At 45.6% G+C, this 144,179-nt stretch overlaps 2 protein-coding genes and 1 long non-coding RNA gene across 5 annotated transcripts in view; 1 reads left to right on the top strand and 2 right to left on the bottom strand.

Annotated features, from left to right (window-relative positions):
• Window positions 1-10,066: 10,066 nt before the first annotated feature.
• Window positions 10,067-38,641, bottom strand: LOC122472467. 3 transcript variants are annotated; one of them, XR_006294446.1, is made up of 5 exons: window positions 38,279-38,641; window positions 23,031-23,200; window positions 22,744-22,844; window positions 19,756-19,846; window positions 10,067-10,485 (listed from the first exon to the last, which is right to left on the bottom strand). It is a non-coding gene; the product is annotated as an uncharacterized LOC122472467 (long non-coding RNA). The 3 variants fall into 3 exon arrangements; XR_006294445.1 differs by lacking the exon at window positions 22,744-22,844; XR_006294447.1 differs by lacking the exon at window positions 22,744-22,844 and having other exon boundaries at window positions 38,177-38,289.
• A 1,778-nt stretch (window positions 38,642-40,419) lies between these two features.
• PROSER2 (proline and serine rich 2) lies at window positions 40,420-85,879 on the top strand. Its single transcript, XM_043564980.1, has 4 exons — window positions 40,420-40,543; window positions 61,519-61,735; window positions 80,560-80,812; window positions 82,860-85,879. The coding sequence occupies exons 2-4, from the start codon at window positions 61,598-61,600 to the stop codon at window positions 83,891-83,893; spliced, it is 1,425 nt and encodes a 474-aa protein (XP_043420915.1). The 5' UTR covers window positions 40,420-40,543; window positions 61,519-61,597; the 3' UTR covers window positions 83,894-85,879.
• A 36,694-nt stretch (window positions 85,880-122,573) lies between these two features.
• UPF2 (UPF2 regulator of nonsense mediated mRNA decay) overlaps window positions 122,574-144,179 on the bottom strand; it is a 110,991-nt gene continuing 89,385 nt past the window's right edge. Inside the window, exons 19-22 of the mRNA XM_043563779.1 lie at window positions 141,293-141,460; window positions 132,268-132,409; window positions 130,753-130,873; window positions 122,574-123,877 (exon numbers count right to left, since the gene is read on the bottom strand). Of these exons, the coding sequence (XP_043419714.1) occupies window positions 123,868-123,877; window positions 130,753-130,873; window positions 132,268-132,409; window positions 141,293-141,460 (441 nt within the window). The 3' untranslated portion in view covers window positions 122,574-123,867. The remainder of the gene's footprint in view (window positions 123,878-130,752; window positions 130,874-132,267; window positions 132,410-141,292; window positions 141,461-144,179) is intronic.

Genomic DNA, 144,179 nt, shown 5'->3' on the forward strand with positions numbered 1-144,179 from the left:
CAACGTGGGGCTCAAACTCACGAACCAAGAGATCATGACCTGAGCCAAAGCGGACGTTCAACCAGCTAAGTCACCCAGGTGCCCTGAGAATTTTTGTTTTTATTCTACCCTAAATCCTTGAGTTACCACAATCTTATTAGCTACTTTTCCACCACTGGGTCCAGGGTGGGGAAGTGGGGGTGGTGAGGTCATGTTCCACTCATTTTACTGCACCCTCTCTGTGCCAGCTAGAGGTAAGGTGATATCTTAGTCTGTTTGGGCTTCCAGAACACAGCGTCACGGGTAGCTTAAACAACAGAAATTTAGTTTCTCACCGTTCTGGAGGCTGGAAGTCCAATTTCAAGGTGCCAGCATGATCAGATTCTAGTGACAGCGTTCTTCCTGACTTACAGGCAGCTGCCTTCTCAGGCTGTCCTCAGAAGACAGACAGAGAGAGAGAGAGAGAGAGATCTCGGCCTCTTCCTCTTCCTGTAAGGAAACCAGTTGTAACAGATCAGGGCTTCACCCTTATGAATTCATTTACTCTCAATCACCTCTTGCAAGTCCCTTAAACCTCCAATATAGTCACACGAGGGGGCTGAGGATTCAACATTTACATTTGGGAGCGAGTTTAGTCCATAGCAGGTGGGTTAGTCAAACAATTTAGAGCTGGTGGATTTTTAGTATTTTAATTGCAAGGCTGTTCTCAACAATCAAGGAGGAAATGTGTCGTTCTTTGAGCCTACTTTTTATTAATTTTGGGGGTGGGGGAGAGAGTTTGAGCAGGGGAGGGGCAGAGAAAGAGGGAGAGAGAATCCTAAGCAGGCTCCGCAGTCTCAGCACAGAGCCCAACTCAGGGCTCGATCCCATGAACCGTGAGATCATGACCAGAGTCAAAAATCAAGAGTCAGACACCAAACCAACTGAGCCACCCAGGTGCCCCATCTTTTTAAAACCTCTCCTCTGCCCCTTTTGCTCCAAATGGCGCAGAATATCAGGACGGCGTATCTGATGGCCATCCCTTCTCTCATTGCTAGAGTTGTGAGAAACGGGAGTTACTTCTGTTTAGGGGGAAGTGAGATGTTGGGTTTGGGTTTGGCTTCTCGGCTTGGGTCTGATTGGTTTGGCTTGCCTTCTTCTTCTTCTCTCCTACTCGGAGAGCAAGAAGAGGGTGGTAGGATTCCCGCCCAGGAAAGGTGGCCCATTTCTTGCCTTGGAAAGAAATTCTATCAGAACTGACGAGGCCACCTGGCAGTTAACATTTGTCAGTGTCTGGGTGTTTGCTGCAAAGCTGTTTTGCTCCACAGGTGACTAGAATTCTGAATAGTCCATTCCAATGGAGCTAAGAATAAGGGAATTAAGGTGTTCCTTTTTTAATAGTGGGGTGCATGCAACTGCACTGCTAATTAGGTTTTGTTTGGTCTGATCTTAAGTTTACACTCTCTGAGCACATAGCCCCTCTTGCCTACGTGCCCCTCCTCCTACAATTAGCATTTGTGGTTTCTCGACTGGTTCCATGTTTAACCTGAGACCCGTAACCACCCCCCGTCCTCCAGCCACCAATCTAGAGCCACTGGGTCATGCCATCTACCATATTATTCTTAGCGCCTACAACTCTGATTCTTTTTCTTTTTCTTTCCTTCCTCCTCCCTCTCTTTCTTGTCTATTTTCTCACACTACCACATAAGCTGCATGAGGGCAGGGACCTTGTCCGTCTTGTTCATCCCTGTATCCCTCATCACAAGGACACGCCTGGCACAAAGGAGGTGCCCAACAATTATTTGGGGAGCGAACAAATGAATGAGTGAAAAAATGAATGAATGAATGAGCTCTCTCTGAGGAGGAGAAGGCTTTTTATCAGCGGCTTCTGTCTTTGCATGGAGAGCTCTTCAAGGTCAATAAGAGGACTGCAAAAGGAATCAAGTCCAAGGAGAAAGAATTTTTTTTTTAGTTTATTTGAGAGAGAGAGAGAATGCCCACCCACACGCAAGCGGGGAAGAGGCAGAGAGAGGTAGAGAGAAAGAGTTCCACGCTAATGGCTCAGAGGCTCGAACCCATGAACCCCCATTAACCATGAGATCATGACCTGAGCTGAACTCAAGAGTTGGACGCTTAACCGACTGAGCCACCCAGGTGCCCTAAGAATTCTTAACACAAGAAAGAGAATAAAGAAACAGAGAAACAAGGATTCCCTTTGACAAAAATCCAGAGATTTTCTCCAGTAATAGTTTCATCTGTTTGTGGCAAGGACTTTTATCATATTTGTACATTCACATACCTTGCACAACTGGGTGTGTAATTAAGTGTTGGAGCATACAGGCAGAATTTACAAATCCAGTAAGAGTGAAAGCAGGCTGCCGCGGAGTCCAGGGCTGGGGTGTGAGTGGGCGGGGGCTCCCCAGGACAGGTGCAAGGCATGTGTCTGGTAAGAGTCATTGCAATGATCCATCAGGGGTTCGGGCTGAGCACGAAAGGCAGAAAGTCCAGACTGCAAGCTAATGTGTCACAAGAAATCGGAACAACCTGGGCCCCGGCATTTTCTGTGAGGTCAAAGACCAAATGCATTAAGCCTGAGAGCCAGACTGATAAAACCGCAGGGTGTGGTTGAAGGTCTCAAAGGTGGAGAAGGGTAGGAGATCACCGGACCCCGCAGGTGGGGCAGATGTGAAGGAGGCAAGGAGGTCGGGATCATGGGGACAGTGTACTGCCAGGCTGTCTCTACAGACACTGCAGGACCTCGGGAGTAGATGTGGACCTGGACTGCAAAGCAGGTCCCAAGGGAGAGGACAGCTGGGCAGGAGGAGGAGGACAGTGTGACAGGACCAGGAAGCAGCAGCCTCAGGGGAGCACGAGCACACACACATGGGAGGAGAGTCAGTCTGGCAGGGCCGCAAAGCGTATTTATTGAATTGAGGTCTTTGCAAAAGATAGCAATGAAGAGGAGAGTTCTAATTCTTGAATGAGCCACTCCGTATCTCGAAACCTCCTTATCACATACCAAAACTAGAGGTTACAGAGAAAAGGGTTTTGCTTTTTCTTTAAAAAAGGACTAGGTAGGGGCGCCTGGGTGGCTCAGTCGGTTAAGTGTCCGACTTGGACTCATGATCTCGCAGTTCAGGAGTTCAAGCCCCATATCGGGCTCTGGGCTGACAGCTCGGAGCCCGGAGCCTGCTTCAGATTCTGTGTCTCCCTCTCTCTCTTCCCCTCCCCCACTCACATTCTGTCTCTCTCAAAAATGAATAAACTTAAAAAAAAAAAAAAGGACTAGGAATGCTCTAGAAGCAGCAATGAAGAAGATGGGGAAGCCCAGTTCCCATCCCCAGACCCCAGGTGGGGAACAGAAGGCCCCCTCTTCTGAGAGGACTGCCCAGGAAGCACCATCCTTGGGAAAGAATGGAATTTCCTTCCCACCAGGAAGGTGCTGAGAGGCCAAAACCAGAGTGGACATGTAGGGAGGGCTGCAGAGGGAGGTACAGAGCAGGCTGGAGGGGCGCCCGGTGGGGCTCAGCTGGTTAAGCCTCTGACTCCTGATTTTGGCTCAGGTCGTGATCTCACGGTTTGTGAGATGGATCCCCACGTCAGGTTCTGTGCAGACAGCACGGAACCTGCTTGGGTCTTTCTCCCTCTCTCTCTCCACATCCCCCCCCCCCCCAGCACTCTCTCTCTCAAAATAAATAAACATGAAAAAAAATAATAAAAACAGGCTGGAAAGTAGGGGCTATGCAGTGTGTGTGTGTGTGTGTGAGAGAGAGAGACACAGAGACACAGAGACACAGACCCAGCCTGTGCCCCACACAGAGCTGCATCTGCTCAGATGAAGGAGTGGCAAGTGCCAGGACCCTGCCCACAAGCAGTCCCACCTGTAACACCCAAATGCCCCCAATAAACAAACATGAAAAAAAATAATAAAAACAGGCTGGAAAGTAGGGGCTATGCAGTGTGTGTGTGTGTGAGAGAGAGAGAGAGAGACACACACACACACAGAGACAGAGAGACACAGACCCAGCCTGTGCCCCGCACAGAGCTGCATCTGCTCAGATGAAGGAGTGGCAAGTGCCAGGACCCTGCCCACAAGCAGTCCCACCTGTAACACCCAAATGCCCCCACCCGCACGGGCCAGCACGCATCTTAGAGACGAAGACTGAAGGGTAGCAGAAATACGCTGCCCAAAATAGGAACAGAAGTTCAGGACGTGGCACCTCAAAACCTGCCGCCTCGGTATATTGATTATTTTAAGCCCTAGACACTTGAAAAACAGCATATGTAGGGAGAGGCTTTCTCTCAGCTCCTCTTATCTGCCTACGAACAGATTCTCCAAAAGGAACTCAGGGTCCTAGACCCCTTCCCTAGAAACTCCCTAGAAACTTCCCCGGGAGTTTCATCAACCGGGAAGAGTGGCTCTCATCACAGCAGGGGACACACCCAGACTTTGTCACAAACTGTCACACTCCCATCTGTTCTTCTAAAACCCCTCATCCTTTCTGATAATCACTTCCTCTCCCCTAAGGGGCCTACCTCCTCCCCAATTTCCCTATTAGGATGGTATCTGGAGAGATACCCCAGGGTGTGTCCCACGTATACATGAGGTCTACATGTTAATAAACCTGTTTTTCTCTCGTTAACCTTTATTATAGGGGTCTCAGCCACAAACACAGGGACAATTATTTTTTCCTCCCCTAGAAGGCCAATTATGCAGGAAACCAGAAAGAGGAGGTGCAGAGGGAAAAAAGCCGCAAGACAGGCGAGCACAGAGGACGCAGGCGGAGGGGTGGGCTGGTCTGCTCTCCTTGCAGTGACGAGGTTTATTTCCAGGATGCGAGAGGCCGGAGTCCTGCTGATGTCCAGAGTGACTGAGAAGAGCCCAGACCTGGAAAGGTAGGCTCGCCCCAGTACCCTGAGGTCTGAATAAGGCAAAGGGCTGAGGCAGGGAGCCTGACCTATGAACTATGACCTAAGAAAGGAAGTCCCCTAGAATACTCAAAAGAGTTGTGAACGAATTCAGTGGTTCTCCTGGCCTTCCCAAACCTCACATCTTCTCATGTGTAAACCTTTGACTCTTCAAGTGATTTTAAATGAGCAGAGAGAACAGAAAGCTTATTAATTTCAGAAAGAATAATCTAATGGTTGATTGGACTGCAATGTGTTTCGAGTTACCATTACCCAGCATGATATTGTACAACACTAACAACAGATACTTTTGCTTTTACTAGACGGACTACTTAGTCACCTGATAAAATATTTTAGAAGGAACGCAGCGTGGGAAACAAAAAGAAGTATGCGTGAGGGTCCTTGCTAACGAATTTCCACGAGTGGACTTTAATCTCTGGACTGAGCACTTTGGTGGCTCAGATACAGTCGCTGGGGATTGTCAAAATCTCCGCCTGGGACGGTCCATTTAGAATCACCAGGAGTGTTTCACTCCAGTCCTGCTGAAGCAGAATCGTTGCGTCTGGAGGAACGCAGGAGTTCCCGATTTTAACAAGGCCCTCCACCGATTAATAGGCATTATGTCAACACTAAGAAAATACATATTCTATGTAACATATTCTCCTTTTATCTCACTCTGTGTATTTCTTCATGAAGCGACCAAGTAGAACATTTTCCCGTACAGCACAGTCAAGTTCACATTCAAGAACCCTCCTCCAATTTAGTGTTTGTTTTTTTGAGTCCTAAAGTTGCTTTTCATAAGGGAGTAGTAATCCTAGCCTATTGAGCTTGTTTATTTTTTAAATGATGCTTTGATTTCACAGGCTGTGTTTATATTGCCCTTGGTGTCCTCCCAGAGCATGTTAGTGCCAATAAGAAAACGTCTCTGCTTCTCTCCTTACTTACCCTTTCCATTTTTAAATTTTTATTTTTATTAATTTTTATTTTATTCAGAGAGAGGAGGAGAGGGGAAGAGGGGGAGAGAGTCTTAAGCAGACTCCATACTCAGCATGGAGCTGGATCCCATGACCCTGGGATCATGACCTAAGCTGAAATCAAGAGTCAGATGTTCAACCAACTGAGCCACCCAAACGCCTACCCATTCCATTTTCTGAGCACAATGTCCTAGGATGTCCCCAACATTAAGCATCTGAAACCAAGAGCCACAGAGAGGTGCACGAGATCCTGGCTAGCCTCCAAGAGCAACAGAAGAAAGTCAAAAGGAAACATCCAGGGAAAAAGGATCTTCCCCAAGAACACTTTGAGGATGCTGGCAGGCTACAGAAGTCCATTTCGGTAACAATGAAAAACTAGTGTGATTCTTTCTAGATGTGTTGCATTAATGGCTATTCATAGGAGAGGGATGGGCACGATCTCCCTGCTTAAGTTCCTGGAGGGGTAGGGATTTAAAATGAGCACCTTTGAAGAATTGGAAATGCCTTGAACAAGAGCTCTATTCTTATGAGTTGTATATAACACCCAAGATAAAATACAGGTGTAAGCCTTACTAATATCAACAGTAAGTTTAAATTCTACTTAATTCCACTAAGTTTGTTTTTAATGTTTATTTATTTTGAGAAAGACAGAGAATCTCAAGCAGGCTCTGTGCTCTCAGAGCAGAGCCTAGCACGGGACTCGGACCCATGAACAAGGAGATCATGACCTAAGCCAAAATCAAGAGTCAGATGCTTAAGCAACTGAGCCACCCAGGCGCCCCTCCAATGTTTTTGTTTTTGTTTTTGTTTTTTGATGTGTGTGTGTCAAAGGTTGTCAACCAATTGAGTCCACAGAGTGCCCAGGCTCCCCACCAGAGAAAGTCAATAGCACTAGATAGCCTGAGACCCAACGCCCTTCTGTCTGCACTACCCAGTGGGTCTGTAACTTTGCCAAGAAGCTACACCCATCTGATTCACACTGACCTTCCACATATGATTTCAATCAATAAGAGCATCCCGCTCCTTTAAATTTTCTATTAAATGTTTGTGCCTAAAATACAGTATCTGGGACCGAGGAAAAGGAATTACCTTCCCAAGAATCAAATAGCTCACTAATGGCAAATGTAGGGTATAGTCCCTTCCTGTTCTGCTGTAACAAGTTACAGCTACCCTAGTGATTAAAAAAACCTCAAACGCATTACCTCACAATTCTAGAGGTCAGGAGTCCAAATGGGTTCCACTGCAGTAAAATCAAGGTGTCGGCAAACTGCATTTCTTCTGGAAGCTCTAGGGGAGAACCTGTTTCCTTGCCTTTTCCCATTTGTAGGGGCCACCCATGTTTTGTGGCTTGTGACTCCAGGCAGCAGCCACAACCCTGCTTCAACTTCTTCCTTCTTCATATCTCCTTCCCTGGCTCTGAACCTCCTACCTCCCCGCCCCTTATAAAGACAGTTGTGATTATACTGGGCCCACCTGGGTAACCCAGGCGTCTCTTCCCATCTCACAACCCTTTATCACCTATGCAAAGACGCTTTTGCCACATGAGGTAACATTCACAGGTTTGGGGAATTGAACATCTTCGGGCGACTATTATTCTGCCTACCTCACGGGACCAGAACTCAGGTGTGTTGACTTCTGGCCCAGGGACCCCCTACAGATCTCGGGTCCTCACTGCCCCAACCATCTGCTTGGGCCCCGCAGAGTCCACGTCGTCTCTGAGACAGCAGAGACAGCAGCTGGGTTACACAGAGCAGAGGATTTCCTCCTGAAGCGGTGGTTTACCATTGTGCACACGCCATATATCCCTGGTACCACATACCCCCCCACCATATTCCCTAACTCCGCAGAAAGAAGGGGGGTGCCCCTTGGATCAAGATGTATCTTGGTGGTTCACTGAAAAGGGTTGGGGGGTACACTCCTCCTCCAGGACTGAAGATAGTTCTGCTTCGCTTCTGGTGTAGCTCGTGGGAGCCTGAGTACGATGGAATGAAACCCCTCGGTGTCTACAAGGCCCCGGGAGCAACCCCGGGACTAATGCAACTGTGTACTGCCCATATTGATCAGAAACCAACAGACAAGGGAATCAGGAGGAGAAGCAGGCTGAACTGACAACATGGGGAGGTCCATGTGAGGCCAGGACAAGAGAGGCAGTGTCCACAGGGACGGGGGAGGGCTGGCACCTGTCTCGCTCAGAACCCCTTAGCCAAGAAGTCTTGACTAGAGAAGAAACAGAAGGGCACTATGACCAGAAAACACACACGAGGCATCCTGCGAGCCTCAGGGGTCTTGTCTGGGGCTCCTCCCCCTTCTTCTGCAGGAGTGACAGAATCCCAGTGGTGTTACAACTTTGCTCCTAGACAAGCTGCGGACCTCTGAGAGGAGGAGCCAGGCAGCAGAAGGAGACAGACGGGCGTTAGCTATGATCAGGAATCCAAACCTCACCCCCAGCGCCCCAGCATCAAGCAAACTAAGAGTAGTAACCATGGAGCCAAAGGCCAGATTTTCCTGATAGTGTGGCGTCTTCTGAGAAATCCAGCTGAGAAAGGTTTAATGGCAACCTGAAGTGAATGATGCAGATTCTCCAAATGAAGATAGATGATCTTCTAATCTAGGAGGGGGATAATAATCAACTGAAAGGCCCTCCTCGATAATAGTCAAGATCAAAAAGAATGAAATCTTGCCCTTTGCAACAGCGTGGATGGAACTAGGGGGTATTATGCTGAGTGAAATAAGTCAGTCAGAGAAAGATAAATATTATATGTTTTCACTCATATGTGGAATTTAAGAAACAAAACAGATGAACACAGGGGAAGGGAAAGAAAAATAAGATACAATCAGAGGGAGGCAAAGCATGAGAGACTCTTAAATACAGAGAATAAACTGAAGGTTGCTGAAGGGGTTTGGGGCTAAATGGACGATGGGCATTAAGGAGGGCACTTGTTGGGATGAGCACCGGGTTATATGTAAGTGACGAATCACTAAATTCTACTCCCGAGATCATTATTACACTCTATGTTAACTAACTTGGATTTAAATAAAATTTAAAAATTAAAACAACAAAAAAAAGAAAAGTCCTTCTCCTTACACGGGCTGGCTTCACAGGCGTGTAATGGGGGCAGTCCCCCAGGGCCCACGCTCAGAAGGACCTCACGTTTGCTGTAACACTCTGCTGCCCCTTATCTCCCATCGGGCCCTGCAAATCAGGTAGCTGGGCCCACGGGCAAGTCACACTTGTGTCTGTGTAGGACTAAGGGTTAAGGCAGCAACTAAATGCTCGGGGTCTCAACTTACGAGGCAGATGCCTGATCTGTTCACTACATCAGACAAAACTCGGCAGAGAATTCTCCCCCCTCCCTCCCAGCCCCCCAGCATACGCACAAGCACAACCCCGGGCTTCCCCCTCGCACAACTGCCAGTCCCAAACTGTAGCTCCATCACATCCGGGCGGGACCACGCCATCACTTGGAGAAGCTAAAGAGTATCCCATTGCATTTCAGGGAAATAAATTAGGACTCAGCAGACAGGCTTACATGCATTTTTACCACGGTTCAGTGAATGCAAGAGAAAACTTCAAAATGAGAGTGAACAAGTGTAAGTTATGTTCTTTAGCAGACTTAACAACCACCATCAGAATAAGACAGAAAAGTCAAAAAGGAAAGGAAAACGACACTACACAAGAAGATGAAAAACTGCCTTGTAAGGTGGCTGTTTAAGTGAGGGTTAAGGAGGTTTCAGTGAGGTCTCATTAAGCAGAGCCTCTAGGACATTTCCTGCACATAATCCTCCTTTTCTCCTCAAAAACCCTCTTTTGTACACTCTTCTAGTCTTGCCCAGTAAGTTACAACCTTAAGTGGCATCGACCCCTCTGTTTACTTCAATGTCCCAAATCCATATGTTGGAGTCCTAACTCCCAGTGCCTCACAATGTGACTGTATTTGGAGACAGAGCTTTAATGAGGTGATTATGATAAAATGAGGCCATATGGTGGCCCCTACTCCAACATGACTGGTGTCCTTACAAGAACAGGAGATTCGGACATAGACGGGTACAGAGGGAAGGCCATGTGAGGATACAGGGAGAAGCTGTCTAAAGCCAAGGAGAAAAAGAGTCCTGAGGTTGATTGATTGATTGATTGATTGATTGATTTTGAGAGAGAGGCAGAGAGAGAGGGAGAGAGAGAATCCCAAGCAGGCTCCACACTGTCAGCACGGAGCCTGATGTGGGGCTCTAACTCACAAACTGCGAGATCATGACCTGAGCCAAAACCAAGAGTTGGATGCATAACTGACGGAGCCACCCAGGTGCCCCCCAAAAAGAGTCCTCAGAAGACACAAAACCTGCCAACACTTTGACCTTGGACTTCCAGCCTTCGGAATTGTGGGAAAATAAACTTCTGTTGGTTAAGACACCCAGTGTGAGGTACTTTGTTATGGCAGCCGGAGTGGAATAATACAGCTAACATCCTCAGAATTCTGGTTCTTGCACAGAGGCAAGCCTGGGCCTCCCACTGAAAAGTCTTTTATCAGAAGACACCTGAAAGAGGCATCTCTTCAGGAATCTGGTGCTTAGAAGCTTTCCACAGGCATTCAGCCAGGTGTCTCTTCTGGGGATTCGCTGCCTGTGTGTAGACAGAAGCCACTGTACTCTGTGGAAAGAAGGAGGGTATATATTTGGGTGTCATCAGTCACTCAGGCCAGCCCAACGTACCGAACTGCTCACATACTTCTGGGCCCTGTTCCAACCTCAAGAAAAGGCTTTTCTTAGTTGTTTTCTTAGTCCTTGCCCTGAGCAGCAAAGCCCACGCAAAGTCGGTCTTCTGCCCAATGTCCAGGCTGAATTAGCACCCCAAGTTCGCATAAACTGCTGGTCTACTTGTATTCCCTAAGGAAGTTCCAAGCCAAGAGTTGGAGATAGAGGATGTGTCTTACCATCTGGGTATTTCTAATTCCTGGAAGAATTATGTGGTGTCATGCAATTGGGCTCAAGGTAGGACTGACCAGAAGACCTTATTAGATCATTCCTAATAACATTTCCACAGAGTTCTCGCATTGCCAACACTGTGTTAAGCACATCACATACATTTTTTTTTCTCCCAAGAAAGATTTCTGTAACACAGAGGACCCAGACTACATTGAGAAAAGCAGCAAGAATCAGGTCCATGTCAGGGAAAGAGCTTTGCCAGGTGATCAAATGTTTTTTTCCATCACATATCAACTGCTTTTCACTGGATATGCACCTGTGTACCTGGACCATCAGGTACATAGTAATTCCTATCTCCTGAACCCACCCTCTCTAACATGTATTATTCAAGAGTAGTAGTTTTTAATGAATTTAATTACTTATACCCTGTCTTGTGAAAAGTATTTAAGACAACTCCTAGATGGATATATTGCATATGGCAGGATAGCATTCACTGATTCAGTATGCACTGAGTACGTCCTATGTCCCAGGCACTGTGCCAGGTCTGGAGAAACAGCAAGAAACAAAGACATGAAGACTTTATATCTACACACCTACACAATTTCTGGAGCTCCTCATGTCTTCGTGTGGATTCAAGTTACCACCTGGTGTAATTTAATTCTAGCCTAAAAAACATCATTTACTTACTCATACAGGGAATATCTGTTAGCAACACATTCCATCAGGGTCTTTGGGTAATATCCAGGGATATGTTTATTTCACCTTCATTTTCATTAATAGTTTTGCCAGATAAAGAGATCTTGGCTTACATCTGTTTTCTGTTTGAGTATTCTGAAGCTTTCCCTCCAGGGCCTCCAGTCTCCTTTGAATGAGAAGTCAGCCATTCATAGTTTTGTACTGTATTTGATGAGTTGTTTTCCTCTTGCTGTCTTCAGGATTACTTCGTTTTTGTCTTTTTTTACAAGTTTATTTATTTTGACAGAGAGAGAGAGAGAGAGAGAGAGAGAGAGAGAGAGAGAGAGAACCAGCTGGGGAGGGGCAGAGAGAGAGAGGGACAGAGGATCTGAAGCAGGCTCTGTGCTGACAGCAGTGAGCCCGATGTGGGGCTTGAACTTATGAACTGTGAGATCATGACCTGAGCCAAAGTCAGACATTTAACCAACTGAGCCACCCAGGCACCCCTCTGTCTTTGCCTTTAAGCGGTTTTTTTTATAATGTGTCTAGGCGTAGTTCTTTTTGTATTTATGATATGGGAATTCATTGAGCTTTTGGGCCTGTGGGTTAATGCTATTCATCAGATTTGGGAATCTTCAGTCATTATTTATTCAGATATTTTCCACTCTTTTCTCATCTCTTTCTGAGACTCCCATTACGTGTATTTTGGTGTGCTTAATATTGTCCCATGTCTCTAAAGCTCTGTTTTTCTTCTATCTTTTTTCTCTGTTTTGCAGATTATATCCTTTCTACTGCTTTATCTTCAGGTTCACTGATTCTATCTCCTGCCATCCCACATCTGTTCCTGGGCCCACTAGTGAATTTTTCGTTTTGATTATTGGTACTTTTCAGTAATCCAGTATTTCTGTGTGGTTCCCTTTTATAGTTTTTATTTCCCTGTTGAGATTCCATATTTGTTTAGTATCAGATTTTCCTTTAATTTTTAAAATATGGCTTCCTTTAGTTTCTCGAACCTATTTTAAACAGCTGTTTTGAAGTCTTCATCTGCTAAATTCAACATCTGGTCCCACTCAGAGTCAATTTCTATTCACTGCTTTTTTTTTTTCTGAGTATGAGTCACACTTTGCTATGTGTTTGCATGTCTTATAATTTTCTTTCTTTCTTTTTTTTTTTGGTGAAAACTGAAAGTTTCAGGTAATATTTGTTTTAGGTAGTATTTTAGTAACTCTGGGTTCTGATTTCTTTTCCTGAGGGTTTCATTTTATCATTTGACACTAATCTGCACTTGAATGGCAGAACCTCTCTTCCCCACATTTGTGTAGCTACTGATATGTGTGTGTGTGTGTGTGTGTGTGTGTGTATGTGTAGGTTTATTCTTATCATTTTTATTTCTTAGCCTTATTTCCTAGGGGTTGCCCTGTTTCTGTGTGGCCCAATGGTCAGCCAGTGAATTTGGGCAGAGGTTTTTCTCCAACACCACAGGCCTGTGAAGCTTCCATCCCGCACATAGATGCGTGTGAGGGTTGGGGATGGCGTCTGATGTTTAGCCAGTGCTAAATTGCTTTGGTTTTCACTTTCTGCTGGGCTGTCTAGGATCTCTCATGCACATGCACGTAGGTTCCCAGGAAGTCGGGGATGTGTGAGAGCCCATCTCAGTCTTTCTACGGCTCTCCCATTCCAAGATTTCCTCTTAAATTTATGGCTGGTCTGTTGCTTACCCCAACCAGGAGCACATTCTCACACCTGCAGTGCAGTGAAGTTTCCCCATTAGTTTCCTGCCAAGTCCTCTGTTACTGTCCACACTGCAGCCTTTCGCCCTCTGCCCAAAATTGATTTGCTCCCTTTGGCAGCAAACTTGTTTTTTTGTTTTATTTTTTCTGGTCACCCCTTGCTGATAAAGCTGGGGACAAAATTAGGGAGGAGGGCAGGGATAGTAGCAGAACAGACAAAAAGGCTACAGGCCCCGCCATTCCTTCCTGAAGCTCTAGCTATTTTTCACGAGTAAATGCTTCTCAATTTGTTATCTGCCTTTGGCCAATTTCCAGGGCCCAAAAATGACTGGGTTTTTGTTTGGTTTGGTTTGTTTTTTCCAGTTTTCAACTTGTTCTGTGGGGAGTGGGTCCTCTGGACCTTTTTATGCTGCCATAGCTGGAAGGTTGGCCTCCAAAGTGCTTTTTCTTAAACAGTAAATGGGATGGAGCATAAATTTCCCAGTTGTCCACTTTCTCCACTGCCCCTATAGCCCTACACTTGTTTTGCTTCATTAATTTAAATTACCTGCCTGACCCTCGAAGGCATTTGAGCTTATGAATTATGGTGCACAAGGGTGACAGCTAGATAATGTCCTAAAAGTGTAATGGAATGTGCAAATAGTGCTAATCCTTCCACAAACATCTGCCTTACTAAAAGGCCTGTGTGCCAAATTCTCTGAGATAGAAACCCATTCAATAGGAAGTCCTCATCTTCAAAGGCCCTAAAAGCCTGGGAGAAATGAGGAGCATGGATACAAAGAGGTAGCTCACAATGTAATGCCTGCAGTACACGATACACACGGGAATGTTCTCTGTAGGCTGGGAAAGACAAGAAATGATTTCCTGAGTTTATGACATACAGACCCTTTACATGGCTCAGAAGGTTTCTTTTCAATTACTAAATATTACCTAGGTATTTTTTTTTAATTATTGTTTTTAATGTTTTTATTTTTGAGAGAGAGAGAGAGAGAGAATGCAAGCAGGGGAGAGGCAGAGATAGGGGGTCAGAGGATCTGAAGCAGGTTTAGTGCTTAGAACAGAGAGCCCGATGTAGGACTCAAACTCCCAAACTATGAGATCATGACCTGAGCCGAAGTTGGATGCTTAACCAACTGACTGAGCCCACCCAGCCTCCCCACTTAGGTTACTTTTACTTAGGTACTTGGAATTAACTTGCTTCAGCGTGGAATATTATGGAATGTTAGCGGCCACCTTGCTGTTGGTGATGGAAAGTGGAGGGTGAACAGAATCAAGAACCAGACGTAGACTCTAGTCCTACCTCTACAACTGCTTAGCTCCGAGACTCTGGGCGCATCATCTACCATTTTAAGAAAGCAGCTCCTGCCTCTGTAGAAGGAGGAAGAGTTGGGGAAAAGGAAATTTGCAGTTCTAGTGTTGTGTGGAAGGTAGCCTTTTTCCTACAGTCTTGAGATGATCTTCTCTTTGTTCTCAGGTAGGTAAGGATTGGTCACCAGATTTGCCCAAAGCAATAATCCCCAGAATGATTAAGTAGGGCCCCTCAAGGTTTCTGAGTTTATTTTAGTAACACGTATTGAAAACCTGATGACAATTATGACATCTTTACTGGGCTTGGGGGGAATGTTACTCATAAAAGCACAAAAGGTTGCACATAATGTCAGGGGACTGACACACCCCTAGAAACCCAAGTTAAAGACTCTTGAGAGAAAATGATGGAAAAGAGATCACAAAGAGCCTCAAATTCTTGGATTCAACTCTGGCTATTGTAAGCTTCTCGTTCGTTTTGGAACAAAGTAAAACAAAAGTGAAGGTTCGAATTAAAAAGTAACCTAGAAAAGTCTGTTCTAGAAAAACGAAACTTGTTTATGGCTGAGAAAGGCAGACTAGAGAATAAGAAATCCTCTCTTAACAGACTCCCCAGGCCAAAGGAGGAATGGAAAATTAAAGACATTAATACTTCCCATAGCAAAAGAAGGAAAAACTGCAGGAAATGATTAGTAAGACTGCAACAGCAATTATAACCAAAGACAGGAAACTGAACCAGGGGGGCTTAGCTCATTAGTTAATTTGAATGCAAAACTACAGGGGAGTGTTTGGGCTTGGATGCCTCAAGAAGGCTTTCATCCTTCCATAGCAAGAGTACTCTGAGATCATTTGAAGAGTCACAAGGCTCCATCATGCCTCTTCTTTTTGCCCTCCTCCTTTGGGAAAATGGACAAAAGATTCTGCCAGGTTAAGCGAGCGTTTTGGTTTTTTTTTTTAAGTATCTTCCACTGTTTTCTTCTTCTTCTTCTTCTTCTCCTTTTTTTTACTATTTATCTTTGAGAGAGAGAGGGAGAGAGAGAGAGAGAGAGAGAGAGAGAGAGAGAGAGAGATGGAGTGCAAGCGGGGGAGGGGCAGAGAGAGAGGAAGACACACAGAATCCGAAGCAGGCTCCAGGCTCCGAGCTGCCAGCACAGAGCCTGACGCGGGGCTTGAACTCACGAACCCTGAGATCATGACCTGAGCCGAAGTCGGAGGTTTAATCAACTGAGCCACCCAGGTGCCCTAGGTGAGGATTTGTTGTTTGAACTTCTAGAACATTTATGTTTGATGTTCATTTTGAAATCTAGACTAGATACTTTTATAGAGAACCTGCCCAAGACCTAGGGTAAAAACGTGTCTGATAGAGACCCACACTGAGGATAAAAGAGCCTGAGCCCAAGGGCCAGCAGGTTCCATGTTTGCTTTCACATTTAATGATGTGTGTTGCCCAGAGCTGGTGTGTCAAAGGTCAGAGGTAGCCAAGTACCCAGGGCAGGGGCTGTCACAGTCACAGGCAATACTGTCATAATCTGCGTGCAGTACTACAGCTGCATTTGGGGGCTCCCTTGGTCACTTGGCAAGGGGTATGGCATCAGATGCAGAAGGAAAGAACCCACAGCGCTTAAGGACTTTGGGAGCAAAAACTAAAATACAACAGCCTGCATGTTGGCACCCAGAGCTGTGCTTTTGCTATCTAGAAGGTCGTCGAAGCAAGCAGCATCTGAGCACGGTCTGAATCGTCTGGTAGTGGTGGATAGTGCCACGCAGGAATGCTTCCAGAGAGTTCCCGTGTCATCTCTGTTCCGTCCCCCAGTAACACCATTTCTGGATCAGATACAGCGGATCGGTCCATTTTAGGCAGCTCACTTGGAAGTTTTAGCACCTCTACATGGATATTGTAGTTAAGACCACCAGTGTTCATAAAGTTTCCATCCATTTCATTTGTTTTGAGTTTTCCACCAGTCACTGACAGGAGAAGCAATGGTGAGGCTGAGCAAAGTCTACCTAAACACGGCCCTATCTTCTCTCGAATTCCACATTTGCACATCCATCTGCCCACCTGAGCTCCACTTGAGTGTCTAATCAGGCATCACAAATTTAACAAATCTAAAACAGAACTATTTTTTTCATGTTTGCCTATTTATTTTTAAAGTGGGGCGAAGGGCAGAGAGAGAGGGAGAGAGTGAATGTCAAGCAGGCTCCACGCTGTCAGTGCAGAGCCTGATGCTGGGCTTGATCCCACCCACCATGAGATCACGACCTGAGCTGAAATCAAGACCCTCAACCGACTGAGCCACCCAGGTGCCCCCAAACAGAACTCTTGATTCTCTCCCCAAACCTGCTCCTTCTCCAAGTGTTCCTAAGGGAAAAACTTGGAAGTGCCCTTGATTCCTCTTACTGCCTCCCATGCCACATCCTATCCATGTCCCCTGACAAATTCTAGGCTCTACTCTACTTTTGGGGTCTGACCATCTCTCACGACCCCTTCTGCTACAGCAAAGTCCAGGCCACTGCTTCTCTCACCTGGAATAATGCAAGACCTCCCCTGGTCTACCTTGACTCTCTACACACTATTCTCCACATAGCAACAGTGATCCTTTGAATGCTAAGTTAGATCTTAACACCTCCTATTCAAAATCCTCCAAACATCCCATCTCTCTCTGAACTTAGTTGGTCCTTGCCATAGCCTGTGAGGCGGTGTTCCTAGCCGCCGTCCTGCCACCCTCTCCCTCAGCCCTTGCCCAACAGGCTGCCAGCCTCCATGCTGTTTCCAGAGCACTCCAAGCTCACTCCTACCTCGGGACTTTTGCACATACTGTTTCCCCTGCCTGGAGAGCTCTTCCCAAATCCCTCAATACCTGCGAGGCTCACCTCCTCACCTTCCTTCGGGTCTCTGCTCAAACATCATCTCATCAGAGATGCCTTCCCTACCACGCTGCCTAAAATAATAACACATTTTTGTCTCTCCCTTAACCTTCTTTGTTTTTTTTTCATGGCAATATCATTACCTAACATTACTATATATCCTATGTTTTTAAAATTATTTATTTGAGTGAGAATTTTTGTCTTGTTTCCCCGCCATGTCCTAGGACCAAGAATGTGTCTGGCATAGAATAGACATTCAATAAATATTTTTTGAATTAATGTTACTGGGTATTCTGCCTAAGTGGCTGTATACTGGTAATACTTATTTTCTTTTATATAGTGAAATATCATACATACAAAAGTACATACAATGCATATGTATGATTTAAAAAATCCCAAATACCCATGTATTACCAGGAAGTATATCAACAGTATCTTCTGAAGTACCAAAATAGATTTCAGACCAAGACAAGTCCAAATTCTTTCACATTATGAGTCAGTTAGGACTCTCTTTGATGTAAATATCAGAAAAGCTAACTTAAACTGTCTTAGACAATAAGGAGATTTATCATATAAAGCCTCATTAAGGAAGAAAAGAAAGAAAGAAGGAGAGAAGGAAAGAAAGAAAGAAAGAAAGAAAGAAAGAAAGAAAGAAAGAAAGAAAGATAGAAAGATAGATCCAGAGGTCAAGGGACCTTTAGGCAATGGTTAATCCAGTGCTTAGAAGATGTCATCAAACAGGGCACCTGGGTGGCTCAGTCGGTTAAGCCTCCAACTTCAGTTCAGGTCACGATCTTGCAGTTCATGAGTTCAAGCCCCACGTCGGGCTCTGTGCTGCCAGCTCGGAGCCTGGAGCCTGCTTCGGATTCTGTGTCTCCCTCTCTCTCTGCCCCTAACCCACTCACATTTTGTCTCTGTCTCTCTCAGAAATAAATAAACATTAAAAAAGAAGGTGGCACCAAAGAACTGTTTCAATCCTTCTCTCCATTCTGCCTTCATTGGGATCAACCTCATCCGAAAGCTAGCTCACTAATGGTGACAAGATAACTGCGGACAGATGCAGGCCATGTGCTCTGTTCCATGTCTAAGAGAGAGCAGGTATGCCTTTATCAAGGCATCATAAGCTAGAGATGCTGAGAACACTCTGATTGGACCTTCTTGGGTCCATATATCACCTCTGGACCAATCACATGCCTAGGGGAATGCAACGTGCTGACTGGCTTAGCTATGCTCAAGGGCTCCAACCTCAGAGCCCCAGGTAGAAACATGTGGGTCCTCCAGCAGAAATCAGGGGCTGTTGGAAAGGCAGTAATGCAAGCTGGGGTGGTATTCATGAATGTCTACTGTACCGCTGTTCGCCAAAGATCCCCTGACACCTGAAGTTCACAGCCAATTGTATCTAGTTGTAGACATAGTCTAACAAGCTCGGCGTCTGCTCTCACAGCCCACGGCAAGGGGCAGAGACTCAAAATAGATAGACTGGCGAAAACAGGCAGTGGCACCAAGTAGACACACGATCCCTAAGAACATGATCATTTAGCCCTAAGGGGAAAAAAACCACAGTGGCTCATTGGTGACAGGACTGGATTACACCTCCTAATGCAACGGTAATATTATGATGACCCTACATCCAGTGGACAATGGTTAGGAAGAAAAAGGGATGTTTAACGGATTTTGAAGAGATTCTATCAAAACAGCGACTATTATAAGGTAGACACTCCAAGAGATAAGTTTCAGTCCTCCCAAATGAAGCCAACTAAGTGAGCTGCTGTTAGCTGTAATCATCAAAATTATAGTGAGAGGAGAGCCATCTTTTCAATGGGTTTAGGGAATTTCTACCTATTCCAGGCCTGTTATTAAAAGGAAATCATAGCAGTTTAATGAGCAAAATGAGTGGTTGGGGTTTTGTTTTGTTTTGTTGTTTTGCGGGAGGGGGTGTTGTTATTGTTTTTGTTTTTCATAAAAAGAAAGTAGTCCTTTTCAAACTCAAAAGCTAAAAGGGGGAACTTAAGCTTTGGCTCACTATCTTTCCCACTTCTAGTAAGAAGTATGTTGGGAGCGGCTGGTGGTTCAGCCCGTTAGACGTCCAGCTTTGGCACAGGTCATGATCTCACAGTTCATGAGTTCGAGCCACATACTGAGCTCGGCATTGGCAGTGTAGAGCCTGCTTGGGACTCTCTCTCCCTGCCCCACCCATGTGCTCTCTCTCTCTCTCTCTCTCTCAAATAAATAAATAAACTTTAAAAAATAATTTTAAAAAAGTATGTTGGAGGTAGATATTTACTTTATACTTACTGGGAACCTGAATTTATTTTAGCTTGAATGTCCCTGACTGCATTTTGAGCAAGGAGGCAGTGGGGAGCATGGCCCACAGGTTTGCACATGGAGAAATCAAGACACGAACTAATGAAATAACTCACCTCTGGGGCTCTGTGGGTCCACTCGATGGCAGAACTTCCAATGTTGGTCCAACTCTTATTTGTGTGAGGCTGCTGATTTTGTTTTCAAGTACTAAAAATAAAAAAGGGAGGAATCAAGATCTGAGACTAAAGAGGAGCCAGGACTCTACATGGGGACTCTGCATAGGGGATTTTGTTCCATTTGAAAACTCACTGCGATGTCCCACAGTCCACAATCACTTTTTTTCTTTAAATCTTTTACTTCTTCCATTAGGCAGACTTAATTAAGAGTAGAAATAGAGGCACATGGGTGGCTCAGTTGGTTCGGCATCTGAATCATTGTTTCCTCTCAGGTCATGATCTCACAGTTCGTGGGTTTGAGCCCCATGTTGGGCAGTACAGAGCCTGCTTGGGATTCTCTCTCTCTCTCTCTCTCTCTCTCTCTCTCTCTGCCCAACCTGCTCATGCTCTCTCTTTCTTTCTCTCTCTCTCTCAAAATAAAATAAGTAAACTTAAAGACAGTAGAAATAGCAGGCTGTTCCCCAAGTGATACAATCTGAGAGCCACTTGAGAAAGGTGTTCACTCTGCATTCTCCACCACCATTATGAAGTCCCACCAGTAGAGATTGCTGGCACGGAGGTGGGAGGGACAAGGTATTTTTCCACTTTCAGGGGCCTCCTAATAAATGGTATATATTCCTGAGAGACCTGATAAGACCTCCAGCTGCAAGAAGCAAGCTGAGAAGGGTATGTGGAAGAGAAGTAAAGGGAACAGAGTTAGACCAGCTGGTTACTTTTACCTTAATCCAGCTTTACCTACTATTGTCCTTAATCCCCCACCTTTCTGAGTCTCCCTAATCTGGAACCCTCCACCTAAACTGTCATTCCAGAGCACTGCAACCCTTGCCTTCCCTCTCTCCCAGGCCCTGTATGAGTCTGCTTGGAATGCCACAACAAGGTCCCACAGCCTGGGACGCTTAAATAACAAAAATTCACTTCTCAGCATTGTGGAGACTGAAGTCTGAGATCAAGGTGCGGACGGGGCTGGTTCCTTCCGAGGCCTCTTTCCTCGGCCACCTTCTCTTCGTATCTCCACAGGGCCTTCCCCCTTGTCTGGATCCCGATCTCTTCTTCTTTTTTTTTTTTTAATTTTTTTTTTAATGTTTATTTATTTTTGAGACAGAGAAAGACAGAGCGTGAACAGGGGAGGGTCAGAGAGAGGGAGACACAGAATCTGAAGCAGGCTCCAGGCTCTGAGCTGTCAGCACAGAGCCTGACGTGGGGCTTGAACTCACAGAGTGTGAGATCATGACCTGAGCTGAAGTAGGATGCTTAACTGACTGAGCCACCCAGGCGCCCCTCCCGATCTCTTCTAATAAAGATAGCAGCCACACTGGATTAGGGGCCACCTTAATGAGCTCATTTTAACTTAATTACTCTGTTAACAGTGGTCTCCAAATTTGGGCACATTCTGAGGTACCAGGGGTTAGGGCTTCACACGTGAATTTGGGAAAACCCAAATCAGTCCATAACGATATCTGGCCTTAAAGAGTCCCCTCAGGCGCACCCGGGTGGCTCAGTCGGTTCAGCATCCAACTCCTGGTTTCAGCTCAGATCATGATCTTACAGTTTGTGAGTTCAAGCCCCACATCGGGTTCTGTGCTACCGGTGGGAAGCCTGCTTGGGATTCTCTCTCTCTCCCTCTCTCTCTGCCCCTTCCCCACATGAACTCTCTCTAAAAATAAATAAACTTTAAAAAATAAATAAAGAGTCCCCTTAAAGCCTCTTGACTCCTTTTCTGAAATATTGACCCTGAATCCACTTCAAATTTACTGTAACAGGTTTCTTTGAGGCAGAATTTTCTAGTCTGAGTGGCACCCCTCCCCACCTCCCCAGCCTCCCAAAACACTAGGCAGGACACAGTATGTTTAAACTTGGAGGGCAACCTGCCTGCAGCTTGTGAGTTTGTTTGCTTGAACAACTGGGTTCCATGCGGGGTACCCTGAACGATCCCACGGGACAACTGTCTGGATTGGGCCTCTCTGGTGACAGGCACACAGGATTTCTGAGGAGCTGTGGGCCCAGGCAGAGAGCTGCCTCCTGCTAGCAGCTGACCAGAAACGCGAGCAATTGAGAATTAAAGGGAAAAATTGCCCCAGCACCGAAATAAAAGCAAAGGCCCTTGCTTCCTCCCTTGGTTGCATCCTGGGGATCACAGAGATCTCTACGGCAGCTAGCCCAGCTCTCTGATTGAGGCCATCCCTCAGGCTTTAGTTCTGAGGGATACCTGGGCTGCATACCTTTGTAAAAGAACATCCCTGTGTCAGGTTCGGACTGTCACTGAGCACAGGCTGGAGGTATTTGTGGAGTGCCATCACTCCAAGGCCCTATGGTAGGAGCAGCTCCCAGCTTTCAGCCTCTTCTCTGAGCTGTGTGACCACACCCTGATTCAGATAAACGGCCTCTCATCCCCCCGCACCCCACCCCATGCCTCGGCCCCACTACCCTGGTCACTGGGCTGGTTTCGGAGTCCAGAAAGCACGAGGTAATTTCTACACATATTCCATCCACTCAGTGGCCACCACGCCCAGGGGTGTCCTCTCCGCTGTTCAACCTGGAGCATTTAGGGCTGGACGGCAGTCCTGTGCAATGACCTTGAATCAGGGCCTCACAAAACAGTGTGCAGGCAGTCTCAGTAGTTCACAGATGCACCCTTAACTAACCCAAGAAAGCAACCTTCCCTGTGGAAGAAAGGAATACCATCTCCTTTTCTGGAAATCCTTAAAAATCGGTGAGAGGTTCATCTTGTTTGAGCTGGAGGACATGGGACTCCAGAGGGGACTGTCTCCTGGAGCCCGGCGTTCTCCTTGGATCTGCGCCCGGCCCCCTAACACTGGTCAAGCTCAGCAGGGACTCTTCCTCCGGACCTGGAACCGTGTCCCTCAGTTGTGGCCTCTCCCCCACCCGGCTCCCGTGCTGTTGGGGTCTCGCTGGTCCAAGAACACTGACCGTGCGCTTTGCTTGCAGTGACCCACTGGTGATACCACACTCTGCGGATCTCGTGCTCTGAGATGCTAATGCTCTGCCCACGCACGGGTTCCTGTGGGCCCCTGTAAGGGGCGAGATACATCAGTGGCTCAGAATCGACTCGACTCTCTAGACTCATCCACTGTGTCCTTTCCTCCTGGTTGCCATCACACTGGCTGACTGCACTGTCAGCAATCACCTTCCTGCTCCCTTGCATTTGCCCACCAGCCTTCTGCCCTCCCTTCTTGACCCCCTAGTCTCTTCCTTACCCCCTTCCGTCTGGTTTCCGTGTACGGCAAGTCAGTTTCATTTTAGAAATGGCGAGTTAATTCCATGTGCCAGGTGCCACGGGGAACGAATGCACGGCCTTGGCTACAGAGAGGTGAGATCTGTGGGGTGCACAGAAACAGCCACGCCACCAGGCAGAACATTCCAAGCCCTGTAAAAAGAGAAAGAGGAAGAAAGGAGAGGTAGTTGTTTGGGGGACACTCAGGAAATCGCCATGAAGGAGGTGGCATTTAAGATGAGCTTCAAGGACCAGCGAGGTCTTTGACAGGCCAGGACGTGAGTCATCCCTACAAGCGGGGCAGGTGGGGGGCGGGGGTGGGCAGGGGCAGCACAGAAAGTATCCAGGCTGCAGAAGAAGGGAGAGATTTGAGGGAGGAGGGGATGTGGGGGTCAGATGGAGAGGAATGTCGCCCTGGAGAGGCCGGCTGAGCCTGGTGAGCCACTGAGTGAATGAGCAGGACCCACTGGGAGGAGTATTTACAGGTCAGTAACTTCTCACCGACTAGGCTTTGTTCCAACTCGACTGCTTAGTAATCACAAAGGAATTGAGTCATACAACTGCGAGATCCCCAAGTTCTTTTATGTCAACCTTCTTGGTCCTGGGGCATTCGTGAAAACTGAAAAAGTATAATTCAGGGGGCTCATAATGAGTCAGTGATTTCGGAATCTGCATGTGAGCAGGGTCAGGAGTCTTCTTTGTGAGTCTCCCCTAAGGAAAGTGTGAGCACCTGCCAGGTCATCCAAGCCTGGGGAGCGGACTGGGGTGCTGCCCGCCCCTCCCCCAGCCCCCCTCTGAAAGCCAGGGGCTGCTCCAGCAGCTGTGGGGGGGGGACCTCGGGCCCTCCCACCTCAACCCCTCTCCTCATTGGCTCTGACTTGGGGGAGAACTGGGTCATCACTTCACCATCCTGAGACGGCTGCCAAGAAGGCTCTGTCCCCGGAGGACAGTTTTGGCTGTTCCTGGAAGGCAAGCGCAGGTGAAATGGAAGGCGGTGGAGATGGCAAACAGTGCGTCAGGGGATAGCGATCAGGGCTATCCCCTGATAGCCCTGAGGAGGGTGGTCACCACAGGCTGCTGCTGAAATGTCACACTGCGCTGGCACACGCCGGTCCTCCTGTTTCAGTTACTAGATACTTTTTCCCTTATTTAAACATATCCAGTCGATGCCATCCTGCAGGTATCTCTTCACTGGGCAAGAAGACAAAAGCTATATGTTTTTAAAATACATTTAAATATGCTTTTCCCTCTGCAAGCCAATGTGTATGGCTTTTTTCTTTTCTTTTCTTTAAATGTTTGTGTATTTTTGAGAGAAAGAGTTAGAGAGCAACCATGGGAGGGGCAGAGAGAGAGGGAAAGAGAGAGAGAGAGAGAGAATCCCAAGCAGGCTCCATCTGTCAGCACAGATCCCCATGCGGGGCTTGAACTCATGAACCATGAGATCATGCCCCGAGCTGAAACCAAGAGTCGAACACTTAACCGACTGAGCCACCCAAGTGCCCCTATGGGTTTTTTTTTCAATTAATTATTTGAAATATACTTTGCCAAAAATCATAGCCTGTCATCTTATAGCCTTGTTTTAATAATACACTGCTTTTAGGGACGCCTGGGTGGCTCAGTTGGTTGAGAGTCCAACTCTTGATTTCAGCTCAGGTCATAATCTCATGGTTCGTGGGGTTGAGCCCTGCATAGGGCTCTGTGCTGACAGCTCAGAGCCTGGAGCCTGCTTCAGATGCTGTGTCTCCCTCTCTGTCTGCCCCTCCCCTGCTTGTGCTCTCTCTCGCTCTCTCTTTCTCTCTCTCTCAAATATAAATACACATTAAAAAAATTTTTTTTGAAGCTATTTTTTTGATAATTTTTTTAACGTTTATTTATTTTTGAGACAGAGAAAGACAGAGCATGAACGGGGGAGGGGCAGAGACAGAGGGAGACACAGAATCGGAAGCAGGCTCCAGGCTCTGAGCCATCAGCCCAGAGCCCGACGCGGGGCTCGAACTCAGGACCGCGAGATCGTGACCTGAGCTGGAGTCGGACGCTTAACCGACAGAGCCACGCAGGCGCCCCCACATTAAAAATTTTTTAATAATAATAATGCACTGCTTTTATAGCAACTCTACCTGTCAGGCAGTGTCCCTGAATTGGCAAAGGTTTTTCTTGTTTTTTGAAGAAAGCTACAGGTTGGGGATCAGGAGCCATGTCCTTCTTCTGGTTCTCTTGGAGCTTCAGTTTCTCCATCATCTACTTAATGAATTAGTGTTGGAAAAACATTCTGAGACAGAGGCATGAAAACCACTATAGGGCCACAGGTACGGAAGTAGCTCATCTTAAGCAAAAGAAGCATTCCTGTGTGCAACATAGGCTTTTTTTTTTAACATTTATTTTTGAGAGACAGAACATGAGTGGGGGAGGGGCACAGAGCGAGAGGGAGAGGGAGGGAGGGAGGGGGAGAGAGAGAGAGAGAGAGAGAGAGAGAGAGTCCAAAGCAGGCTCCAGGCTCTGAGCTGTCAGCACAGAGCCTGAAGTGGGGCTTGAACCCAAGAACCGGGAGATCATGACCTAAGTCAAGTCAGATGCTCAACGGACTGAGCCACCCAGGTGCCCCAAAAACAGTCTAGTTGCTTAGAGATACATTAAATTGAAAAAAAAATCTTGACCATGTCATTAACATTCCTTGAGTAAATGTAGCTAGTGTTTTGTAAGGATATTCTTTTAATGTCCCTTGACCTTGGGCAAAGATTCTCATGCATATGAATCACCAGGGGACTTCCTTCTCACCCAAAACTTGGACCTTATGAGACTTTGCTCTTCAAAGTGTGGTCTTTATGACAGCATCATTGGCATGCCTTAGGAGCTTATTAGAAATGCAGGATCTCAAGCCTTACTCCAGAATGCATCAGGACCTTATTTTAACAAGATTCTCAGGTGATTTGTATGCATATTAAAGTTGAGAAATATGGCTTTAAGTGCAGAATATTTGAAGTCTTTTTTTTAATTTAATTTATTTTTTTTTAATTTACATCCAAGATAGTTAGTATATAGTGCAACAATGATTTCAGGAGTAGATTCCTTAACGCCCCTTACCCATCTAGCCCATCCCCCCTCCCACAAACCCTCTAGCAACCCTCTCTGTTTGTTCTCCATATTTTAGAGTCTCTTATGTTTTGTCCCCCTCCCTGTTTTTATATTATTTTTGCTTCCCTTCCCTTGTATTCATCTGTTCTGTGTCTTAAAGTCCTCCTTGGGGCGTCTGGGTGGCTCAGTCGGTTGAGCGTCCGGCTTCAGCTCAGGTCATGATCTCATGGTTTGTGAGTTCAAGCCCCGCATCAGGCTCTGTGCTGACAGCTCGGAGCCTGGAGCCTGCTTTGGATTCTGTATCTCCGTCTCTCTGCCCCTCCCCCACTCACGCTCTGTCTCTCTCTCTCAAAAATAAATAAACATTAATAAAAAATTTTTTTAAGTCCTCATATGATATTTGTCTTTCTCTGACTGATTTCGCTTAGTATGATACCCTCTAGTTCCATCCACGTAGTTGCAAATGGCAAGATTTCATTCTTTTTGATTGCCAAGTAATACTACATTGTGTGTGTGTATATATATATATATATATATATATATATATATATATATATCTCACATCTTCTTTATCCATTCATCCATCGATGGACATTGGGCGCTTTCCATACTTTGGCTATTGTTGATAGTGCTGCTATAAACATTGGGGTGTATGTGTCCCTTCAAAAACAGCACACCTGTATCCCTTGGATAAATACCTAGTAGTGCGATTGCTGGGTTGTAGGGTGGGTCTATTTTTTAATTTTTTGAGGAACCTCCATACTGTTTTCCAGAGTGGCTGCACCAGCTTGCATTCCCACCAGCAGTGCAAAAGAGATCCTCTTTCTCTGCATCCTCGCCAACCTCTGTTGTTGACTGAGTTGTTAATGTGAGCCATTCTGACAGGTATAAAGTGGTATCTCATTGTGGTTTTGATTTGTATTTCCCTGATGATGAGTGATGTGGAGCATTTTTTCATGTGTCGGTTGGCCATCTGGATGTCTTCTTTGGAGAAATGTTTATTCATGTCTTTTGCCCATTTCTTCACTGGATTATTTGTTTTTTGGGTGTTGAGTTTGATAAGCTCCTTATAGATTTTGGATACTAACCCTTTATCTGATATGTCCTTTGCAAATATCTTCTCCCATTCCGTCAGTTGCCTTTTAATTTTGCTGATTGTTTCCTTCGCTGTGCAGAAGCTTTTTATGTTGATGAGGTCCCAATATTTCATTTTTGCTTTTGTTTCCCTTGCCTCTGGAGACATGTTGAGTAAGGAGTTGCTGCAGCCAAGGTCAAAGAGGTTTTTGCCTGCTTTCTCCTCAAGGATTTTGATGGCTTCCTGTCTTACATTTAGGTTTTTAATCCATTTTGAGTTTATTTTTTGTGTCTGGTGTAAGAAAGTGGTCCAGGTTCATTTTTCTGCATGTCGCTGTCCAGTTTTCCCAGCACCACTTGTTGAAGAGACTGTCTTTATTCCATTGGATATTCTTTCCTGCTTTGTCAAAGATTAATTTGTCATACATTTGTGGGTCCATTTCTGGGTTCTCTATTCTGTTCCATTGATCTGAGTGTCTGTTTTTGTGCCAACAACCTGGACATTCTTAATGCACCAAAGACCCTCACAACTTAAAGATACCTTGTAGTAAATACACTGATAAAATAAAAAATTATTTGGCCTTCTTAGAAATGTTTCAAACATTTGGAATTTCTTAACACAACTTTTTTTTTAACAGAGTGGAAGTTAGAATGGCTTATTCTTGATCATGTCTTCCCACTTATTAAATTAGATGACTCCTTCCTTACTAGTATATCCTAGTTAGCTCGAGTCAGATTTTAATTGCTTAAACTATTCAATTTATGAATCTACCGGGTCTGTTCCTCTTCCCAGGAGAGGAAGGGGAAGGGAAAGTCAATGAAAATTAAATGACCTAATTTTGCTCTTCTTCCTAAACTTGGGAAATGAGCTGATGAAAGACAAAACTCAAGCCTATTAGGGACTTGTTGGTATAGTTGTGCCCCTTATCCATGGAACACATTCCAAGCCCCCCATTGGGTGCCTGAAATCAGAGATGGTACCAAACTCCACATACACTACATTTTTTCCCGTATATACACAACTATGATAAGGTTTTAACTTCTAAATTAGGCACAGTAAGGGACTAACAACACGAATAATGAAGTAGAACAATGATGATATACTATAATAAAAGTTATGTATCATATCACGCTGTACTCGCTCTTCTTGTGATGACGTGAGATGATCAAATGCCTACATGATGAGATGAAGCAAAGTGAATGACATACCACAAGGCTCCTGGTGACCTTCTGACCATCCATCAGAAGGAGGGTCATCTGCTTTGGACCTTGACTGCGGGAGACCGAAACCATGGCTGAGGGAGAGGGAAGAATTACTGGATATGTCAACTGGCCCCGCGATCCTCAAATAGTTGGTTGGAAATGTGCATATTTAAATACCCCCATTGAGAATAATTTTTCTCCCACCAGAACGCATAGTTCCTAAGGGTTCGTCTGCCCTTCCTGAGAGAGACAGAGACTGAAGCGAACTCTGTGCCCTGGCCAGCTCTCCCTATCACCTGCATGGCCCACACTCCCTTTTTGTCCCCCCACCAGTCTGGTTAAGGGCTTCTGAGTAAAACCAAACGAAGACGTGAAGATGGGCAAGACGATGAAGCCTGTGTAGCATGAATCCTGTAGCCTTATCCCTTTACAGTTTCTGGGCTTTTGCTTCGACGCAGGGCTTCAGTCTGCCCTGGAAAGACGTGACACTTTACATAGGTGAGCTTGACTCAGAGAATTGCTCTGCTTTAGATCTGCCTGAAACATGGAAGCAAAGAGTCTTCTCATAAGTATAAAACAGTGCTTTGTATTTAGCATTTGGCAATTCTTTATGAAATCCTTAAGGAAAGTGCTCGAATACTTCCATCAAACTCTTGGTGGATTTGTACGCAGTTCTCAACCTTTCTGTAGCTGGGATATGCATCTTCTGGTTTTTCTTGTCCCTCTTAGTACCTCCTCAGCTGACTCCACTCAGATGAATACTTAAGGTGAGATTTCCACATTTTGAATGTTTGTAACTATCCCCTAAACTCTCATAAAGGTCATACTTTTCCCCAATACTAATTTGAAACCTTGAAAATAGTCAGCAACAGAAGCACAAATCCCTTAACCAACTTTATAGAGAGAGGTGCTTGAATCAGTCAGAAGAACTCATGTTCGGAAGGCAGCTCCAGGGGTAAGGGGAGCGCAACAGACAGAATTCTCACTCACTCGGACACTTACTACATGCGTGAGTTTGAGCGAATCATGGAACCCTTTTTGAACCTCAGTTTCCTCACCTGTAAAATGGGAAGAATAATACCTTCTAAAGACTATTATGAGAATAAAATGTGTGTGAATGAGTTCTGTAAACTGTGAAATGATATAAAGATATGCAGCGTGATTATTACTATACCCCTGAGATATGAGAGGGTCACCAGGCCTCTTAAAGAGCTTAAGAAAGAAGCTTAGAGCCCAAGAAGGAAGCCAAAAGGTGAGGGCCGAACCCTTCATGGCAGTAAACAGATGCAGCTGGCCCCATGAGTGTTCTCACATCTACGAAGCACAGGCACCTCATGCCACAGGTTGATGTCCTATTTATGAATATTATATAATCCAAGAATCTCCATGGCTTCCTACTTCTTAAGGTCACTCTTTTACTTAATATCAAAGTCAATGACTTAGGTAGTGATGATGGCAGAGCTTAGAACACATATTTGCCTAACATACCTAAGGGCACGGGGATTTGCTTTCTTACCCACACTGCAATTGATTTATCTGCTGTCCTCTGACTCCAAATGATTATACCCAGCTCTATTTTACTTCTCCTTGCTTTCTGGAAAATCCTGGGCTATGACCCTTTTCATTCCCCCAAAGAGCCCAAAGAGTGTTAGGAAGTTCAGGAGTTGCACAGGAATGCCACACAATTTGCAAACTCTTCAACTTTACTGTCAGACACCGTTCTTCTGAAGTCCCGCATTCCCACAAAGGGAATGTTTTATGTGTCTCTCCATAGACCGTGGTCTTCTGTCATGCTGTTAGCTAGCCCTCCCTGCTTCCCACCTCTCTTGACCCTTCCATTTCCTCCTTTAGGATCCCAATCTCCTTCCTGAGACGCCAGTGGAGTACCCCTGCTTCCATATCGTGCAGAATGATTTAACTGTGTGTGTGTCTATACTCCTCCCAGCTCAAGAAATCTAAGGAGAGAGGCTGGCCTTTCACAACCAGAGAGGGTGATGGATGGACGAATGAATTTCATGAATGAGATGCCTGGCACACAGTTTAAAACAAGGTTCCCAATGGAAACCAGAGGAGACATTCAGCTTGTTCAATGGAATGAATAATGCCCAGAGGTGGCGATTTTTCAGGTCATTGTCATAGAAGTAATATGTGAGGTCAGGCTGATGAATGTCTTTGCCCAAGGAGCAAAGAGCATCTTTGCTCTGCTTGAAAGATTCAACTTGGGGAAAAATACTTAGATTTAATGGATGATCCCAGCTGTCAGAGACTGAAAATCAGGTTGGGACCTAAGAGAACACAGCTTCAGAACAGTTGTGAGACTAGAACCCAGATGATAAGGGTTTAAGAAATAAATGGGGGGAGGGGGGGTGCCTGGGTGGTTCGGTCAGTTAAACATCCAACTTTGGCTCAGGTCACAGTCTCATGGTTTGTGAGTTCAAGCCCCACATGGAGCTCTCTGCTGTCAGCGTGGAGCCTGCTAGGGATGCTCTGTCCCCCCTCTCTTGCCCCTTCCCTGCTCTCTCTCTCTCTCTCTCTCAAAAATAAATAAACATTAAAGAAAAAAAGAAATGAATGGGAGGTGAAGTGATGAAGGCAATACATATGTTTAGCCTGCTATATTCTTATGTGAATCATTAGCAAAGTTAGCAAGCATTTTAAGAAAAAGCCAAGGGGGGAAAAATTCTCTTTTACCTATTTATTTGTTCCTGTAACTAGCTTATTCAAGAGTCTCAACTTGTTGGGGCACAAGCATGAATCAGTTTTATTGCTGCCAGTATCTGCCCCCAGCTGTTCTCCGTGAAATTGCCATTTCCCACAGACTAGCAGTGCATCAGGGATCAGATTGGCCAGATTTAATAACTTCTCTAACAGTTTTGGTTATTAAACCAGTCTATGTTTGTTTTTCAGGTTCAGTTCTAATTATTAAAACTAACAGCAACAACAGATAGGAAATATTGGAACTCTCCTACACGCACTGCTGGTGGGAATGTACAATGATGCAACTGTTGTGGAAAGCAGTATGGCGGTTCCTCAAAAATTCAAGCACAGAATCACAGTCTGATTCAGCAATTCCGCTTCTGGGTGAATATACAAAACCACCGAAAGCAGATACTTGAATAGATACTTGTGCACCCATGTTCACTACAGCCTTGTTCCCAATAGCCAAAAGGTAGCACAAGCCAAGTGTCTGTTGACAGCTGAAAGAGTAAACAAAATGTGGTATATCCATTCAGTGAAATATTATTCAGCCTCAAGAAGGAAGGAAATTCTAATATATATGTTATAACGTGAGTGAACTTGAAAACATTATGCTAAGTGAAAGAAGCCAGATGAGAAAGACAGACAGCGTATGACTCCATATATATGAAGTAGGCAAATTCAGACAGAAAGAACAGTGGTTGCCAGAGGCTGGAGGAAGGCAGAATAGGGAGTTAGTGTTTAATGGAGATAAAGTTTCGGCTTGGGAAGATGAAAAAGTCCTGGAGATAGATAAGTGGTGGTGGTTGTTGTGAATGTAACAATGCCCCTAAGTTATACATTTAACATTATTAAAATGATAAATTTTATATCATGTATATTTCACAATAAAAAAAAATTTTTTTTTTCTTAAAAACTTAAAACCTTCCACCTCAATGTCATTTGCCTGGCTTATTGGCCCCCTGGAAAGCAGCTTATTGGGTCTGCCTCTCAGATAATTTGTGTTCCTTCAGGTAGAGCCCCGGAAACTTAAAGGTCCCCTTCCTTACACTCCCGTGAAATTTCCAGCCTGGGAGCAGGCACCAGTCTTCCAAATCCGTGTTCAAACCTCAGCAGGAAAGACATTCTGTGCCATGCTCCTCAAATGCTTGGTATGACTTTACCCCACTCAGTTCCTGGTGGCCTGAGGGTAACGTGGGGTAATGTGCTCCCCGTCTTGCTGAACTCCAGTCTTTCTGAGCGATTTGTCTCAGGCCCATGCTTGGCCGTGGGATGAGAGGAACCCCTTCTAAGGCAGAATTCTAGGACGCCCCCTCAGACTCCAGCTCCGTGGTGTCACATCCTTGTATAATACTCTCCCCTTGAGTATCAGTGGAACCTGAGAACACAACGGGGTGTCACCTCTGTGATTACGTCACATTATGTGGCAAAAGGGATTCTGCAGACCTAAAGTCCCTAATCTCGGAGATAACTGGAAGGGAGGTTACCCTGGGTGGATACAAAAGCCATATATCCCTCCTCCCCAGCAGGGGGAGAGAACAGCCTCCCAACATGAATACTAACTGCATTTCCACAAAGCTTAGGACCCTCAAGCCTCTTCTTAGTTAGGAAATGGGGGAGGGGGCTGTTGGTGGCAGGGCCAGTTCACATTTGTTGACTGTCAATAAATCCTGAGGAAATAGTCCCTGGTTAATTCCTGGTGACGTCTTGAATTTGGAATGTAAGAGGTGGTAAGTACTGTTAGTCCTTAGTTTTAATTTTAGGACAACAGGAAACACATCCCACAACATTTTATTATTCACAGTGAATGGTAGCGTGTGGTCTGATTTCCCTTTTCTTTTCCTGTTGTAATCTTTATCCTATTTAACAATCTAGAAATTGAAATAAAATATTTCAAGCTTGGGCACCTGGGTGGCTCAGTCAGTTAACCGTCCAACTCTTGATTTTGGCTCATGTCATGATCCCAGGGTTGTGAGATCGAATCCTGCACCAGACTCCATGCTGGGATTTTTGGGATTCTCTCTCTCTCTCTCTCTCTCTTTCTCTCTCCCCCTCACCCCTTACCCCCCTTGCACTCACTCTCTCTCTAAAAATATATAAAATGAAATGAAATAAAACAAAATAAAATAAAATAAAATAATTTTTAAGTTTATCCAAGGATTGCCAGTAAGGTTTCCCCTATCCTTCCTTCCACCAATATTGAAACTTGGAAATACAATTGACACTCAGTGCCTAAGAGCCTGGTAACACCCAGGTGGCCCCGATGGGAACCAAGCCGCTGCATCTGTAAAGCTGGGAGCCAGACTGGGACTTTGCTGCCCCACAAGTGGCCACCTATCAGGTTGGGTGATTCCTTTATCCTGACTCTGACTGCAACACTAGGAAAGAGCTCACTCACAATTCAGGAAATTAACATCCTCAAGTTCAGGGTCAGATCAAACAGGAAGTTCTACTGGTTCACAACAGAATTGTATAGAAAAATGTCCACCTCCAAACTTAGCTGTTGATGTAATGAAATACTTCAACTGAAATGGGTTTACAGAAGTTCAACTTTGCAGAAAGGCAACAAACGACACACATACAGTACTCCACCTACTGTACTCTCTCCTTCCAAATGTGGTACCCGCTCTGTGACACAAACAGGACTGAGTCTCACTGAGTCCTGCTCTTACCCGACACTCACCTGAGGCTGGTGTTGGCCCGTATTCAAATCTCCTGACACCAAAAACACTCAGGAGGAATGGAGGAGGTAGTGAAGGTTTGCTGGGAAGGTGGTGAGGGTTAACAGACACCTTGCACAGGAAACTTCCTAAGACTCTCCTTTCCTTCGCTGAGGTGGTGGGGGGGGGGGCACCTGGGTGGCTCAGTCAGTTGAGCTTCTAACTCTTGATCTTGGCTCAGAGCTCATGATCTCACAGTTTGTGAGTTCAAGCCCCACATTGGGCTCTGTGCTGATGGCACAGAGCCTGCTTGGGATTCTGTCTCTCCTTCCCTCTGCCCCTCCCCTGCTTGTGCTCTCTCTCTCAAAATAAATAAACTTAAATATATATATATATATATTTGAAAAATAAATAAATAAAAGTCCTTCCCTCAGCAGCTGCCCCATACCCAGTCTCCTCAGACACAAGCCATTTCCAAACCCTGTCAGCCTCGCATACTCCATCTGTAAACTGAAAACTAGCCAGAGATCAGCATGAAGCAAAACAAGTTGAACTTGGTCAAATTTTAACTACGAATTATGCCTTAGGCTTATCTCTGGGGAGAGATGTAGTTCATCTCACTATTGCTTTTATTTACAGAATCACTTACATTCTATCTGTGGGTTAACAGACTGTTGGTGATTAACCATTTTATCACCTGAGTCTTGTCTGTGTCTCCCCAAGCCCTCTTGGACCATAAAGTCCATGTAGGCAGGGGGCTTGTGCATGCTGTCCACCATTGTACCTCCTGGACCTTGCCCATAGTAGTGCCTGCCACCTGGGACCACAAAGAATATTTGGGTGAAGGATGAATGGGCACCATACCTCCTCTCTCCCTGTATGGACCTCATTCGCTGGCAGGTCCTAAAGCCTGTCTGACCAGCACTTCCTGTTCCCCAGGGATCTTTGGGGGTCTTGCTTCTCTTTCTGAAGGCTTACCATTAAGTTTCAAGAATAACTTGTTTAGGGGTGTGTGAGTGGCTCGGTCGGTTAAGCATCCGACTTCAACTCAGGACATGATCTCACGGTTTGTGGGTTCGAGCCCCGTGTCAGGCTCTGAGCTGTCAGCGCAGCTTCAGATTCTGGAACCTGCTTCAGATTCTGTGTCTCCCTCTCTCTCGGCCTCTCCCATGCTTGTGTTCTGTCTCTCTCTCTCTCAAAAATAAACATTAAATTTTTCTTTTTAAAGAATAACTTGTTTACTGTGTTCTTCCATATTCGTTTCTTCTACATGTTTCTCCTTCAAAATACTGCCCGGGAATACAGACCTCATCCACTTGCTTTCAGGAAGTATGGAACCATTCCACCATCATCTTTCCTAGGTTTCCTCTAAATGTGCCACCAAAAAACCTCCAGGTCATAAATTCTTCATCTGTAGAAGTAGATTAAATATTTCCTTTTTAACTTTTTAAATGATTTCTTCTTTCTTTATTTCAAAAAATTTTTGTAACGTTTATTTATTTTTGAGAGAGACAGAGAACGAGCAGGGGAGAGGCAGAGAGAAAGGGAGACACAGAATCCAAAGCAGGCTCCAGGCTCTGAGCTGTCAGCACAGAGCCCCACGTGAGGCTCCAACTCACGAACCATGAGATCATGACCTGAGCCGAAGTCAGATGCCTAATGACTGAGCCAGGCACCCCAAATATTTCTTCTTTCAAATCAAGAAACTTCACTAAGAAATCTCCTGGCAGCATAACAGCGTTCTTCTCTTTCTCTCATTGTCCATCAAGTATATATTGAATGTTTGATATAAGCCAGGCTCAATGCTATACACGTTGGCATTTACTGTCTCATACAGAAATATAATATTTATTAGTTTTTTGTTGATTTATAAAAGTAATATAGAGTCATAGCAGAAAATTTGGAACATAAACAGAACCATAAATAAGAATCATGTAATCAGAGCCAGAAACAGTAACTGCCATCATTTCGACAGATTTCCTTCTAATTTTCCATACATACGTGCATTTTCCAAGTATGTGGAAATGTATTTCCATGAAATAATAATTTACATATAATTTTGTAATGTTCTTCCCCCCCTTAACAATATTTAGATATTTTCTTGTAGCCACGAAAAATTCCTCATTTTTATTTTATTTTTAATTCTTTTTTAATGTTTATTTTATTTTTGAAGGAGAGAGAGACAGAGCATGAGTGAGGGAGGGGTAGAGAGAGAGGGAGTCACAGAATGCGAAGCAGGCTCCAGGCTCCGAGCTGTCAGCGCAGAGCCTAATGCGGGGCTCAAACTCACAAACCATGAGATCGTGACCTGAGCCAAAGTCAGATGCTTAACCAGCTGAGCCACTGCAGCACCCCAGAAAAAGTCCTCAATTTAAAAAGCTATTAATATTTTATTTCTCTCCAATTTTGGATATTTGGTTGTTTCCAATTTTGTGACGTTATAAAAAGGAGACAGCAGTATACATCCTTAGGCACACATCTTTGTGCTCGTTTCTGACTACTTCTATAGAATTCCATACAGATACGGAAATATATGATCAAAGTGTATAAACATTTTTGAAGCTGGGAAATATTTTATAAAATTGCTTTCCAGTAAAGTTATATTAATTTATGCTTCCACTAATAGTATACAAAATTTCCCATTTCACTGCACCCCTGTCATTATTGAATATTAAAACCTAAGAAACTATTTTCTAATGGGGATACTATATACAATTTAAAATTTTTACTTTTTCAATTACTAGCTAGTCCAAACACTTTAAAATATAATACACACAGAGAGAGGGAGCTAATCAATTACTATTTTTGTGGTAATTTCCCCATTGAGTTTTTTAAGTTTTCTTGTCAATTTATGGGTATTCTTGTATTGAGGATGATATTAACTGTCAGATTTGTTATGCATAGTTGTATAGAGTTTTTTTCTTTCCAAATTTTGTTCACAATATTTTTAGTTGTCAGGATTTAAAATTTTTTATGTGATCTAGTCTAATGGCCATTTTATCTATGATTTTTCCATTTCTTTTCTTCCCTCATCTTGAGATCACAAAAATATCTGACTAAATTTCCTCCTAGTTTTAAAATTCTTTAGGGGCGCCTGGGTGGCGCAGTCGGTTAAGCGTCCGACTTCAGCCAAGTCACGATCTCGCGGTCCGTGAGTTCGAGCCCCGCGTCGGGGTCTGGGCTGCTGGCTCAGAGCCTGGAGCCTGTTTCCGATTCTGTGTCTCCCTCTCTCTCTGCCCCTCCCCCGTTCATGCTCTGTCTCTCTCTGTCCCAAAAATAAATAAACGTTGAAAAAAAAAATTTTTTTTTAATAAAATTCTTTAATGTAGCTGAAATTTGTTTTAGCACATAATGAAAGGTAAGGCTTACAGTGAGTATTTTTTCAAATTACTAGTTTTCTAAAGCCTGTTTATTGAGAATCTGTCCTTTTTAAATTTATTTTAGATGACTCTGTCATCACATCTCACAGTCAACACTATACCAACACTATCCTTTTCTGGATTATTGATTCTATTCTATTATTTGTATCACTCAACATCTGTTACTGTTCTGTTGACACTTTTAATTATTATAGTCCTGAACTATGTTTCAATTAAAAACGGTGCAATTTATCATATTTTTCTCCATTTCTTAACTCTTCTCATCTGCTGTTTATTCAGGTCAATGTTAAAATAATTTTGTCTTCAGGGTGCCTAGGTGGCTAAGTTGGTTGAACGCCCCACTTGGGCTCAGATCATGATCTCACAGTTTGTGAGTTCGAACCCTGAATTGGGCTCTGTGTTCACGGCTCAGAGCCTGGAGCCTGCTTCAGATTCTGTCTCTCTCTCTCTGTCTCTCTGTCTCTCTCTCTCTGAACCTCCATTGCTCACACTCTGTCTCAAAAATAAACATTTTTAAAAAATTTAATAATAATTTTATTTTCACCTTCCCCAGGGTAGGTGTTAGTAGCCTCGTTGTACAGATGAGGAGCTGAGTCTCAAATAGGAAAAGCAGCTCAAAATTGCACATCCGAGTGGAAGAGGCATAAAGTAAAATCATTTCTTCTGGATCTCCTCTTTCAGCTCTAAAATGCTATATTCTTTTAGTAAAGAAAACATGAAAATTACTACCCATTCTTCTTTCGTGTGTGCCCCCTCTAGTGGCCATCACGGATATTGCAGTTTCTCAAGTGGACGCTACACAGTAATTATTTTTATAAAACAAAAATGTACGTTCAGCTTAATTTTTCTAGTTTACTTCAAAAATTTTCATGACAAAAAGTTCATAATAATATTTGTCTAATGTTTGGGGGTCATGGATTGCCAGGATTCTCTTAACAAAGAGCAGCCTCAGAAGACCTATAAAACTCCAGTGAACATAAAGTAAAATTTTATAAATTCCATGGCTTTTAAAGTAATAACAATAGGAGATACAAAGACTTAACCAGATGTTTCTTTGTTCCTTTTTTCTCCCTTGACGTCATCTAAGTACTTTCATGAATAACTCTTTTTAAATTACCCCTCTAAGCTATTTCTTGTCTTCTTACCTCTCATTGTGTTGTTTAGTCCGTTTGTGTCATTCCGTGGGCACAGAGGTGCCTAGACAAGGGCGCACCGGGGACTGGAAGCCGGTCTGTGCTCAGGTAGTCACGTGGCGGCCCTGGGTGGGTCTGCACCAGCTCGAGGAAGGTCCACCTGTTTGTAATTCCCACAAAGCTCTGGGGTGTGTGCTGGCCAGGGGCTGGGCTCATGGCCCCAAAGCCACCTGCTTGAAACTTTCATCCCTGTTCATTTCCCACCTCTTTTTTTTGGTGGTGATAGTGGTGTTCGGTTGGCTGGTTTTTGCCTTCTTCTTTTCTTCTCTTCCTTCCTACTCCCATCATCCTTCAGCTTCTTCCTTTTTATCTCTTCTTCATCTGTAAGAAAAGAGTAAAATTTAATTTCTACACAAAAGATAATGTGTAAATCGGAGATTTTAAGTAAACTTTAAAAAAGTAAGCCAAACATAAGTTTACATATCATGAAAACTTAACCAAGCAAAAAGCACAATAATAAAAAGAAAAAAAGGGACACCTGGGTGGCTCAGTAAGTTAGCTTCTGACTTTGGCTCAGGTCATGATCTCGCGGTTTGTGGGTTCAATCCCCACGTCGTCAGGCTCTGTGCTGACAGCTCAGAACCTGGAGCCTACTTCAGATTCTGTGTCTCCCTCTCTCTCTGCCCCTCCCCTGCTTGTGCTGCCTCTCTCTCTCTCTCTCTCTCTCAAAAATAAATAAACGTTAAAAAAAATGTTTAAAAAAAGAATTCTGGGAAGCACTTGACAAAATGTCTTTTTTCTTTATCCGAAATCCTTAAAGACAAGGGTTACCTATATTACCTCTCACTGGCGGGTGTTTAATATTTAATTTTTACTAAGCCAATTCATGCTAAATGAATTAGTATTTAACACAATATGTTCAAAAATAAATAAATAAACAGCAGAAAGCTTAGACCCATTATTCATCAAGGATTAAGGACCGGCAGTATTGATTCCCTCCTGGATTGGGTTCAGAAAGGGGCGGATAATAATACTTGCCTAATTAACCAGCAGGTTGGGTAGATTAAAGTGCTTTGTAAACATTAATTAAAGATGCAGGGAGTTAGTTGAGGCCAATGTGTTATTAGTGAAAAAGGTGTCTCTCCTTTAATCAGGTCCGTCTTCCTGGGGAGGGCAAAGAAATGAGCTAAGGACGAAGGTATTGGGGCTCGGCCCTGAGCGCCGCCGTGACTCAGTCATTCCGTGCGGCCACTTCCTTCCCCCGTTTTCTGTAAAATGGGGATGCGGGCGCGCGCGCGCGCGCACACACACACAGCATTTCGGAACACGGGTTTCAGAATGCCTGCCGGCTGGGTGCACAACCAACCCTACAATTAATAAAGCCCCGTAATTCTTGCTTTCTCCCTCCCTCGAGAGCTGTGCCGCCCCGTGGAAACACTGGTCACATTAGCTCTCAACAACTTAATGAAAGCCTTCCACCACCGGCTATTAACCTCAGTCGTTATTTCCACAGCCACGGAGAAGAAAATAGCACCGAGCAATGGGGTCAGGAGCCGCGGGAGGAGTTTCTTCGCCTCTCTGGACCTCAGTTTTCCCTCGGTGCAAAAAGGGGCACAGAAATCAGGGGCTCGTACTAAGGACTGCCTGAAATAACGTGTGCGTTACATGGCTCCTCCGAGGGTAATAAATAGTCCGTACTTGGGAGCTACTATCGAGTAACACGCCCTCTCAAAGCTGACGACGACCCTGTCGGAGCTCCAGACGCAGACCCTATTGCTCTTCTCGGCGGGTGTAGCTCGAAGGTGGCGCCGGGGGAGGGGAGGGTCCCCAAATTCAGACCTCGCGCGGCGACCGGAGGACCCCTTTGAGAGGCGGCCGCGGGGCAGCTCCGGCGCGGGGGCCTGTCCCTTTAAATGGCCCGGGCGCGCGCTGAGTGTTTTGGGGGGCTGAGCCCCGGCGGGGAGCGCGCGGCGGGGCGGTGCAGCGCGCAGGAGCGAGCGCGCGGCGTGTGGGGGAGGAGGGAGCGAGGGGCGGGGGTGCGAGGGCGCGGCGCGGGTGGAAGCGCGGGACGGCGAGAGCGCGGCCGGCCTGTGAGCGTGCGGTGGGGAGCGCGCGGCAGAGGTGCGAGCGCCGGGCGGCGGCGGGAGCGCGCGGCCGGGCGGCCTGGGACTGTCGGCGAGGCGCGCGCGCGGGCTGACCCAGGAGCGGGCGGCGCGAGGGCTCCGGGTCGCGGTCCGGGTGGGCACCTGCGGTCCCCGGGGCGGAGGCTCCTTCCAGGTGAGTTCGGACCGTGCGATCCCCTACTGGGTCCGAGAGGCGGGAGGGTGCCCTGGCAGCCGGTGACCTCGCCTGGCACGTCGGTGAGCGGGGCGCCGTTTGGAGTCTGTAGAGGGAGGCTTGGGCTCGGGTGGGTTTCAGATAGATGAGGGTGACCCATTTTTCTTGTGGCCCGGTTCTCTGTACTTCCCACGCTGCCCCGCCGGTGCCCTGATTGCGTGGATCTCTTCTTGCGCGCTGCTCCCCTCCACCTCGCTTGCCCAACCTCCTGGAAGTTAGGAAAGACGCGCAATCCGAGGGACCGTAGTCGACCCGGTGGCCTCACCTACGGGAAACCCAGTGCCTCCCTTTGGGATTTCAGGGATTCGGTTGCGCCCTAAATTGGGGAGGTGGGGAGAACGCGGCTATTTTCGGCGCCGAGGATGTCCTGTTTGGGGGGCGCAAGGTAGTCCGAGGCACGTGTTTAGCTTTGGGCGCAGAGCGGTTACGAGCTGTCCCTAATATCCTTCCCCTGTCCCCACGGCCCTTCCCCGGAGTCGTTCCAGGACTCGTCGCCTGCCTTGCTGCCGCGGTCCTCGAACTCCCGGGAGCTCTGCTCCTTACCCCTGCGGAGAGGAGGGTAGGAGGCTAATATTGACAGGAGGTAGCCAAAGCCACCTGTTAAGCTTAGGTCCTGCGCGAGTGACCAGTAGATTTTTGTCCCCACCCCCACCTCCGAGGGCCGGACCACCAGCAGGTAACCGAATCAAGTGGGAATGCGTAGGATCTGCAGTGAATCCGGGCCGGAAGGGATTAAAACAGGAGAAGAAAATGTGGCCGAAATGATGCAATTTAACAAAAGGCAATACAGTAAAGTCCAGTATTTCTCCAAGGCTTTTTAAGTTTCCCAGTATTGTTTTACGGAGTCTAAATTTAAGCATCTAACTTTTTTTTTTTTTTTTTTAACCGCAGGAACTAACCTCAGAAAACTCTTTAACTCTTTGCCAGGCAGGATAGTTGGTACACAGCAGAAAACTTTAAAGGAAAGTCATTTTTTGTGTCTCCCTCCCCGCCCCCCAGCAGAATAAAACAAACGTTCAGGTCTGTTGCAGGAAGACTGTAGGAAGAAAGTTCCTTCTGGCTCTAATTTTAATGGAGAACATTTTTTCTTTTAATCTGTATTTCTGAAAAACACAGAAACACCAAGCCAGGTGTAAGTGTAAACTTGAGAAAGATGCTCACCGAAGAGATGTTTATTAAAGATACTTTTCTACTTTATTTTCTAAAGCACTGCATACTTAGGGTTCTAGCATGCACTAAAAAGTTAGCCCTCAAAGTTCCATGTCTGAATGTTACAGATTGTTTTTCTAGGTGGAGGAGGTATTTTCGTTCATGAGGCCAATGTGGAAATACAAACAAATGCCCTATTTACTTGGGATTGGGTGGGAAGGACGGAAGTTGTCTCAAATCTTTCTTGCCAGACTTGACAGCGTATGTATGGAATCTTGTGTATTTTCTTGCCCAGACCAATAAGAGCCACTTTTAAGTGACTGGATAGGTTCCTTGGTAACGGCGTTTCAAATGAGCTTTTCTTTGAAAATTTTGGACACTAATAATCTAAAAGCAACACGTTTTCTCCATTACTAAAAATCAGGAAGGCAAAATTAGAGTAATATTGGCTAGTAATAATTTAGAGAAGGCTGGAAAGACGAGAGATGCTTTTAAGAAGATTGGAGTGTGTCAGACTCTATGACAGTCCCCCTTTGCCTACTTTGGTGCAGGGGCTAAGTGTTCATTAATTCGTTCAGTGATATTTAGAGACTGACCACATACACCAGGCTGAGTTCTGAGTTCATTCTTGGGCACACAGACATATCTAGATAACAGCCATATGGCCCAGACTGATTAAAATCAGATCAAGTAAGCCTTCATCAGGAGCTGAAGATACACCTGGCCCTGGTTCCAAAGTTCTCAGACACCTAAGGAGCCTGTAGTTGGCACCCTGTGTTGATTCTAACGATCATCTCAAATAACTAACCCCATGAGGTAGAGTGGAGCCTTGAAGCCTGAAGGGAGAGAGGTGAAAGTCTTGGGTGGAGCAGAGCTAAGAACAGGAGAGCCTCTGGAACAGAAGTTCAGGTGCACCTTATCTCACAGTTGCGGGACAGCCGCCAGGGGCATGGAGGCCATGCGGGGGTAGGTGCCAGGGAATCCTAGGAGCATCCCAGAACTTGAGCTCTTTGCTTCGCCGAAGGGCAGCATTGCATTTCAGTTTCCGTTGCCCTTTCTGGTCGTGATGCTGGTGGCTTCGTAGCTGCCTGCGTGCTCTGCGGACGGGCCCTGCCGCTCTGCCGTGAGACACCGCAGCACGCCCCCCTTGAGTCGTTGAGTGCGTCTGCTGGCCATTGCAGAAAAGCCTCTGTCCACACTGGCACAGCAGGATCACTAGAGTGGACTCACTAGTAGTAAGTAGCCTCTGTGGAGAGCCGCAGTGAGGCTGCGCCTCTCAGTAACGCCCTTGTCCCCCTTCTAGACTCGCAGCATTAATATTGAAACCTATTTCAAGAAAGTAGGTGCTGGGTTTATAATCCATGCGGTCAGGATTCGTGGTAAAGGAATGTGTAGGGCAGAACATTCCCCCTTGTTGGAGAGAGCGGTGATAGCACTTTATGAATGCAGATCTTCAGACTGGATATTTCCAAAGATCCTAGCACTGTGAAGACTTGAATCTCTTTATTTCCTAAGTTGTACTAAATACATATATATTATCAAGTTTATCATTTTAAAGCGTACACATCGGTGGCATCGAGTACACGCACATTCGATGTGTTTGAGAAGAATGTGTTTTCTTTAATTTGTTTTCTGTAGAGTGGCATGTGGGTGGCTCAGTCAACTAAGCCTCAGACTTTTGATTTTGGCTCAGGTCATGATCTCACGGTTCAGGAGTTCGAGCCCCGTGTCGGGCTCTGTGTTGACAGTGCAGAGCCCGCTTGGGATTGTCTCCGTCTCTCTCTGCCTCTCTCTCTCTCTCTCTCTCTCTCTCTCTCTCTCTCAAAAATAAATAAATAAACATCAAAAAAAAGTTTTCTGTAGAGATCTGCAGATATCCACTAAATGAACCTTATTAATTGAATTATTCCTCACTAACTTTATGTCCACTTAACATGTCAGTAACTGAGAGGGGTACAAGAGGTCCCTGACTTGATGGTTTTTAGACTTGACGATGGTGCAGAAGTGGTACACATTCGGTAGAAACCATACTTGGTATTTGGAATTTGGATCTTGTCCCGGGCTAGCGACCTGTGGTCAGTCCTCCCTCGGATGCTGGGCAGTGAGACGCAGCTCCCAGGCAGCCGGCAGCCGAGGACAGACATCCATCCACCGACAACCCTATCCTGCCATTCTGTTCTTTGAGCATAGTGTTCAGTACATTATGTGAGATACTTAGCATTTCATTATCAAGTAGGCTTCGTGTTAGAGGATTTTTGCTCAACTATAGGCTACTCTGAGTGTTCTGAGTACTTCTAAGGTAGCCTCGGCTATGTTTGGTAGGTTCCATGTATTAAATGCATTTTCAGCTTAAAATATTTTCAACGCAATATGGGTTCATTGGGATATAATCCTATCATAAGTCGAGGAAGATCTATATTGAAAGATACCACTGTAATGGGGGCTTTGTCAATATCTCCTTGTATATTTTTTAATGTTTAGTTTTTGAGAGAGTGAGAGTGTGAGTGGGGGAGGGGCAGAGAGAGGGAGACACAGAAGCCGAAGCAGGCTCCAAGCCCCCAGCTGTCTGACGTGAAGCTCAAACCCTTGAACCCACGAACCCCAAGATCATGACCTGAGCCGAAGTCGGACGTTTAACTGACTGAGCCACCCAGGCGTCCCTCTATCTCCTTGTATTTTTTTTTTTAATTTTTTTTAACGTTTATTTATTTTTGAGACAGAGAGAGAGAGAGCATGAACGGGGAGGGTCGGAGAGAGAGGGAGACACAGAATCTGAAACAGGCTCCAGGCTCTGAGCTGTCAGCACAGAGCCCGACGTGGGGCTCGAACCCACGAACTGTGAGATCATGACCTGAGCTGAAGTCGGACGCTTAGCCGACTGAGCCACCCAGGCGCCCCTCTCCTTGTATTTTAAGCTAGAAAATATTCTGAGGCTTTGTGCCTACTACTTTATATGTTAATATCTAACAATGTGCATTTGTAAGTTTATATTGGTAGACAATACAGTGTCTAATAGGAATTGAACTTTTACTATTACGTAGTTATCTTCACCATTAATGAGGATTTTGCCTTAAAATCTATTTTGCCTGATGTAACATAGCCAGAAGTGATCTTCTCGTTGCTGCTGTGAATATTGGCTTGGTGTATCTTTTCCCATCCCTTTTATTTTCTTTTAAATGCCTTTGCTGAAGTATAACTGACATTCAGTAAACTGCACTTATTTAATGTGTGAAAAAAGAAAAAAGTAAATTCACAGTGTTGTGCAGCCTTCACCACTATCTAGTTCCAGAACTTTTACATCACCCTGAAAGGAAACCCCATTCCTTTAAGCAGTCCCTCCCCATTTCCTCCCTACTCCAGCCCCTGGCAACCACTAATCTGCTTTCTTTCTTTATGGATTTCCCTGTTCTGGATATTTCATATAAATGGAATCATGCAGTATGTGGTCTTTTGTGGCTGGCTTCTTTTACTTAGCAATGCTTTCAAGATTCATCCATGTGATAGCATGCATTGGTACCTCATCCTATTTATTTATTTATTTATTTATTTATTTATTTATTTATTTAAGACACAGAGCTGAGCAGGGGAGGGGCAGAGAGAGAGGGAGACACAGAATCAGGCTCCAGGCTCTGAGCCATCAGCACAGAGCCTGATGCAGGGCTCGAACCCACAGACCACAAGATCATGACCAGAGCAGAAGCCGGACGCTCAACTGACTGAGCCACCTAGGCGTCCCATACTTCATCCATTTTTTAAGTGGTTGGATAATATTTCATTGGATAGACCACAATTTGTTGACCCATTTATCAGTTTGTAGACATTTGGATTGTTTCTACCTTTTAGCTGTTGTGAGTAGTGCTGCTATGAACATTTGTTTACTAGTTTTTGTTTGAACACTTGTTTTAATTCTTTGGAGGTCTGCACCTAAGAGTGAAATTCCTGAGTAAGATAGTAATTCTAAGTGTAACCTATCAAGGAATCACCAGATCATTCTCCATGGCATCTACACTATTTTATATTCTTGCCAGCAACACATGAGGGTTCAATTCCCCCACGTCCCGCCAACATTTGTCATTTTCTGTATGTGTGTGTGTTTGTGTTTGTGTGTGTTTAAATTGCCATCCTTGTGGCCATGAAGTGGCAGTTCACTGTGCTTTTGATTTGCATTTCCCTAATGACTAATAGTGTTGAACAACTTTTCATGTGCTTGTTAGCCACTTAACAGGTCTTCTTTGGAGAAATAGCTTTTCAAGGACTTGATTCGCTTTTGTAGTAGCTTTTATATTGCCAAAATCTTGCATGTGAGTGAGTGTGGTTACTTTTTTTAGGTTTATTTATTTATTTATTTTGAGAGAGAGAGCGTGCAAGTCGTCGTAGGAGCAGAGAAGGAGGGAGAGAGAGAATCTCAAGCAGGCTCCGCACTAAGAGACGTGGGGCTCGAACCCACAAACCTTGAGATCATGACCTGAGCTGAAACCAAGAGTCAGACGCTTAACCGACTGAGCCACCCAGGTGCCCCAGTGTAGTTATTTTTATAGGGCTTGGTTTGTGTGTTATGTTCCTTCTGAAACCTTCATTCTGTTGTTTTGGGTTTTTTTTTTTCCCCAGCCTCTTTTTGCAGGCTTCTGCTGCTCCTCCTAGGGGACTAATGTTCTGACTAGAGCTTTGAAATATTTAATATTCTGCCCATTTTAGTTATTGTTCCAAAGGCCTCAGGTGTTCCTTTGTTCATTCAAGCAATATTTGTAGCCTGACCATCTGCACTGTGCTGTGCCCTGAGCTAGTCACTGGGTATACAGACATACCAGTCCTTACATGCTTCTTTTTTGATGTCTGCAGCTACGTTTTATTTTATTATTTTTTTTTTTAATTAACAGATTAATAGTGCCTGACGTAGGGAAAAAGAGCAGCACTCAGCTGGAAGTGAGGGCGTCTTCCTCCTATTTTCTAGGGTTCCTCACTTTGCATTTCTGGAACTTGGTTTGCTGGTCTGCGAAATTTCGGGTAGGACTAAATGACTTCTCAGGCCCCTCAGACCTTGAAACTAAAGAGGATAAATTAAGGATTCATGACCGCTTTCTTTTACAAACCTAATTCTGTGAGTGCACTTAAAATAGTTTGTGTTGCCCAATTTTGCTTAAAGAAATTATCTCGTGTAGGAAAAAAAGATGCATGTGCTTTTATGCTAGACTATACCCAGGCGAGTTTGGTCACTTGCTTCCTTCCAAAATGGTGCGCTTGGTATTTTTTCCTGTAGAGATTCAGAGGGTTTGAGGAACTTTAGCGAACATTTAAGTTCCTACCATGGTAGGCACGATGGGGAATATAGAGAAGGATAAGGTGTGGTCCTTGGCTTTGAGAAAGCGCTGACCTAATAAAGGAGGTAGGATAAACGTCCATAGGAATCCGTGGCAGAGGCCCACTGCTCTCTTTTGGGAGCAGAGGGCAGAGATGCTCTTTCCTTCAGGGCATCCGAATACCTGTTGGAGGATGTAATGGTGGAGCTGGGCCAACAAGGGGAGGCTGCTGGAAAATCAGAATGATAGAAATGTGGATTTGGTTACAACACTGAGGAGTTTAGCCTTGTGTCTGAGGCCATGAACCATGGAAGGCGTGCGGGTTGGGTTATGACAGCAGGTCCCGTCTTCTGGCTTCACTGTGGCGTAGACGTCTGTATACCCAGGGAGTAACTTGACGTTGAATGGGATGTTCAGGGTTGAGGAAGGGAGGATGGAAATAGGAGATAAGATGGTACAAACAAGGGGATGGTGCCAAAGATGTCAAATCCTGAATAGATGTTTTGGTGCAAGAAGAGTTTAAAAAAAAAAACAAAACCCCACCCATTATCCCAGAGCAGAGAACGAAGGACCTGGACCCAGCTCTTTCTGACTTGCCAAATCGACTTACGGGTTTCAGACCATAGTTTCCTTGTATGTTAAATTGCCCTCCACACACCCTAGATGACCAATGACTTTGTTGACTGAGCCCCTACGAGTGCAGGCAACTTCACTTTACGAATCAGATGTCTTTACAATGTATGCATGGTGAATATATTGTGTGCATGGTGAATATATTCTTTCCCCCTGCAGACTCCTTGTGTGATGTTAGAGGTGTCTTCAGAGAAAAAACATTTTAGTATCAACATGGAGTAAAACCATACTTACACTACAGTTTCATTTTAAAGAATACTTTTTTTTTTTTTTTTTTTGCCGTGGCTAGTTATCAGTTCTATTCCAAGAACGTTAGGTTCACCATGTAAAATTACCAATATCCGTCTATTTTTGACCTACACAAATAGCAACTTTATGTGATTTCAATTTAATAACGGTGGGCTTGTTAGACCCTTCCCTTTTCAACCCTTGTAAGCATGCAGTCCGTGAACTTGGAAAACTCATGTAAAAACCGTGTATTTAAATATTGTTTATTTCTTAGCTAATTCCCATTTTATTGGGATGTAAGTTCTTACAGAAGGTGTTCCCAGGAAGTGTCTAAGAAGGGAGCCTCTGTCTATATATCCAAGCAGCAGGGCTGGCTATAGGAGGTCTTGGAAGACGGAGTTAAATGTCCGAGGCAGTGGGTGGGTTGACCCAGCAGGATGTCTTGTGTGAGCTTTGCTCCCCCCTCGCTTGGATTTAGATCTGTACCATCTGAGACAAGCTTATGTCAGTCAGATCTCTACTTCCAGTCTAACCAGGTGTTATAAACACCAGTGCTACATAAATGTGCATTACCTCAGCTTTACTTTTGTTGTGAGGATGAAAGAAACATTCAACTAAGAATTTTTAGTTTCTCAGAAAAAAATAGCATTATACAATAATAAGACATAATTATTACTTCTAAGTAAGAAGTACGACATTTTATCTCCCCATTGTAGCATGTAGTGGGTGCTCTGGTAATATTTGCTGAATAAATTCAGAGAAAGCATACAAACCTGTTTAACAAAAGTAGAAGTTAAATGGGCATTTTCTTCTCTTTTACAAAATTTGTTTAAGGGGAGCCTGGGTGGCTCAGTCGGCTAAGCATCTAACTCTTGGTTTCAGCTCAGGTCATGATCTCACAGTTCATGGGATCAAGCCTGGCATCTGTGCTAACAGTGTGGAGCTTAGGATTCTCTCTCTCTCTCTCCCCCTCTCTCTCTGCCCCTTCTCCCCATCCCCCTCTCTCTCTCTCAAAAAAAAAATTAAAATAGAAAAAAAAAATTTTTAATTTAAGAATCCAGAAATGCAGTGGGTGTATAGAATGTCACTTTTTTTTTTTTTTGATGAGCTAAGAATAAGAATAGAACTAGATTTTGCTCTTGTTGAAGCTTTTCTGTTTGCTTCCTCATGTTGTGTGGGTCATTCCTTTTTGTCACAAGGAACTCCTCTGAAATGTAGTCAAGGTTGTTTTCTTTTTTTTTTTTTAATGTTTATTTATTTTTGGGAGAGAGACAGAGTGCCATTGGGGGAGGGGCAGAGAGAGCCGGAGATGCAGAATCCGAAGCAGGCTCCAGGCTCCAGGCTCCAGGCTCCAGGCTCCAGGCTCCAGGCTCCCAGCTCTCAGCACAGAGCCCAATTCGGGGCTGGAACCCATGAACCCTGAGATTATGACCCGAGCCGAAGTTGGAAGGCTTAACCGACTGAGCCACTGAGCAGGTGCCCCCTCAAGGTTGTTTTCAGATGAGGTTTCATTTTGGGAAAATCTAATTTCCACATCTTCTGTTCGGTGATAGGAAAGGGCCGGTAGGAGGCCCTCAGGGCCTGTTAACCCAGCCTAGCTAGGTGAGGCCTCTACCCTGAACTTGTTTGCTTAAATGTAGGCGAATCAGTTACTCTCATGTGCTGCCGCCCTCAGTAAGTTACCGTCTCCTATAAATAGCTGAAACACTATTCACAGTTGAGACAGTCTGAAATGAATCTTGGCTTTTGACATGGTGCAGAAAGAGCTTTTCAAAAGAAAAAAAAAAAATCTAAATGAAAGCATGGTAATTGTTCTGGGGAAGTAAAATTACCAGTCTTTAAAATGTATAATTGTATTTAATACCCTTGAGTGCCAGTTAGAGTTTAAGGCCCTAAATTCTTACAGAAGATGTTTTAGTGGGAAGAGGAAGAAAACCAACTCAGAGGAAAAGCAAAAATTGCATGGAAAAGATGCTGAACTGTTGACTGCATCAACAATTTAAAATTCCAGAATAAAACTAAGTCTCTACCCCCAGCACCGACCAGCTTCTGCCTGAGGAAGATTTTCCTTTGATCTTCAGGGCTGGGGTCCAGTCCCAGTTTGCCAGTTGGCTTTCTGAGTATTTTTTGGAAGCTTTCTTGTCTTTCCAAGGTTTTTGTTTTCTCAACATTGAGAAAAGCCTCTACTAAAGAATAGTTACTATGTATCTATTTTACTTCAGCCGTTTATTTGTTAGGGGCTTATTTTTTAAGTTAATTTTGGGTGTGGATTACACTTACAGATGTACACATGCATGCATTTATACTGATATTTATTACATGTTAATACTGGGAAGCATTACTGGTTGGGTGAGTCTAATGTATTTATTGGCACCAACAGATCATAATTTTAACAGATCATAATTCGTGAAGCTAAGTGAAGCATCTCCTCTATGGCTGTATTTAAAGTTACTTCCCCTGTGCTCTTCATTTGCCGTTGACCGAAATATATATGAAATATATAGGTTGAATGAGAGTACCTTGTCCTAAATTTGACCGCTTTGGTCTATGGATATGATAAAGGATGGGTCACCACAACGAAGTTACCATGTTTTATTTTTACTTTATGTTTAGTTATAATTTTGAGAGCGAGAGGCACAGAGAGAGAAGGAGACAAAGAATCTGAAGCAGGCTCCAGGCTCTGAGCTGTCAGCACAGAGGGCCATGCGGTGCTCGATCCCACCAACAGCGAGATCAGACCTGAACCCGAATCAGAAGCTTAACTGACTGAGCCACCCAGGTGCCCCCGAAGTTATGATGTATGAAATAACTCCTAAGTGTTTAAACTTTTATTTTTTTTCATATTTTATTTTTAAGTAAACTCTATACCCAACGTGGGACTTGAACCCACAACCCCAAGATCAAGAGGTGCATGCTCCACCTACTGAGCCAAGTGCCCCTAAGAGCTTTTAGATCAAAGGTCTGATTTAAGGATATTATAACTTAAAAAATAACAAGATGGTTTTAACATGTAAATTTTGTTAAGGACTGAATAGTAAGTCTCTATTTTGTGGCAAATGTTTTCCAAAGTCCTGTGGTTACACTGAAAAAGAGGGAGAGAGCGAGCGAGCTTTGCTCACGAGGCTCTTGTAGTCTAATCGAAGAAAAAAAGAATTCCCTGCATAGCGAAACCGGATGTGATCTGACGCATCAGAGCGACCAAGAGATAGCAAGAGGTCGTCAACGAGAGGTGAAATACAAGCAGTGGGTCCTGAAGGAGCTGGTGGAGAGGCCAGTGATGAGCAGCAGCAGGAAGCAGGGTTTGAGAAGGTCTGGTTGAGTTTCTGAGCGAGGCTTTGGAGGAGAGCAACAGGGGAGCCCGTCAAAACCTGGCTCAAGCCTGCCCAGAACATTACGCGGACCAGGCAGATAAAATGTTTCTATTGTAGCAAACAGGGTGGAAGAGACCAGGTTGGGCCGGGGCTGGAGGCGCCGTAAGCCCCGTGTTACAGATAGGTGAGTCCCTTGGCAGTACAGATCGGGAAGCCGAAAACCTCCGAGCTCTGGCGGGCCTGTGGTGGGAGAAGTAATCCTGGGTTTTAGAAGGCTTGTTTCGGTCCTTACAACTCACTGGCGATGCCTGTCCTGCGTGTTTTATTTTTAACAAGGATATTGAGAGTCGACAACTCAAAAGAGCATGTGCAGGACCAGCAACGGCTCCACGCCGCGTCTGTGTGTGCGTCTGCGCGGGCGCGGCGCGGGGCGCAAGGCGGAAGCGGAGCTGTTCTCAGAGACCCCCACGTGCTGCGATACCCGCCGTGAAGTCATTTTTAGGGAGTCAGCCTGGTACATTATTTTTAGGGGAGAAATGAAAGGGTTCGTTTAGTCTAAGAATTTCTGTTAAAGCCCTAATTAAGTTGAATAATAGAAAAGAGAATATCTGTATTCAGTTTCTGTCTCACTTCTGGATTGGGTTAATAAAACAATAGAGGGAGCGCCTGGGTGGCTCAGTCAGTGGACTGTGCAACTCTTGATCCCAGGGTTGTAAATTTGAGCTCCACTTTGGATGTAGAGATTACTTAAAAATGAAATCTTAAAAAATAAAATAAAATAAAGGGGCCCCTGCGTGGCTCAGTTGGTTAAGCATCTGACTCTTGATTTCAGCTCAGGTCATGATCTCACGCATGGTTCCCGGAATCAAGCCGTGAGTCAGGCTCTGCACTTGAAAGCATGGGGCCTGCTTGGGATTCTCTCTCTCTCTCTCTCTCTCTCTGCCCCTCACCTGAGCTTGTTCTCTTTTTCTTTCAAAATAAATAAACTCAAAAAAAAGTAAAGAGTTGGTATCATTCATAGCTTCATCTTCTAGTTAATTTCTTGTTATAAAAAACTCATTTTTAACACACGCTATTTATATAAAAGTAGGAATTAAGGCAGAACCAGATAGGAATGAAAAAAGTAGGACTCCTGCCGTTTTTGTTTGAGTAAATCAGAGCTAAGTGCCTATCATCTCCTTTTGTGTTCAGATGAATGAATGTTGTGCAGAGCTACTAGCATTAAGGCCAACAATGGCTATTTTGTGTTTACTGATTATTTCATCTAGGAGTGTGTACATTCCAGTAAAAATGGCTGTTCTCTTTATTTTCACCCACTGCTTACCCATATGAAAAAGCCCATTCATGATAATGAGCTGTGGTGACTCAGAAACAGTTCCCACTGTGAAACTCGTTCATTTTTAATGTTCTTGAAGGTCAGAACCTCCCCCCCCCCCCCATACCTTTGAAAGCAGCTTGGCTTTTAAATCATCATATTGAGATTTCTTGGGAGAGAGCTTTAAAGATAATTACTTTCCTAAGATTGTTTTCCTACGTTTTGGAACAAGTCTTTACAGAATTCCTGTGAGTGGACGTAGGGGGACTGAGCTGACGGACTCAGTGTGGAGAGTGATTCTGCCCGTTACTCATGGGTGTGCACACTGACCCTCCCTCCTGCACAGCCTGACGTGGGAAGGGGGCTGTCTCTAGGATTATTTCTGTCCCTTTCCCAGCTAAGCTGTGCTTCTGCTGGCTGAATCTTAGCACTGTTGGTAGGTGGCATCTAGACAGAGTGAGGGTCTGAACCACAGGTCCGTGGGGTTCAGCATCCTAGGACACAATCCGGGTCTTCTCTTTATGAAGAGTTTACCCTGGTAAAGAGTGGGGGCAGTTCTCTTTTTTAGAAAGTGTCACAAAGGCACACTGAGCAAAATTAGTTCCACATCACTCGGTTAAGATGGATAGTTTTTCCATTCATGTTCAGCACTAACAAAGGCAGCGATCACCCTTGTGGTTTTGTGTAGCCTGTCTGGAGGGCATCTGAGTCTTTCTTGTAAGGTGTGATTCCCTTCCCCCACCTAGTGGGTATAAAGCCGAATAGTTGAAGGTGAGGGAACTTCATATATTTGTTCCAGCTTCGATTCTTCGGTAAACTGGATCAAATCAACCTTTCCGTGGTTAATTTCGAGCTAAATTGTAATCCAAGAAAAGTTTATCTTAAGTGGTTTCTCCTTCCTTTGAAAGCACTTCCCTCCTGCATTGCCTTGGGGTTTCTAGACTACACAGGTCTCTCTTCTTCCGTCATTAAGTCGGAACCCATCTGTCCCGCATCATTTCCTTAGATGCCGGACCTTTCACACGTTTCCCAGGTGATCCAATGATCTGATCAATCATTCCTCTCCAAACTTCCAGGTCATCTTCCTTTTCTGTTTCTCCAGCAGTAGGAGTGAGGTACAAGCAGGTGTATACTCTAGGACAGTCATGTGCCCACCTGTCCCTGCCACTGGCCTGTGTCCCTGGGTATGGGTGTAAAATACAGTGTTTTGTGTGTGGGTGGGAAATTGATGTAAATGGAATTGTGCTAAGAATCTGATTATAACGTTTCACTGAATACATTTCAAGACTTCTCCCTGCCACTGTCCAGTTGATTGCTTCTGACTGGTATACAGTATTGCATAGGAAAAGCGTCTACCAGGGTTTGATTATTCTTGGAGTCCCGAGTGGGCGACGAATCTAGATTCCCACCAGCTCTACTCCGCAGCAAGCAAGGTTCCCCTGTATTCCTGGAGAATTCCCACGGCGTAGACTGAGCAGTGGGATTTTTGGATCATAGGACGTAGTTTCACTAATTAAGCACTGCCAGACGGCTCCATGGAGGGGTGGTATTAATTTCACAGTCCCCAACCGTGGGACATGAAGGTTCCTGTTGCCCCACATACTTGCTGGTATTTGTTATTTTTTAGTTATCTAATTTTTGCCAATCCAGTAGGTATAAAATAATGGCGTATGGTAGTTTTAATAGTTAATAGTTTTAACTTCTAATTCTTTTGTTCACCAGTAACATTAAACATCTCTCACTTCTTAGTCACTTGGATTTCTTCTCTGTGAACTGCTTAATCATATTCCTTATTTATTTTTTTCCTGATGAGTTTCCTGTCTTGTTACTGTTGGTTCACAAGAATATTTTGTATATTCTAGCTATCAGTTCCTTTTATGAGAGGGTAAACCGTCGTCTACCAGCCTGCCTCTTTTCTGTTAGCATTGCTTATAGTGTCTTTCATTTTTATATAGATAGATTCATTGCAATTGCAATTTTCACCTGAGGATTTGTGTTTTTTGAGTCCTCATGAATAGAAATATCAACGGAGCAGAATAGGAAATTCAGAAATAGAACCTACCATGTAAACATTTAGAAATAACATTTAGTATTTCAAAACAGTGGAAAAGATGCATTTTTCAATTCATGGCATTTGAGTAACTGCATAACTGTGGGGAAATAGAGCTCTCCTTCACACTTCACACCATGTAAATTCAAGTTGGATCCAATCTTTAAATAGGAAAAGTGAAACCATAAAAATGCTAGATAGAACATATAGGAAGTGTTTTCTTGACATCCTTAGAATAGGAAAGGCCTTTCTAAGTCTGCAGAACCCATGAGGTATAAACCAAAAGATTGATGAATACAACTTTATAAAAATAAAAACTCTCCAAGTTAAAGTACAAATTAAGAAATATAGGCGTCTTCTGGTTGTTCGTGGCTCTTTGTTCTTCCAAATACATTTTTTCTCCTTTTTTTAAGTCTCTAAAAAATTAGAAAACTAGCCTGTTGGATTTCTCTAAGAATAGCTCTGTTGTGATTTTGATTATTCTATTAGCTCCACTGTCCAATAGAACTTTCTAGGATGATGGAAATTTTCCAGTAATTATTGCTTGACATACAGCTAGTGCAGCTGAGGGACTGAATATTTTAATTTAATTTTAGTTAATTTAAATTTAGGGGCTCCCACGTCAAGCATCCGACTCTCGATTTTGGCTCGGGTCATGATCCCAGGATTGTGGGATCAAGCCCTACGTGGGGCTCCGTGCTGAGTGGAGCCTACTTGAGATTCTCTGTCCCCCTCTGCCCTTCCCCCACTTGCACTCGGTCTCTCTCTCTCTCTTTCTCTCTCTAAAAAAACAACAAAACAAAACATTACTTTAAATTTAAATAATCACATATGACCAGAGTTCATTAGACAACCCACATCTATAGCTTCAGTGCAATTCAATTTTAGGAGAACAGCTCATTTTTATGGTATTGACTCTTTTAGTCCTGAATGTGGTTATCTCTTTATTAGTTCCTTACTGACTTTCAATAATATTTTATTATTTTTTCCAAAAAAGTTTGCACATTTTTTGTTAAATTTATTTTTTTTTGTTACACCTATTTCTAAGTAATATATACATATACACATATATACTTTGTGCAATTTTGTTTTTTATTATTTTTTATTTTGTTATTTTAAATGTTTTTTTTAGTTATTGTTTCTGGCTAGCATATAGAAATTGACTTTATTATATATTAATTTATATCTAGTGACTTTGTAAAACACACTTGTTGATGCTAATAATTTATGAGATTTTTGGAGTTTTCTACAAATACCATAATTACCTGTAAATACTGACATTTTTGTTTCTTCCTTTTTGATCCTTATGCATTTTTTTTTTTCTTGCCTTATAGGTGGGGTAGTACTTAAAATACACTATGCAGTAGAGGACAGCAGTGGTAATAATGGGAATGGTTTTAATGTTTGGTCATTAAGAGTGAGGTTCGCTGTAGTTTTTGTCATTAAGTGTGATGTTTGCTGTAGTTGTTTATAGATACCTTAAATTTGGGTTAAAAGAAGTTCTCCCCTCATCCTTTGTAAAGTTTATAAAAAATTATGCCTAATATTAAATTTGTCCAACACTTCAGCTATGCTAAATCTTCTGTTTACCCCCATCCACTTGAGTTTTTAAATTGCTATGAATTTTTTTTTTCTTTAAAAAAAAAAAAGTTCAATTTGGTTCTTTTTTAAATTACCCTGGTCATTTTGTATGATGGGACAGTTTCCTTCTGCCAGGAAGAGAGAGTCCTCGGAGGTATTTTCATACCGCATTCCGCATCTGAAAACCATTTCAACGGGCCAACGAGGCTATCTCGTCCAGCAGACCCTGGAAATGAGGGTTTCTCCATGGGGCTTTGCTTACCTTCTCTCGCCTCGCCTCGTAGCTAATCAGTAGGTTTCTCCTAGTCCTAAAAGCAAAACAAAATAGGTAAACAAAACCGATGAGTCAAAATACCTTTCTCCAACCCAGTAGTTCCTGTAGCTACTGCCTTTTTGTCCTTCCCGTCACACCTCAACTTTTTAAATTTTAATTCCAGGGAGTGCACATACAGTGTTACATTAGTTTCAGGTGTATGATACAGTGATTCAGCACTTCCTGTACCTGGCGCTCATCACAACAAGTGCACTCCTTAATCCCCATCACCTATTTCACCCACCCCCGCTCCGGACATCACACCCCAGCTTCTAAAACAGTTCACTATGCACCCCACTCCTCCGTCCCCGCGTTCGTCTGCTGTCGTGTGCTTTCCGCTCGACTGTCTCTGTACTGCTAGCTCTTTATAAGGTCACCTTGGTTGGTGAGTTCAGTGGACAGTTTTTGGTCCTTAGTCTGTTTCGCATTTTGGCGGCCACGGTTCACTTCTCTTTTTGTTCTTGAACTGTACTCCCGCCCTGCCTGTTAGTCATGAAAATTTCAAAATCCCTTCCCTTTAATCTCTCACGTTTTTCTGTTCCAGCCTTATGGCCACAGCAGTTTCAAAGTCTTTATATCATCTCTTAGGTGAACTAGGAAAATAACTTGATAACTGCTTTTATTGCCCCTGAAATAGATTATTTATTGGATCGTGAGTATATGCAGCATTCAAAACAGAAAAAAATACACATGCTCAGGCTTTACCCTCACAAATGCGTTCAGTAGGTCTAGGTCAGATACCTCGCTGAATTAAAAGCCAGTGCCTGTATCAGGTTCCTCTGTGGAAAAGGTGACTCTTACCCATCAATTTGTTGTCTGCTCACTGTGAAGTAGGAAATTAGCAAACATCTAAAGAATATGCTTAGGCCAGAGAGGAAGGTAGGCCTCAAGTTGAAGCATGTATTGATTGGTAGGGAAAAAACTTGAATTATGAAGCCTTTTTGGGAATGGGTTAAAGTTGATTGCTTTTAGGAGAATGGTCAAAGTGCTGTTCCAGGATTAATCCCGTGAGAACACAGCAACGGCACAGGGAAGAAGGGAGATGGAGAAGCTAGGACAGCAGTTAGCTGGCTTTGCCATCACGTGGGCACCGGGGAAACTGGTCCCAAACTTGGTGGTGGGACTAGAAAAGGGGTGGATCCATCTGAAGAAGTACAGGAGGGCTGGCTGCTGGTTGATGGCGAGTGGTGGGGAGGGGCAGGCCTCAGGGACATCTCCCAAGCTGGGTGTGTGTGCCACAGCCAAAAGTCACCACGTCTGTGGATGGGCTTTGACTGGCATCATTCATCTTTGGAGGTTGGGGTGCTTTCGGATGCATGATGGAAAGACCTAGCTCCTGAGGCTGTTCTGTACACCTGACTGTAGCTATTTGGAACTGAGATGGGGCGGGGTGACGGTGAAGGTGGGCTTCATGCTTGATGCCTCCAGGTCCTTGTAGGTCTTTCTGGAATGCATGGGGAAGATGAAGAAGAGGAGCTGCCTTCCTCCCTTGTCTCCAGTGCACTCACCGGAGGGTGTTCACTTGCCTAAAGTCCCACAGCCCCACCAGCCCCACCAGGTCCCGCAACCCCAAATAGCCCCTGTCCTCCCCACCCGCAATGCTTGGCAGATGGAGATTTACTAAGACTGTAGATCAGTTGTGGCCTTGACCTCCTTCTCTCTGCTCAACTGATATACTAGACCTCTCCAGAGAAGGACGTAACTAGTAAATAATGAGAGATAAGCGCAGGAGGTATGAGAGAATAAACAGGAAATGAGCACACGTGTCTCAAATTCCAGCTCCGGTGGTGTTGGGCCTGTCGGGACTTCTCAGCAAGGCTGGTTCTGCTCCTCTGGTAGAAGCTTCTTCACCTGTGGGGTCTCTTCGTCTCCCTTGTTGTGAAGTACGCTGTTTGCAAACCCAAAGAGTGAACCCATGGTTGGACAAGGAGGCTAAATATTTTAGGGTGGTAATGACCATCCTGGATTCCTAGCTGTGGTCACTCCTGTCAAACCTGTCTGCCCCGTGTGGCGTGCTACTTCTCTCCTTCCATTCCCTTTCCAGGCCAGACTGGAGAAGGAGAGAGGGCTGCTTCTTTGCCCTTCCTCTTCAGAAAACTTAGCTCTCTCCACCGCGGACCGCCATGGATTTCATATTTCAGTTGCTAGGGAACTAGGACCAGGGAGCCCCTCGTTCTTAATCCTTCAGAGACCACAGAAGATTGCCACATCGAGCCTGTGAAGGACATCAGACCAGGGTTTTCACTCTCTCCCCGACAACCTCTGCCTTCCGGGGAATGCTGGTTAGCTTCCTCATGTTCTTTCAAGGCAGTAATTTGTCAGAGTCTCAAGGTTATAGTTTTACCATGTCAGAATAGCTTTTAAAAGTGTAGGAACACAAGAGAGAGGTCTGCTCTCGAGTGGTGTGCTAAGTTAGCACCCCACGGCCATCCTGTGAGCGCCTCAGATGCTGCTCTTACTGCGCACAAGCACAAAATTCCAGATCTTTCCCCGTGGACGAGGCAATTCCACCTGGTTCCTGCCTCACATGGGGCTGAATCAGCATCTCACTGGCCCATCTTGCATCCCCCTGTTGTATCTGGGGAACTTAGTGACCCACATCTCCCTCCTTTCCTTGGAGCATGACTTAACTGTAGTTCAGGAAGGAACTAGAGCAGAGTCAGTGGGTAGGAATGTGCAGATCAGAAAGAATCGAAGCATCCGCGTGCTTCTCACATTTCCTGCCCACCTCACCCAGGCCCTGGCTACTCACGGTCCCAGTGATGGGGAATGTTACTGGCTGTGTGGACAGTTTAGATAAGGTCTGTGTATTGTTGAGGCTTGCTTACTATTAAAAAAATTTTAAACTTTTAATGTCTTCTTAAATCTTTTTGTTTTAACATTTGGAATAAATGGCCAACTTTCAAAAAGTGCATATATGCCCAGAATCTTCTGTTCCCTAGCCTTGCTCTTAAATTGCCAGTTGAGTTGGGCTGATTCACCTGAAGAATGAAGAGAAACCAAGAGGACTAGTTCCATTTTTGAGCTGTTCTAACACCTTTGGGATTTCCCTAAAAGATCTCACAGTAATTTTTGAAGTGTTTTTAGTTTTTTAAATGTTTATTTATTTTTGAGAGAGTGAGCAGGGGAAGGGCAGAGAGAGGGGGGGACACAGAATCTGAAGCAGGTTCCAGGCTCTAAGCTGTCAGCACAGAACCTGATGCGGGGCTCAAACCCACGAACTGCAACATCATGACCTGAGTCAAAGTTGGACGCTTAACTGACTGAGCCACCTAGGTGCCCCGTAATTTTTGAAGTCTTAAGTGACAAAGTCCACCTAAAGGTGTTCAGTCCTGATTGAGCTTTCTCCGCAGATGTTCATGTTTCTATTAAAAATAGAAACACACACACACACACAGACACACACAGTTGTGCTGATGGATCCCTGAGCTCACATACCCCTCAGTATTCTTAAAGGGGCTTGTAAGGCCACCTGGCAGTATTTTCAGTGTAGGAAGGAAGAACGTGGGCTTGTATCTCTCCACTTGCCATAAGCCTCCACAAGAGGCTTACTCCCTTATTCCCTATTAATCTTGTTTGGTCTTCTAGAAGGTTTTGTTGAACTCAATTGTCCATTGTTCAGAGACTGAGCTGAATTTCCTGCTAAAAGAGTCAGAGTATGAAACTAAGGGGCTGATAGGGGGAATTTCAATGTCTTTGTTCCTGAAAGTAAAAATATGAACTTCCTTGTTGTGTTAACTTAAGGTACCTTAGTATCTTATGTAGAAATTGCAAGAGCATCACAGCCTCCAGAGAGTCTAGAATCTCAGAGATGTCAACCAGACTTCCTTTCACAATTTCCTAACTTGTCACTTTGCTCAACTCTGAACTGCAGTGAAGCTGGAAAGGAACCATAATTTTGTGGTGTCTGAGGTGGAAAAGACTAGAATCAATAATCAGCACAGGGAAATCCTGAATCTGAGTGTGAAGGTGCATGAAGGTGCTGGCCCTAGGTATAAAGGAGGGGGTCAGAACATTATCAAATTTCCAGCACCAAAGTCATTGTTAGTGCATCCATCCATCTTTTCCTTAAAAAGGATTCTCTTCCTGGCTCTCTGCCCCTCCCCTGCTTGTGCTCTCCCTCCCTCTCTCTCTCTCTCTCTCTCTCTCTCTCTCAAAAATAAACATTAAAAAAGTAAATAACTTGGGGTGCCTGGGTGGCTCAGTCGGTTGAGTGTCCGACTTCAGCTCAGGTCATGACCTCACAGTTCGTGGCTTTGAGCCCCATGTCAGGCTCTGTGCTGACAGCTCAGAGCCTGGAGCCTGCTTTGGATTCTGTGTCTCCCTCATTCTTTGTCCCTCCCCAACTCATGTCTGTCTCTCTCTCTAAATCAACATAATAATTTAAAAAAAAATTTTTTTTTTTGGGACAGAGAGAGACAGAGCATGAACGGGGGAGGGGCAGAGAGAGAGGGAGACACAGAATCGGAAACAGGCTCCAGGCTCCGAGCCATCAGCCCAGAGCCCGACGCGGGGCTCGAACTCACGGACCGCGAGATCGTGACCTGGCTGAAGTCGGACGCTTAACCGACTGCGCCACCCAGGCGCCCCTAAAATTTTTTAATAAAAAATAAAGCCTATTAAAAATGATTCTTACATCTTCCTAATGGAAAGGGATATAAAGGAGAAATGAAAATGAGCAAACAAAAATTAACTTAGGGTCTCATAATTCCCTTTGTCTTTTTAGAGTTTATTTTTAGAGAGAGAGAGAGAGAGCAGGGGAGGGGTGGAGAGACAGGGAGAGAATCCCAAGCAGGCTCCACGCTGTCAGCCAAGAGCCTGATGCGGGGCTCAAACTCACGACCCATGAGATCATGACCTGAGCCCAAGTCAAGAGCCCGATGCTTAACCAACTGAGCCACCCAGGCGCCCCTGATTCCCTTTGTCTTGATGGTCGAGGCTGTGAATCCCGATGACCGTGACCCACGCCCAGCCTTTCGTCTTGGGACTGAGGCCCGGGCTCCCTAACCCTGTCCGCCTGTGCTCCATTTCTCCACAGGTAGCTGCTGCTTCAGCATGGGACGCGGGCCCCTTCCCCACTCCCTGTGAGCGGCCCGGGGGCCCGGGGGTCCGCGGGGATGCCTGTTAGCCGCCAGCAGTCAGAGTCTTCGGAGATGGAGCCGGACGCGTCACCCGGAGGCAGGCTCGGCGACCTGAGCCGAGGGGGCAGCTTGGAGAGCGGAAGCAGCGGTTCCCGCTCCAGGAGTGTCACGCTGGTGAGTGACCGTTGGCCCCGCCGCGGCGGCTGGCTGATTCTGTGCCGGCCCCCCGCCTCCCGGAGGCACGTCTCGGGGCATCCTCTTGGGTTCGCTAGCTCGGCGGCGTCTCCGCATCCGTGCTCTGTCAGGTGGCATCTGATTCGTCATCGTCGTAGGGTCTGCACAGACGCCGAGCCTTGCGCTCGGCAGCCAGGCGGATCTCGCAGTGGTGGCCGGTGACCCGGCCGCCGAGAGGACCCTGCCCCGAAGGCCGTAGGACACCGGCGGAGGCCTGCTGCCGTTCAGCTCGCGGAGGGTTGAAAGGAGAGAAGCGCCTCACGGGGCAAAGCAAATTCACTTCGAAGCGGATTTTTACCTCTTTGCAAATACAAGTGCTTTTGCATCCATCTCTCTCAGGATCCAGGCCCTTACACAGCCTGAGAAAGCTTTGGGGACGTTCACAGAAAGGACATTTAGCTTTAAAGGTGACCCGTCTGCACCCCTTGCCCCTCAAGATACTCATGTTGCAGGAGAGAGACGTTTGTTTTCATAGAGGGAAGGACAGGAGCGAGTTAATCTTGGCTGCACTGCAAATGGTCTCTGTTGTTTATCTCAGGCCCTTCTAGTGGGAGCAGAACTTCCTTCAGCCCTAAAATTAACCCCAGTTGTGTTGAATATAAGACAGATACATATGGTGTAGAGAGCAGTTAATAGTAATGATAGAATTTATAGACTCCTACTTATATGTTCTTTTAAACCATCATAGTAACATGAAATGTTATCTGATTTCATTCACCAGAAGAAAAAATATAGTACAAATTACTCTCTGAATATCCAGGAAACTAGAAGTCCTTAATAATGGAGAAGTATGTAGAAATGACAGATGAACTTGGCAGTAATTAGCAGAGTGTATGCTCCAAAGTATCACGAAGCAGCCTGCTTGGTAGATGGTGTTTCTTTTTTTTTTAATATTAAAAAAATTCTTTTTCTTAATTTTTTTTATGTTTATTTATTTTTGAGAGGGAGAGAGACAGAGTGCACACAGGGGAGGGGCAGGGAGACACAGAATCTGAAGCAGGTTCCAGGCTCTGAGCTGTCAGCACAGAGCCAGACATGGGGCTTGAACTCGCAAACAGTGAGATCATGACCTGAGCTGAAGCCAGATGCTCAACTGACTGAGCCACTCAGGCACCCCCATTTTTTGTTTTATTTTAAAGAGACAGAGTGCACAAGCTAGGGAGAGGGAGAGAGAAAATCTTAAGCAGTCTCCCTGCTTAGCACAGAGCCCAACATGGGGCTCAATACCACCACCCTGGGATCATGACTTGAGCCAAAATCAAAAGTCAGACGCTCGGCCGACTAAGCCACCCAGGTCCCCCTGTAGACGGTATTTCTAGGACTTGAGGTGGTGACTTAGGTCCTATAGTCTACGGGACCACCCGTGCCAGTGGTGATGGGAAACAGTGTCGAGTTTTCTCAGACGCCCCATGGTAGCTAAAGAAATGGGTGTAGCATGTTAGCAGTCAGGGTATTTGAATTATTTTCTTGTTGAACTTGGTCTCTTAGCTTGCTTCGTAGCATGGCCTCTTTTGTAGGAGAATGAAATAATAAATAACCCCCCTCCATCTCCTCCTGGGAGAGACCACAATCCCACGCATGTCAAGTGCTCTGAATTTCAGAAAGGAAAGCTGCTGTGTTTGAATCTCTGTCCTGGTCACATAGGGTCACTCTTCATGCTAACCAGTTAATGCCCTCTTTCATCAAGTCTTAAGGGTGGCTCACACTCACATGCTCCAAAGACATACAGGACTTGAATGACCTCTATGTCCCATGAGGAGTGGCAGGAAATGACTTTGCTCCACTACCTTCTGTCTCTCTTGTGTGTGTGATTGACTGGCAGCTGGGGGCCACCTTCCAGGTGCACAGCCAACAGATAGGGGAACATGTCCTTCATTCCCAGCAGGTGATCTGGGTGGTGCATCATCACCCAGGCTTAGAAGACTTAGAAGAAGATGAAAAAGGGCCTCTTGGAGGGATCACAGGTACCAGAGTACCCGCATGGTGTCTTTACTGGAAGAAGCAAGTCTGTAAAGTGAACTCAGGAGTTTACAAGATACTGCCATAGAAACTACAACTTTCCATAGAACGTAGGTATAGGCAGACGGGATGTTAAGTTTCTGTCATCTGGCAAATTGGGAGACTATGCGCCATGTTGATGCTTTGCCAGGATGTCATATACAGGAATACATCTTCAGGGATAAAAGCTCTTGTTTGAAGGGAGGTACTCTTAAGTGTCCCTATTAAGGGATACTATTAAGTATCAGTCCCAGAGTCATAAAGAGAAGTGACTTATTTTGAAGCCTTTTGTCATGGGTATTGATTTTATGTTTATTTATTTTGAGAGAGAGAGAGAGAAAGAGAGAGTGAGCGCACAAGTTGGGGAGGGGAAGAGAGAAGGAGACAGAATCCCAAGCAGGCTTCACACTATCAGCACAGAGCCTGATGCAGGGCTCGAACCCACAAACTGAGAGATCATGACCTGAGCCAAGATCAAGAGTCAGATGCTTAACTGACTGAGCCACCCATGCGCCCCTGCCATGGCCATTGTTAGTAATATAGTAGAAATATCACGTGCCTGGGTGGCTCAGTCGGTTGAGCGTCCACCTTCGGCTCAGGTCATGATCTCACAGCTTGTGGGTTCAAGCCCCATGTCGGGCTCTGTGCTTACAGCTCAGAGCCTGGAGCCTGCCTCTGCTTCTGTGTCTCCCTCTTGCTCTGCCCCTAGCCCACTCGCATTCTGTCTCTGTCTCTCTCAAAAATAAATAAACATCAAAAAAAAAAAAAAAAAACATCATTAGATTCAAAAGGTGAGAGAGACTATAAATCTCTTACACTTATAAGTATCAGGAGGTCAAGGTGGGGGAAGTGAGGACAACATTAACTACCTCTAATAAAGATTTATGAGCTGTCAGCATTGGCCTGCAAGGTTTTATGGTGAGGTTGAATAGGCATCAGCAGGACATTCTCCAGTATACTTATAATTTCTCTCAAAAAAAAAAAAATCCTTATGCATATTTAAAGTTACTTTCTTTTTTACTAACCAGTCTGTATCCTAAAAATCAGCTCAGGATAGTAATAAACACAAGGGCATTAGAGACAAGCCCAAGTTCACATTCAACTTTGTCTCCTTTGTAACCTGGGATAAGTTATTCAGTGAATTTGTCCATTAGTTACTTTCTTCATTAGTTAAAAAGAGGGTGATGGGACAATAATTCTTTCCAAGGGACACCGTAAGGACGAACTGGCCAACACGCAATCGGGCTTACTAACACCAGCCTCTTTGGCAGGCGCCCTTGTAGCTTCCAGGCTGCATGTGATTCTGCTTCATCCTGCTGCCTCTTGTTGGATTTGGTATCTCTGTCTCATTAGTAGTCTTCAGATTTTTTTCTTTGGGATGAGACTAAAGGGAAAACACCCCTTCCCCCAGCATCTCGCAAAGTTCCTAATTCTGGCAGTCTCCCTCTGGGGCAACGCTTTGAACTGAACTTAAAGAATGCCCACCCTCCACAGTTCTTTTCAATCTGGTAATGTCCTGAAGCAGCACGGTGATGTGTCTGACGCATCTCTGCTCCCCCCAGTGCCCGTCACTATACCTAGTGGAGGATAATTGTGGGCACAGCGTGATAGATTCTACTTTCAGGAAGTGCACAATTAAATGATATTCTTGGGTGCCTGGGTGGCTCAGTCAGTTAAGCGTTGGACTCTTGGTTTTGGCTCAGGTCATGATCTCATGGTTTGTGAGTTCAAGCCCTACATCGGGCTCTGTGCTGACAGCAGGAAGCCTGCTTGGGATTCTCTCTCTCTCTCTCTCTCTCTCTCTCTCTCTCTCTCTCTCTCCCTCCCTCCCCTGCTCTCTCTCACTCCCTCTCAAAATAAACTTAAAAAAATTAAATTGGGGCACCTGGGTGGCTCAGTCAGTTAAGCCTCTGACTCTTGGTTTCAGCTCAGGTCATGATCTCATGGTTTGTGAGTTCGAGCCCCGCATCGGGCTCTGTGCTGACAGCTCAGGGCCTGGACCCTGCTTCGGATTCTGTGTCTCCCTGTCTCTCTGCCCTCCCCCGCTTGTGCTGTGTGTGTATGTGTGTGTCTCTCTCTCAAAACTAAACATTAAAAAAAATTAATTACATTCTCATGATATGGGCGTGACCACATAGTTCTGCCACATACCCCACTTGACTACCCATTTCTGCCTGTTGGTGGACACGTCCCAGTCCTGTTTTAGTGCCTTCTGTGTGGACCCCTGCCTGTTTTCAAGCACTTTCCCTTGTGGGAGATCATCGAGCCAACAGTAGTTGTCCTCAGTTGTTACCTCACATTTGTGCATTTGCCTTAGAACCAGCACCCTGAAAATTTTTTTTCAATTTTTAGGCAATGCTTTTTTTTTCTCATTTTCTTATGTTTGTTTATATTTGAGAGAGACAGAGTGTGAGCAGTGGAGGGGCAGAGAAAGAGGGAGACACAGAATCCGAAGCAGGCTCCAGGCTCGGAGCTGTCAGCACAGAGCCCAACATGGGGCTTGAACCCACGAACTGTGAGATCATGACCTGAGCCGAAGTCGGACACTTAACCAACTTAGCCACCCAGGCGCTCCTCATTTTTTTTTTTTTTAAAGCGAGAGCATGAGCAGGGGAGAGGGGCAGAGGGAGAGGGAGAGAATCTCAAGCAGGCTCCACACTGTCAGCACAGAGCCTGACATGGGACTCACTCCCACGACCCTGGGATCATGACCTGAGCTGAAATCAAGAGTTGGATGCTCAGCCAACTGAGCCACCCAGGCACCCTGGCATTTCACTTTAAATGGAACTGAAGTTTTCTAAACAACTGTGCAGCACTTGACTTTCACACAAAAGCAATATATTAGCAGCCAGCCCCTTTCACCAGAACCAGCTACACTATTAAAAAATTTGTGAACTTTTGGGGAGTCTAATTGTGGAAAGGAGCTATATGTGTTTATTCTAAGTCATCAGGTCAAAAAGACCTTAAAATGCTCATCTTTTTTAGAATAAGAATCAACCATGGTAGTTTCTCTGCTTGCTTAATCCCTGACCTCAAAAAGACTAGTAAGGACAGTGCTTTTAAGCCTCTAAGTTGTATGGTGTTAAATGCGCCTCTTGGAGGGCTCTTTAAATAAGAGATAACCTAGTTCCGATTTATAGAAGCATTTCTTTTGTAAGCAAGGATTATTTTTGAAAGAAGATAAAACATTAATGCCTGATGTTAGAGTATCCTAAAGTTTTCACACACTAGCTGAGGGGTTGCCTGGGGTATAACAGATCTCTACTCTTTAGAAACTTTCCTTCTGAGCCAGTGCAAGCTAGAAATTAAAGTAGCTGCTTAAATAGGATTGTTGTGGCTCCCCACACGGCCACCGCCATGACCAGGGCCATTCCAAGAAGGCAAAGGATGTGGTCTTTATCGTCAAAGGGCTAGTTGTATTTGTATGTGTATTTTGTTTTTCTTGTAAGGAATTCTTCCTCTGAATGCTTTATTTAATGGAAGGCATAGCTAGAACAAGAACAAATTGGCCAAATCCTGAAATACTTGAGTAAGAGGCAATCTTTCAAATGTGTTTCTGTTTTGTTTTTTCCTTTGAAACTTCGGGATGGCCTCAGTGCAACACAAGGCAGCGCAACTTTGCAAAGTTAAGTAAGGCGGTTCTGGAATTTGCTACCTCGGTAGGTGATACAGATCCAGAATAAAAATTTCAAGAAGAATTTGGAGACGTTCAGCAATGATGGCTGTTTAAGGGGACAGAGGAAGCTTTGGGTGGAGGGTTTCCTGTAGTCTTAACCCCGTCGGGCTGGCTTCTGGAGCATATGTCTCACAAAACTGACCTGGGTGCCAGGGACAGAGGCTGCTTCCTGGTGCTGTGCTTGGGTGCCCCTTCTGTATGTGGTCCTGCAGCCGGTGGGCCTCCTGGAGCTTTCTCTAGGACAGAAGGTGACTGGCTGGTTGAACAGAGTGGGAAACTCTTAATACCCACAGCTCTTAAGAGACTTTTTAATGCACGTATTTCTTTGAGGGCGGGCTGGAAACATCTCGAATTCCCAAGCATACCCCTTGTTCATTTTTATCTCCCCGTTGGGCAAAAACAGTGATCCCGATTCATTCCTGGGTTTGTTTGGAGATTTACTACTCAGTGAACTGTCCTGAGACCCTCCCTTCTCCCTGAGCTAACACATGTTGTGGCCCTAGAGTCACATAACAAGTCTGTGATCAGACAGCATTTGCCAGCTCCTGATTACGCCCTTCTTTCTCCAAAAGCCTTTGATGCCTTTTGGCCTCACCCGATCTTCATGGAATAAGAAGGTAGAGCAGTGAACACTGTCTGCGTGGCTGGGACGGGTGAAGTCTGGGTCAAGCACAGCGACTGGACACGGCAGGGGCTGGATGATTTCAAGGAGAGGAAACAACAGAGGATAGAAAGGAGAGGCAGACTGGTCAGCAGTAACCCCATCTTCCTTGCCATTCTGGATCCTTAGCCTCGCTGAGCCCACAACTTGCTGGTCGAAGCAGCCATTTTACGACAAAGCTTGCATAGCTTTCATAAAAGTTAAATTCAGTAAACGTTTAATAAATGGCTGCTGCGTACAGGAGCACAGCGCGGTTGATGAGTACGACACGGTTTTCATCTTTTCGGAAACTCGCAATTCAGCGGCAAGTGTGAAGTCCTGGGACAGCGTGACGGGTTTCAGAAGGGATCTGGGAGGGCACACGATACCAGGCACGCGAGGCGGGTCCGTCCTATTGGAACTTCTTTATAATACTGCCTCTTGAAGGAAGCTTAAGGCCGCCAGGGAGCCCAGCTGTAATCCTTCGAAGCCATGGTTCTTTAGATCTGTAATCAAAACCGTGCACACATCTCCTCCCGCGCTGGTTTGTTTGTGTCTCTTTCCGGCCAGAAGTACAGGCTGGAGTTAGCCCTGGTGCAGAATCACCAGGGTGCCTGGGTAGAGATAACCATAATTAAGCCCTCAGACTGGACTGCGGGGAACGCCAGGGCACTTACGGTCTTTCTTAGGAGATTGCCAAGGTAAGCACGGCATTTAAAGCCATGTCGGGAAGGCCACAGAGGCTGATTTCTCTGTGCTGCTCTCTGCCCCTGTTCTGCCTCAGCTGTGGGACAGTGGCTGGGGGGGGGGGGGGCGAGAGGGGATGTCTCTCATCAGCTTAGATTATTAAATCAGCAAAGCCTGACTCAAGCATCTGGAAGGTCATTTTTGGTGTGTGTAAAAAGAAAATGTGAACATCACTTCACACTCAGCCAAAACAACTACTCTAGGCTGCCCACCTAAGAGACTGGCCATGAAGAGATCTTGGTTCACTTCAAGAATATTTTTAGCCATTGTAATCTTGTTCATGATTTTCTTTTTGTCTAGAATAGAGATGAGTTCTACTACTTCTTTTTTCTCCCTCATGAGGAGTTACCATAATTGTCTCAGTCTGCAGTAGTTAAGGCACATTTCTTTGTTTAAAAGAAAAGAAAAAAACCTCAGAACTTAATTAATTCAGTTGTAGGCAGGCGTTATTTTAGTAGGCAGTAGGGCTCCTCAACTTTCTTGTTCAGCCAAACAGAGGGGTTTTTTTTTCCGCTCCACACTCCCCCCAGAATGAAACTTCTGTCCCAAATCGGCACTCCCATAGGTGTATCGAGGATTGTTGACTTTTAGAACTGTTGGTAACTTTCGTTATAAAAGTCCGTCACCCGTGGCACCTGGCTGGCTCAGTTGGTAGAACATTTGACTCTTGATCTCGGGGTTGTAAGTTCAAGCCCCAGGTGGGGTGTCGAGATTAAAATAAGATCTTAAATAAGATCTTCAAAGTGTCTCATCCAGCTTATCTGGATGTTCCTCTCAGAGCTCCGCTGGGACTAGGCAGACCTTTCTCCTGTCATCTTCATGTAGGAGCGTACAGATGTCAGCAACACCAGGACTTTGTCTTTCTCACAGGAGACACATATAGCACGCATGACAATTACTTAAGTAGATTTAGCGTTTTGAATTTTCTGGTTTGAATATAGTACAGATTATTTCTTCACGATCATAATATACATATTAGGGGAGAAAAGTATATACTGTCACGTTCTTGAAGCAAAGCAGTGTTTCCCCGGGAGGCTGACAGACATTGCCTGATGCCAACATGGCAGGGTCGAATGGGCGAGGTATGGTTCTCTACATAGTTCTTACAGGTCTGGAGATTTGTAACCCAAATTGGTACATTACAAACACCACTGATAGAAAAGAAACTTAAAAAAATGTTCTGTTGCGAGCCCACTTCCTTCCAAACACTAGCACAAACTGGAGTTTTCTTCAGTTCGTTTCTTCCAGAGAAAGCTGCTGTTTTCGTTTGTCCTCGCTTCCTATCTTAGTTCTTTGGTGCTGAGTTAGCAAATGCCGCTTCCCAAAAGCACCAGGGACCCCCACTGCCGGGCCTCTGGCTTTCCTCCCTCCTCCACATGAGCCACCAGCCCCCGGCCTTGCTTGCTGCTGCTGTTGTTTTTCAGTATGTGACAGCTGTACTGAGGTGTCATTCATATACCACACGGTTCACCCATTCAAAGTATGCTAGTCAGTGGTTTTTAGTAGATTCACAGAGTTGTACAACCACCATCACCATCACATTTAAAACATTTTCATCACCGGGGCATCCTGGGTGGCTCAGTCGGCTGAGCGTCCGACTTCAGCTCGGGTCATGATCTCGAGGTTCACGGGTTCGAGCCCCGCATCGGGCTTTGCGCTGACAGCGCAGAGCCTGCTTCAGATTCTCTGTCTCCCTCTCTCTCTGCCCCTCCCCCACTCACATTCTTTCTCTCTCTCTCTCTCTCAAAAATAATTAAACATTAAAAAAATTATTTTAATGTTTCCATCACCCCCAAAGATACCCCGTGCCCTTTAGCAGTCACTCTGTGTTTCCCTCCAGTTCCCTCTCACCTACTTCCTGGCTCTACACACTTGCCTGTTCCCACCTCTGTGCGCTCCACGCACTGCCTCTTCCTCAAGGCCCGTCTCCCTCTCTCGCTTCCCTGCCTGGCGGATGGGCGGCACCAGCATCTCGGGGGGGGGGGCGGGGGGAGAACAGGAGGAACAGACGGGGCATGTGCCCCTTTCCTGGCCCTGAAGACCCTGTTCCCCTGCCCTCGGCACTGGGCTCTTCTCTGTTTCTGCCTTCTCCTCCCCTCCCAGGTGCAGGTAGAGGCCCGGTTCATGTGGAGGGCAGCTTCTTGTCTGGGGAATCAGGCAGCAGACTGAACCCGCAGCTTTTTGGGGGGGGCCGTGCCCCACAGGTCAGCGCTCAAGGCCAGGCTGAGCACACAGAAGGCGCGTGGGCACACACGCCAGGCTCACGGCCTGTACCAGCCTCTAGCCCCAGGGAGGGACCTCAGGTGGGGTGAGGATGCAAGAATCTGAGTTTTTGAGGACCCCGGCCTCTGATCTTGGATAAGTATGTCATTAGAAACAGAAATGAGGTGAACAAAGCAAAAAGCAAGAATAGACTAATTCTAGTCTCGGCCACTCCATGGAGTAGTTAGCAGCTATATGACCCTCAGAGTCATTTCATTGCCTCTGAACCCGGCGTCACATCTTCCAGTGAAGGAGCTGGACTGATTGATTGGTGTGTTGTGTCTTTCGTCCTGTGGGTCCTGGAATCTGTCTCAGAACACAAAATGGTTGCGTAGGGCCTGCCCTTTCTAAGTCCATTTTCTTTTCTTTTTTTTTTTTAATAATATATTTTTAAATGTTTGTTTATTTTCAGAGAGAGAGAGCATGAGTGCCCACAGGTGGGGAGGGGCAGAGAGAGAGAGAGAGAGAGAGAGAATCCCCAGAGGCCTCTGCACTGTCAAGTGCAGACTCAGACTCACTGTTGACACAGGGCTCGATCCCACAAGCCGCGGGATCATGACCTGAGCTGAAATCAAGAGTCGGACACTTAACTGACTGAGCCACCCAGGCACTCCCTAAGCCTATTTTCCAAATGAAATCTTACGTTGGGACTTCTTGCTTTGATGTTGGATTAGATCTGCGGGGGTTTTATGCTCTGTTCGTATTTTCGCCCCTCACTTGGTGTCAGAAGTCGGCATGTGTCTTAAGCTGAAGGGCTGTTACAGGCCAGTTGCCCGTTTAATTTTACTGTCTGTACACCTAACCAAAGTAGATTCTCTAAGAAACTTGTGCATAGCCCTATCGAAACGCTGAATTGGGGAAGGCAAAGTAGGAGGAAGAGGGTAGAGAGCATTAATATATTTCCTCAGACGTTTTATTTGATGATGGTTGTTACCACTATCACATCATCCTAACCACCCATGATGGTTGTAATTATTAATTACAGGGGCCTCTGTTATGCTAAGAGCACTAGTGATCTTAGACTTGCAAGGTTTTTCTGTTCCATCACTGTGCTAAACCACTCCGCCTGGAGAGGAGACACATTTGACATGTCTTATGGTGAGTCTGGGGAAGCTGGAGAGTTAGGAGGCTGAGTGCTGAATGCATAGGGGACAGGGTGGTCTGGCAAGATGGAGGTATGTGGGGGAAAGATGAGGCAGGAATGCCCTATACCATACACTGTGACCCTCCAGATGATCCCACCAGTGTTCAAGAAATTCTAGAAAAATCACAAAATAAACAGTGTCGCTGGATTTCGGAGGAAGCTTTCCTGTTCTGGTTGGCAGAGGGACAAAGCAGACAGACATGGCGAGGAGGCAGCTGACGTTTTGGTCACAGTGATGAGACAGCCTGTAAGCTCTGTGGGTGGTTCAGGGGTGCCTCCCACACAAGGCTCCTCTTTAAGGGTGAACACCCTGGTGGGGCTGCAGCCCTGGGAGAGGGACAGCTATGGGAGAGAAGCTAATAGGAGGTGCTGGTTCTCTGTTTTATTTGTTTCTCTCTTTTTTAAGTTTATTTATTATTTATTTTGAGAGAGAGAGGGCGTGGAGAGGCAATGAGGGAGGGGAAGAGAGAGCACGTGAGTGGGGGAGGGGCAGAGGCGAGGGAGAGAGAGAGAATCCCAGTCAGGCTTCATGTTGTCAGCACAGAGCCTGACGCGGCCTCCAACTCAGGAACCATGAGATCATGACCTGAGCCAAAGTCGGACGCTTAACCAGCCGAGCCAACCAGGTGCCCCTGATTCTGCATTTTAAATCTCTGTCAAATCTCGTCTCCTCCTCTGTTCTCATCACCCCTGCTCTAGTTTAGGTGACCCTTGAAGTCTCATCCAGGTTGCTTCCCACATGTGCTATTCCTCACACGATAGCCAACGTGACCTCTTTGGACACAGATATAACTGCCCCCCCCCCTGTGTTTGACTCTCACCCACTTCTTTCAGACTATTGGCAGATATCATTTCCTCACCAAAGTTTTCCAGATAAGACCCCTGTCCCAAAAGTGGGGATTGGTACCCATTTCCTTAACACCCTGTAGTCACCTCGTCAGAGCCATTTCTAGACTCTGAAGTAAATACCTGTTTTCCCATCTAAAGCCCTCTTTAGATGATCAACTAGACAGCAAGAACTTTATTTACGCTGTTGTATTTACATTGCCCATGTTCAATAGATACTCAAATATTTGCATGTATGATTCAGTAGATGCTATGGAGTAGGCTGGAAGTGTGGTCACATTTAAATCGGACCATAAAGGATAGGTAAGAGGTGGCTATGCAGGGACAGGCACTGATGATGTGAACACAGGCACAGGAGATGTCAGGTGGTTTGATCTGATTAGAGTACGGAGCAAGAGTTGGCAAACTACAGCCTGTGGACCAAATCTAGGCCCCCACCTGTGGTTTTTTGTTGTTGTTGTTTATATATTTTTGAGAGAGAGAGACCAGACAGAGCATGAGCAGGGAGGGCCAGAGATAGAGGGAGACATAGAAACCAAAGCAGGCTCCAGGCTCTGAGCCATCATCTGTGCTGATGGCTCAGAGCCTGACATGGGGCTCGAACCCACAAACCGCGAGATCATTGACCCAAGCTGAAATTGGACATTCGACTGACTGAGCCACCCAGGCACCCCTGGACCCTCACTGTCTTTGTAAAGATTTATTGTAACAAAGCTAGACCCATTCGTTAACATACTGTACATTCACACTACATGGGCAGAGTTGAGTAGTTGCCATGGTAAAGCCTGCAGAACCTAAAACATTTACTCCCTGTCCCCTTACGGAGGAAGTTACCACCCCTGCAGTAGAGGAGAAAGGGGAGAGCAGTAAAGAGATGAAATGTGAAAAGTAGGTAGGGCTGGATCCTGGAATTCTCAGAATAAAGTGTAAATTCCTTAGTCACGTGTTCTGTAGATGACCATATTGGGTTTTTTAAAACCTATTTCTCTTTCCCTTGGTCCAGTGCTCAATAGAAAATAGTCAGGAACGCTTTATGCCCATTTTCCCTCACAGTACCTTGCCCCTCTTCTAATGCCTTTCACACTGATCCTGTTTTTACAGGGAGTGTTGAAGTTTTCAGGGACTGTACACTGCTAGGTATGCAGACTGATAAAATTACACGGATCTAGTTAATATGAACCTGCTCTAATTTGAGCTAGAGAAAAAGTATTCTTAAACTCAGTCTTTCCTCCCCACCCCACCCCCAAAACATCTCAGGAAAGGTGGAGCAAAAAGATAAGCTAAGAACTAAAATTAAAATCCTAGGGCACATTGTTCCAAAAGTTGACATTAAAAAAAAATTTTGGGGGCGCCTGGGTGGCGCAGTCGGTTAAGCGTCCGACTTCAGCCAGGTCACGATCTCGCGGTCCGTGAGTTCGAGCCCCGCGTCAGGCTCTGGGCTGATGGCTCGGAGCCTGGAGCCTGTTTCCGATTCTTTGTCTCCCTCTCTCTCTGCCCCTCCCCCGTTCATGCTCTGTCTCTCTCTGTCCCAAAAATAAATAAACGTTGAAAAAAAAATTAAAAAAAAAATTTCAATGTTTATTATTTAATTTTTGAAAGAGAGACAGAATGAGAGCAGGGGAGGGGCAGAGAGAAAGGGAGACACAGGATCCAAAGCAGACTCCAGGCTCTGAACTGGGCTCAGCACAGAGCCCAAGGTGGGGCTCAAACCCACACATCGCAAGACCATCACCTGAGCCGAAGTCAGACGTTCAACCGACTGAGCCACCCAGGTGCTTGTAAAACTTGACATTTTAAAAAGATATATACAAAACCTGATGGCAAAAAGAGGAAAATTCCAGGCCAGTCTGTCTTGTGAACAGAGATGCAGAAAGTCTAAACAAAATATTAGCAAATCAAATTCAGTGATGTATAAAAAAGATAGCATCACAACCAGATTGGTCGTGTTCCAAGAATGCAAGGTTGATTTAATATTTGAAAATCAATCATTGCAATTCAGCTCTTGGACAGAATAAAGGAGAAAAGGGATATGATCGTCTCTCCTCAGCCTCCTCGGCCACATCATCCTTGATGTGGGGAGTTGTCCTGTGGGATGTGGAACACCGCTCCTGGCCTCCACCCCCTAGACGCCAGCGGTGTCCACCCATCTGTGACAACCAGAAGTGTTTCCAGGCACTGCCAAATGCCCTGTGAAGGGGAACCTCTCCACCTGCTGAGAACCACTATAATACATAAAAAGAGATTTGACAAAATCCAAAACCCACTCATTATCTTAAAAACAAACACACTTCGGGCGCCTGGGTGGCTCAGACGGTTGAGCGTCCGACTTCAGCTCAGGTCACGATCTCACAGTTTGTGAGTTCGAGCTCCATGTCGGGCTCTGTGCTGACAGCTCGGAGCCTGGAGCCTGCTTCAGATTCTGTGTCTCCTCTCTCTCTGCCCCACCCCTGCTCACGCTTTGTCTCACTCTGTTTCTCAAAAATAAATAAATGTAAAAAAAAGTGTTTAAACAGACAAACAAACACACTTGGGGCACCTGGGTGGCTCGGGCTGGAAACTTCAAGACATTCTCAAGAGAAGTCACAGAACCAAATCAGTGCCTACCCAACATTAGCACGTCAGTATTTCCCAGAGTGTATGTTAACACAGAGACTGGAGGCCCTTAATGTTCCTGATGCAGCAGATCTAAGGTGGGGCCCAAGCATTTGTAGTTCTAGGTGCTGTGGCTGCTGGTCGAAGGGCCACAGTGTGAGAGCCACTAATCTGAGTAAGTGAGGGCGTGTACCATATTAGAGGAGTCAGAACGTTGGAAAATTCAGTTCTCCTCAAGTTGAGGAACTTCTGTGTAGTCCCCGTCAAAGTCCCGGCAGAGGGTGTGTCTGTGTGTGTGTGTGTGTCTGTGTGTCTGTGTGTAGCTGGGTGTCTGGAAACTGACAAGCTGATACTAAAATTTACATGGAAGTAAAAATGGTCGAAAGAGCTATCACAGACTTAAAGACGAACAGCAGAATTGGAGGGCTTTAAACTACCAGATCTGGAGACTTGTAATAATTAAAACAATGTTTTAGGGGTTCCTCGGTGGCTCAGTCGGTTAAGCGACAGACTTGGGCTCAGGTCATGATCTCACATTTGTGAGTTCAAGCCCCACGTTCGGCTCTCTGCTGTCAATGCAGAGCCTGCTTCAGATCTTTGTCTCCCTCTCTTTCTGCCCCTCCCCTGCTCTTGCATACACGTTTATTTTTCTCTCTCAAAAATAAACATTTTAAAAAAAGAAACACTGTATTAGTGGTATATGAGTAGACAAGTAGACAAACAGATAAGAGAATTCATAAACAGACACGTACACTGTCATTTGACTTACAACCAAGGGAATATGCAGTGTTCAGGGATGGTATTTTCAAGGTCCGGTGCCGGACAACTGGGTGGCTCAGTCTGTTAAGCATCTGACCCTTGATTTCCATTCTGGTCATGATCTCGTGGTTGTGAGTTCAAGCCCCGCGGCAGGCTGTGCACTGGCAGTTTGGAGCCTGCTTGGGATTCTCTCTCCCCCTCTCTCCTGCTTGCCTGCTATCTCTCTCTCTCCAAAATAAATAAATAAACATTAAAAAAACAAAGAAGACAATGACTCTTGACCTCACGCCATACATAAAAGTTCATTCCAGATTGTCGCACTGAATATGGAAAGTTAAAAATAATGCTTCTAGAATAAAACAGGTGAGTATCTCCATGACCATGGAGTTGGTAGTGGTTTCCTAAATAGGACACAAAAAACTCTAACCATGAAACATTACGCTACATTAAAATTAAGGACTAGCCATCACAAGACTCCATTAAGAGAGAGAAAAGGGAAGCTAGTGAGTAGTGGCCGATACTTGCAATAAATATTTCCAGTAAAAGATTTCTATCTAGTATGTATAGTCCTGTATTTTTAAAAAGACAACTGGATAGAAAAATAGGCAAAAGAATTGAACAGGCACTTCGTACGAGGATCTCCAAATGGCCAGTTAAGTATCATGGGGAAAAAACATGGCCCAACACTGTTCATCTTCTTGGGAACGGACCGGACATCAGAATGAGACTCGCATATGCCAGCTGTATGGGGAGAACAAGCAGGCGTGCCCATGGGAGTCACACTGGGACAGGCATTTTGGAGAACTGTTTGTATCTACCATAATGGACACATATCTGTGACCCAGCACTTGTATATAGGTTTATATCTGGTGGATGTGTATTGCTTATTCTCCCGAGCCGCATTCTGCTCTGTCTCCTGACCCAACCCATGCTGTGGATCTCTCTCCAGAGACTTTCCATTCTGTCTGCCCACTGAACCCGGCTGCAGACAGGTGCCTTTCCCTGAATCCTCCAAGCTAATACAGTCAAGCCCGGTGGAGACATTTGCGTGTATTCTTGGGTTAATTATACCAAAAACAAATGGATGCCTTAAACGAAAGAACGGTCACTAAATCTGTGGAGCCAGCAGGCTCTGGGATGGTCTGGGAGTCAGGTGCTTTGGGCGGGCTGGCGGGCATTTGCGTAACCTCTCAGATCCCAGTGTGAAAAGCATTCCCCTGCACCGCCTGGGTCAGCTCTTAACTGAGTTTGCTTCCACACCTTTTCTGTTGTTTTATCAAAGTTCACACTCATAGAGGGTCAAGTAGCTTCAAAGTGTTATGAAAAGCACCCCTCCCCCAACTTCCTACTCACTAGAGGACATGACTTTTAACTCCTACCCATTTGTTATTTGCTTTCTAATTGACATTTTACTCTATATCCTCCCAGTATTTTATGTATGTGGGTATATATTAAGTATGCACATACTTGAGAGACAACTCTTACTTTCCATCTGCATTTTTCTCACTTAGCATTACATTGTTCGGAAAACACCATTTAAGATTCCTGTGTAATATTCTGTCTGTGAATGTGCCTTGATTTGTTTAACCATACCCTTATTGTTGGACATTTTTTTTTAATGCTTATTTATTTATTTTGAGAGAGAGCGAGGGAGTAAAGGAGATGCAGAGAGAGGGAGAGAGAGAATCCCAAGCAGGCTCCATACTGTTAGCACAGAGCCTGATGCAGGGCTCGATCTCACAACCACGAGATCATGACCAGAGCAGAAATCAAAGAGTCAGACGCTTAACCAACTGAGCCACCCAGGCACCCCTGGACATTTTTGTTCTCTCACTACTGTGAATATGAATATAATTAATATATGTGTGTGTGTGTGTGTGTGTGTGTGTGTGCATGTAGGTGTGTGTATGTGTGCACGTTACTCTAGGTAAATGGGTTCATAGATATGTGATTTTTCTCATAACCATAGTTTTCTATGGTTAATAACCTTTCGGGTTTTATTTGCTTGCTTTGTGCTCTCAGCCCTCTGGCTTGCTGTGCATCAGACTGGTTGTTGTCTGCACGGCTGACGTCCCGGGGATGTCAGTTGAGTCCCGAGATCCCCTTTGGCTTTCTCTCGTCCTCCCCTGGTCCTGTGTTGTTTCTTGGTTTACTCCCTCGTCTAGGGGAAAACCACATTCCCCTACCACCCTGCAGAAGCTTTCTGAGAAAGGCATATGTGCACAGGATGCACTGTGTAGACCTCGCGTGTCTTAAAACATCTTTATTCTACCATAACCTTAATTTGGTTAGGCGTAGAATTCTAGTTCTCTGTTCCCTCGGAATCATGACACTATCTTCTGGTTTCCTGCTGAGAAGTCTGTTGCTGTTCTGATTCCTGGTCTTTTGTTTTGTGACCTGTTTTTTCTCTCTGGGGAGATCTTGCCCTCCGGTGTAGGTGTCCTGAGATTTCACAGGGACGTCCCTCAGCCCTCATAGGTCTGTTTCATTCTTGTTCATTAGATTTTCTGATGGCCCCTTTACATTCGGAAACTCAGGTCTCTCAGCCCAGGGGTCTCTCCTTGGATTTTACTGATTTATTCTGATTACCTTCTTCCCCTCTACTTTTCTGATTTATCTTTCTGGAGCTCTCATTATTTCAGATGTTGGCCCTCCCATACTTATCCTCTGATTTTCTTATCTTCCTTATTTTAAAACAAATTTTGGCTATTTGTTTTACTTTACTAGTTTCTCCACTTTACCTTGTAGGCTTTTATTTCGTTTTTCAGTCCTGTGGTCCAAGTGTTAATTTCGAAGAGCTGTGTTTTTGTCTTGTGGGTTTTGTTTTTTTAAATAAGATCATATTCTTGATGGATCCAGTATCTCCACAACTCTCTGAGGATATGAATGGTAATCTTGTTGAAATTGTCATCATTCTGCATAGTTTGTTTTTGTAAATTGCTTTCTTTTTCTTTTTGTCTGTTCGGCTGCGTCTTTCATGGTGAGACTCCGTGATCCTTAGGCGTGTGCACATGTTTAAGAGGAGAACGTTGAGAAGCTGGTCAGAAATCAGGGGGTTTGTTGACTGTCCTCTCCCCTGTAGGGGCATGTGGCTGAGCTGCTTCGTTGGGGAGCCCATGGTGTCGGCCCCTTTGGCCCTTGGATTCAGATACCTCAGGGAAGACTTCCAGACTTCAGTCCAGGGGGCATCAGGTTGGCTTCCTTTACTGCTCGTTTTCATTGTGGTCTCTCACTGTCAACTCTGCTTCAGATTCCTCTTTTACCTTCTTTTAAAAAACATCTAGTTTTCTGCCGGGATGACCTCATTCCTGCTGAACCACTTCTGCTCTTTATACAGAAGTGGCCCTTCCTCTTGGCCCTCTTGGCCCCGCTCCTCTTGGCCCCGCTCCCAGTACCCTCAGCACCTGCGAGGCGGGGGGGGGGGGGGGGGGGGGGGGGGGGGGCGAGAGGCTCCCTTGTACTCAGCAGGTGGGTCACCAGCTTCCCACAGCTGCTAAAAATCAGATTCCTTGGGTCTCCGGAGTCAGCTGCACCTGTCCTGCGGCTGCCTAACTTCCCACACTCTGTTACTGCTGTCTCTTTTCCTCTTCTTTTTTGTCTTTGTGATAGGTGCCTTCCAACAAAAATGAATCCCATTATTGTTTTCGTGAGGTTTCTGGAGGAAAGGAAGCTAAATATGTGCATTCATGGCCACTGTCTTTATCCAAAGATGTCCCCCACTGCTATTGTGGGAAGACATCAGAGAGCAGGAAGTTGAGAACAGTGTTCCTTCCCAAGGAGGCTTGGAGAAGAATTCTTTTTCTGTCATTGACTCCCTAGGAGCCATAAGACTGGAGTTAATAATAGATTCTAAGACACTTTATTTGCTACAGTTTCTTGGCAGCGTTCTTTTTCACGCAGGTACCACGGGGAGGACACAGGCACGGGTTTGTCAGTGGGGCCACCTGAATGGCAGATCCTCCCCGACGGGAACTTGTAGAGGGACGCGGATTCCACCCAGGGCTCTGCAAGAGATCCTGACTTTGTCATGGCTTCTCTCTTCAGCAAAACAACTGTTTGCTTTCTCCCTTCCGTTCCCAACCCCCACACCTGTTACACAGGATGATGAGAGCCTCAAGTACCTGACACATGAGGAAAAGGATGTCATCCTGTTTTTTGAAGAGACTATTGATTCCCTGGAAGATGATTGTGAGGAGCAAGTCCTGTGTGACAGCGGCGTGCACTCCCACTCTCCAGGGTCTCTGGACGAGAGCGCTTCCAGTCACTCGGAGCCAGGAGATGTCATCGATTTAGTGCAGCCAGCACCTGAGGAGGGGGAACCCGAGTTCCTCCCGGCTGCGACTGAGACAGCAGGTGAGGAGAAAAACCCAGTCCCCAGCCTCTGACTCGGTTCGTTAGTGTCTTTCGGGACACTGTGGTCTTCCCGTGTGTGTGCCAGTGTGGATGCTGTGGGGGTTTTTGCAAGGTGGAGTTTGAGTATCCAACCAGTAGATGCTTTCGTAGCATATTAGGAGATAACACATGAAGGGAAAGTTCAGAGGAACTAGAATAAAGAATGAGACTGGCAGACCATATGAATCTATTTCATATACAGTAAAACCTTGGTTTGTGAGCATAATTCGTTCCAGAAACATGCTTGTAATCCAAAGCACTCGTATATCAAAGCGAATTTCAAGAACCATTGGCTTGGTTGTGATCATGTGATGTTCAGCATCACGTGCTACTGATATCAGTCTTGCTCGTTTATTAAGTTAAAATTTATTGGAAACGTTTGCTTGTCTTGGGGCGCCTGGGTGGCTCAGTGTCCAACTTCAGCTCAGTTAAGTGTCCAACTTCAGCTCAGGTCATGATCTCACGGCTTTTGAGTCTGAGCCCCGTGTCAGGCTCTGTGCTGACAGATAGCTCAGAGCCTGGAGCCTGCTTCCGATTCTGTGTCTCCCTCTCTCTCTGCCCCATCCCTGCTCGCACTCTGTCTCTCAAAAATGAATAAAAACTTTTTTTAATATTAAAAAAAAAAGAAATGTTTGCTCATCTTGTGGAACACTCGCAGAACATGTTACTTGCAACCCAAGGCTTTACTGTATAGTAAAAAGAAAGAAAGAAAATTGGAATTGACTTCCAGGTATAACAATTCATTCTACAAACAGAACATACAAGGTTCTGTTTATATATATATTTTAGCCTGTGAGGTTTGATCTCAGATTTTGAACAATCTTATGCCCCCTCTTTCTATGGCATGACTTCCCAAGGTGGGAGTATTTGGGCTAAAAAGTTAGCTGGTTCAGGAAAACAGGAAAAGGGCAGCAAGAGTTTGGCTTAGTGTCTACTTTGCAGGTCTGTTGGATTCAGGGCAGCCTCAAAGGAGAGGCGTCCTTTTTGTCCTTTGAGTGCTGTGAGAAGAGCAAGGGGGTGGATGAGGTGGGATTGTCTCGCACTGTTTCTCCTGACTGGAAAAGATGTTGGAAATAAACATAGCAAGGGGATAAGGATTAGAAAGGAGGAGGGAAAAACAGAAGGGAAAGTATTTTGGCTCTTACTACAAAATACTGCCATTTGTCACAAGCGTCCAGAAATACTTTTTCTCCCTCTGTGTGCGTGTGTGCGCGCGTGAGGCTGTGCATTACACCGATTTCACAGACTGGGGCTCCAGACTCCAGATGAGGAGCTTAGTTTACAGCCGTGTCTTCAAAGAAGAGACTTAATTACAGATGTCCCGTTTTTATCACACGTCTTTGAAGTGTAGTTCCTAAAATGCATTTGAACCTGCTGGTCATTTAAAAGTGCCAGATCATCTGCTTGTGCCAAGGAAAACACTTATGGAGAGAAAGCCGCCTTGCCCATCGGTGTCTAACATGATACTTCCACAGCGGTTTTAAGTGCCTGCCCCAGCAGGCGTTGGGTGAGATTCCGAGGATACAGGGATAAAAATTAGACACGGCTTACAGTTTTGCAGTGGGAGACAGGTGCGTGATTGTAAGTGCAAATAGTGTTGGGTGACCTGCGATCTGTATCTGTATTAGGCGGAAGAGGATGCCACCCGTCCGTCCCGTCTCCATTTTCCCTCGGTGACACCCCCTCCCAGGAGGGTTATCGTTCCCCCCTGTTTACTCGCCTCTTTAGAAGCCTGCGTGCGCGTGCGCGGTGTGCGTCCCAGGTCCCGAGCATTCAGACGCGAGTCTTTCACCATCACTGATAGGTTCCTTCTCGCCAAGTAGGGGGTGAGACTCACCCAGGACCTTCTCCTTCACTGTTCCGGGGAGTTTAGGTAACAGGAGGTGCTGCCGCTGACAATGGCATTATGTCCCCCTGGGGGGGGCCCTCTTAAATTCAGCGAGAAGTCAATGGGATGCATTTATTTTTACATAAGGTGGTAGCTTATGAAGATTTGCCTCCTTTTCAGGGGCTGGCCCTGCCGGGAAGGAAGACAGTCCTGTCCTCGAATGCGGGAAACCAGAAGCCCAGGGTCGTCCATCACCAGACCCCGAGGCTCCAGAGGCCCCTCCTGTGCTGCCCTCCCAGCCGGTGGCCGCCCCGGCGACAGAGCCCCCCAGGAGAGAGCTGCCGGCCTCCGCTGCTCCCGCGGAGCACCCCAAACTGCCCCGCTCCGTTCCCACCCCCCTGGTTATCGCTCAGAAAATGTCCGAGAAGTTGGCGGGAAGTGAAACATTTTCACCGGCGTCCCCCACCGAGGAGGGCAGGCCCGGGGAGTGGAGGACGCTGCCCTCGGCGACCCCTCGGACGGGGGGCCGCCTCCCGTGGCACAGACACCCGGCACAGCCGGCGCCCAAGGTTCACCGCTTCCCCAGCAACATCAGCGTGACCAACAGCGCGGGGAAGGAGTTCAACAAGACCATCTCCAGGGCGGCGGTCAGCGTGCAGGAGCGGAAGGCCCGGGTGCTGGCCAACATCAACGGGGTCTCTTTCCTGTCCCCGGGGGACCCTGAAGGCCGGGCCCCCGGGGGTGACCTCGCAGAGCAGGGGAGCAGCGGCTCTCCGGAGCAAGGGCCGCGTGGCCGGAGCGAGGCCGGCCCCGTCCATGAAGCCGTGTCCGTGCAGGCCGGCGGGCAGCCCGGCGCTCAGCGGTCCCGAGGCGTGCAGACGGAACGGTCCCCGCCGCTGGCCAACGGCTTCCAGAGCATCCACGACGTCCTGAAGAGCGAGCCCAGTGCCTTCGTCTCGACCGGAAAAACTGTCACCTTCCGTCCAGACCCGGCTCTCACCAGCAAACTCGCTCGCCAGAACGCCAGCAAGAGCTTTTACGAGCACCGGCAGCCGGACTGCAGCCAGGATGCTAGGAAGCGGTCAGGTTCACTGCCCAGGGCTGTGGGCTTCAGACCCCAGGGCATCACCGTCCAGTTCTCTGGCCGCGGTTCCACTGAGGAGGCCCGCCGGGAGGCCCTGCGGAAGCTCGGCCTCCTCAAGGAGAACTTGTGATGGAGAAAGAGACTGGGGCTGGGGAGGCTGGGTGGCCAGGGCAGGGGGTGTGCACCTAAGGGGCGGAGCAACAGCCCCCGTGCTGTGCCCTGTGCAGGGCGACACGTGACAGGTGCCAGGACTCCGTGGTCTGGGCCGAGGGACTGGGGACAGTAAGTGCCACCCGGCTCTGTGGCCGCATCTGAGTAGGAATAGCCTTCTGTGAAAGACAGTCCGACCCCATATCTTGTCTTCCTTTCTCCGGGGGCTCAGAGAATAACCGTTAACACCTGAAATGCCATCCTATATTTTGAGGATTCAGAAGGAGGGGGATTGGGTCTGATTTGTTATTCTTCAGTCCCTAATGTTGACTTTTATCCCAAGGACGTGACACGCAAGCCAGTTTAGGTCTCTTACACTCAGTTATCTATGACAGGGATCCCCCCCTCCTTTTCTAAGAAAATAAAAACGAAATGCCTGTTTAATTTTTGTAATGTCTTCAAATACTTCTTTGGGTCTTCTGTTTGGTTCTGAAGGATAAAGGATGATGTGTTAGCCCTAGACGTGCCTTTGTTTCTGGGTAGAATTTGGTCTGCCTGTTTTTTAATTGAAAATTGAAATGAAACCTTTAGAGTATGATTTACTATAATTTTGAGTTCTGGGAGTGGAATGGAAAAGGGTGGATTTGGAAAAGGTGGTAATTTTCAGAAAGCAAGTCTGATCAGACCGTGGGGGCCATGTCACTGGGGGATACGTGGATGAGTGTGTATTGTGTATATACGTGTACATAATATGTGTTTATAGAAGCCTATGTGCACGCACGCGCGCACACACACACACACACACACACACAGGTATCGTATGTGCACACACACATTCATTAGTACACATACATAAACTTCTTAAAACCCTATCAAGTGACTACATGATGTGAGGCATGCCTTCCCATTCCCTTGACAGATGCTGCTGTCCCAGCTGTGATGGGTGACATCGAGACTGGCACCTTGAAAAGGGCACATCTCCATAATCAAAGTGCTTCCTCCTCACCCATAAGTTGCTCTGTACACAAGGAGAGTAATAGCCCAGGTAGGCTTCCAGATAAGCAGACAGTTCCTTCTTTAGAGAAGAACACTTTTAAGAGATGTATCACCAAATTTTAACCTGCTTTCAGTTTATCACCCAATTTTAGTTGTGCATGTTCCAAGGCAGCTACCGAACAGACGGAAACAAAGAAATTCTTAAGACCCCTTCGTGTTCTGGGAGCAAGACCTTGGGATTAGTTTTCGAGGGGAAAAAGCAGCAAACTGGTTTACACAATGTGAAAAGAACTGTATTCTCCCAGACTATGTTTTACAAGCTGAGTTGTAGCCACGAGCATTATTAAAACTATTTAAGGCTGGAGTCTTAAGCCTCTAAAAATAGACTGGGAAGGGCCATGCTTTTAAGTCACGCCCTTCTGTTATTCTGTCTCAGCCAGTGTCACAGAATCAGTTTCTTCCTGTTGAGTATTATTTCAATTCATACTTTTAAATGTGCTGTGAAGTGCGTCCTTTATAATATTCGTATATAGTATGTATCTGCCTTATAGCAAGTTACATAAAATGATTGTCATTTTTTTTCCTTAGAACTATAGTTTTTAGTGTCTCATCCGGCCTGTGTCCTCCTGAAATAATCTTATAGACTCTTGATGGATTTAATTTAAATAGGTGCTTTGATTTTTTTGGTTTTGAAAATAGTTTTTATTGTACTCCTATTTATGTCGCATTTGTTTGAAGAAGTCTTGAGGGATGTATTACCTTTTTACAAAGTGAGATGCCATACATGGTGTTTCAAATTAGAGGGTCTTGATTATGGCTGACATTTTAAACATCCTTTAAATACGAGGATTATCTCTTTTAAGTTATCCTATGACTTCATTGTGATTAAGGTGAACTTGACTATATAGGAGTATATTTGTTCTCATAAATGACATTTTTGGAAAAATAAATGTAGAGATTTAAGTATAAACAGCTTTGTTTTTGCATTTTATACTTACGCTCAGTTATTTTAAGTGGTTATAACCTTTCCTTCTATTTATTCATAATTATACTGGCTATTACTCTGGTCATTTCTTGGGCCCCGAACCCTAGTAATTAAAGCCATGTTTTGTATGAGGCTCAAATTACAGCTGCTGATGAACTAACTCCTGTATGTGTGCGTATCACATTAACAAAAACATCTAGTTTGCAAAGAGGCATTAGACATTCACAAGGGGTCATCTTCAAGGGAATTGTAAGGACCACATTTCAAAGCAAAATTGTAACGAAAAGAAAAGATGAATCTTAAGTGCCTAATTGTTTTCAAAGTGATACCTGTAAATCACTCTCCATTTATCTTAATACTTGAAATCAGGGGGAAGAAAATTTTTTGCTTTTAGGAGGGTATGTACACATGGCCAAACCAGAGTCTCACCTGCAAACAGTAATAAATACTTAGCGGTTACCAGAGTAAAGCATCTGTCCCGGCCCCCCTCCTGCCTGCTCCGCTGGGTGACTTCTCTGTGCCTGCTAATCCACACAAAACTGGCAGAAAGTCTGATCTCTGCTTTTCTCACCCCAGCTCACACTGTCCTCTCACAAGCCCTGTTGAGGCACAGGGTGTCCTTGAGTCTCTCAAAGTGCACATGGCCTGAGCCTGCTCCAGTGTAGGGTTCTTCATGCAAGATTCCTCATGGGGGGGGGGGCCCACATGGGCTCCCCTTTTGAAACCAGCTTTCATGGAGAGCTTAGCGGAGTTCATAAGTGAGGCCTCAAGGGACCCTTAGGATTGGCCTTTTTATTTGTAAAAAATCAGAAACGGGGAACCCTGGGGTGGCTCAGTCACTGAATGTCCAACTCTTGGTTTCAGCTCAGTCATGATCTTGTGGTTTGTGGGTTTGAGCCCGTGTTGGGCTCTGCACTGACCATGCAGAGCCTGCTTGGGAATCTGTCTCCCTCTCTCTCTGCCCCTCCCCTGCTCTCTCTCTCTCTCTCTCTCTCAAAAATAAATAAAGAAAAATTTTTTTAATCAGAAATGTGTTCTCTTGTTAAATTCCAACCGCTCTGGCTATGAGGACTCTGACTCTTCAGAGGATTTGGTGGTGATGTTTTTCGTACAGGTGATCTAAGAAATCAGTTCTTTATGTTTATTCAAGAAGAATGAAGAGAGAGAAACAAGATAAATATGAAAACAATACACTCTTATCAAGAAACGTGTACCTGCTGTGCTGTTTCCCTAAACGAGGTAGCAGAATGAGGCATTGTTTCTTCTTGGGGTGATTTTTATCGCCTGGGCAAGTTTTAATAAACTTTTCTCCCTCGACTCTCCCTTGGGTTCTTAAATGTTTGTCATCAAACCCCTGAGTTCTCTGAAGGCATGTAACTTGTTTTCGTGTTTTTCCCCTGCTCCCGCTGGGGTGACCCCACTGCCCGCCCCCCCCCCAGGGGCAAGAGGAAGGGGAGGCGTGTGAGGAATGCTCACCTGTGAAAGGTTCGTGTTGTCATTGAAATGACAAGCCACCAAACAGGTTCTGTTTGTTCTCTTCACAGCAAGGCTTTCTCTGGCTTTACCGTATGGGAATGAGCTCGTATCCTTTTCTAATCTCCTCGCTGGACAAGCCCTGCTCTCAGATACCTGAGAAAAGAGAAGGCCGGGCTGTGAGTCGCCGTGTCCTGGGAAGATGGGGACTCTGCAACAGAGGCCGCTGGCCGTGTGTCTGCGCCAGGAATGCGGCCACTTGCTGACCAGGCCCACAGGGTTCGCCCTCTTCCCCATGAGCGGAAGCGCTGCTGGGGATAAATCTGTCCCTCCGCCCAGAGAAGAATCCGGGCAGTGGGATGGAGACCAGAGGGCACTTCCCAGACCACGCTTTTTAGCCCACGCTTTTTAGCATTAAGAATGGTCAACCTTTGTGTGTGAATGTTTCTAGTCCTTCTAAAATGTCTCTTTATTGAAAAAAAAAAGGTAACAAAACCCTTCCCTACATGTTCCAGATCCTAACACTTAAGAAATGCCAAGCACTGCCATCAGCAGCCAGCTCACCCTCTTCCTGGCTACTGGCCTTTTGGGGAGGCCACTGCTGACCCCAGGAGCCAGGCAGACACCCATCACCGCACCTGCCAGCCGGGCTCTGTAAAGATTGCTTCTTATTATCTAACCCATATGAACTTTCAGTCAACAATGAGCTAATGCAGGGGAAACATGGTGATTTCCAGAAATGGCCCAGAAAACCGAAATGGCGAAAGGCTGTAAGAACCATAAATGGCCCTAAAGTGGGAGCAGGGTCCACCCCTCCCTGAGAACCGTGCGATCCGGGGACGCCTCCTGCTGTTGTTTTCTGCCTTCCAGATTCCTTGGCAGTCCCCCAGGCCTGTCTGCCATGGCCCCCCACAGGCCTTTCTGCTTTGGGGGTGTGCCAGGATCTAGAGCAAAACCGAGTCTGAAGGAATCTCCCGGCCCCACTGGTTGAGTTCGAGGTAGCTTTTCCTGACTCCCTCCGCTTCTTCAAGCTCCATGAAGCCAGCTACTTCCCCAGCTGAACTTGCTTCTGAGGTCCAGAAAACCTTTTCCAAGGGAAGACCCACACTTGGAAGGGCCTCGGGGTCTGCTCTCTGGGCGCTGGAGCTCCTAGCGTGGTGGCTTAGGTTCAGAATTCAGGGGTCACCCCCCTCCCATGCCCCCCCTGCCACCTGCTGTAAAGGCTGTGGCTGTGCTGTCCGACCCCAGGCCAGAGGTAGGAATTCACATTTGGAAGCAGAGGTTAATGGAACTTAGTCCTTGATAAACACGTCACACTTCATAAACCAGCCTCCCAGTATTTGTGTGTGAAGCACTGTGCCAAGGGTAACAATAACCTGAGTTCTGGAAATGCCTTTAAGGGGTGGGGCTGAGTAGACGAGGAATCTGTGTCAGGCATAAAGGCTGCAGAGAACAGGGAGCTCTGTGCACACACATGCATGTATGCCTGCACGTGCATGCACACTAGCATCTAGGTGACCAGTTGGTTGGTTTCTGTCCTCGGCACCTGCTGATTGTTTCTGAGTGGTGTGCACCCCTGGAACATTGGGGCGCGCTGCCAGAGGCTTGCCTTTGTTACCCAAGGTGCATTCCGGCGCCCGGGGTCTTTGTAGAACTACGTAAATCCTTAGAGGAGCCACACACCGATGAGTTACTGATAGGGCAATGCTAGAAGGTTCTCTTCTGCTTCCCACTGGTCCTCCCATTGTATAGTTTCCTGGTCCATGAGATAGGACAGAGTTTATCCTTTCACTTAGATGGTGTGGAAACATTTTGAATTTGGGGGAAATAACCTCTACCTTGTGAAGATTTTTTTCAAAGAGCAGAAAGGTTCCAGAAGCGCCTCCCGGAGTTGCTGGGCTGGCTGGGGCATCATGACCAGGCTCTTCCTGGGCTCTTCCTGACTCACAGTCTGTGTGTTTGTGACACTTCTTGTAAGGCCCTTTATTTTTCAGTCCAATCTTAAAGACCAAATGAACTCAATTAAAATGTTAATAATGTACAACAGTTGCCTGGAACTAATAATTTGTGAAGCTTAGGAGTTGAACCAAGTGGTGCTGAGTATGACACTGTTCACAGATTCACTCAGCAAATCTCCGCGTCCTGTCTGTATGCCGGGCACTGTGAGTGGTACTAAATATTACCACCTAGTCCTCGTGGCTGCCTGCAGGTGGGGGTGTGACAACCCCTTACAGATGAGAAAATGCAGCCTTCTCTCCTCTTCAGCACGGATGGGGGGGCTAGTAGGTCCACACCCTGGTTGCAGGGGGTGCAAATGCCCCACTCTCCACACCCTCTGAAGCTGCCCAAGCTGCTGCAGGCTGAGGCTTGCCAGCTGTCCCTTCTCCCCGGCGTGGAGAGGGCTAACCCTCCCCAGGGTCCCCGAGATCACCATCTCCTTTCCCCTCAACACAGCCCTTCTTGTCCTGCACGGAGCCACTTCCCGAAGCGTTCTGTCTGCCCGCCACTCACTGGGGCTCGTCCCTGATGTGCAGCTATGCCTCAGCTCCCAGGGACCGGAGGGCGGGGCGTCTATAGGGAAAGAAGGGAAGGCAGGTGAAGACGAGCCATTCCCGCCAGTCAGGCTTGGTGGAGAGAGCATTACGGTGGGCTGTGCAGAGCTGGAGAGAGGAATGGGACTGTGTCTCTGGGCCTGGGAAAGGCCTTTCAGCGGGCTGGGGTTCTTGGAGCTGCTGCGGGTGACCCTTGCCTCAGGGGATCCAGTTCAAAGCAGGTTCCATGCCTCCACTGCCTCCTTCAGGACTTGCTTTTGGAATCCGGAATTGCCAGTCGTGGTTTCCAACACCCACGTTGTGCAGGACTCCCAAAAAACACAGCACACGCAGCTAGCCGAGTTCACCGGGGACATTGCCCAATCTGCTCCTTGGCAGTCCTTTGAAGTTGTGGTTGTTACTGGAAAGGCAGCCAGGCTCCAGTGGAAAGTCCGGGACCCAGCTACACAGAGCATCAGTGCTCTGAGCAGGGCAAGGCAGAGCAGCGGCCCATGCCTGGCCTCAGCCTCAGCCTCACCCTCTGCTGGAGATCACCCAGCTCAGGGTGCTGGGGCTAGCCTTTATCACCCCATTTTATTTATTCATTCATGTATTTTTGAGAGAGAGCATGAGCAGGGGAGGGGCAGAGACAGGGTGGGACAGAGGATCCGAAGCCGGCTCTGCACTGACAGCAGAGAGCCCTATGCGGGGCTTGAACTCATGAACTGTGAGATCATGACCTGAGCTGAAGTCGGACGCTTCACCGACTGAGCCACCCGGGCGCTCCCATCTCCCCATTTTAAATCTCTAACCAGATTTCACTCAAGACACAACTTCAGCACAAAGTGGTGGTCCTTCCCCGATCATGTCAGAAGTCAGGACTAGTCTGCCAACATTCATAGGTGGAGTTTTGTCTACATTTTATTGGGATGTGCCAGCTCAGAGAACTGGGCATCTCCATGCCTTGAGAGGCTCTAGCCTTCATCTAATAACGAATGTTGCTGGGGTTAAATTATGTTTTGGTTCATTTCTTCCAGGAATAACTACCTTTCAGTGCCAGTTTGGGCCAGATTTAAAAATTACTCAATTTTATCTTTTAAACCAGCTTTTTTTTTCCCTCAGCTTAATCATCCACGTGCACAGTGATTCCAAATGACCACTTGCTATTTCTAGAAGTCAGATCCACCTTCGGAGGTATACTTTGCACTCAGTGTGCTCTACGCAATTCCAGGCTCCACACGAGCCCCACAGGGCTTTATGAGGAACAGAGACCATTAAGAAGACTGAGCATGTCGGACCCACAGACAGAAAGGCCTTCAGAGGCTATGGGAGCCGCCTCCAGAGGCTTACAGGGCTGTCAGAACGGATAATTCTGTGCAGTCGGAGAAATTCTACAAAGAGAGACTTGAACTGCACACAGGGAGCTCTGGAGGGGTTAGAGCTGACTGAAAGGAAAGAAGTGTTCACAGGAGTGTGAGTCCCATCGCCATGGAGGTGTACAAACAGACGGTGCAAGGGCACTGGAGGAGGAAAGCAATAGAAATTGTACTCAGTGTCGCCTCTTCCAAATCTGAGATTTTGTGATGGGTTCATGTAGAGCAGGCTTTGTTGTTATCCTGACCTGAGTTTGAATCCCAGCCCTATGATAGTCGGCTGTGTGACTTAACTTCTCTGAGCCTCACTTCCTTCACCTGAAAAAATGGGGGTGACCTATACTCACCTCATAAGGCTGTTGTAAGGACTGAATGAGATCACATATGTCAAGTGTAGGCCTGGCACAACACCTTCACCAACATCATCACCATCACCACCACCATCACCACCACCCATCATCACCATCACCACTATGACTTTCATCTCCACAATTATCATGATCACCATCATCAGAACCATCCTTACCATCATCACCAACATCGACACCATCATCACCAACATCACTGTCACCACCACCATCATCACCACCCATCATCACCATCACCACCAGCATCAATATCACCACCATTATCTTGATCACCATTATCATTACCATCTCCACCTTATCATCATTACCACCACAAAACCCACATGAGAATTCCTACAGAGACTTCTGGAATGGCCATGAGCAAGTACAGTGCCATGAGGGGTGAGTAGGCACTAGCCTAATAGCCTCATTCAGACATGACTGCTCACCATGGCCCCATTCCTACATGCAGTCCTGTGGTTACTTCAGCAATGAAACGAGTTTTAGATTTAAATTCCACTGCCTACTGAGAAACAGAATTTTGCCGCTTTCTAAAAATAGGTCTCCAGAGCTTATTTTTCTTCCCCAGAACTGGGTAGGTCTGGCTTCCTGCTTAGATAGACAACATCAGAGGACTCCCTCTTCCAAGTTCACACTTTTCCACGTCTCCTTTACTTTCCCTGTGGGACTCACAGAGCTCCTCTCAGAGCTGGGCCCTCCCGCCCCCTCCTGAGGCCTCCTCCCAGATGAGGAAGTGCGCAGCCCAGCCAAGCGCCCGAAAGGCTCCAGGGAACACTGGGGGATTGTGTACCCCTTGGCACCTTGGCTGCCTCACTGCCAAGAAGGAAGTGCCTATTTTGAGTTGCTGGTCTGGCCAGGCTGTGGCCCTCAGACTTTCCATCCTACACAGCCAGTCCTGGCAGAGGGAGGTGCTGGGGCAGAGGGAGGGGGGCCTCTCAGCCAGAGCTTCCAGGGCGGCCGCCGGGAAGCAGGTGGAGTGATCCGGGCCCCAGTCACACCTATCTCAGGAGGCCCCCAGGCCGGCTCCCTTCCTTTGCAGAAAGGTGGAGGGGGGTCCAGGAACTCTTCTACTAAGTCACCGTTTCTCAGCCCATCGGGACCCAAGCCAGTTCTCCTTCCAGAGTGTAGTGCTTAGACCCTGCATCCCTCCCTCCAAGAAATGTTCTCCTGGAGCCTTCCTCTGCAACTTGACCTCCCTTGCTCTGAGTGGACCCATCATGGCTTTCTCGGTAGTCCTATGGCGGTGGGGATTGCAGGTGCCACCTGGTATGACTAAGAGTGGGCAGCATCCCATAGGAAGACCCGGGCTTAAAAGTCCACTGCAGTGCTCACCAGTCATAGGCACTCTCGGGTGAGCGATTCTGAAACACTGAATGAGATAACTAACAAATGTGCATAACTTCTGAAAACTGTTAAGAGTGGTATCGCCTAGGGCAGTGTTACTCAAAGTGTGGTTCCTCTGGCCAGCAGAATAAACATCATCAGGAAATCTGTTAGAATTGCAACTTAGCAGACTCACCTCAGATCTGAACGAGAAACTGGAGGTGGGACCCAGGAGGTGATTTGAGCCAGCCCTCCGTGGATGTGAGTCTGAGGCACTGGGCTAGTGAACAGAAAACAGACCCCGCTTTCTAAGGTGCGCAGCTGTGGGAGGTAACCTGAAATGCAGAATAGGTGCTGAGTGTACTACCCTGGAAGGTAGGGACCGTGTCCTACCATGTGCATCCCCAATGCCTGGTGTGGCACCTGGCATATAGTAGGCGTTTAATTAATAGCCCTTACATAGAATAAGTGTGTGGACACTAAAAGACAAGAGTAGCTCAGAAGTCTTACAATGAGTGTGTGTTATTTTTATAACTGAGAAAGCAGATAATCCCATTTAAGGAAGAGAAGGGGGGTGCGGGGGGAGAGAGAGAAAAAAACAGTGGACGTGGGCCACTCTCTTGGTCCTGCCCATGACGACTACAGGGGAGAGGATCAGTGGAAACCTTCATGCAGACAAGGGGCCTATAACCCCCCCCACTGCATCTCTGGGTCTGCCTTCAGTGGACCAAGAGGTCACAGGTTGGCTGTGATCAGCATCCATTGGTTCATCCTATGAGTATGGGAGCATCTATTATGTGCTGTCCCTAAGGACCAAGGATGGAGTAGTGAGCAGGGTACACACCGTCCCATGCTTGCAAGCTGGCAGCCCAGGGAGAAGACCGACACATAAACACAGTAACTGCAAGAAGGTATGACAGCATTGGGGCACCTGGGTAGCTCAGTCAGTTAAGTGTCCAGCTTTGGCTCAGGTCATGATCTTGTGGTTCGTGAGTTCAAGCCCCACGTCGGGCTCTGCTGACAGCTCAGAGCCTGGAGCCTGCTTCAGATTCTGTGTCTCCCTCTCTTCCTGCCCCTCCCCTGCTCATGCTCTGCCTCTCTCTCTCTCTCTCTCTCTCTCTCTCTCTCTCTCTCTCAAAAATAAATATTTTTTAAAAAGAAGAAGGTATGACAGCATTGTGACAGGGGAAATACAGAGGACAGAGGAGGAGGCAGAGGGCAGGAAAGGGCTCCTGTCAGGGTAGGTGGCCAAACTGACTTGAAGGGCACACAGGAGTTAATGGGTCTATGAGGTGAGAAGAGTGTCCCAGGCAGAGGGCACGGCCTGTACAAAGACCAGGGGCAAGTGGGGACTAAAGCAGTCAGCAGGGGAGGGCACAGGTGGGGGGGGTAGCAGTCACCCAGTGCTGGTATAAGACATGATGTAAGGCAGGGGGGCAATCCTTGCCACAGAACTTGCAGTCTAGCCATCATTCAACAAACACTTTCTAGATGCTGGGGAGACAGCCGAACAGAGACAGAGCACAAAATAAGACTCTTGGGGGGCTTACATCCTAGTGGCCAAGACAGAAGCCAACAAACCACAAAGCCAAGAACAGTGCTTCAAGAAGAGGGGTAAGCGGAAGTCACGGAGGGAACACCTGGCAAGGGAGAATTGGTGAAGGCAGGGTCATGACAGGTGGGTAGAGTCAGGAACATGCCAGCTCACCTCCACATCACCCCACCACTCAGGGCTCTGTGACTTCAACCGGATGGTTCCAGAATGCTGGTTTGTAATCAGAGAAAGGAAAAACCGCCACGCCTTCAGGGGAGGAAGAAAAGGACAAAAATTACTCTGCTGTGCTATGCTATCCTAATAATACACTTACATATATTATGCATACTCTGTATACTATCCACACTATACAATGCTATATGTCAATGCTATGTTATACTTTACATAGCATACTATGCTGTACATATTATACTACACATGGTATAGTATAGCATAATATACATACATACATAGTATAGTATAGCAAAGTATGCATAGTACAATATGTATAATATAGTATAGCACAGTATGTGTAATATAGCATGTTATATACTATGTATGTAGTAGTATATGCTATGCCATACATATGTATACGGATTACACTATATATACTTTACTATGTATACTACACATATTACACTATACATACTTTGTATGCTAATGCTATATTATGCTACACATATTGTACTATACATACTATACTCTGCTATACTGTGCTATACATATACTATACATACTGTACTATGCTGTACTAATACTATACTAATACTATACCATACACACTATGCTATACTAATGCTTTATAATATGCTATACCATACCATACCATGCCATATTATACCATACTAGAGACTATACTATGCTATACATACTATACTATATATACTATATTACACTATGCCATATACTATACTGTGCTATACTACGCTATACACATATTAGATATATATGCTAATACTATACTATACCTGTTATACTATACATACTATGCTATATTAAGCCCATACTATACATACTGTACTATAGTATAGTCTAATGCCTGACACAATCCACACTCACAAATATTTGTGGGACTGAGTTAAGGTTTCTCCAGCTGAGAATGGGGGTGTGGTGGTATCTTTTCTGCTTGCCTTTGGGGCTTGAGTTCTATGTCCTGAGAGTCTCCCTTCCAGACCTGGTTCTCTCTCCCTTCAAGTCCCAGACCTGTCCAGATACTCTCAGAGGGAAGTGGTAAATGACAGGACCAGGGAGGGGTGCTTGTGGGTGAAACATCAGCCAGGCTAATGACGGTTAATGGGAGACTGAACCCCACACGCCAGCCATACCTGCTGATCCTCTAATGAAGGAGGATGTTTGGTGGGCATACCTGCCGGGCTGGTGGCCTCAGGAGGCCCCACCACGGGTGGGTCTTAACCAGCTCCCCTCTGAAATGCGGCTTTGAACAAAATCCACCTCAGATCCACATTGTATTCTATACTTCTGAAAAAGTGTTGGGAGGTCGTATGCACAGGGAAAATGAAGACGGGCTCTTGGCCCGGCCCCACCACCGACAAGCTACGCAGCCTGGTCCAAGTCACCTGCCACATCCCAGCTTCCTCAGTGTATTGGTCAGGACAGATTAGGCTACACTGTGGTAACAAGGGAACCCCATGACTTTAGTGGCTGAGCAAAATAAAAGCTTCTTTTACTCAAAGTCACTTCGTGGGTCAGGAATCCTCCTTTGTCATGTGGCTACCTCACCAGGAACACTGGGTCCCTAGATCAGGGAAGGAAGAGGCTTCTGGGGGGTCTTGTCTGACAGGGGCTGGCATTACTCATACCACACACACACATAACCTACCTGAACTCATTACATGGCCACACCCCAGTGCAAGAGGGCCTGGAATGCAGTCCCTCCCCAGGAAGAGAAGATGCATGGAAAGTGCACAGCGTCACTTTCATTGGCTCAACTACTGAATCCATAAATTATTTCATTACGTGTAGGGAGGGGTACATAATATGCGCCAGGCATTAAGTGTTAGAACTACAGAGTTGTCCTTGTCCTCAAGAAGTTCGGTAGGTGAGGGGCGCTTGGGGGGCTCCGTCAGTTAAGTAAGCGTCCAACTTCCGCTCAGGGCATGATCTCACAGTTCGTGGGTTTGAGCCCTACATCAGGCTCTATGCTGACAGCTCGGAGTCTGGAACCCATTTCAGATTCTGTCTCCCTCTCTCTCTGCCCCTCTCCTGCTTGTGCTCTGTCTGTCTCTCTCTCTTTCAAAAATAAATAAACATAAAAAAAAAAATAAAGAAGTTCAGAAGGTGAGACACACTACACAGTTTATTTATTTTTTTAATGTTTATTTATTTTTGAGAGAGAGACAGAGCACGAGCAGGGGAGGGGCAGAGAGAGGGGGAGACACAGAATCCAAAGCAGGATCCAGCCTCTGAGCTGTGAGCACAGAGCCCGACGCAGGGTTTGAACTCACGGACTGCCAGATCATGACCTGAGTTGAAGGCAGACACTCAACTGACTGAGCCACCCAGGTGCCCCCTATTCGCCTTAAATCTGATGTGTGATCTGTTTGTAAACTCTCCCTTTCATACTGATTTATATCTATGAAACTGAAACTTCTTTTCACATGAGCAACTTCTTTGCTAAACCAGGTAAGTTTTCAAATGCTGTGGCGATGTTCCCTCTATTTTTTGGATGATTCATAATGTAATAGCAAGGGATGCAAAATATGCTCTTACGTTTAATCCGAATTACTAACATCTTCCTTCTCACATCACTTTCTGAAGTAGAGACAATCACTAAAACAGCCAATCAAGCCCTGGGTTATAGGATGGGCCATTTCAATGGGGGAGCCGCCCCCCACCGCGGCCAATTTCCAGCCACCAACCTGACATCGCTCGAGACAGAGGTGGAAAGCAAGCTACGGAAGCAAACCAGCCCACGGTATTGCCGCAAAACACAGAGGAGACGTGAACAACATCAAGAGCATAGAAAATAGCAATGCAATTAGGAAGTGCTGAATTTAGGGTATTTATTACCTTAGTTAATTGTAAGTTCATATCACTTAATTTTAAGATGCTGGCTGTGTTTCACAGATGGCCTGTAGAATTGCCCAAAACCTAACAGTCTGGCCAGCCAGGACAAGCCAGCTCTCGCCTGCAGTCAGAGGCAGGTCAGAGGAGGCAGGAGCTCCGCCTGAGTAGAAGCAGGCATTGTGGTTATTCCAGAAGGGGAAGGAAGGACCGCACAGCTGGTTGGAACACCACCTGAGCTGGGGAAGTATGAAATGACCAGTGTTGGGAGAGGGTGGCCACACAGCCCTGGTGACCCGGATAGTGTCTCTCTGCCTGTGGTCACTGTCCCACAGTCCCCTTTTATTTTCAAAAGTGCTTTGTTAGGGACTGAAATGATACGGCTTCCCTATGCTAAGTGAAGCCCTGCGGGCTTCCTGGGACCCCAGAACCTCGGGATGCGTGTGGGGTTGGGGAAGGAAAGGCTGGTTGGTGGGCAGAGAAGCCAGGTAGCAGCGAGTGGAGGAGGAGGAGGGAAGAAAATGGTGGTAGTGACCACGGAGGGCATGTCCTGGGAAGTTGGGAGAGAAAGGGAATCCCCCCGGATGACAGGCTGGTGCCTAGAGAGGGTTTCCTTGCGGGAGGACCCGAGCTCTGAGGCCCAGCCAGGGCCCCAGCAGGCCAGCCTCATCCAGAGCCCCGACCAGAGCTGTTACTCACTGTAGCCTCACACAGCAGGCTAGGGAAGAAGAAAGAAATGCAAAGGAAATTCAAGAGTCTAGCCCCTGGCTTTCCAACAATAAGAGGTGGGCAGGACAGTGGCAAGGGGGCCACAGTCTCCCACGTGGTCGTGGTCGATCTCCTGTGGGAGGCTTGAAATTCCCAGGACAAAGCGGAGGACCTTCCAGGTAAGAGTATCCTCTGAGACTGGTGGTGGTGGTTTTTCCCACAAGCCGGTTCATTTTGTCCTCACTTTGCCAGCCAGCAGCCCTCCTGAGCGCCCCAAAGCCTGACCCCTCCCAAGCCCCCCAATCCTCTCATTGTCTCCCTCACGGAGACAGAGCAAGGCAGGCCCTTCCCTCGGGGAGAGAGCCGGGAGGCAGCACAGCTGAGCTACAGGCCTTTTGCCTCCCTGGCTGCTGACCTGGGTGCATGAGCCCATGAGTCAGGGCGAGGCCAGGCTGCTCTCTGGCAAAGCAGCCCAGGACCACAAGCCCCAGTTCTAAATGTTCTGAAACCTTTATGAGTCTTTCAAACCTTCCATAAATAAGGCAAAGAAGTTAGGGAACAATCTCTGGCTTTGAAGAACGAGGGGAAGATTAAGGGCTCTCCAGGCCACAGGACATGTACCCAGGTACAGTTTCATGGCAGCACAGTGCATAGATAATTTACCTAAGTGCTATTCTGGGGACTCTTTCTGTGTCTGTGTGTTTCAGATGATAGGTAGGTAGGTAGGTAGGTAGGTAGATGGATGGACAGACAGACAGATGGACAGACAGAGCTCACACACAAATGAATGTATTCATCCTCACATCAGTGCTAGGAGGTGAGGCATGTAGTACTGAGGAAACTGAGGCATGGTGAGGTTAGGTGACTTCCAGAATCCCACAGAAGGTGAACATCAGAGCTGAGATTTGAACCCAGGCAGTGATGCTCTTGACCGAGACACGAAGCCACTTTCCCAGGCACAGGGGGTCCTGTCATTGGGCCTTTCCCAGCCCTCTGGAACACACACAGGGGCTGGGAGTCATGTGGCACATGGCATTAGATCCAGGTTGTGGGGCCCACAGTTTAGACAATTTGGGGGTCCTTCTTTAAGACAAAGACTAGAAAACTTTGACTGCAAATCGCACAAGCTGTGGAAGAGGCTGAGCAAGCGAGGGTCCCTGCATTTTAAGCCTCGTTGGCCTCTTGGTAGATGGGCCCCTTGCCCTGCAACCTCTGGGGCTATTAGTCTCCAGTTATCTATGCTAGGGGGTCCTGAAGTCTCTCCTGTCCAATGGCACTGCGTCTGTCTTCCTCCACCTTGGAAGGGTAATCTGCAAGGGGATGTGAGGGAAACCCCAAAATAGCCCCTCACCCCTCTCAGCCCACCGTCCAGATGAGCGCTGGAGTCTGGAGGCCTGGCTCTGCTCGGACAGATTCAGACCAGCTGACATGGACAGATTCAGACCAGCTGGCACGAAGCCCGCTTCCCAAAAGCATGAACAACCAGGGGAAAGACGTGGAAAATTTTCCGACCAGACCTGAAGCTGGTGGGATCATTAACATGTAACGCATCCAAGGTCACCCGTGTAGCCTGAAGCTAATTTGGAAGCACAGAAGGGGAAAAGGACCTGTTCTCTCTTGAATGCCACAAACAGATCTTCTTTTTAAGAGGTACAGACAGGGTCACAGGTGACCTGAGCCAGAAAGCCTCAGTCTCTAGGGAACAGTCTGTGTGAATATCGCCAAGGGTTATCTTAGGTTCCTAAGCTTCAGAGACCATCACCCCGACTGGAAGATTCCATGGTCAAAGGCTCTTCCTCCCTCTCCCTTCCCTAACAACAAGGACATCCAAAAGCCATGAAGTGTGGGGGGTGGGGGTGGGGGTGGTAAGGTGAGGCTCCATGGGGGAGGGGCCACGCTGTGGGGGCGGGGGAGGGGAGAGAGCTGTTGAGGGTGGGTGGCCCAGCACAGGGCCCCAGAGCCTACAGGGGAGGGCGGGGGGATGGCCTCTTCATGGATGAGGGGGCAGCGTGACAAGAGATGAGTCACATACAGTAGGAGTCAAAGTGTTAAGGACAATGGGAGCCAGCTTTGTCCCTGAGAAGGGGGTGACTGAGACAGAAAGGGGAAAACTAGAATGAACCCTTTGGGGTTGGGCTGGAATCGGAGATGTTGATGTAGACTCAATGTTTTCAATCTATGTCAACAGAAGTAGAAATAAACTAGATGTAAATAAATGTGTGTAGACACATGTTCATACACACATGTTCCCACGTTCTGCCCACATTACAACGTCCGCAAGCATTTCCAAATCCCACTGTGAAGGAAAAATGGTTTGCCACAGTTCTTAGTAATGGGAAGGCGGATGATTCGGGGGAGGGGGTCTGTGGCAGGGGACAGACATCAGACTGGATCCAACCCCAACAATGACAAGTGGGGTTACAGCCCAGGAGAGATGGGGAGGCAGAGGATGGAAAATTTCTAAGGGGAAATATGGGCGTAAAGGGCATTCCTGCTAGACAGCTCAACAGAATTCCTGCTGAAGGCAGACCAGGATGATAAGGTGTCCAGGTTGGGGACGGGGAATTTGATCAGATAGCAAGGGTGGTCAGGGTTGGGGGGTGCTGGTGATAAACTGACTTGGCATGGTTCTTGCTCAAACTGGATTCTGCAAGGACACAGACAGACCCCACCCTGGTTCCAGCAGAGCAGAGGGCTCAGAGGAGCCCGAATGAAGTTGATCAAGGACAGTTTTTGTCACCATCCACTGGCTGCCAAAAAGACTTGGGTTTCTTTTTGGGGGGGGGGGGGGAATGGCCAGTTCCAGAGCTTGGGACAGAAAACTGCAAGATCAGCCTAAAATGCATTTTTGTCCCAGAGAGTCCAGAAGTGCTCCGAGAGTGATGGGGGCACATCAAAAGGACACAGAAGCTGGCTAGGATGGGCTCCCACCGACCACATCAGGGACAATCTGAACATCAACATAAATGATGATAATAATGAGTCATAACCCACAGGATGGAATAGGAAACCACGAGTCCACACATATGTCAATTCATTAATCACGTCAATTAGTTACAATCATAATTATATTTAGAATTAATGAACTATTTGATGAGTAAATGGGTATTTAGATAGTTTCAGGGTTCCTCCCCACAAGACACTGAATAATAACAAAATGGGCTTCATGTGAGAACATGGCAGACAGACAGACGCTAATCAAGGAATCAACGTTACATCCGTGTTGGAACAAACAGAGACCATGTGCCGCCAGACGGGCTGCGACGAGAACACAGACCCACGTTCTTTCGATTCCACCCCGAGGATCAGAACCCGCATCCAGGTGCAAGGAAGCATCAGAACACTCACACCAAGGGCCGCCCCACAAACAACGGGTCTGTAGGACTCAAAAGTCAGGACACCATGAGAGCAGCCCAAGACTGAGGAGTGTGCTACAGACAGAAGAGAACTGGCAACCGAATGTGATTCTCTGCCGGGGCCATTTGGGAAAAGCCACTGCTGGGGAGAGAGGGGGAGTCGGAGGCGGCCAGGACAACTGGGCAGTAGGAATGGAGCAGATACACTTCCCGACTCGATGGGTATGTCGTGGTCCCGTAGCAGAACGTCCTTGTGTGTGGAGATCACGTGCTGAAACGTCCGGGGGAATATGGGGCATCATGTCAGCAGTTTATTCGCACATGGATCTGGACAAATATTTGTGACGTGCTTTTGCAACCTTTCTGTGAAAGTTTGAGGTCATTTCTAAATGAATCAGGCAGGGGGGCACCTGGGTGGCTCAGTCAGGTAAGCGTCTGACTCTTGGTTTTGGCTCAGATCATCATCTCAAGGTTCGTGGGGTCGAGCCCCGAGCAGAGCTCTGTGCTGACAGAGCACAGCCTGCTTGGGATTCTCTCTCTCTCTGCCCCTCCCCCTTTCTCTCTCTCTCAAAATAAATAAACTTAAAAAAATAAACAAACAGATAAATAAATAAATAAATAAACAAATAAGTTAGTCTTCCATAAAATCATAGTTCTCGGGCACCTGGGTGTCTCAGTGGGTTAAGTGTCTGACTCTTGATTTTGGCTCAGGTCATGATCTCAGTTTGTGGGGTCGAGCCCCAAGTCAGGCTCCGTGCTGACAGCATAGAGCCTGCTTGGAATTTTCTCTCTCCCTCTCTCTCTCTGTCCCTCCCCTGCTTGCTCTCAAGATAAATAAATAAACATCTAAAAATTTTTTAAACAAAATTACAGTTCTCAGGGATGGCAGGGGGCCAAGAGATCAGATAGTCTGGACCCTTGTCTTGGAGCCTGGATGGCTTTTATTATCCCCATTTCACAGAAGAGATAGTTGAGACAGAGCGGGAAGCGCAATGGGCCTCTGGCTACCCATTTCATAAATGGGCTGAAGGAGGGCGTGGCAGAAGTCAGAACATCCCAGGCTTCCCCCGCACCTTTTCACAGAGCACCCCTTCTGCCCGTGACCCTGTGTTACTCTGTGGGGTCCTTTCCTAGTCAGGCAGTTTCCACACTGAAATCAGAAGAGGAAAAAATAATGGAATTAAGTGTGGACTTGATGGGCAGGGCTGAACCTGGATGGCCAGGGACCTACCACCAATCTTGAAGTTCCTCTCAAGAAGAAAAGCTGCCTCTGCGGCCCATTCAAGCCCCGGGCACCCATGGGGGACAGGAGTCAAGTGGAGAAGGAATTCAGGAAAAGCCTTCTCCAGGAGAGAGGTAAATATTGCTTATGAAAGGGACATTTATTTTAGGGGAGACAAGGATGTTTATTTTAGGGGAGGTGTCCCTCAAAAGCACTAATGTGAAGAGATAGAGGGCAAGGCGTAGGGTACACGTAGCTGTCCCGGGGAAGGTCGTCTGGCCCTTGATAGTGAAAGATGGTCTCATCCGTGCCTCTCCTCACTTACAGCACAGCACAGCACAGACAATGCTGGATGCCAGAATGCCACGCTTATCTTCTAAAATGAAACACAACAGGGGCCCCCCGGGGGGCTCAGTCGGTTGAGCGTCCGGTTTCGGCTCAGGTCATGATCTCACGGTTCGTGGGTTCGAGCCCCGTGTCGGGCTCTGTGCGGACAGCTCGGAGCCTGGAGCCTGCTTCCGATTCTGTGTCTCCCTCTCTCTCATCTTTAAAAAAAACCCACAACCTGCCACAGACATGAGTAGAAAAAGTCTCGCCAGGCTCCTGAGAGACAGACCTTGATGGCCATGCCCAGTGAAGAGCAGCTACTGTCAATTTCTGTTTTTACATAGACAGAAACTAGCCCAGGGCCACTCTACCACCTGGTCACCGCCGCATCTGAACCACAACACAGTCCTTCCCTGTACCCTTGGGGTGTTTTCTTTCCCCACCAGCTGTTTTCACCAAAATAACCTCAGTGTCAATGAAAGAGAACCAGGTCTGGTCCCATTTTTCTAGAAGCACTGACCAGTCAGCTTGCCTGAAAATGGCCACAGGCTTGCCGAGAAGGAGGCTGCCTGGAACAGTCTTTTCTTCTGTTTTCCTATAAACTCATTCCAAAATTCACCCCCTTTGATCCCAGGCTGATGAGGCCTGGCTGTGTGCAGAGCCCTTACAGTGTGGTGTTTCGTTCACACAAGGAATTACAAAACCATCACACCCAAAGGGCATGGTGAGAGGGCATGGAGAGCCTATCTGAGCTTTGAGCTGCATTCGTAGGACATCAACTTGCCTGGGGCACCTGGGTGGCTCAGTGTCTGACTTCGGCTCAGGTCATGATCTCACGGTTCGTGAATTTGAGGCCCTGCGTTGGGCTCCGTGCTGACAGCTCGGGGACTGGAGCCTGCTTCGGATTCTGTGTCTCCCTCTCTCCCTGCCCCTCCCCTGCCCGCGCTCTGTCTCTCTGTCTCTCTCTCTCAAAAATAAATAAATGTGAAAATAATAATAATAATAAAGAATTTTAAAAGGTCATCAATTTGCCTGCTATAACAAAGAGACCCAAATAATACTGGTTTGCAGAAATTTGTACTTGTGTCACAGGCGAGTTCAGATGAGTAGACAGAGCTAGCATGGCAACCACACATCCATCAGCATCCAGGACTTTTCACTATTTGCTCTGCCATCCTCCCTATGCGCTTCCATCCTGTGGCCCAAAATTGCTGCTCCAGTTCCTGCCATCATGTTTGCATTCCCGCCATGAGGAAGGTGGCATGGCAAAGGCAGGGGCACACCACGTCCTTTTAAAGGACATGACCCAGAATCTGCACACGCCTCACTCCCACGCACATGCGGTTGCCAGAACTTTGTCACGTGGTCACAGCCAGGTAAAGGCGAGGCTCAGAACCTAGCAACCCTAGTACCAGATACAATGTAATACTAACAGTATATGATGCAATACAGTGCTATGTAATAAGTGCATGTGGGGCATTGACTAGCAATCCTGCCACACGGGGGAAAGCATTTCAGCAGCTCGGAACTAACAGAGAAGTCTTTTTCTCCAGCGCTCACACTCTCAGGCCCAAGCTGGACCCAATTTTCTCTGCTCAGAAGTGCACGCTGGGTCTGAGCCAGGCTAGACCAGTGTGTGCGCCTCGCCTCTCTCAGGAATCTGTGCTAACATTCCACACTCTCCCTCTTGTCTTGTTCACGTTTTGTGTTTTGGGGCCTCCTGCTCTGTCATGCGGGGGAGGCTGCCGGGCACCTCCTTCTTTCTGCACATCAAGACTTTGCCTGCCTCCATCTGGCTAGGGAGAGGTGACCTCCCCCCCACCCGCCCCCGCCGCCCCCGGAAGAACCAAGCCTCTCTTGGCCGAGGGTGCCGGTTCAGGCTCATCAGCCAGCCCCCAGTGCAGCCTGAGCTGTGGGCAGGAGTCCGAGCCAAACTGCCGGCACGTAAGGAAAGGTAAAAACCACCCTCACCCGTGTGCATATCCTGTGCCAGCGGCAGGTGCCCAAAGACCAGCAGGGATTCCTGTCCTCGGACGCCAGGCTGACGTGCCAGCTGCACACGTGGCTGGCAGGTGCATCCCTGCCTTTCTCATTCAACTGAGCCTTTTGGAACATCCTTCTGTATTGAGGGAGGTGCCATGCGGCCTCAGACACTGGGCATTCAGGACAGCCTCAGCAGAGGGCAAAGATATGGGAACTCAGAGTCCTGTGTTTAATAACTCTGTGACCTGGAGGGCAGTGCAGCATGGTGGTGAAATACACATGCTTTGGAGTCAGAATTTCTGGACTCTGGTCCTGGCTCCAACGTTCATTACCTTGGGACCATGAGTAAGTTACCTGGTGACTCTATGTCATTTCCCCATCTGTAAAGCAGAGATCATTGTGCCTATGTGGTGGGGTTGGGGAGTACTAAACAGGTAATACATGTCAGTGTCTGACTTGTAGCAAGCCCTTGATGAGCATCAGCCACTCCTATTCCCTAATCTCTTTGAGCCTCAGTTTCCACCTGCACATAAGCGAGGAAATGATTTCTACAGTCCGCATAGGACATTAAGGGCGAAAGGGTCTTGGATCTATGAAAGGTTTTCTCTGTATACATTTTCCTTCTTTGCTTTCTGGAGTCTGGCTTCTCTATACGTCGGAGGGAGAAAAGGATTATCCCCACCCAGGAAGGGCACTCCAGGGAGTGCCGGGACCAGTGCTCCGGGAGGCCCTCTTGGCATCACGAGAAATGTCTTCACCATCAGTCCTGGAGCCCACGCGTGCTGAGGGGCCTCTGCGTGGAGGTGCACTGGGGGATCCCTGCAAGGGGATCACAGGAGGAAAGAGGAAGGTTTCCAAAGGATGATGCTAGTTCCAGGAAGAGACCCCCATGAGAAGTGAGACAGGATGGAGTCCTTAACAAAACAATGCATTTTATTTATTTATTCACCTGTCTCACCATAAACACAACTAACCTCATCCTTCCTACATACATTTACTAATTATGATACTGAGGTCTTGAGAGCAAAGATAAGCTTTTGGAATTAGAATCAGATACTGTCAAAAGTCCCTGTGCTTTGACTTTCAGACGGCTAGACACTAGGGAGCTTCTAAAGAAGGGAGGCATGTTGGGTGTGGGTGCAGAACGAGGACGACGTCCCGGCTTACTCCTAATGGCCTTGATTACAGCTTCCCGACTCTCCCCATGCAGCTCCTGTTCGGCCTGCCTGGTGATGGCCCGTCCCTCCTGGTTTCCAAGCATCCATCCTTGTTCTTTAATACTGTCAGCTGTGTCCTTGAGTGCTCTGTGTAGTTTCATTTCATCCTTGCAGTCTGTGCTCTCTCCCAGGTTTTCATTAAAGGTTTTCCCCTGCGATTTCACAGAGTTTTACAGCTGGTTCAGTCATGTTTGCCCTTCTTAAAACTTGTAAGCCGTTAAGTAAACACATGCTCAGAAAAGCAGAACATTCTTGTGAATTCCCTTTAAGCTCTGTGTTAGGTTTGGAATGGGTAATGCGGGTTTAGGCTGACAGAAAAGTCTAACCTTAATCTCAAAAATATTATGTAAGTGCTGGGAAAAGAATAATCTTGTGTATCAGTGGTATACCAAGTATCCCCAGAGAGTCACGATCCTAGTTTCGAAAACCCAGGAGAAAGGCCATGCCAAACGTGTTAAAAAGACAGAGAAAGGCAGATGGAGCACCGAAATGCTGCCAGTCATTTACACTATAGTCTAAATGCTATAGTCTAAAGTCTACCTTTCTAAGGAGAAGTTTTCATGTCAGGAGAGGAGAGAAAGAAAGAGGACTAGGGTGGGAAGGGGCGGCCAAAGGGGTGGAGAAGAAGGAGGGAAGTTAGGAATGGCAAAGTCAGCCTTTACCTCTTTGCCTCTGGGCCAGCCCTGATCCTCTGATGTCACTGAAGAGGCATTTGTAGCACGTGTTACACACCTGCTGGTCCCAGAACATTCCATTCAGAGGCCCCTGGCCAAGAGAGGGCTGTGTGGAAGCCCCAGGGAGACCAAGACCTGTCTGGGACCTGGTTGGGAGTTCAGGCCACTATAATCATCAACCTGGGAGATACCCTCATCTCCTCATTCAGTCTCAGCTCCTGGGCCGCCTGGGCCCCACCCGTGGGGAGGAAGAGGCCCGAAGGTGACTCACAGGCCAGGCCAGAAGTGACATCATGCCTCCTCCATCCCCCCACCCATCCCAGGCCCCAAGGATGGGCTGCTGGAATGTCTTCGCTTCTGGTGCTGCACTGGCTGCAGGCTGCATATCCTTTTCCCTGGAGTGGGGGGCCCAGGGGGCGTTGGGAAGGGGGTTGAGCTGGCTCATTGGTGTTAGTGCAGCCTGTCCAGTGAGTCGCTGGGCTCCAGGAGCCCTTTCAGTTCAGGATGCCTTTAGACCTGTTGGCTCTTAATAATGCCCCTAGGCCTCCGTGTGCTAAGGAAGTCGGCATGAAGTCTATTATTCAAGCCGAGTCTGTCATTTAGGGCCAACAAACCCTCTCTGAAGTAAGGCTGTTGCAAAGCCAAGTGCCCAGGACTCCATTTGACAAGGCCCTGTGGATGCCCTCATGTTCAAATGAACGGTCGCTCGCAGTTCTCCTGCAGCAGACGTCCTGGACTCACTCCTGACCCCCCCTCAGATGTCCACGGGGGCACACGGGCTGTGTGTACTTCGCCAAGTACCCTGCTCAGGGCCTAATATGGGTCGTCGTAACTCCTCTGTGTGACGAGTCTGTGAAGTAGTTTCCTTTATTATTTCCACCGAAGGATGAGGAAGCTGAAGGTGAGACAGGCCAACGTCCAAGGTCACAGGGCCAGCAAGTGACCAGAGACTGGGCACCACACCAGCTGTCTGACGCCAGCCGCCCCGCCCCACCCGGCATCCTGTGGGTGGGATGAAATCCTTCCAGGGAACACAAAAGGCTGGTGAGGCCACATCCACATGTCTGAGGTCAGACGGCTGGGTCAGGGGCACCATCCAAATATCCTGTCCAGCCGGGTAGGATGTTGGTCAAGGTCATTCAAGAGCTCTTTGGAATGGGTTACATTCTCCACCCCTGCAGCCCTGAGATCTAAGTCACACCCACACTTGCAGGGGCACATGGGCCCGAAGAATCCACACCCAACCCGGGTTAACGAGGCGAGCACTAAGAATGGAAACCGATTCTGCCACATCAGCAGGAAGCAGGGCCTTCCTTGGCAGAGGCCGTTCCACTCTTAAAATGCACTCATTTCTTTAGAAAACCAGTGTGGAATGAGGGCTGTGTGCCCACTGACCACATTTCCCGAATCACCAGTCTCCCCCCAGAGCTTCCTCTAGGGACAGTGGGGCCGAGCGTCTGAAATTGGGACTGAACCAAAACCTGGGCCCTGTGTTGGCCTTTGGACATTCTACATCCTTCCTTCGCCCACACACCTCTGCTCGCCCACCAAGGGACGGAGCGGCCACAGGAAACAGAGCCAACTGCCAGCCTGGAGGTCTCTCCATCAGCCTGGAGGGACGGATTACAAAGCATCCTGCACAGTGGTGGAGGGGGGCTGAGAATGGGGTCTCACAGAGCCGGACTTTCCCCCGACCCAAGGGCAGGCTCCGAGAGAAGGGATTCGTGTTCTGTAAAGAGTCTTTTGTGGGGCGCCTGGGTGGCTCAGTCGGTTCAACGCCCAACTGCGGCTCAGGTCATGATCTCACGGTTTGGGAGTTCGAGTTCCGTGTCAGCCTGTCTGCTGTCAGCACAGAGCCCACTTAGGATTCTGTGTCTCTGTCTCTCTCTGCCCCTCCCCTGCTCATGCTCTCTCTCTCTCCCTCTCAAAAATAAACAACAAAAAAACAAGTCTTTTGGAAACTCTTTATAAAGAGAGGATGTTATTTATGTTAGCTGTGGCCTCACAGGCTTGAGGGCCTCTTCCTTTCTTTCCTGGTCTTCTGAAGGGGGGGCCGTGGCTTCCTTACACTGAGCACAGCTCATCATCAGGCTGTAGTGAGAAGAGACACCTTCATGCCTCTCTCCAAAGACCATGCTCTCCCCTTGCAAACTGGCAGTCACACTGCTCAGAATGCCACTCGCTCATGTTACGCGACAAGGCAGGTCTCAGAATCTTCCTACTTTCCTAAAAATGGCATTTGTGTTCCTGAGAGGGATTGTGCAAATTCATCTTTCAATGAAAACACCAGTTTTTCAAAAAAAAAAAAAAAAAATCTTTTGGGTTTGGGTCAGGGCAGAACTTTGCTGTCAGGGGTGTGTTGGGAGGTGAGGGTGAGAGACAGAGAGAGAGAGAGAGAAGGAACATCAGAGTTAAGGCTGCCACACCTCTACGCAGAGTGCAGGGTAGACAGTGAAAGGATGCCTACAGGGGAACTGGGCTCTCTTGGCTGGGCCTGCAGCCCCCCTCCCTCCCCACCCCCACCTCTTGCCCCGGCCCTGAACCCCGCCCTGGCTGCCAGCTGCCCACAGCCTCAGCCGCCGGCTCCAACCTGACCTTGTCCACCCTAACATCAGCCCCCATGCAAACACAACGGGGCGACTTATCTGCATTGCCTAACCCAGGTAAACAGCCCCGCACAGGCCTGGTCCCTGCCCTCACCCCCAGGGTCGGGCTGATGGGCCAAAGGTATGTTCGGGGAGATTTTTTTCGGTGACTGTTTCCTCCTGGCAAGACTTCTGGATTCAGGAAGTTTTGGTGGAATAGTTTCCTAATCAGCATAGAAACCCAAGTCTAGGGGCGCCTGGGTGGCGCAGTCGGTTAAGTGTCCGACTTCAGCCAGGTCACGATCTCGCGGTCCGTGAGTTCGAGCCCCGCGTCGGGCTCTGGGCTGACGGCTCAGAGCCTGGAGCCTGTTTCCGATTCTGTGTCTCCCTCTCTCTCTGCCCCTCCCCCGTTCATGCTCTGTCTCTCTCTGTCTCAGAAATAAATAAAAAAAAAAAAAACGTTAAAAAAAAAAAAAAAAAAAAAGAAACCCAAGTCTACCAGGATCTTCACAGTTATGAAGCCCATCGTCCTGCCCTTTGCCAAACTTTCTCCCATTTTCTGAGAAAAGAAACAAAAACAAAAAAACCCATAATTGCCACTGGACACACTTGGCGGTGAGTCAGATCTTTTTCAAACAGGAAGTCTTCCTGAGGTCTACACTCAACCCTTCAGCTTTCACAGTGGGCCTGTTCCCCTCTGCTCTTCTCTCGCGTGTACATAGAGAACTTCTGGTCAAGGGCATGCCTATGGCAGGCCTCGCCACATCACAGCCACATCAGCTAGAAGACGCTGCCCTTTCCTCCACACGTCTAGATGTCAGGCCTGACTTCCAGTTCTGGTTGTGACGCCAGCTAGCTGTGTGACTTTTGGCAAACCACTCAACCTCTCTGAGCCTCAGTTTCCTCAGCAGTAAAAAGGGGGCTGGACTAGAGGGTCTCTTAGGCCCCTTTATGGACCGAATTACGTCCCCTCCTAAATTCATATGTTGAGTCCCTAACTCTCAATGGGACTGGATTTGGAGACAGGGGCTCTAAGGGTCTCTAATGGAGGTTAAATGAGGTTGTAAGGGTGGGGCCCTAATCCACTAGGGCTGGAGTCCTTATAAGATAAGAGACACCAGGGAGCATGCTCGCTCGCTCTCTCCCTCTCCTACAAATGACAGAGGAAAGACCATGTGAGGACACAGAAGGCAGCCTCCTGCAAGCGAAGGAGAGAGGTCTTGTCAAGGCCCAGCCCTGCTGATACCTTGATGTGGACCTCAGCGTCCAGGGCTGTGAGAACTTCATGTCCGTGGGACTTGGCTGTGGCAGCCCAGGCCGACAGGCTTCTCCCTCCGTCTTCCTGGGTCTCGAAGTGGATCTGCTCTTCCGTGCCAGAGACTGCCTGGAGCCAAACCTGTGTCATCTCTGTGGTTGATCCCACCTTTGAGAGACATTACGATGGCTTGACTCCGGGGTGGGAAAACCAGGACCCCCAGGATCTCCAAATACTCTTAGCAGGGTCCTTGTTTCTGATACCCTCTCTGGCAGGGAGTATCTGCTTCTGCAGAGTTCATTTAGGTCTAGATCATTTGCCATCCTTCACTGGCCCCCCCACACCAGCCCAATCTTTTCACTGGCAAAGGGACCCTGACCCAGAGCCCATGACGAGCTGAAGGCACAGGGGACCAGAAGGAGAAGGAGAGAGAAGGGAGGGTGTGTGTGTGTGTGTGTGTGTGTCCCTACTGCTTGTGACCAGGGACCCAACTACATCTCTTGAGCTCTTGTCAACTCAAACGCCCAGCAACTACCCACATGCATCACATTGCTGTGGCTGACTTTTGCTCAGGCAGCTCCCTCTAATCTTTATCCAAGTAACTCCCACGGTTCTTTGAAAGCTCTCAAGAGTCCCCTCCTTCAGGAAGCCTCTTGCCCACCCCTTTCTTCTGTGCTCACATAGAACCTGCACACATAATATGGGTTTATCAAGCCCACTAGGCTCCGGGATCCACAGGAGGAAAGCCTGGGTCTTCATCCTCCCACAGGGTCTGGAGCATAATAGGCATCTAACAAATGTTAGTGGGTGGACGGATGAGTGGGTGAACGAATGGTGAATGGGTGGGTGGATGGATGGTGGGTGAATGTGTGGGTGGGGTGAAGGATGGATGAATAGAAAATCACCCTGCCTCTAGTTGCCTTCCTCTGTCTTTCCATTGGGTGATTTGCAGGCAAATCTTCCTAACGTCTGGACTGGCTCACTTCATGACCCAAATACCTTCAGAAGTTGTGTGCTGCCTGCCAAACACAGTTCAAATTCCTCAGGCTAGAATCTGGCCCCTACCCACTTGTCTACTTCTGTCCTTCTCTCCCACTGGTCTCTGGTCAAATCACATCAGATGTTCTCTATACCCTTGCAATTCAGAGCCACCCTCTGACCTGCAGCATTGGCCTCACCTGGGAGCTTGTCAGAACTCTCAAGCCCTATCTAAAACCTACCCAGTCAGCATCTGCATTTTAACAAGATCTCGAGCCACGCCCACATGAAGGTTTGAAAATCACTAGTCTAAGCTGACCCCAAAGCTCCTGCCAGATATCTGGCAAAATCCTGTGCATCTTTTAAGGCTCATGTGCCTCCTTCCATGGAACTCTCCCGATCCCACGTACTCTAACCCACCCCCTACACGCGTGCACGTACACACACACACACACACACACACACGTACTGTTTCCCTTCTCAGAATGACCACAGCAGTGGGTTTACGCCTCTCTTGTCTCAGAGCTCACACTGGGTTCGTGAGTATTTGAGACTTAGGTCTCTTGTAAATTACAAACATCTGGTGAATAAGGATCTTATTAGTCTATTTCATCATGTACCATGTCTCAAAAGATGCCTTGTGTACGTAGCCGGTGCTGGACAAATGCATTCAAGAAATGAAGGGATTATTGGAGGAAGGAACAAATGAAGGTCAGTTTCCTACTACTGGGAGAAGGCCCACAGGTCCCTATTGGTGGCAGCTGGCCCAGGCACCCCAGGACAAGAGTTCTGTGTGCTGGCTTCTGGATTTCTTCCCTGGAACAGCAGAGAGCATCTCAGTTTGCCCATCTGCCCCAAGTCTGCCCTACACCCTGGAGTGATGGGGAATGAGACAAACCCTGTGGTTGTCCCATCCATGGGTACGGTGGTAAGGAGAGCAGTGCCTTGCCGGGGAAGCTCAGCCATGCCTGCAACAACATCACCAGTCTGGCATCCAACCTCTTCAGCTACCAGCTTCAGCACGGCAGTGTCAGGACAAACTCAGACTCCCTGATCTGGGTGAGCTCATCTGCCCAACTCATCTCCTTGGGAATCCTTTCCAGATGCCTTCACCCAACCCAGCCGCCCCTTTTCTCAAGACGCTAGTACTTGGTCAGTGTATGGTTTTCTCTGCATTATACTGATGGTGAAAAACAGAATGATTTCTCCTAAGATCAGGAGCAAGGCGAGGATGTCTATTCTCAGTTCTCCTGATTATTGTACTGGAGATCCTAGCCAGTGTGATTGGGTGAGAAAGGGAGAATAAAGACATCCAGATCGGAAAGCAACAAGTAAAACTGAATTTGCAGAATGACATACTCCGGTATGATGAAAATCCTAAGGAATCCACAAAACAACCACTAAAGCTAATTACAAGTTCAGACAATGTCACGGGACACAAGACCAATGTTAAAAAAAAAAAAAAATCAACCGCATCTCTAGATATAAGCAATGAACAATCTGAAAATGAAATTAAAATAATTCCATTCACAATAGCTCAAAAATAAACACAATTTCTATCAAAATCTCAGCAAAATATTTCATAGACACAGATATTTATTCTAAAATTTACATGGAAAGGCAAAGAAACTAGATGAGCTAAAATAATCTTGACAAAGAAGAATCAAATGGGAGGAACCACTCCTCTACCTGATATCAAGGCTTATTTGGAGCTATTATAATCAAGACAGTGTGCTATTCACAGAGGGATAGACATAGGCATCAATGGAAGAAAATAAAGAAACGAAAAATAGACGCACACAGTATGTTCTGTGTGTGTGTGTGTGTGTGTGTGTGTGTGTGTGTGTGTTTCTGACAAAGATGGAAAAACAGTCCAATGGAAGCATGATAACTCTTCAACAAATGGTATGGAGTAATTAAACATACAAAGGCAAAAAAATTCCTCGCCCTAAACCTCACAGCTTACACCAAAATAAACTCAAAATGGATCACAGACTTACACGTAAAAGGTAAAACCATAAAGCTTTTAGGAAAGAAGGATGGCAGAAAATCTTTGAGACCTGGGGCAGGGCAAAGAACAGAGTTCTTGGATGCAAAATAACTTATAAGAAGAGAAAGGTTAAGTTGAGCTTCATTAAAATTAAAAAGTTTTGCTGAGCAAAAACCCCATTAGGAAGATGAAAGACAAGCTATGAATTGGCAACAAAAATATCTGAAGACTGGGTATCTGACTTACATCCAGAATCTATACAAAGAATTATTCTCAAAACTCAAAAACACAAATGCAGAGAAAACACCAGTGTGAGGCTACTTGTCATCAAATCAGAGAGGCTCAAGACAGGAACAGACATTTTACCAAAGAGGAGATAGATTAGCAAGCAGTCACATAGAAAGATGTTTAACATATTAGCCGCTGGGGAAATGCCAATTAGAACTAAGGTGATACCACTACATACCTATCACAAAAACTAAAATAAAAAGCAGTGGTTAAGACCAAATGCCGGTAACAATCTGGAGAAACTTGATCCCTCATACATTGCTGGTGCAGTCACTCTGGAGAATAGCTTGGCAATTGTTTCTTATGAAACCAAACATTGCTTTACCATATGATTCAGCAAGTGCATTCTTGGGCATCCGTCTCAGAGAAATGAAAACTTACATTCACACAGAAACCTGTACATACACTAAATCGTACACTCAAAAATGGTGAAAATGATAAATTCTGTATATATTTTACCACGTTAAAAAAAGAACTTGTACACAAATATTCAGAGCAGTTTTATTTAGAATAGCTCCAACCTGGGAGCATCCTAAAGGTCCTTGAGTGGGTAAATGGTTAAAGAACAAAACAAAACCAAACAACCCACTGGTACATCCATTCAACAGGATACTGCTCAGCAATAAAAAAAGAATAAACTATTGACATAGCACCAACTTAGATGGATTTCTAGGGCATCACAGGTCCATACTAGTATGATTCTTTTTTTAATGTTTATTTTTGAGAGAGAGCTAAAAAGAGACAGAGTGAGAACGAGGGAGGGGCAGAGAGAGAGGGAGACACAGAAACTGAAGCAGGCTCCAGGCTCTGAGCTGTCAGCATTGAGCCCAACATGGGGCTCGAGCCCACAAAACACAAGATCATGACCTGAGCCAAGGTTGGACGCTTAACCAACTGAGCCACCCAGGTGCCCCCCATACTAGTATGATTCTATTTATATAACATTTTCAAAATGGCAAGCCATAGACATGAAACCACATTAGCAGCTTCCAGGTGTGATGGTTAATGTGATGTGTCAACTTGACTGGGCTAAGGGATGCCCAGAGTGCTGACAGACGGTATGTCTGGGTCTGTGTGTAAGAGGGGTTCTGGAAGAGATAAGTACTTGAATCGATGGACTGAGTAAAGAATAACGCCATTCCCAATGTCAGTGGGCATCATCCAATTCGTTGAGAGCCTGAATAGACCGGGTGGGGGAAGAGCAAATTTGTTCTTTTTGCTCGACTTGGGACATCCATCCTCTCCTGCCCTCAGACACAGGGGCCTGTAGCTCTGGGGCTGTTGGAATCAGACTGAATTACACCTGTCCTGCTTCTCTGGCTGGCAGACACAGGTTGTGGGACTTCCCAGCTTCCATAACCGCATAAACCAATTCCTGTAATAAATGTCCTCGTATACGTCTGTGTGTATCCTATTGGTTCTGTTTCTCTGGAGAACTCTAATATACTCATGACAGGGAGCGGCACATCAGAGCTCCTCTGTGGCGATGTTAACAGTTTTGTACCTTGACTCTGGTGGGGTTAGGTGAATCTGTAAGTGGAATCACATCATATAGAGCCATACACGCAAATGTATATGTAAAAACTAGTGGAAACTGAACAAAGTCTGTGGTCTAGTTATCAGTTTTGAACTAATAAGGTCAATTTCCCAGTTTTGATATTGTGCTATTGTCATAGAAGATACCACCACTGGTGGAAGCTGGATGAAGGGCTTGCAGGACTTTGTACTATTTTTGCACCCTCTTGAGTTTATACTTATTTCCAGCTACAAAGGTTTTTTTTCCCCCCAGCTATCAAGTTTTTAAAAAGTAAAATGGAACATTAGGGGTTTTGTACCTATTTTGGATTTCCTCCCCCCTGCAACACAAGGTGGTTGCCCAGCTTTTGTGCATTTAATCTCCATATTTGTTTTCAGATTGGAGACAGCAGAAGCTGAGAGTGCTGAGGGCCTGCACAGAGAGGTTGCTTGAATATGGAAGGCGCAGAGCCACACAGAATTGCCATTAGGAACCTAAATGCTTCTGCCAGCCACAGATCCTCTCTCCTACCTTCTGCCTCTCTCCCAAGGCTCTGAGTAAGCAGAAGTCTTTCTCCCATTGGGGCTATGTCAGCCGATGGCACCTTCTCCTGGTTCCTACTGGTGGGATGCTGAGAGGCAGGGAGGGGACAAAGGCCCCTGGGTGGGTGTGGTGTGCCTGGTGCTGAAACTTTAGGAAGCCTGAGGCTTTGCTGCTGAGGCCCTGGCCTCAGAGAGGGACATTGGCAGGTGTGGCTGGGAGACCTCTGGCCCGATCCAGGTGTGCAACGACACTGCCTGGCTGCCTGTGATGTCTCCTGAGTCTTTCATGGACAATGCAAAGCAAACAAACAAAAGTCAAATCAAAAGGAAAGGAAAATCCAGGTCACACAGAACACAGAGAGAGATCAGTTTGCAATCGGCCCCGTTCTCACTGGCCTGCACAGCCCTGCAGGGAGCGCTCCCTTACTCCTCAAGCCCCAGGCTCAGGCCCGGGGGTCCCAAGAGGACGGGCAGGGCCTGAGCTCTCAGAGCTCCACGTGGAGCAGCAGTTTTGGAGAAGAGACTCCTGGTGCCTCCTTTCCCTTTTCCAGGGAGACATAATCTCAGCTCTCTGGCCAAGACCTCTGCCTGCCCACCCACAGACCAGAAGGTCTCCAAAAACCAGGTCCATTTGGCAGTGGTCATTTTCTCAGGCAGCCCATAAAAACACTGGGTATGGGGCCAAGCTCTGCAAATTATTCCAGCAGACTAAGCAGGAACCTCCATGCAGCTCCCTTTCCCCATGAATGATACCCCTGGACACTGTGCTCCCTCCTTCCCAGAATCCCACCACCCAGCTGCTCAGGCCAGGGACCCAATAGCTCCTCCCTCCTCCATGAGACATTCCCCCCCCCGCCCTAACGCTGGTCCCCCCAGCTGTCCTCAGGAAATAGGTCTGACCCTGTTCCTTCTCCCCACCATCACCCCCACTGTGTCCTGTCTGAGCTCCTGCCTCACAGGTCTCCCCAGTACTACGTTAGCCCCCACGATCTTGCTTTCCACTCAGAAGTCAGTGACCCGTTAAAATCAGATCAAATCAGTGCTATCACACCCAGAAGGGAATCCAAATTTCTCGCTCGGGCTTAAAATCCTAATAACTAGCCCTGCCTCCCACTGATTTTCCCCTTAGTTCCTCAGTGGACCATGCTCTCTTCTTTTTCTCCGACCTCATCTGGAATATGTGCTCCCCCATCTCCAAGGGCCGAACCTTGTCATTTGGGTCTTGGCTGAGCCTGCTGTCTTTGCAGGGAGGGCCCCTTCTCTACAGACCTGATCTCAAGCAGCCGAGTGTCTACGGTGCCTCAGCTAGCACAACACCTGGGTTACAGTGTGGTCTCAGGAGAGCAGACCCCATGAGGAGTTTACACCAGGGACTCCTGGGATCCACCACTGTGCGAAGGGGGGGCAGGACAGATGGGTAGAGGGCAAGTCGGCTGTGATGCAGGCCCAATGACACTCTCATGGAGAGCTCTGCAGTTGAAAAGGCCCTCACCTTATCCTGACTCAGGCCAAGGATAGTCAGGCCTTTGCATTCCTGCATTGAGCAGTCTCTGCCTGCGGGCCTCTCCAGGCTGCGTCCAGAAACATCTGCGGCTGAGTCCATCACACAAGGAGGGACCGCTGAAGGCTCCCTGCCTGTAATGTTCCCAGAACAAGGCCTTCAGTCAAGGTGGTCTGGGCGGTGCAACAGAGTTGCCCTCATGGCTACTCTTGACATTTCTTAATGGCTTTGATGACATGTCTCTCCCTCCTAGAATGTAAGCTCCTTAGAAGCAGGATATTGCCTTGTATATCCCTGCCACTGCAGCTTAGCACACACCAGGCGCTGAATGAATGCTTTACCTTCAATTTTCAAAACCACCCTGGAAAATTCAGAATTTGATTCTTATTGTACAAATGAGTTCAATGGGGCTTAGGTTATGACACTTACCCAATAAGGGCGGAACCGGGTTTCCAGCCAGTGCTGTCCAGCATCCCGCCACCACACTGGGGTCACGGAAGGGGGCACTGCGGTCGATGGTCCCGGGATGACGTGGAAGGGTATACCTTCTCAGTGCAGCTTTGGTCAAGGTTATACATTTCTGAAGCATTTGGGCCATTCCTTACAATTCCTCATATTCTCAATGCTTCATCAATGGCCCCTGTGCACACAGAAGTCGTAGTAAACGTAGGCTCACAGATTTGAAAGCCAAGACCCAGATGCCCTTGTGCTACACACGCAGGCGGGTAGTCAAACTGGTTAGACCCAGGAACAACTCCACTGCCTCTTTTCAAAACTGCTTCCTGTTTCTCCCCCTTTACTTCTCATTGTCAACACCCTCTCAAAGGAGCCCACCAAAAACCCCACCTCAGTCTCGACAGGACTTTGAAGTATTTTCCTGGCCCACCCTCTGTCTGCTGGAAGAGGAAGTCACCACCAGTTTCAAGCATCCCACCTCTTCCAAAGTGCGTCTGGGAATTTCTTCGCTATGACCTCCTACGCACGATACGCCTTGGGAAAACACTAGCGGTGGTTTGACCCAACAGCCCATTCTTGCTTGGGAATGGTAGGAGGACTCGACAGCTTCCACGATACTTCTGGAGTCCTATGAACTGGGACCACCATGTAGTTTTCCTTAACATTCAAGTCAACCACCAACCACCAACCCACTGTTGTTGGGGAAGGAAGACACAGGAAATAAAAGATGAGAAAATAAAAGGCTTATGTCTAAATTTAAGTGGCCAGTATTCTCCAGGGAGACAGAGGCATTATTTTTCTATTTGGCAAGAAAACGGGACTTAGCACTGGCCACATTCACCTGAAGGGTGGCATTCCCACTGTGTTTCAGGCACATCTTTTTGTGGGCAGTATAGTTTGTTAGAAGTCATGCATGTGATTTTACACCCCGGTCTGAACCTGATATGCACTCTCTGCACACTTGAGGGGTTTATGAGTTAAGGGTAGAGTATGTTGGTCAACTTTGTATCCAACACTGCATCTGGCACACAAAGGCTCTGGTACTACCACTACCACCACTAGTTAACCTTTATTGAGCACTTACTACACACCAGCCACTGTGTGAAGACCCTCATGTCCATTATCCTATTATTTCCTCGTATAACCCTGATAAGTTACCCCATTTTAAAGATAAGAAAAGTCAGGTCTAGAGCTTAATAATTACCTAAGGTCATATAGGAAGGAAGAGTCAGAGATGATGCTCCATACACAACTCATGAGTGAGTGACCAGTGGTCAGCCTGGTGCCTTCACTGCCCCTCTGGATATAGCAGGCATTTCTTGCCCTTGGGGCTCTACTGAAAATATGTTCCAGACCCGAGCACCTCCTAATGTCAAGTGTATACAGGGGCACACAGCTCTTGGGGGATTGGGAGGGGGAGGAAACACATCAAACCCCTCTTAGATTACAAGAAGTTTTACCTCTTAGATTACAAAGCAAATGGTTCATAGAACCAGAATGACATAAAAACATGAGTACTTGTACACACACATACACACTCAACAAAATTTGAAATGCTTTTCTCAAAAACTATGAAATTAGAGCCACTTCCAAGGAAAACAAACATTTGAATAATAATCCAACAAATTTTAAAGTTATTCCTCTAGAAAGAAGCGTATCTGAGATACCAGAAAGTGGCTGAATGTCCTTTGGATTCCCAAAGATTAAGAATAAAATACTTAAATGAGAACGCCAAAAATGTGATTTTATTTGCAGCATGCTAAGTATCTTTAAAATGTTGTTTTAAATGGATCCCACCCCCGTTTTGTTTTCACTCAAAACAAGTCTAGGGACAAGCACCAGACTGAGAGCTGGACAGTTATGCCCGGATACAGCTGTACACAAAGTACAAGGGATGCTTTAGTGAGACGTTGTATAGATAAAACATTTGGGGTTAATAACCTTACCACTGTGTGGGAAACCTCACATTTAAAATCTGAGAGAACCCCAATTTTGGAAAACTTTGTGTAGGAACTGGCCCTCCCCCAGATAATTCCTAAGGCCCCTCCAAGACCACCCATGACTCTGTAGGACCTGCCCCTTGACCACAGCTCACTGGCCCAAGGTCGGATGCCTGTGCCAAACGGGGCCAGCAGTTCTGCTTACACAGACTTGGTTGCAGAGTACATCAGGTCATTTCTGTAGCTACAGATATGACTCAGGAGATGTCAGCAGCCAAGTTTACAATGAATGCTATGAAGTGAATCGGGCCCCCTCCCCCAAATTCCCCGAGTGTGACTGTTATTTGGAGGGGGGCCTCTAAGGAGGTTACTAAGGTTAAATAAGGTCACAGGCTGGGGCCCTAATGTGATAGGAGTGGTGGAGTGGTGTTCTTATGAGAGCACGACACGGGGGACGCGCAGAAGGCCACGTAAGGACACTGGGAGAAGGTGGCCTGCTATAAGCCAGGCTGACAGTCCTCGCCAGAACCTGACAGTGCTGGCACCTTGACCTTGGGCTTCCCACCCTCCACAGTGGTGGAGAATAAAGCCCAGGAGAAGAAAACATACATTTCACGTGAATTCTGACTGCATTTAGTTATGTCTAAATGCGGTAAACAATACTCTTGTGCTGGTTTCAAACTCAGATCCTTACAGTCTTCTGTGAATTTAGGCAAATTCAAATTGGGTATCTTCCATTTGCAATTAAATAACACACTGGATAGCTGGAAGGTCATCCATAAAGGTAAAAAACTTTAAAACCGTTTTAGAAGGGAATGAAAGATGTTTTACCTCTGCCTTTTGTAAGAGACTGTGTGTTGTTTTTGGAACAATATGTCAGGTTTCCCATTATGAGTATTATTAAGACATTATATACTATGATGGGGGTTATTAGAAAATCTGAGGTCTACCTCTCTTTGCTATTGGCCTCACCACTCTGGGTCCACTTCCTTCCTATAAAGACAGTTATTTCTGCTGATTACAGAAATTCTGATACCACCAATGACTGACCTTTCCACATTAAATGGTGTGACGTCACCGTACCTTTCAGGATGATTCACCATCTGCAGACTGTCCAGTACTGACATTCCACATATTTCAGGATTACTACTACCCCACTGGCTGTGGGTCTGCAACACGCTCGCTCATCCTTTGTGTTTCTGTGTCTTGCTTATGTGGTTGTTAGTTTTCTAGTCTTGTTCCTTTTCAACGCTTCAAGCTACTGCGCACTACCTATGCCCCTTCCTTCTGTCTGGCCGTTGGGTTTACATGGCTCATGTTTGTAATGACTACAGGGAGAGCCAGAGCATGTAAGGTGTGGGCGACTCACAGGAAAGTACAGGGACTCACCTGGAAAGAACCTTTAGGCTGCCCAGAGCCTTTTTTGGCATGAGTCCGCAAAAAGGAATCAAAGGATCGAAGTCTGACATCTGATTCATTAACATCTGTCTACCTTTGGTGGATCGTAGGAGGGAAAAGGCCCAAAAGGCTGACAAAGTTATGAGAATCAGAATGTTTCCCAAAATTCAGGAGGCTTTCCATTTATCTATCTATCTATCTATCTATCTATCTATCTATCTATCTAGCAAGCTTCTTGGTTAACACAGAACCTATCTTACATATCACTGATCTTTTGGTCACCACTAATCGGCCTTTGTTGCAATCAAGTACCAATGCTGCACACCATCCTATCTGGTCCACTTTCTTTACGGTTCCCAAACCACATTACAACTACTAGTGACCTTAGTCTCACTAGATCAAAGATCGAAGGTGAATTATTGCAGCTTATTTTTGGATATTCTCTGCCTTGTGTATGATATACATTAGAATTACCCTTGGCTCCCTCTAGTAATTTCAAACTTAGAAAGAATAGAAAAATAATAAAACTTGTAAGCCATTTTCCCCTGACACAGAATCACAGGTGATGGCATATAGAACAATGACAAAAATGGCAATGAGGGTTGGAAAAATGGGTTAACAGAATGGAGTTTTGAAACTTTTTTTTTTTTAATTAAAAGTTTATTTCTTTTCAAATTCTACTGACTCTCAGACTGTGGATTGCCTAAGGCAGCCTTGAAATGAACACCTGGAAAGAAACTGAAAACAATGGTTCTTGTGATTCCTTTCTGAGTTGCTCAGAGGCTCTGTCAATCCTACTGCGCGCACACGGGTAAAATCATAAACGCTGCCTCACGCTGGGCCAGGATGTGTCACCACCTTTTCCATCCTAACCAGCTTCAAGCCTATTCTAAAAATGCTTAATTCTATTCACAGGCTCCCTTTTGTACTGACCCGAAGGTGAGCTGACTCAGGCACCCGGGAAAACCATGCAAACACACGATGCTGCAGGGAGAGCAGCACCAGCGCGGCCTGGCCAAAGAAAGCGACTCTGAAACTGTTCCAGAAGGACGCGGAGGATCTACCCATTAATAAATCTTCAAAACCCAAGCCAAATAAAGCGCGACCACGCCAAATCTAAATGACAACACTTTATTGCAGCATCGGCAAAGGTCAGATTTCTGAAGCTGGTGAAGATCGGGCAGCATTTCCATGTGAAATGTTACAACTTTACAAGTTTTGTTTCTTATTTAATTCTACATGCAGAAACTGAAACATGGTAAAAGAAAAAATGCAAAATAGCTAGGAAAAAAAGATGTAATCAAGTTGTAGCATACAGATGTGCTCTTTAACTAAATTTACTATGCCTATCGGAAAGCAAACGAAAGACAACTATCCTAATAAATTAACAGATTGCCAGAAACAGACTAAGAACCCTCATTTCTATTTAGTGGGGGGGGGGGGGGGGGGGGGGGAACAAAACAAAACAAAAACAACAAAACAAAAACAAACGCAAAATAAAAGCTCTACTGTTTCCATACTTTGTTTAGAGACAAAGGCTGTAAACCCATGAAGGTCAACAAAATCTTCTGATCCCCTTCTTGTTGTCCTTCGTCCATTTTCTGTGACATGCTGACCGGCACGCTGTCTGTTTTCAATGATACTTACAATGGGCTCAACTCTCCCTTCTTGGGCTGGTGTCAGACTCCCCTAAGCCATCTGAACTCATGCTCTTTGTATACTAAGTCTTCACATTTTTCTTTTACCCTAATAGGCAATTTTGTATTACTGACTCTGATGGATAAGACTGATTTTTCTCCCTCATCCCTTGTTCCTCTTGAAACAAATTCCTAAACAAAAGCCTTCCTGGTGGATTATCTGGTATTTGGATATCTTTCATCATTTTGTTGTCCTGCATGTAAGTTTTTACTAGAAGATTTTACTGCTTGCTCTATACTTTTCTACTGTAGTCCTGGAGCCCCCAAATGTATCTTCTTCCAACATGGGATGTTCAATTCAGAGACACTGTAACTCAAATCAAATTTAAAACTCAAGTTCATTTCCCCCATACCATTACCATCACAACCGTTTCTTCTCTGGCTCAGTCATCTCACTGACGCTCTTCTTGGTGTAACTGCTCAGTAGTCAAGTTAACCATCTCATTTCTTGACTGCTATTCTCAAGAGAAGATTAACCCTCACGTGATTTCCATTGCAAAAGGCCTTTCCGCCTTATCTGGAAGCGTCGGCTTGTTCCGGTGTTGGCAGAGGCTGCTGTTCCCGCCTCACGGCCCCAGCCTGTCCCAGGTTTAGATTCGCAACTCTCTAGACCGACATGCTGAGATGTGTCCACTGCTCTCATTCAATTGCTGGAGGACTCCACTATCCACAACATCAGATACAGGACCTAATGAAATGACACGTGCTGCTGGATCAACGTCTCCTGGAGGTACAAATAGGGCAACGTTAAAGAGAACTAGTACTGAGGGCAAACTTGCGGCAAGAAAAGGTGCCCTAAAGACCACCGTCTCCCAGGCAAATCAGTGCTTCTTAAACAGCACACAAGGGGTGCCTGGGTGGCTCAGTTGGTTGAGTGACAAACTCTTGATTTTGGCTCACGTATTAATTGCAGGTTGTGAGATCGAGCCTGGCGTCGGGCTCCTCGCTGAGTGTGGCGACTGCTTGGGATTCTCTCTCTGCCCCTCCCCGCTGCTCGTGCTCACACACTCTCTCAAAATAAATGCAACTTTAAAAAAAAAAGCACACAAACTCCTACTGGACTGAAAAACAACAGGAACAGAGGGGCAGGCACTAAAAAGAGCAATGCTGATGGTGATCAGATAGGTGGTCTTGGAACGTTCCGGTAACTACTTTCTAAGGTGCTGAGTGTTTAGGGTTTGTACAATGGTTTGTACAATGTGTACAAAATCACATGTTGAAGTCTACCGCCAGTACCTCAGGATACGACCTTATTTGGAATGGTCAGTACAGAGGGTATTAGTAAAGATGAGGCCACACTAGAGTAGGACGGGCCCCCAATCCAGTGTGTGTCCTAAAGAGGGGCAAGTGGACAGACACACGGACAGGGAGAACGCCAGGTGAAGATGGGAGGTGTTGGATCGACAAAGGAAAGCCAAGGGATGCCAAGACTGGGGCAAACCACCAGAAGCTGACGGAGGGCCCCGGAACAGACGGTCCCTCCCAGCCCTCAGGAGGAAGCAGCCCTGCAGACGCCTCCAGACTGAGACATTAGTTCTATCATTACAGTCACCCAGCGGTGGTACTTCTTATGGCAGCACTAGCAAACACACAGTTTGCTTCTCACAAGGCAAGTTACATTAGCGAGAAACTGATTTCAAAGAGTAAGATGTGAGTATGGAAAAGTGTTATCTTTGGCTGGACGTATCTAAAACGGGACTGAACTGAATGGAAGACGGTCAAGAACACAAGTATTCCCTGAGAGAAAGAAACGTCTCTTTCCTGAAGTCAAGACAAAGCAATGTTCTAAAATGGAGTGTTTTAAAGTTTATTTATTTTGCACATGAAGGAGGAGCAGAGAGAGGAAATGGGGGAAGGGCAAAGAGAGAGAGAGAAGGAGAGAGAGAATCCCAAGCGGACTCCACCCTGTCAGTACAGAGCCTGACACAGGGCTAGAACCTACAAACCATGAGATCATGACCTGAGCCAAAATGAAGAGTGAGATGCCCAACCGACTGAGCCGCCCAGGCACCCCTAAAATGGAGTATTTTAAATAAATATAGTAAATGATAGGGGGGAAAATGTCCAGTCTTTGATAAGACAAATATATCCCTGTATATAGTGTAGAATATTATTTGACTGCTTTATAGGCAAAACAATAATTTTGAGAGACTTAAAAAATGTCAGAGCTCAGAAAGTACCTAAAATATTCGCTTTGGATCATGTGCTTATTCTACAAGGGACCCTGCTTTACAACAAAAGTATCAATTACTTAACTTTATAATAAGGGCATAAAGAAAATATCTAACAAAAAATGCACATCTACTTATGATGGGTTTAAAGAAAAGTCTGATAGTATAAATCACACTTGGTACTCAGAGTGTGATCTGCATTCCAGCACCTGGGAGATGTTGTTAGAAACGAGTTAGAACCAGCAGCTTAGTAAGAGTCACGATGATTAAAATACATATTTTGAAGTTTAAGAAGGGGTGCCTGGCTGGCTTAGTCGGAGGAGTGTGTAACTCCTGATCTTGGGGTCTTGAGTTCGAGCCCCACATGGGGTATAGAGGTTACCTAAGTAACTGAAATTAAAAAAAATAATAAACTTTAAGGAGCACTGGTTTAATTCATATGAATTTTAGCATATCAACCATATCAGCACTAACACTTGCCAGAGATGTAAAGTTTCAGTTTTCTCAACACCAGCAGAGTGGAAAACAACCTTGTTCTACACTGGTTAATTGTTTTATTTAGAGTGCTACTATACTTTATTAGGGCATCACTGCCCAGTGAGAACGGCCACTATTTTAATGTACAGCCTATTTTAGGACCACCTTGTGATTAGAAAAATTTTAAATCATTATATTTCATGTCTGGGAACCTATCAAAATCCCTGGGTAAGGAACTTTAACTGCTTTAATAAACAGTTTCCAAATGAATTTCCCCTCATTTGCCATAGAACATGAACAATGTTAGTAACTAATTTTTAAAATAAGCTGTAACCAAGTTAAAAGTCAAATTGAAAACACTTTCTCAGACCTTTCTCAACACTTTCTCTTCCCTCCTCTGTTTAGGAACTCACCTCGCGGTATTTTCTCCCTAAGGGATCGGATGAACCACCACTCTAGATACACATCTTTCCACTGTCTGGCCCGGCATTAAAATAGAAAAAAAATAAAGAGGTGCCAAACCACCAGGAAACTCCACCCCACCAGTTATGTTCTTTCAAATCACTACATTTCTTCACTTAAAACTTAAGTTTAAAAAAAATGGCCAAGAACACTTGGTGCTCAAAAACTCCTGTTTACGTGACTGCTTGTTCCTCTACCAGGTTCACTCACACCTCTATTTCGAGAGCACTGGCTTTGAAAAGTACCTTAAAACTTTACAGAGAGCCATTTTTAAGAATGATGGACAAGTCAGCATTTTTTTTGAGTTATTATTTTAAGAAGAGATTTAAGACAGGAAGAGATGGTAGCTCAAGAAATGGGACTTTCACAAAATCAGGAAATGAGGAAAAAAGAGCTTCTAGGGAACAGAGCTTAGGGAAAAAGTCTATTAAATGACCAAATACAGATTTTTAAAAGTCCCTTTGTCCACTTAACAAATATTAACTCAACATCTACCGTATGGCAGGCACAAGAGTGACAGAAGAGCCACAGTAGAAAACAAGACGCGGCTTCATTTCTGCCTCAGTTCTCGGCCTCACAGGGGATAAAGAAAAGCTGGCAGGCGTTTACACAGGATAAGGTCTGTAGAAATACAGCGAGCAAAGGCAGCATATATGTACCAACCTACGTCAGATCTGAGAATATCAAGGTAAGACCTGAAGGAAGAACAGGAGATATCCAGAGGAAAGCGTGAAAAAGTTCCAAACAAGGGAGGTAAAAAAAGAACCTAACCAGAAAGACAGAAAGGCCAGCTTGGTTGGGAGTAGAGGAAGGAAGAGAAAGAGATAAAGCCAATAAGGTAAGTACACCCTCACCATGCAGGGCCATGGTAACCAAGTTGAGGAGTTTGGACTTTATACGCTACAAGCCATGAGGAGCCACTGAGGATTTTAAGCCCAAGAGTTCACCTCCTCAGACAACAGACTTCATTTTAGAAAGAACAATGTGGGGACAGCACAGAGAATGAACTGGAAGGGTTGACACTGGAGACTGAGAAGCAGATGTGGGAGCTGCGGGCAGCAATGCGATGAGAGGTGATGGCGGCTTGATCTCGGGTCTCAGCAGCAGAGACAGAATCAAACAGGCAAGGGTGAGATCCACTCAGTAGTAGAATCAAAGTATTTGTCAATTAACTAGACATGGAACCTGAGGGAGCGAAGAGTCCAAACCAAAACCTACACCTCCAGTTTGGATAACTGGCTCAGCAGTGCCTCCACTCGATGAGCCAGAGAACAGAGGAGGAGAGTGGCATAGGAGCAAGGGACACACCTTCTAGACGGCTGTTTAGAAGACAGCTGGACATGCAATCAGAATCTAAACTGTGAGACCTGACCAGGAGCTCTGAAAAGGAACTGGGCCACAGGAGGGAAGGATGCCTCCTGTGGAGAGTGCACAAGAGTAGGACAGGAGGGCTTGGACAGACCCAGAGGAACAGAGCGTCTCCAGGCAGAGGCAAGCCCATAGAGGAGTCAGGAGACAGGAGGAGGAGTCAAGGAGGGAGGAGAAAGACCAGAAGACACGAGAGCCACGGAAGTCCAGGGAAGACAGCGTATGTCAAGATAAAGAGGGGCCACATGCTAAGCACTGCTAAGGCAGCCTGAAAGCGACAGAAGTGAAGCACAGGGAGGCAGCTGGGAGTGGGGGAGGGCAGAAGACCACAGTCAGCCACACCAGTGAGAGGGGAGGAAGAAAGAGCAAACAGGGCCAATTCTTCCAAGTTTGGTTAACTAGGGGCTGGAGGGAGGGAAGGAAAAACAAAAAGTTAAAGAGAATGAGGAAAAACAACTGAATAACTGGCAGCAAACTAAGAAAGGTATAGCTTTATGTTTATCTTTTAGCATATGTAAGTTCACACATCTGTTTTCCCATATTTTTCCCCCAACTGCTTAGGAAATGCCCGGGACTTAATAAACTCTCAATGGCTTTTTAAAATAAATTTATGACTTGGACAGAATTAGCTCTTTCAAGTACCCATACTTAGTCTTCCCACTAGACTTGAGGGTAAAGACTTTATCTTTTCGTACTTTTTAATTTGTCATAGTGCCGGAAGACTGAACCCATGGCAGATGCTGAGGGGAGCAAATCATACCGGAAATACTCATTATGTACCAAATGTCATAGTTACTGATTCTATAAATCTACCCAAACATTTAAAAATTAGGAAAAGACACTGTACTTGCATTATGTGACTCAAGAAGGGATTAGGTTTTAACAGAAATAATGCTGTTCAGAGATGTTAAGCTGTAATATAAACAGGTGAAATTGACGGAAAACATCAAGATAAAATATTCCTCTTTTTAAAGTTCTTTTTTTGCTTTTTTAAAAGTTTATTTTGGGGCGCCTGGGTGGCGCAGTCGGTTAAGCGTCCGACTTCAGCCAGGTCACGATCTCGCGGTCCGGGAGTTCGAGCCCCGCATCGGGCTCTGGGCTGATGGCTCAGAGCCTGGAGCCTGTTTCCGATTCTGTGTCTCCCTCTCTCTCTGCCCCTCCCCCGTTCATGCTCTGTCTCTCTCTGTCCCAAAAATAAATAAATGTTGGAAAAAAAAAAATTTTTTTTTTAAAAGTTTATTTATTTTTGAGAGAGAAAGAGAGTATGGGTGGGAGAGGGGCAGAGAGAGAGGGGGAGAGGGAGAGGGAGAGAGAATCCCAAGTAGGCTCCATGTTGTCAGCACAGGGCCCAACGCGGGCTTAACCCCATGACCTGTGAGATCATGACCTGAGCTGAAATCAAGAGTTGGACACTAAAACGACTGAGCCACCCAGGCGCACTCAAGAAAAAATATTCTAATAGCTCTGTTCACCAATCATGAGACAAGAAGAGAAACGGGTATATCAAGAACACTGAAATATATTTAAAGGTATGTAAGAAAATATAAAAGCTGAAAACTAAAATTTGCATGGCCTCTTAAAATAGCTGGCTTCCACATTTTAGTACTAATAAAAGATTTTATTAAAAGACTTTAATGAAGCTTGGATAATAAAAATAACCTAGTATCTTATTATGCCTAATTAGATGGATTTGTACATCAGTTCTAACTTGGATTTCTAAAAACATTACACTCCATAGATGTTAAAAAACAGACCCCTAAACTGTCATGAGAAACCAATGTTCTAACCAGCAATTTGATTAGAGCTGTCCAAGCATATAGTTCAAAGAAAAATGTGATGGGGTGCCTGGGTGGCTCAGTCGGTTAAGCGCCCGACTTCGGCTCAGGTCATGATCTCGCGGTTTGTGAGTTTGAGCCCCATATCAGGCTCTGTGCTGTCAGCTCAGAGCCTGGAGCCTGCATGGGATTCTGTGTCTCCTTCTCTCTCTGCCCCTCCCTTACTTGTGCTCTGTTTCTCTCTGTCTCTCAAAAATAAATAAATGTAAAAAAAATTAAAAAAAAAAAAGAAAAAGAAAAATGTTATTGGGAACAAACACAGAGCAAGTAAAAGAGACCTGTGCCATTTCCCCAGCATTGCCTCTACACAATAATGAACTCTTCTGCTCCCGCTCAGAGCACAATCCCTTCCACACCTAACCTGCCCGCCCCTAACAGCAAGGTGACGTCTTGGGGCTGATGTACGTCCTTAGCTAAACACTAATACCCCGAAGGAGATCAGTAAGAGCAGCAAAGTCAATGACACCTTTGATCATAACTCGACCACAAGACAGAAAACTGAGTTGATGGTATGGGTCTTTAGATCAGATCTCAGAAAAACTTTAAATAATTTTCTCCCTTAAAAGACGAATAAGATCTTATTAGGAAACATCTATGTAAAATTCCTTCTAGAGTTTTAACTATTTCACTTTAAGCAACTCAAGTTTAAGAAAAACTAGCATGGTTGGGGGGCACACTTGCATGGCTAAGTTGGTTAAGCATCCAACTCAAATACCAGGCTCACGAGTTCAAGCTCTCCATTGCGCTCTGTGCTGAGCGCAGAGCCTACTTTAAAAAAAAAAAAAAAAAAAAAAAAAAAAAGTAAAACTGGCATAGATCCCAGGAGGACATTTTACAATTAAAAACAAACAAACAAAATACCTCAAAACAAACTCACCCTGCAAGCTTGAAAGTCTAGGAAACAGGCTGAGTTTTTGTAAACACGGATTACTTAACACCGACCTGAGAAATTCTAACACAAAAGCCTGTGATTTCTCTCAAATTCATCTATAACTAGTCATCTCTATTAACGCAAAAGAGAAAATTTTAAAATCCAAAGAAGTCCACACAGAGAGGGTGAAAGCCAAGATCACTGTGGCTGAAATTAAAAAAAGAAAAGAAAAAAGAAAAAAACCCTGTAATTATTCTATAAATAGGTTTTTTTTCTCAAATACTTACAACTCAAAGACTTTTCTATTTTGCTAGTAATCAGGCCTTTATCATTAGGTGTAATCCAGAACAATCTATTCATGTGGACATCATGAAAAACAAACAGCTACAGAAGAAAGAGAGACGGACTGTCCTACCTCCCACCAGTCTTAAAGATTAGATCCGCATTAGGTGCTCCCTTTGGATGTTGGTAACGAGGCCGCCGCTCCCGATTGGTGTTTGCTGGGGCTGGGCGCTGGGCAAGAGACTGCAGCATTTCTGTAAGCAGGAGCAAAACAGAAAAGGTGGTTAACTCTGGTAAATGCACTCCCCTCCATGAAGCAAATAAAACCCTAGGGAGATCACGTTTACTAGTTGTTAGGTAGAGGAGTAAACAAAAATCACCATTACACAGTCTACAATGATTAAGAAATTCTGAAAGAGCACATCAAGAGAGGAGACATGCTCTTTAATATCATTTAATATCTAATGTCCCCCATCCTGTCAATTTGGCCACCACGGAAGTATCTTGTGAGGCTGTAAAACAGTATGAAAAGCAGTCTAGTTCAATAGCTACAAGCATATTGTCTGGAGCCAGACAAGACACTATTGGAACGAATCTCGGTTCTGCCACTTACTAGCCACGGGTCTTCCAGTTCAGTTTCCCTAAATGTCCCTAAATGTCAAATGGGGATGAGAATAAGCACTTATCTCCTAGAACTGCGATACATAAGACAGTGTCCAGCTCACAGTTAAGCCCTTTACACTGAGTACTAGCTTACTTATTATTAAAATGTGGGGTATCAACCAGAAGAGATTCTAGAAGACAGACTCAAGGACAGAAAACCAAATATTTATTTATGCAACAACCTCTTGCATAGAAAGTAGTGTGTCAGTACAGTGCTATATCAACAGACATATTATGACTCTAAAATTTAGGTGTCACAGAAATGCCAAGAGGCTGGTTTATGAAGTGTTCATGGACTCTGTGCACATAAGGTTCCAGTTAATCCAAGAGTGTTCGGTTTATCTGCATAAAACTGGAATCTTAATTTTTTTTAATGTTTATTTCATTTTTGAGAGAGAGACAGAATGCGAGTGGGTTAGGGACAGAGAGAGAAGGGAGACACAGAATCCGAAGCAGGCTCCAGGCTCCAAGCTGTCAGCACAGAGCCCGACGCGGGGCTCGAACTCACGAGCTGTGAGACCATGACCCGAGCTGAAGTTGGATGCTCAACAGACTGAGCCACCAGACGCCCCAAAACTGGAATCTTAATTTGAGTATACTCTCAAATCTGAAGAAGCACGGGGCCCTTGAGACAGGACTCCCAAACAGACAAAATAAGATAATAACTATGTATTGATTTAATTTGCTCACAGATGACTGGCAACATGACGCAATTAAAAACTGATCCTCATCTCAGCTGCAAACATAGCTCTAACAGTATGGGATCTAACTGAATAATGGAGTTAGCAAGGTATGATGAAAATTATATTGTTATTTTGCAAGTAAGTGAGAAAAATGAAGATAGGAAGGAATATAAAAAACAATCAACTTCTCAGGCTAAACATTTACAAAGATGACATGAAAAGGGGGAGATGAGAACTCTGATATCCTATATTTAAAAAGCCCAAGAGGCATAAACATTTTCTACTTATAAGTGACTGTATACCTTGATAATCTTCTTGTTCTTGCCGTTCATTGATATCTAGTGTGAGCTTTTTCATTCTCATCCTCTCTTCTTGTTCTGCCTGTTGCTGGTTCCAGTGATTTGCAGCAAGTTGGGAAGACATGGGTACATTAAGGATCTTAAACTGAGAAGAAATAACAAAAGAAATCACAAATGGCTTGAGAAAATCAAAAGAAGAAAAAAAGATTTCAAATAAATCTAAATAAAGACAGTATCATCTAAGAACATAAACAGACAATAGTCTTAAACTACTAGAGACAAACCCAATAGGGTTGGTTAGGAAATGGAAGACCATCAAGTTCAACCTCAAGAAAAGGAGAAGCCTCTCTTTTCCTGCACTATGTTTGGAGGCACACATCTAGCAACAGGGTATCAATTTCCATCATACAGACCCTATTATTTATGGGTCATTGTCAAAAAAGGCTTTTATATAGCAAGCTGTAACTTGCATCCTTTTCATTTCAATCCTCTGGAACCAGTTCTGGCCTCCTGAACAATACAGAACAAATCTATTCCACCTTTAGTATTGACAGACCTTATTTCTAAAGATAGAATGCAATGTTAGAACAGAGGAAGAGTTAAGCAACTGCCCTGTGAGACATATTTCTCTGTTATGAGAGAGAGTCCTTATCCATGAAATGCTTTTGTTTTTAGCAGGATATCCCTGGTTTGGATTGTGCAAGGTAAACAAACTTAGATAGAAATCTATGAATTTAAGGGCCATGGTTCCCTGGAAATAGAGGAGTAAGCTATGTAACTATCTGAGTACAAGACAGAAACATTTCACAACCTGAATTCTCTCCGCTGTGTGTAACATGCACAACTCAGTTAAGAGACCTCCTCTAATACTTTGGATCAACAGCATGCCTCATGGGGAAAGAAAGGGCATAGGTAGCTGTGCTCAGGATCCCAGACCTCTCTCTGCTTGACCTATGCGACCTATGCCCTTTTGATGCTTGCAACCTTGAAATTATTAGTAAAGCTTAACACTGTATAAAAATTCTGATTCATTTGAATCTGATTTGACAATCTGATTCTTTGTTATTATCTCAGATGTCTTCTTCTGGTATTCTCTTTTATATGACCCTCTTCAGTCAGTCAATATTCCTCTTAAAACGAAATACCCAGAACACTACGCGCAGTTGGCCAGATACACTCAGATGAAGAATAGTTAAGTGTGGGTACAAAACATCTACAAACCCAACTACTAACTACACTTCATCTTTACCACAGTAGATAACTAAGTGTCTCATATAGCAAAATAAAAATATATTTAAGGTAGTCCATTTGGCAGGGTGCCTGGGTGGCTCAGTCGGTTTGGCTCAGGTCATGAGTTTGAGCCCCGCGTCGGGCTCTCTGCTGTCAACATGGAGCCCACTTCAGACCCTCTGTCCGCAGCCCCCCACAGCCCCTCCCCTGCTCGTGCTTTCTATCTCTCTCTCAAAAATATAAACAAACATAAAAAAAAAAAATGGTAGTCCATTTGGCTACCAGCCTAGCAGACCTCACTTGTTCTCCCTGATGAGCTTAGTCTGACATAATGTGCTGAGTGGTTGAGTACAGACTCCCTGCAACTATCCCGTTCTATTTTGTGAGCTCAAAACCATCTTTTAAAGAAAAAAAAAAAAAACACACACATACACATACAATCAAGAAAACGTCACTGCAATCAAGGTAATGAGCATGTCCATTACCTCCAAAGGCTCCTTTTGTCCCTCTGTAACCCATCTCTTTCTCTACCTCACCCCCAGGCAACTGCCAACTTGATTTCTGTCACTACTGAATAGCTTGTACTTTCTAAAAGTTTGCGTAAGTTGAATCATACAACACACATTTTATTTTGTCTAGGTTCTTTTACTTTGCGCAACAACTTTCAGATGCATTCATGCTGCTGTATGTATTAAGTTTGTTCCTTTTTATTGTAGAGCTGCATTTCCTTGTCTTATACACCACAATTTGTTTATCCACTCACTTGTTGACAGCATTTGGGATTTCTATTTGGGGTTATTACAAATATATTTAACAAATGTTTGTGTAGACATATGTCTGCATTTTTCTTAAATGTGAAATGCTAGGAATGAAAAGCTGGGAATACCTGGTGTGTTTTACTTTTTAATTTTTTAAAAATTAACTCTACACCCAACATGGGGCATGAATTCATGACCCCGAGGATCAAGAGTTGCACACTGTGCCAACTGAGACAGCCAGGTACCCCGTGGTGTGTTTTACTTTTTAAGAAACTATAAAAATGTGTTCCAAAGTAGGTATGCCATTTTATATTCCACTCAAAGTGTATGAAAGTTCCGGTTGTGTCACACCCTTGCCAGCATTTGGTATGGTCAGTTGGTCAGTCTATCTATCCACCTATCTATCTCTTTTTAATTTTATTCATTCTGGTGAGTATATATAGTGGTATTTTTCACCCTGGGTTTTAATTTTCATTTTCCTAATGACTAAAATCATCTGTTTTAAAATTCAATCTAGAATTATGCTGAAAGTTGACATCAAGTTTCCTGGATTATATAGTTTTCAGAATGTACTTTTCCTTGCTCTTTGAAAAAGGAAATCATTTGCTCATTTATGAATCTTTTGACTACTGCCTCATTCTGAAAAACTTTCTAAATTTAACGACAACTGCTCTACAATTACATACAGAAGTTCTTTCAGTCCTCGAGTATGTAATTTATTTTTGCCTAAAGACTGGGACTCATTTAAAGTAGATAAGTTATCCCTTTGGACACTATCTGATTTTACCCAATTTTCAACTTACCCTTCCTGGTTGAAATCTTCCTTGCTCTCTCTCTCTCTCTCTCTCTCTCTCTTTTTTTAATGTTTATTTTTGAGAGAGAGAGAGCGAGCAGTGGAGGGGCAGAGAGAGAGAGAATCTGAAGCAGACTCCACGGTGTCAGCTCAGAGCCTGATGTGGGGCTCAAACTCATAAACTGTGAGATCGTGACCTGAGCCAAAATCAAGAGTCTGGTGCTTAACCAAATGAGCCACCCAGGTGCCCTGAAATCTTCCCACTTGATAAAAATGAAAGTAAACAGCTATTTTCCTCCCAAATCTCTCCACAAGCAGTGGGATTATCCTTTGTTCTTCTGACCCTGAACGCAGCCTTTAAAAAACTACTTCCTCACGTCAACTACACACCAAAAGAAAAAAGAAAAAAAAAAGGATCTCCATATCCTCTCAACCACATCTCCTTTAAAAACTGCAGGTTGTGGACTGTTAATTGCTAAATTCTACTGTCCATGGTTTGATCATGGTCCTGCTTTTCCCTTCATCCACAACTATGTATTCTGTGCTATCTTTTTTTCTGCCTCTTCCCCAAACTTCCTTTCAGTTCCACATTATGGTCAGTGCTTTCCACATTATGGTCAGTGCACTTGCCAGGCAATGCTGCAGAGAACACGGATTTCTGTAGTTGGACAGATGGGGTTCACAGCTCTTTCTCTCAACTATACAAGGAGGATTTCCACACTACCTTTGAGGTAGTACTACCTCTGAGTGTGCAGTACAGGGCCCGGCACACAACAGGTTCTCCATAAATAATACCTGTTAATAATGCGCCAAAATAACAAAGTTCAGAACAGTTGCCCTCATTACTTACTGGACATTCTGAAACTAAAATCGCAGCAAAATAAAACCACAAGTTCAATTAAAAAAATCACCTTCTTAGCAGAATGAGACTGACAACCACCAAGTAGAAAGTGAAACCCGTGAATGCTTCTGCACACTGTCCTTGGGCCTGTGCAGTAGTCTGCACCAGGAATGTCTCTATCAGATGGGACTTGCCCCAACTGTCTCTTACGTCCACTAACGAAAACAACAGAAACAAAGTGAAAATAAAATGGCCATCGTTCCCTCCAATAAGCCTTTTAATTTATGTTTTACAACTCAGGAAGGTACACAAAAAGTAATTTAATGAAAAAGTTCAGCTCCAAGTGAATTTTCTGCCAGACTCTTAACATGTATCTAATGTGAAACAAAAACTTCATACGTACTCTTCCTAATAAGCAGCATAATTACTAAGATGTCACAGTAATTCATAACGAAATTTTTAATTTTCAGCCCTTTCCTCAGCTTTCATGAGGAAAGCATCCTGTTGCACCCGCATTCCCAAATCCACTGCTAAAAGAACTCATGGTAGAGAAAAGCTGAACTAAAACAGACTCTGTACACAGAAGTACGCCAAATTACTAGGACAGCAGAGACAGAGATGTCAAATTCTACAAAGACCACAACTATGAGAATAATCTCCAAAACGATGGTTTGACACAATTTTCCAATCTTCCCTCAACACAACAACTGTGAAATCTGGTTAGTAAATAGACATCAGAGGGACAAATACTCTAAATAAAATTTAACCCATCAGTATAAATCAATAAAGACACAGCTACATAAATTAACACATAATTTTAAAGAACAATTTTAAAGAACATATAAAAGAACAATGTTGGAAACATAGTAGGAATTCAATATATTTTAGCTGTTATTACCATAATTACTTTATTATCTTTATTAAAGTAAAGAAATATGGGCAGTGTTGAATACTATCTCAGTGAAATGCAAAATACCTATTAGGCTTCAAGAATCACAGCTAAATTTTAAGTCATTCTGTTCCTAGTGTCAAATAAGATGCCTTATTTGAGATGGTAAGGGTAAAGAGAGGCAACAAATCTGAGTCTCTCAAGATAAGTTACAGATTCCAAATATTACAATGCTCTTACTTATTCAGCTGGCTGGTTTTTCCTCAGGGGCTTTACAAACTGGTTTGTAAATGTGTATAAATACATGCAAACGTAGAAAGAGTGACATTATTACTGTTTTACAAAACACTAAAGGCAAAGCATGCAGACACTTTCTTGATCGCTATGAAACCACAAGCTGCAATTCTAAGATGCTTCGATCTGTCACTACATTAACATATTCAGAGAGAAAACAGGGTGGCCATTTTTTCCCCTTACTGGGTTCCTAATAGTAACATTTGAATTGTCCTTCATAATTCAGTAACGACGAGATTAATGGTGATGGTATTTACCACACTAATGAAACAACATAAAACATCGTGTAAGAAATTTCATAATGATTTGATCAAAAATGTGAAAAATATAGGTTTCTATTCATTTATAAGACTAACTGGCCTGAGACAAAAGTGTTCCAAGTATTATGTACTTAAAAAGAAGACCAAGAGACAGTATTAAATACAGAGAGCACAAGAGGCCAATTTTCTGATGCCACTTCACCAGTGCCTTTCCCGTAAAGCTTTTAAAACATTTTTAAAAGAGAGTCACTACTTTATGGCAAATTAAATGACAAAAAGACTAAAGTCACTCGAATGAGATTTCTTGGAATATAAAAATAGAATGAAGGTGATTTACTTTGTATCTTAAAGCTACTTCATAATTGTAGCTGAAACTGAAATACACACACGCATATATACACACATAATCCCGAGTTACTTTAAGTATCAACTGATAAACAATATATAAAATAAATGATGACTCCTTATAAATATTAAAATACTGGAAAGAAATGAGTTGTTTACAAGTATTAAGCTATAATATAATGTATATTTGTTTAAAGCAATCAAAAAAAGCTCTTTAAACCATAATACAATGCTATTACATTAAAACTTGTTTTAATGATCAAAATATTTTATTTCAATTCATTACTCTATTTCATAAATATTTAAATCTAGAAAGAAAGAAATTATGAATAGCATTATCCTCTTTGTTTTTAACTACTCATTTAATTGGTGCAAATTTTTATTTTCCTAATGACTACAGAAGAAAGTTATTTCTGAGCACAAATCTGGTACACAAAGAGATCTTTGACTTAGAAATTAAAGATTGCTATAAGGCAAAACATTTCACATTTCTAGAAAAACCGTTGCACCAGAAGGGCTAACACCCAAAAGTTAAATAAAGAAATAAAAATCAGAACAAAATAACTTTCTTTTTCAGACCACAAAATACCAGTGATGTTTCTTCAAATAATGTTCCTGAAACTGAACATTTTCCAAAATTCCAAATAAAGTTTATGAGTTGAAAATTTACTTAAAAACCAAGTACTCTGAGCTCTCATTTCATGCTTGCTAATATTTTTTAATAAAGTTCAAAAAAACGTTTCCTTAAAAATTAAACAGACTTTCACATTTTAAGAAATAAGAACTTCCACTCTTCATTTTGTATAGTTATTTGGGTTCTACAGTATATAATTTATCTACTTTAAAGCAAAAATATTCCTTCTACAAAATAAACACATAGTCTTACTTTGCTTGACAGAATTTAGGACTGCTAAAATGAATTTATTTTTCAAAGCTCAGGAGTTTCTTAGGTAGGCTGTGGTTTAATTTATGCCTACATGTTCTAAAAAGGTCAAATGGGGTATACGAATTGACAAAGTTAAAATGAATTTTCACATGTGCCTCACAAAAAGGAGGGACAAATGGAGAAAACAAATTATTTCCTTTGTGTGATTTGATCTTCACGGAAAGATATTCCTAAGCCCCCTTTCAGATAAGAAATAGGGTTCGAGAAGTATGCCAGCAATACGAATGTCCAGCAGCGCTAGAGAAATGGTAACCAAGAGACAGCTACCTGAGGTTGTCAGGTATGGCCCTTCACAATGAAAAACCCCTCTCTTTCATGCCAAGAACATTTGGTGATGGGGTCAGGGAGGGGCTGAGAGCTTTTAAAGAAAAGAGAGAATGAAGCAGATCTAAAAGGTAATGACTGAAACAGAAAAGTGAAGCTCAGAGAGCAATGTAGTCCCTAGAAAAGAAAAGCAGAAACTCTGGGCTTGGAGAATCCTAGGAACCATGATGAACTCGCGGTTTTGCAAAGCTCAATTTAGGGTCTGGATCAAACCCTCCCCCCACCCCGCCCTTATTTTTCTAGGGACTCAGTGGAGGATCGGGACTGAGGACATGCCAGAGCTCACCCCTGGCATGAGGGTGGGTGAGGGCAGAGCTCTCCTGAGAACTAACCCCAGAGGCCGCAATGGAGGAAAGGCTACGGCTGGAAAGGAATCATGAAGGCAATGTCTGAAGACACAGCAGTGCTCTGAGCCTGAGCCAAGGTTAACTTCACATACAACACGATGGAAAGTCTTTTCTGGTCCTCCCTTCCAGGATTCTAATTGGTGTACAGTTTTTGTATCTCAAGATTTACTTGCAGTATAACAAAATAATGTACCCCGCACAACTCTGATCCTCTGAGCATGTAAGAAATTACCTGACAAAAGCAAAGATAAAAATTAATTTGGGCGTCATCTCGTGGAGGCTGTGTTGCCGGAGGGAACAGACTATCCCGTCCATCACAGACGGCATCTCATTAGAGGACCTGCAGATCGTCCCATTCAGAACAGCAGGCTCCGCACCCCCCGTTCCAATCTCTCTCTAGCCTCTTTTTTATTTTATTTTCCTTCCGAGCATTCCCCCCAACCTGACATTACGTATTTCTTCACTGTTTGCCTCCCAGCACCAGAATGAAAGCTCCCGAGAGAAGGAACTCTAGTGACAGTTGTACTTTCTGCACACGGGGCAGTGCCTGGTACACAGCAAGTGAACAACAATTACCTGTTACGTGACTGTGTGAATGAATATGGAAGCCAGGCATTCAACTCGTCTCTAAGTTGTGGTGGCTGCCATATTTCGTAGAATCTGACGGTCCATTAATTGTAAGATACACCATTATATCACACATCACTAAAACAGAAAAAAATGCTGCCAGTTATAAACGCTAAGAGGCAGCTTGATTTCAGAAATGTTGAAATGTGAAAAAACTCTTAGAGAATTAGTAATATGTGATATATCCTAGAGTTGAGTCTGAGAGTTGGGCTTTATTTTCTTCATAGTATTTTTCACTCCTTGCAAATACATTTGTCAACCTTAGCAAGATGTGAGCTCACAAGGGCAGGGACTTTTATTTATCACCATAGCCTCAGCACCTAAAACAGTATTTGGCACATACGAGATGCTCAATAATATTTGATGAATGAATGTATGAACCAAAGTATGAATCCCTAAACTAACAGCTTAGCGGTCAGGGAAATGATTTTGAGGACCATCTGTAAGACATGGGAAACAAGGAGGAAGCAGTATAAGGAGAATGGAGAAGGATTAGGGGTCAAAAACAATGATTTTCAAGAAAAATCTTAACCATGAACATTTTCTTGAGATGTATCTGTCATCACCCTCCTTTCCTTTCCCACCCTGAGTTTACTTATGAAACCTTCCTCCTGAAAGTCAAGGGATTTATATATTCTAACAAATACATATGAATTCAAAATTTCAATGTCCTTTCCTTTTAAAGAATAAATAAAAATAAATAAATAACTAAAAAATATCCATTCAATGGGGTGCCTGGTGGCTCAGTCAGTTAAATCTGGCTTCGGCTCGGGTCATGATCTCGCGGTTCATGAGTTTGAGCCCTGCATCAGGCTCTGTGCTAACAGCTCAGAGCCTGGATCCTGCTTCAGATTCTGTGTCTCCCTCTCTCTCTGCCCCACCCGTTCGCGCTCAGTCTCTCTGTCTCTCAAAAATGAATAAACGTTAAAAAAAAAAATTTTAGAAAAAAAATACATTCAAAAGAAGTCAGCTGTGTCTTCTATACATAATAAAAATAAAATTACTTCTACACTGAATACTTTATTTATTTTTAATCTTTATTTTTGAGAGAGAGAGAGAGAGAGAGAGAGAGAGAGTGAGTGAGTGAGTGAGCAGGGGAGGAACAGAGAAGGAGACAGAATCTGAAGCAGCTCCAGGCTCCAAACTGTGGCACAGAGCCCAACGCAGGGCTTGAACTCATGAATCGTGAGATCATGACCTGAGATGAAGTTGGATGCTTAACCAACTGAGCCACCCAGGCGCCCCTACCACTGAATACTTTACATGTTTCCAACTCTTCTCCTCTTATAGGCAAAACATAACTTACAACCTATAAAACAAAGTTATTGCTTACACTTGATAAGTAACAATCACCTGTGGTGGCCAGTTTCTTACCTGTTGTTTATTGCCTTTTCTTGTTAACATGACAAAGGGCATAGTGTCTGCAGACTCCGCCTCTCCCTCCCCACCACCGAGTGGTGGCCCTTTCCTCAGCTGGCTTTTGAGATGCAAAGGAATAGCAACATCAAGTTGGTGCACTTTAACAGATTCGCCACTTCGTTGCTTAAAGATAGAAATGAAAAAATATAAATACTCTAACGTACACAGGGATATATGTAAACATAAACTGAACAATTCATTCAGTGCCATTATTTCTTAAAACACAATGATCATTAGAGCCAAAGTAACCTGACGGGCAGCTGAGACAGAGGCGCCCCCTCCTCTGCCCCCACCTCTTACGTATGGCTGGGAAGACCTGTGCAAGTCCCCAGTGACTGGCTCTGTTTACCGGTGCAGCTCAAACACACAATGCTGTAGGTTCTCCTGACTCCGCATGCTCCTGAAGTGCATACCCGCACCACATATCTTCCTTCATACTTCTCATGTGTCACAAGTGTCTGCTTCTCTGTGACAGTCCTCCACCAGACTGGCGGGGTTCTGCACTGAATACCCTTTCCCTGGTGTTTTAAATACCCTAGTGGTGTTTTAAATACTGCAGGTGCTCAATTAATATTCAGGAATGAATGGAATCTATTACTGTTCAGATTAACTTTGTTTGTTAATAACAAGTTTTCAAGATTGACACTGGATTTATTAATCAATTATTTAAACAAACCTTCAGTGAAGACTTGTGCGTTGGGCTTATTACTTATTACTTGAGATACTAAAAAGACAGTCTCTATCCTCAAAGAGCTCAAAAACTGTTAATTAGGATAGAGAAATAAATTAATTACAATTCATCCAAGTCATGTATAACCTGTTTTGGGGTGAAGTGACTATATAGGCCTGGCTAGGAGTGGGCGGATGCTGAAACTTCACAAAAGACTAAACAAAACTGGGACGTCTGAGAATGTCTTTAAGGCTTCGTAAGACTTCTTGTAAGCAGATGGCAGCAGAGCAGTCTGGGGGATACAGAGAGAGTTTAGGAAGGGGAGGACAGGTCCAAAAGCAAGGACATGAAACAGCATGGTGCATTTTGGAAACCGCACATAATTTTCTGTATTTGCTGAATGGAGCACAAATGAGGAAAGAGCTGAATGTAATTCTTCAAATCTAAGCAGGTAATGCTAACAGGCCACAAAGGTTTTGAAAATGCTTTACCACAATTTAAATGGCCTTTGATATAGGCTCCATATTTGCAAGAGACCTAAATCAAATAAAATGGTAATAAAGGGGTAAGGTCTTATTGTTTATAAGTTCCAATTTGTAGAATTTGCTTGAAGCTCTCCCAGATTCATAAGATTTACAAAGACTTTTTAACTTAAAATTTCAAAGGACCATGTTAGATCAATCTTTATTTGTAAATTAACTTTTTTTCTAATTATAAAACGAACATATTCTCTTTGTAAATTATTTAAATACAAAAATGCATCAGCCAGTGTCTCCATACCAACCCCTCCCTCACCACGCTCCAAGGAACAACAACCAGTATCAATGGGGCGTGTTCTCCACATTTTTCTTGAAAATACTAGTAACACACATGTACACACAAGCTCCATCTATGCATACTGTTCTTCACTATATACATGTTTTTCTTCTTTTTGATTCTATATAATGAGCATCTTTGTGTTGAGTATATACAGAGCTAATTATATGGATATTCTCTTATTTATATAATTGGTTCTCTACTAAACCTACTTCCCCATTACAGTATGACGTCTTTATATATTTAACTTCATATACTCGGGTGAAAATTAGTTAAGGGTGGACTTTTAGATCAAAGCCATGCCTATTTGCTAGGTTTACTAAGTTTCTCTCTAAAAAAGATGGACTGATTTACATATTCCAAATACAGATATTTACCCATACTTAACCACAATGGGTAGAATCACTTTTCACATCTTAGTATCTGATGATCTGATAAAAAGGGTCTTCTTAATCTGCTTATCTTTCGATTATCAGTGAGCTTTAGCATGACTTTATTTATGTTTCAATCAACAACAAAAAAAACCCTGGGTCATTCATTTGTCCTCACCGGTGTGTAGGACCTGCTGATATAATACAGCCGTTACCCTACATTATACAGTCTGTTTCTGGTCTGGCATTTCTCGTGGCATTCTGGGCTAGAAAGCAATAGGGCAAGATGGCTGAAAACAGACTACGCCACTACTACTCTTGTGGCCTTACTGTGGCTTTAACTGAAACGTAGCAATACTAATAGTGTCTGACAGCACTGTATGAAGAAGGTGAAGTCTTAATGCAATAATCAACAGTCTTCACAATTATTAAGATTTCTGATAAGTTTGCAGTTAATTCCAGTGTGGATATAAAATAGAAATCCAGCTTTATTTTTACGGACAATCCATTGAATAATACATTTTCCCTCAACTGACTTGCAGTGTTGTCTTTACCATATTATTAAATTGTCATGTTTTAGGTCGATTTTGGACTTTCCTATTTCATTAATCCATTTATTTTTGTGCCAATCTATTATTGTGTGTTTAAAATGTTTTATTGTCTTACCGAGTATCTTACCCGCCAGCTTCCAGAAGTTTCCTAGCTATTTTGTTTATTCATAATTATTCTATATCACTGGGAAGATGGAGCTTTTTATAAAATCCAGTGTATTAATGTCAAGAATACATTAAACAAAATTTCTTTAAACATCAAATAACCAATATTCCTCTAAATATTTATAGACAAGTTATTCAAATTTTAAATCAAGCTTAATAATTTAGTGTATTAAATTTCCCCAAATATTGATCTTTGGCCAAGTTTGAACTGTAAACAAACTGTAAGTAAAAGGTCTTAGCAACAGAGATAGGACTTCAGAGAAAAAAGG

This window comes from Prionailurus bengalensis, chromosome B4 (genome assembly GCF_016509475.1).
Source record: "Prionailurus bengalensis isolate Pbe53 chromosome B4, Fcat_Pben_1.1_paternal_pri, whole genome shotgun sequence".
Taxonomy (NCBI): Eukaryota; Metazoa; Chordata; class Mammalia; order Carnivora; family Felidae; genus Prionailurus; species Prionailurus bengalensis.

Bases quoted from the DNA above. Each gene is read 5' to 3' on its own strand.
- PROSER2 (XM_043564980.1), top strand. From the start codon at position 61,598: ATGCCTGTTAGCCGCCAGCAGTCAGAGTCTTCGGAGATGGAGCCGGAC. The intron at 61,736-80,559 runs GTGAGTGACCGT...CCTGTTACACAG, and splicing joins GCTCCAGGAGTGTCACGCTG to GATGATGAGAGCCTCAAGTA. The intron at 80,813-82,859 runs GTGAGGAGAAAA...CCTCCTTTTCAG, and splicing joins GGCTGCGACTGAGACAGCAG to GGGCTGGCCCTGCCGGGAAG.